Below are 144,179 nucleotides of genomic sequence, written 5' to 3'. Positions count from 1 at the left end.
TCAAACTTGACTCTGAACAAACACCATATAATTATTACTTTTTTTTAAAATTGATTTTTGTTTTTGTTTCTTTATTTTTCGCTATGGCAGAATTTTGTAGATAATTCATGAAATGTATTTTTTTAGCTTTCTCTTTTTTTGTATATTGTTACATGAAATTCTATTATCATTTAATATTCATTCGTTTAATGAGATATTGGCGCTTCTGATTCGTCGAATTTTTTTTGGATACATGCATCAATAAAATTATGCCTGGTCTACTTTTCTCGACTGTTCTGATTTAACACTATTTATAGAACGTGAATTTCCGAAATAAACACTGTCAACAAAATGTAAAGTTGTGTCTGTTTTATTGCCAGCAAACAAAATGCAACTTTATAAACATAAAAAAACTTGAAAGTTTAATCTTCAGAAATAAACAATATACATTATTTAATTCACTTAATAGATAATTCAGCGTCTTCTCGTGATTTCGTCTGCTAGAGATCAATCAACATTACCGCAAGGCTGGCTGTTCCTTTTCAAGAATAATTATAACGAACATATAGGCATATATACACCAGGGCTCCCACTGGACCAAATTTCCCTTTCGCCACTTTTGCGCGTCGTTACGCGGCGCAAGATGTTCATTAACTAATACTTCAAATTCAACACTTATATTACTGAATAATATGTTATAATGTTATATTTATCCCTTAATATTCAGTAAAACATCTACGATGAACCAACACTTATTTCTAAATGATACAAAGATAAATTGTTTGATATACTTTTTTCAGATAACAGATCAAAACATGTAAACATATAACATATCATAACCCATGTGTTACATAAATAATGAATAAACTGTCGGTAGAAGAAAGCACTACAGTGACTACACTAATGTTTATAAATATTAACACAGCACTACACTAACACTGCACAAACACATTTCACATCACATTTCACTTGATCACAGATATCATCACTGGTTAAAGTTCACATGAAAAATCCTTCTGGCCTTCAGGGATGACCATTTTCTGAATGCCTCTTCATAATTCATTTCTTCCTTTCCACTGTTGATGGACATTTTATCAAGTTCTCCAATGTTGTTGGCTTAAGGCAACTTCTTACATCAGTCCCCATATTGACAAGCCAAATGTAAAAATATATGCATATACTGTAAATGTCTTCTGTCAAAAGTAAATGGGGTACATGGTCACGCAAGATTATCATATTTATACCGTAGCGCACTTGACATCAAAGAAAATTAATTATCTGCGTTGATATGTCCATATCAATGACGACCGACTGCAGTGTTTTGAAATTTCATGAGAGAAAAGCAAACACAACCCAATTATACACTTTCACGGTAACACTGCTGTTTAAATTTGGTAACGATGATTTTTTGAATATAAGGTGAATCTATAAAGACTCGTTCCGAATTTCTTTTTTATGTTTTTATTCATTTGCTTGAAAATCCCCGCACATTTTAAAAATTTTCAATAATCTATTCAAATTGAATAGCGGAAAACTTAATTTAAGCGTTATGAACCGACAAAACACTCGACTTGTTGTTAAATATGTTAATTGTGTACTGTATGAAGACACGTGATCCTGTGGAGACCTGTATAGAAAGTTTGGTAACAAGGAAATGGGTTTACTGTATTAACAGACTGGCCAAGAATTAACGAACTCTTGAAACCCAATCCCTAAGAATATAAATAGAACTGTAATTTTAACTATATGCATGTCTTTTTGACAATGGAAATATTAACGTTGTTGTCAAGAAAAACAATATTTGCAAACGTAAATGTAGATTCTGAGTTTCATTTAAAGGAAACATCAGTTTTTAAGCGATGACATTTTCAGTGCATACAGAAAAGAACTTAAAAGTTCAGAACATGTCTATGAAAGGACTTAAAACAATGCTCTATTAGAAAATTATTTGAAAATGTCACTGTCTTCCACATAGGATGGACATGAAAATACGCATGTGAACATAACTCAATCATTACTTTCTCTGTTAGGAGGGGTAGGGGTGATGGGGGAGGGGTGTATCCGGACCCTCCTTACTGAAGATTTAAAACTAGAAACCCTCGTATCCCGGGAAAAAATAACACATAGTGTTCATTACAGTGTTTTTGTCGTACCTCCAGGCCTAAGAAGGAATCATATTTTAGCTTCAAATCACTTCAATGCATAACAATTCAAAGCACTTCAACGGCCTTTCATATCGTAATAACACTTTATCGGCCAAGAAAAGAAAGACAACCCCGTTATTGTCCGGAAGAGATTTTGTATGAACGTGTTCAGTCTATCTTGATGTTTGGATTTTTTACAACCTAACTGCTCTGAATTATTTTGTATTTAAAAATGTAAAGGCATATTTTTTTTAATTTTTCCTTAACATTTGTGTCATAGCAATTTTTTACTTGCAATTTATATCTGATTATTTACATCTAGAAAGTATGATTCCATAGACTTTTGCGGAAATTAATAACAAGTCACAGCTTTATAAAATCCGACAGGACTAGTCTACCCGATCCAGTTCTTACCAGTTTATCGATTGGTCGAAACTTTCGGTAACATTGACTTCAGACTCCACGAAGGAATCATAATGATGTCAGACTCAAATTCTCATAAAACGATTTGGCTGTTTCTTTTATCTAACGCACTTATTTACACTAACAATGATTTAGTTATTGCTACTTTTTATGATCAATTTATTCGTTTGGTAAAAGAAAGATTTAGATATAAGCAATAAACTTCTTTCTACGAAAAACATTGCAGAAAAAAATAAGATAACCCGCTAACGCGCGTTATGTATTTTCTGCAATTTTGTTTCTGTACCTTCATGTCCCGCATGAAACACCAAAGAAAGCATGTTATTGTTTAGATGGTACATGATGCCTTTGCTGTACGCCGTTTAAAAATTTTCTATTTTTGTCTTCCTTTCAGAAGTCACCCCTGTTAATAAAAATTATGGTAAGTAAGTCATTGTGGCTATTTTTTCTAAAGTGAAATGCAACAAACACTTGCAATAGATAAATTAATCAGGGCTGTGTTTTACAAAAGAACTTACGACACAGTCGTAATTTAGTTCAGTTTCATGGAATGATCCCTAACGTACAGAATGTATACAAAAAAAATTGTATAAAAACGATTCAGTTCTTGTAAGTATGGTTTATATGTAATAAGTTAAAATAATTGGTTGGTTATCATTAATGAGCTTTTATAAATTTTGTCGAACCAAATTCAGTGGTCATTATGTACGTAGTGAACAATAAATTTAAAAATATAGAAAACCGACAACAAATTTTAGAACCAGTTTGGTGCGTTTCCATCGTCAATGACCCGGGTTTAAAAATAATTTCCCCGCGGGAATCATAACTTATTTGGAGAACTATATTATACCCATTTGTTCCGTGGATAAAATCGATTGGAGAAATGGTGTTTCTACTGCATTAAACTAAGTTTATATGAGCTTAATGTTTCTTGTTAAAAATAATGGGAAAAGTCATTTAGAGGTCCGGATTGGAGAATATTACGATATTGTCATCATGTACAAAAATTGGTTTGATATACTGGTATATTCCTCAGAGTAGAGAAATCCTTTTTCAAATAAAATAAAACCATTTCTTTAAATCCTGTTTATCGTTAGAGTTTAAGTAACTGATACATGCAGGCTTATCATTAAATATATAGTTTAATCTTTTTTTACGGCAAAATACAATTAAAAAAACACAGCTAGCTCTTGCGTGGCATGTACTCTTCAAACAACAACCTGTCAGGGATAGACAACTCATTGGATACAAATCATATATCGTCAACAATAATGAAAGATCTCATGAAGATCATAATTATTAATGTTCTGCTTACATTGAACTTAGCTAAAGAAAGATAACTTCTGACCAGTCTACAACAAGTTACATACCGTTGTATGAAAATTACAGTACCTGCATATATTATGAAAATCAAATATATAGCTTTACTGTTGCGTATCATTAAGCAGTGATAACTAATTATGCAATGGCAACTTTCAAAGATAAAATGAGCTACCTTATGACAAATAAAAACAAAGCAAAATATACTTTCATGTTAATAAAAAAACTGCTTATGAAAGTAAATTAATAATAGCAATAGATACAGTAAATAGGCATACAAGAAAAATACAGAAAATTACCCCCTCTTACACACACATCAGTACACATAATGAATAAAACACAAACAAAAATAAACCACACAACAAACCAACAAAACATCTACACTTCCCCTAATAAAAAAAACCTACGAAATCCGCAATCAGCACTTTTGTGAAGAAGTATGTGAATACGTTAAGTATCCTTTCTGTTGTTTAAGTAGCTTTTACGAGAAGGATCTATTTCTACCATATACTCTTCCTGATAATCCATTCTTAAGAACAGAACAAGAAAGAGGACACTACTACCAGGGACATGGAGAATAAAACTATACATATCTACTGTCTGAACAGTACTCGGAGAAACTTTTCCCTAACACAGTGACATTGAAATTAGTGTTCCCAGAAACATCACTACTCTTGTAATGTTTTCAGGATACGGTATGCAGGGTTATTTTTGCCCCGTGTAACTTTTGCCTTTATACACTGCAAACAATTTTGCCCCGTCTTGAATTCGCCTAGACGCATTAGTATTTTAAGACAGTTAATCTGAGACATTGGGATTCGCCCAATCTGTGGCAACAATGAAACGGAGACGAATATTTCTCTATACAGTTTGATTTTATCAAATTATATGTCTAAATATTGCAACACGAGACAATAAATACAAAATCCTTCTTACTTATAGCTGTTTAAAAACTGATTATGTTGTTTCTGGGTCTTACACTGTTTAAAAAAAAAGAGTGAAAAATGGCCAACAAATGCCATTAACCATGGCTAAAATTATCTTATAATAAGGGTCTAGGCAATACATTTGTATAATTTTATGTCATGTTTATTTCCCAATAAGTAGATTTTTTATAAGCATTCATTTGATTATATAATTTGCTTATGAATACTTTTGTTTTATCACAAAGTCTGTGAATGCAGATTAACAAGTAGAACAGGAAACACTTTCTTATTGGTACAAGTGATAATTGAGGCATTTAATCCGCTGGAATGAGTGGGACGATAGGAAGTTTTCACTCACAATTGAAATATTTTTTTTGTGATGGCCATCCAAACCAATGAGAGCTTCATGTACGTGTACACTAGAAAACACGGAATGGCCGCATATTATTGTTTTCTTCAATCTAAAACTCAATGCACGCGATCATCCCCAAGTCTATTTTCCATACAAAATTGTAACTGAACATTCCCTCTCCCATTTTATACTAAATAATAGTATGCTATTTATAATAAAGCTACTTGTATCACATTATACATGTACACCCCATCCACCAATTGTGATTCGAGGTTTTTTGGTTTTTTCTGCGGTTTTTATTTTGTAAAACTTAAAAGTTCAGGTTACAGAAAAAAAAAACAATTTCTAAATTTAACATATTAATGACTTTATTAAAAGTTTTAAAACAAATTTACTATTGCATATATTTTACAATGAAAAAAAAAGCTATAAATAGTTTAAATAAGTAAGCTGTTTAAATTTACAAGTTTTGATTTAATATTGAGTAAATTGAGTAAATGATAAAAAAGGATGATTTAATAGAGGAAAAACTGAAACATATTACGCATTAATTGTTTCTCGTAGAGGAACACTCCTTTCTTGATTCATCTTTTTGACTAAAATACCCTCCAAAATATTAACATTGACCTATAATATTTTTTCTTCTAGGCAGCCTAAAAACTTGTAGATGTCGACGGACAACATATTAAGTAAAAACATTTAAATAAAATACGCCTATACATACTAATGCGGTAAAAAAATCTGTCAAATTAAGCATCCCCCTTCCCCAAAACATTCTCGAGAAGGAAGTATTTGAAACGTGAAGTATCCCCTTGATTGTAGCTACTGAAGTCTTCACATTTCATAACGTCATTACGATATACTCTTCCTGATTATCCAGTCTTCAGTTCATTTGAAAACAGAAATCAGAGAAGACATTCTAACATGGCGAGTGGAACCATTCAAGACCTCCTGTCTAAGCGATATTCGGATAGACTTACCCCGAACACTGTGATTCACCTTACTGAAGGTGCCATTGGTGTCTTTGGAAATATCATTGTTCTTGTAATGTACTCCAGATATATTGCTGACAAGAACGGGACAAGGTACTTTATCCCTGTTCTAGCTGTGGTTGACCTCATGGGATGTCTGTCAAACGTGGTCCAATTTCAGCTGGACAACACTATGCGATACACCTACCCTGACGTCCATCTCTGCAAAACTCTTTTTTTCTTGATGATAATGTCTGGTGGACTCTCCGCTCATCTTATTTTCGCTATTTCTCTGCAGAGATACTTGATGATTTGCCGTCCGTTTGGTCAGCAGATGACACGAAAGTATTGCAGGCTCGCTTTTGTGATTTTTGTTCTTTTCTCGTTCGGATATGCCGCTCCTGTGTTAAAGTTTGGAGGATTTAATGAAATAAAAATATGGTTAAAGAGAAAATCTGGCAATGTAAATCGGACTTTCTCTTTTACTATAGGGAGTTGTCATTTCGATGATGGTTCGCACGGACCTAGAGTTATGGTTCCTTACTTCGGAACATTGTTGGTACTTTCGTTTATGAATATCATTGCGACTTCCGGTTTATACATACCCGTGACCAAAACTATCTATAGGACACTCTCATCAAACAAGAATCATGGAAACAGAGTCAGTCGAATGTTGGATGGAGATACACCGATATCCTCAAAAGACACACACAGTACTAGTGTTGAAAAAATCAAAATGTCAGAAATTCCTCAACAAAGCCAAAATACAAAGTCAAAATGCTCTGGAACTGAAATAAAAGCTGGACCTGGTATAAAATCCGCACTGCAGGAAACGGACCGAGAACAGAAGGCTCGTAAAAGAATAAGCGTCATGTTTCTTATCATCATAATTGTCTACGTAGTTTCGTATCTGACGTCACTAGCCACACAAGTCTATGAATTCCTATCCACAGAACGTATGTCAGGTTACCGATTGCACATCCATATGTTTTGTCTTCGTTTAAACCTTCTAAACCACATAGCAAATCCGTATATCTACTGGTTTTACGACGTCAAATTTCGAAAAGAACTTCAGAAGTTATGTTGTAAGAAACATTAAGTGAGGCATGTGTAAGACAAGAGAGGCTATCATAATGAATGAACAAAATAAAACCAAACCCCAATCCTATATTCATATTATTTGCGTGTTAAGGTGATATATTTTATTTCGGTTTATTTATTAGCGCTGTTTCTCGGTTGGGAATGAATTTTCTGAGTTTTCTGCTTTAAGGTACATTTGCTTATAAATAAGAATCCGTTGTATGGATTGGATATGACGAATGGCAAACTTTGATAACTTTAAAGAAAAAAGAATTCAAAAATCAAAATTCTTCTACTGAAAAACATTTCCCAAAACAATTTAATTGTATTTGATTCATTTCTAAGTTGATAACGTTGGAAAATTTTGCGAAGAGTTGCGAGTATTTCCGTATAGAGAAAATATTTAAACAATTCACATTATGAATCTCCGTAAGAAATGTACTTTTGTTCACGTGAGTTATTTTAGGTAAAATCGTATCTCGATTTCAATTGTACTTCATTAAAAGGTGTGTATATTCTGGACAAATTTCGTTAAAGGAGTTACGAAAACAGTCGCCATGGACATATTATTACAACATCTCTTAATATTTTTTGTGAGTTTCTTTAAAAAAACCCATTTAAAGTGACACTACAGCTCATTTTGCACAAATTTCATAAAATGGCAGTTTTCTCGTTACCTAAAGGAATTTTCATGCAAAGTTCTTAGTATGAACTTTGCAAAAATTACGCTATGTGAAACTAAAAATTCTCAATTTATCACTAAAACGAATAATTTTAGACGGACCATAGAGTTAATATTGTCAGTCCAGTCTTTCGTTCAGCAGCACATGCGCATCGATTGTAAACATTTCAGTAAGAGGGTTAGAAGACCACAAATTTCGACAGATTTGGCTAAAAAGTGAATCTTCTTATCTCGTTAATACGCAATTGTATTATAAGAATATGTTAACATCTAGATGCGCAGAGGATTATTATTTCCTTTCTTCGCAAAGTGCCTCATTTCATATGATATGATATAAAATCTGAATTTCGAAACATCTTTGACACGCAGTAGAGAGCTTATTATTGCAGTAAAGAAAATCAAACTTTCAATACATGCACAGCTTTTTTTTTTTAAATTTAATTGTGTTAATAAATGACCAAGATGATGAAAATAAGCTGTAGTGTATCTTTAAATAAAACCGAGTTAGAACAGTTTGTATATATCTATTTTTTTTATTTTTGCTGCTGCATTCTATCATTTCATTGTAAAGGTTAAATATGCTATTTTGACATATCTTTAGAATAAAGATTTGTCAGAACAATCCCCATCTTTAACCTGAAGAATGTGGACATAAACAAAATAAGGTCTGGTGTTAATAATCTTTAGCTCTGAGATAATATAACATTTAAAGTTGTTTAGTATTTTTCTTTGTCTAGAATTTTCTTAATGAACAAATAAATTTCTTTGTTGATGATTTTGACTTAACTTTTCGTCACATCTGAGTTAACTGAATGACAGAGATTCATTCTGTGATGTCGATACAGCAAGTAAAAATATTAAATACACAGTCTTACAGGGTCGAATTATTTCGAGGCAATTTTACACTAGAACACTGAATATTCTGTCTTTTTAAGGTATTTGATTTATAATGAAGAGAAATTGAACACTTTTTCATCATTTTAATTCAGTTGTATACGTGTTCCTAAATAACAAACCAAAATCCCATCATTTCGCACTTTAAATGTCTTTGAAGAGTTAATTGTATTTGGTGAAAGAGGAATTAATTTCGTCAATATGTCTGCGGTAAATGATTTATTTATTTCATACTGTGATAAAGAGAGAGTTTATGGATATATATTTACCAGGAGATTTAATGAATTTCTGATTAATTTCTACAATATCTTGAAAACACAACTGCCTCCCATAGTCTTCAATATTAAATTTGAGGTGCAATTACTTGGACAGTAATCAAAAATTTTGTGAATTCCTTTGGTGGAGTATTTTTTTTAATTTGAAAACACTTTCAAAATCCTACCATCGGACCGTGAATTAACTACTTACAAAATATGGCCGTAATCCATTGAGTACTTTACGAGGACTAGTGGTCGCGATCGTTTTTAGGCTGTATTATTCCCTACAGACAAAAAAGCTCTGTAAACATATATACAGAAAAAGTTCAAGTTTTATAGTTTTAATGTTTGTAATTTTTCTTCCAAAAAGAAAAGTACGCTTTTACAATGTCAGAGTTAATCCTCATTTTGACGTCATATTTTGAATTCTACTACATCACATTGATTTCACTGGATATATGTGATGTGTGATTCTGAATATGAATTTTATACAAAAAATTATTTATATTTATATGAATTAACACATTCTAAATCGTTTTATTTCTTTTCGTTTTATAACAATTATCTCGTTTCATGGTGTAGGCATGAGAGAGTTATCGATCTTTATGTAAACAATTTTACATGAATTTTATGTTTTGGAAATTACTAAAAGGGTGTCACGTTAGGTTGTTGTTGTATATATATATATATATATATATATATATATATATATATATATATATATATATATATATATATATATATATATATATATATATATGCCAAGGAAAGGGGAGTCCAAGGAATATTTTCGGTACTTTATGATGCAAATTTAAGATTTCTTTAGTACCCTCAGTGCCGACCTTAGGATCACTCAGAGTTTCCCCAGTACCCTCAGTGCCGTCATTAGGGTCTCACGGGGTAAGTAATCTTTTTGCCGTGCCACACATGGCTTCCCCAGAGTTGTTTGATAGTTGATAGTCTCAGGTGTCTTTTATAAAGAAGTGAACCGTTATAAAAGTAGGGTTTTAAAACGCAAATCTATCGAGGAAAACAGGGAGTGCCATCATCTTCATGGCACATGGGTGAAGAGCACGATAAAACCATTAGTGCTCTGAAAGAAAAGCTTAACACAGTTCCGGTTGTTGCCTACCAATAAGTCACCCCATACTAATACCAGCATTAAAGAGCTTGTAGTGGACATGTATAAAGGTAAGACAGAACCAAGACAGTGATTATAAATGCAAGTCAGAGGAGAATTTTTCGGTACAATAACTTGGGTATCTGGCTTTGAAGTGGTCTGTGAAGATTTTTGATTCATAAGCAGGAGCTGAGGTTGCTGTTAACGACGCAAATAATTGGTACCGGCAGCACTCCTAGCATTAAAACGATCCCTGCAAATAAAAAAAACACGTCCCGTTAATTTAGTCAAAAGATTATATGACTTTAGTTTAGTTTAAACAAATATTCATCTTTTGTTTGTTACGTCATTTTTTAGATTTCGTTAAACTCCGCCTTCATAGGATATTTTATGCGTAACAACTTTGTTATATTTTACGTAAACTTGGGTACACATGTGTATCACAGCCAGGGTTTGAATTATTTGTGACCGAGTTTACTAGGCGATGCCTTTCCTAGGAGTGTATTGCTATTTTTAAAGATAATGATAATTGATTTTATGACCTGTACCAACTTTAAAATATTTTTTGCAAAACTTTTTGCTATTTCACATTCGCAACAACATCGAACTGTCTAAATTTTGAATGTTGTTTAATGACATTACTGAGACAATGAGCCAATTATACTTTCATGCTAAATACTAAAATCTGATTGGTTTTGACTCAGTTCATAATCCGATCTATTGCCCTCAGCGTTAGCAAAACAATAGCATGCAACGAATAACACAACGGATTGTTACATGCGCGTAGAGTATGCGCGTACGGTTCGACGTAAAATTCACGGTTCGTCTTTTTACCCCAATGAACCCCAATGATACCCAAATGAACCTTATTGATTCCCAAATATACCTAATGATACACCTATGATACCAAATGATATCCCAATGAACCCTAATGATACCCTAATGAACTTTGAAATACCCCAATGATGCTAAATATCAGCATAGATAACAGATATTCAGCGCAAGCGTGTGAATAAACATTGTTTATACATTAATATCATTGTTTTTTCCCTTTCTTTGTTCATTCTTGACCGAGAGTTTTCTAAATTCTATTATTTTTAATCTATTCTCTAAAATTAAAATAAAAAACCAAAACCATAGCTAAATATTTAGAGGAGCGGGTAGGGTTTTAAAAAATCCAAACTGAAATGGAAGATATATACAATTCTGTTCCAAGGTCAAATTTCTCTATAATTTTTGTTACTGCCCCAAATAAGAAATTAAAGACTGTTCTTAAAAAGCAATTGGGGAGAGAGGGGTTCTCCCATTCAACTTTCCCGTTTTCTGCATTCATCATTTATTCGTATAGGCGTAGAACACAATACATTCATTGCTTACAATATAGTATAAGTATTAGCTTATATGATATAAGTATTAACTACCAATCTGTCGTGGTATAAAAATGAAATTAAAATATGCTCCCCTATGCGTATTTATTTGCATACTTTAAACCAAAGTTGCTAGATCCAAAGTATCAGCCCGATTCTAAAATCGCCTTACATTTTCTGTCATTATGTTAATTAGTCAAGACCTTGCGACAATGGCGCCCACGTTGATTTTGAGGAACCAGGATTCAGAACTAGATACGAGGACGGAGACTAACGCCTAGTGAAGTTGCTGACAGTTCTATATTTTGGTAGGCCTACCGATACAAGAAGCACTACCAAGAGTGGTACTTGGAATTCCACCCGAGATTGGTTCATTCATTGCTGAATAACCGGCAAAACTCATACGAAAAAAAAAGTTATTTGTGAAATTTTCACTTAAGTATGCAGTATTTCGTTTTGAAACACCGCCGAAACCATCTCTAACAGTCGGCTTTTCACCTGTTCTTGTTTACAAGGAAGTCTTCTCTTCTTCTTTGCTGGTGCTGATGTTGACGTAGAACTACGTGCTAGTTGTTAGAGATAATAAGTAGGGGAGAGCTTGTGATATGATTGTTCTAGATTGTCGCCTGGTGACAGCTTTCTCAATATACATGTAAGAGTCAAAACGACGCGTTTACTCAAATAAAAATGAAAAAAAAATGTAGAAAGATATCAATAGATAATATTTATAACGGTTCATATTGACGCCAACTTAGAGGGTACAAATTAGCTGCATGTCTTTAGCTCTTAAACTGAAAAAAAATCCGATTTTTTTTTCAAAATCCAATTTTGAAATTTCTGTTTAGTTATCATAGTGTCCTTTCTGACATAAATTATCTTTTAAAATAATATTTGCAATATGACTACTTTGTTGTCATGTACAAATTTTGAATCGCAATAATCTAAATTTTTGTAAAGAACAATAGAAACACATGGAAAATATGCATTTTTCGATAATTATTCTGTGTCTCTAAAAGATTACATTATTTAATCACATTTTATAACTCAAGAAAAAAGCTCTGTAACTCTGTAAAAAGCGATGTTGGCATATTTGCATTCGGTTATAATGTTAGTGGGACCACTTTAATTCAAATAAATGGTGTGGGGTTCTCTTTACTCATCAAAGTTTATTAAACTGTATGAAGGAATTCGATGACAATGCTTGGTCACCGAGCTTTGATTCCTGTATAGAACTGATCTTAAAGCCTTTTCATTAGGTATACGTTTATTTTCTTCGTTTGTTTTCATGAATATGTATAAACCTTGTCTATATTTTTCTAGGAATAAGAATTTTTTTTTGTTTTGTTTCTTTTTTTCATGGGAGGGGGGGGGGGGTCAATTACTATCGGTAATTTAATTTCTCCAGGGGGAAAAGGTCAGACCCACGCATCTCCTCCTAGATCTGCTCAAGATATGAATACTTTGATACTACATTCAGCATTTTTTTATTCCACTGAATAAAAGTACATGTGTAATACAAAGCCTGGTTTGTAGATTACGTATGTACATATGATTTAAACCAAAATTTAAAATTAGTAGCCATTTCCTGATGTTCTTGACAATTCAAAAAATCATTCATATAATATTGGGGAATAGATAATACCTCCTCAGCCTGGCCAAGGAGCCCGGCTAAAAATTGCTTTTTTGTAAAAAAAAAAAAAAAAAAAAACCCAGTAAAGGATCTTTGCTATGTATACTTTTAAGTATTATCTGTAATTTATTGTGCATTATTTTCTCGAACATTTAAAACAAAACCCAATGGATGTAAATTCAAAGTTATGAAATAAAATGCTGTTAGAGGTACATCATATATGTTCCACAACTTACAAGGTTGTAAATTTTGAAGTTTGACACTGCCCGACCAAAAAGTATTTACACAGTTACATAAAACCATAAATGCAATTTTACCCTCCATGATAGCTTATTCCTTGGCATTTAGTCCATTTATCAAGTTTATCTTTGTCATTCTAAGAGACGCAGTAATTTTTTTTTTTACATGTACCATCATATTTCACCGATATCAAAATAAAACTTGTTTTCATAAAATATGATTAAAATCGGATTGTTTTTTTTTACTTTATCATATTTAAAAGTGAGTTTTATCCGCAGCATTTTCAACCCCAAGAAATATCAACAAAAATTTTGTTTTTGTTTCAAACACTTCATGTTTAAAATAAAATACTCAAGTAAGAATGCTAGGTCAGTTTGCTTGTAAGTCAAACTAGGGGAAAATATAAAAACCTTCCAATTTCGAAAAGTGGAGTAAATAAAAATTAATGTATCGTTGTATGTCACAAGTGTGAGTTTATTTCGATAGAATCGTAAAATAATGAAAGAAAAATCCTATATCAAAGTATTGAATCGGTATCTTTTTTAATATCACATTACACTATTTCTAATGTAAAGCTACACTGGATTTCGCCGCATTAACCATTTACAAAGTGCATAGCAGTTTCATCTATACATGCATACATGTGCATTAAAAAACTAAATTAAATGTTTTTGTACAATCCAAATGAATATAGTTTTTCTGTCTTTTAGAGAATATTTCCGACAAAATTTCGATAACACTTATAGTGTTAGGAAGAGAACAATTTTCCATTTTACGTAAAAAAACAAACATTTTTTTTATCTATCTGGAAACAGTATTTGAATAATTTTTACGACATTATCTACATGTATCGTATTGTTATCGTTGCAACACTATCTTTAAACTCTTGTATAGAATATATCTGGTACACAGTCAAACTATAAATATTTGCTGTCAGCAATAAGCGTCTTTTGATAATGAAACAACATCTCAAGTATAAAAACAACATGAGGTATAAGTATGGTATAAAACACAATATTCATCATCACGGAACGATTAATGGATTTGCATATCACGTGGGTTTTCAAGTTAAATACCATTACTGGCAGTTTTTCGAACATTTTGGACGTATCATTTGGTGAGAAAACAAACTTTTTGAATGTTTCTCATAAGAACACTTTTCGGCTAGAAAAAAATAAATACAAATGGAATCCAAGGTATTTTTCTTTTCTTATTATGTGCTCATTATATTAAATGTACCTTGTTATTTATAAAGTTTAGTTTGTTTTCTTACTACTTATAACCTTCTAGATTTTTAAACTTCAATTTATTAAATAATTATATTAACAGCTAATATGAATGAACTATTGCTAAAAAAGAAAAGAAAGAAAGAACGTGTTTGTCCAAATAGTTCGTGGTATAATTATATTTTAGTCAAAAGCGACACTATCTTCAAAAAAGCGTTACAGTATTTTAAAGCTATACACTATATTATATATATATATATATATATATATATATATATATATATATATATATATATATATATATATATATATAATTTTTTGGCGTGGTCTAATTTGACTTTGATTTAGGACGTCATACAAGGTCATTGCACATCCGTTGATTGCAAGGCACTGCTACATGCTGAATGACCTTAACCTTACACTTAACCTGACTTTGTTTAGGGTCACTGCATATCTTCTACCAAAAGGCTGTATGAGCCAAATTTGGCCAAGGGGAGAAAAGATATGCAACGGACAAGACGACAGACGAAAAACATGAAAAACAGATGACTTAACACATTTTAGAATGACAAATAACGGGTCTGAATCTGTAAAAATTGAATAAATAAGGGTAGTGGGACTTCATGTTTCCAAAACCGTTTCTTGAAATCCAGCTATGATAAAAAAATTCACATTTTTAGGGTCCCGATTATCGAGAACTAGAGATGACCACGTCGCCATTTTTACACAGTCGCAGTGGTATACACTAGAATTGGTCCCTCCATATGAATTATAAATTTTGAATTAAAAAATCCATTCTGGAATGCAGTTCACTTTTGAAATGGTATATTGAACTGCTTTTCAAAAACCGATTGCACTTCTCGTTTCACTATGAAAGTTGTTCAAACTGCAAGGTAAGTGGAATCGAACGCCTAACTGTATGCGAGGTACATGCTTTCACAGAAGAGACTTTGTAAAAAAAAATGGTAACGTTGTACCAGGAAAACAATATACAAATTAGTTTTGAGCAGGAGTTTAACTACTTGTAGATTTTAAACTGATATTCATGTGCAATAAGAAAAAAATATTATTTCCTTTTTTTTCATAGTCTAAAGTTGTTGTACATCAATCAGATTTGAAACTTTGATTTTAAAAATGAAAAATAAGCATTTTCGAAAAGTTGGGTTAAAATTTGTTAATATCGTGTTTAAAACCGCAAATGTTCATATTGTTATTTAATTTCTTTTAGATTTATACCTCGTTGGTTTTGCCCTTATGACGTGGCGTTGGGAATTTGAAAGGCAAACAGAAAAAAATTAATAAGTGTTGACAATTTTGAGTTTTATGATTTTTTTGTTGGATATCCAGTTACATGTAAACATTGGTGCAGCAATCAGGGCTATCAGATTCTATCTCGGAAACGGACCCGCGAAGGGAACAGAGGCAGTGATCCCATGCGATCAGACGCATTTTTCTGGTCTCAATCTGTTGCTAAAAATTAAAGGTGTATTCAAAAAACGGAATTAAATATAAACCACAGGGTAAGATTTACTAACAGTAGGTTGGCAAATTGATGTAATGTTCAAAATGTTAATCTTAATTTGATATTGCTCTATACAAAGAAATAACATATCTACAACGACACGTCCATGTTTATATTTATTTTGAAATACTTATACCCCTCCCAATCCCCCACCCCCCAAAAAAACACCCAAAAAAAACCCCCACAGGAGCAGATATATGTCAGTGCCAATTTATTTTATTTGGGTGGACTGTTATAGATACAGAACATTGTCTAATGATCTCATGCAAGTATTTTGATCTATAGGGGACAATTTTGACGTCACTTAAAAAAACTGCTATTGTACTAAAAAAAGGTATAGCCTTTTAAATATCCAACCTGCCGACACACTTGATGTTGAATTTAGAATAAAGGCATTGAAGTGTTCGCACTTGGTATAACATTCGTTCTCGCATAAACGCCTACAAGGAGGTATGTTCTTTTTTCTTGTTTTTTATTAAACGAATGGTCATCACTATTTATTTATTTTCTGTTTCACTTTTTTGTCCCTTGTTTCTATAAAAGTTGGGGCGAAATACATTGCTCAATTGGTGAGAACTATTTGAACGTTATATGTCAACTTAAATATAAACTGATGTTTAATAACTGTTATGGGGAATTTCTTTTACTGAATGTTTTAAACTAGAATATCTCTTCAAGTTCTTATAAAACATTCAGTTACTCATAACCATTTAAATTGTGTAATTTGTTTTTAATTGATGGCTTTCTTTTCAGCACAATGCCTGAAATACATATCAATGGTCGGTTTCCATATCATAACTTCACCCTCGAAACCGATAATTTTGAGGCCAGTTATGATACCAGCTCCAGTTTAATGGTCACAGGGCGATCGCACAACTTAACAATTGCTATCAGCACTACTGCAACTACTTTGGATTCCGAAAATTTGTTTTGTGGAATTGATTTCTTTATTGTCTTTCTTTGTTTTTCTTTGGTCATTATCATTGCAAGCGGAATTTGGCTCGTCAGAAAAAGACGGATAATGAAAACTCGAGAAAGTCAGGAACCCAACGTGTCAAGACAATTGGAGCCTCTGTACTGTCCCACTTCCATTCAAGACTGTAGCTAAACAATAAACCATGTTCATATGATTACTGCCCAAATGTGATGCAGTGCAGTTTAAAAGAATATATGACGGGAGGATTTTTTGCGTTTGAAAATGAATTTTGATTTGGATTCTTAGTTTTTCTTATAAGCAGAATTCACGGAAGCTTTCGGGCGTGGTTTGTTCTACCTTTGTCGACTTTATATAAATTTTACTTTGTTGTTTTTTTAACTTCAAGCTGACATTTACTAGGATTTGGCAAACTAATGCAATGTTCACTATTTTAATATTATGTTCAATAGAATTGTTCAATAGATAATGTTCAATACAAAAAATTACATTTAAATGTCTAATAAATGTATTTATTCATTATTATATCTTTAAAAACCTCCATTAGCAGCTCTTTATTTTTAGTTATCAATATTTCTTGATGCACAAAACTTGGATCGATTATTCATATTTTAACATTGGTACATTTTCCTGCAAATAACATAGAATGATTTAACGCTTACACAACGTATGTAAGTATAATAATGTATAAGATTGTAATAAGAATCAAACAACACAATAATTAAAAACGGAGGTTAATTGATTATATTTACCTGTTCAACTGTCTTTGTCTGTGATAACATTACAAATCAATTTTGAACCCCACAACCCAATAACTTCATAAAACATGAGTGACACAAAATGGACGTGTCTTATAACATAACCGAAAAACGGTATTGGCTACGACGTGTAGTAATACGTAGCATGTGCTACATAAAAACTTGGGTTTATTCGGGGTTTACTTTGGGTTTACTTGGAAATTGCTTTTTTCGGTCAACTGTACGCACTGAGTGTGAAACAGACCCGTAATTTATTTAACAATCCTACTGCCTGTAATTCCTGCCCCTTGTGTATTCTGAATACACAGTTAGCGTCTGTTTTCAGGGGTGTACTTCTGATTGGGGTTTACTCTCTGTATTCACTCTGGGTTTACTTTGGGTTTACTCTGGTTTTACTCTGGGTCCACTCTATAGTAAACCCAAAGTTAACCAATAAAGTAATCCCAGGGTTTAGTTCGGGTTTATTTCCTATTAGGTTGGGTCTGATCGGTACTGTATATATATATATATATATATATATATATATATATATATATATATATATATATATATATATATATATATATATATATAATTTTTTGGCGTGGTCTAATTTGACTTTGATTTAGGACGTCATACAAGGTCATTGCACATCCGTTGATCGCAAGGCACTTTGTGGGTGAAATATGAGCCAGATTGGACCAAAGGGAGGGAACAATATCATCCGAACAAGGATTTTGTTTTAGATAATTCTGCTACATGCTGAATGACCTTAACCTTACACTTAACCTGACTTTGTTTAGGGTCACTGCATATCTTCTACCAAAAGGCTGTATGAGCCAAATTTGGCCAAGGGGAGAAAAGATATGCAACGGACAAGACGACAGACGAAAAACATGAAAAACAGATGACTTAACACATTTTAGAATGACAAATAACGGGTCTGAATCTGTAAAAATTGAATAAATAAGGGTAGTGGGACTTCATGTTTCCAAAACCGTTTCTTGAAATCCAGCTATGATAAAAAAATTCACATTTTTAGGGTCCCGATTATCGAGAACTAGAGATGACCACGTCGCCATTTTTACACAGTCGCAGTGGTATACACTAGAATTGGTCCCTCCATATGAATTATAAATTTTGAATTAAAAAATCCATTCTGGAATGCAGTTCACTTTTGAAATGGTATATTGAACTGCTTTTCAAAAACCGATTGCACTTCTCGTTTCACTATGAAAGTTGTTCAAACTGCAAGGTAAGTGGAATCGAACGCCTAACTGTATGCGAGGTACTTGCTTTCACAGAAGATACTTTGTAAAAAAAAATGGTAACGTTGTACCAGGAAAACAATATACAAATTAGTTTTGAGCAGGAGTTTAACTACTTGTAGATTTTAAACTGATATTCATGTGCAATAAGAAAAAAATATTTCCTTTTTTTTCATAGTCTAAAGTTGTTGTACATCAATCAGATTTGAAACTTTGATTTTAAAAATGAAAAATAAGCATTTTCGAAAAGTTGGGTTAAAATTTGTTAATATCGTGTTTAAAACCGCATATGTTCATATTGTTATTTAATTCCTTTTAGATTTATACCTCGTTGGTTTTGCCCTTACGACCTGGCGTTGGGAATTTGAAAGGCAAACAGAAAAAAATTAATAAGTGTTGACAATTTTGAGTTTTATGATTTTTTTGTTGGATATCCAGTTACATGTAAACATTGGTGCAGCAATCAGGGCTATCCGATTCTATCTCGGAAACGGACCCGCGAAGGGAACAGAGGCAGTGATCCCATGCGATCAGACGCATTTTTCTGGTCTCAATCTGTTGCTAAAAATTAAAGGTGTATTCAAAAAACGGAATTGAATATAAACCACAGGGTAAGATTTACTAACAGTAGGTTGGCTAATTGATGTAATGTTCAAAATGGTAATCTTAATTTGATATTGCTCTATACAAAGAAATAACATATCTACAACGACACGTCCATGTTTATATTTATTTTGAAATATTTATACCCCTCCCAATCCCCCACCCCCCAAAAAAACACCAAAAAAAAAACCCACAGGAGCAGATATATGTCAGTGCCAATTTAATTTATTTGGGTGGACTGTTATAGATACAGAACATTGTCTAATGATCTCATGCAAGTATTTTGATCTATAGGGGACAATTTTGACGTCACTTAAAAAAACCTGCTATTGTACTAAACTTAAAAAGGTATAGCCTTTTAAATATCCAACCTGCCGACACACTTGATGTTGAATTTAGAATAAAGGCATTGAAGTGTTCGCACTTGGTATAACATTCGTTCTCGCATAAACGCCTACAAGGAGGTATGTTCTTTTTTCTTGTTTTTTATTAAACGAATGGTCATCACTATTTATTTATTTTCTGTTTCACTTTTTTGTCCATTGTTTCTATAAAAGTTGGGGCGAAATACATTGCTCAATTGTTGAGAACTATTTTAACATTATATGTCAACTTAAATATAAACTGATGTTTAATAACTGTTATGTGGAATTTCTTTTACTGAATGTTTTAAACTAGAATATCTCTTCAAGTTCTTATAAAACATTCAGATACTCATAACCATTTAAATTGTGTAATTTGTTTTTAATTGATGGCTTTCTTTTCAGCACAATGCCTGAAATACATATCAATGGTCGGTTTCCATATCATAACTTCACCCTCGAAACCGATAATTTTGAGGCCAGTTATGATACCAGCTCCAGTTTAATGGTCACAGGGCGATCGCACAACTTAACAATTGCTATCAGCACTACTGCAACTACTTTGGATTCCGAAAATTTGTTTTGTGGAATTGATTTCTTTATTGTCTTTCTTTGTTTTTCTTTGGTCATTATCATTGCAAGCGGAATTTGGCTCGTCAGAAAAAGACGGATAATGAAAACTCGAGAAAGTCAGGAACCCAACGTGTCAAGACAATTGGAGCCTCTGTACTGTCCCACTTCCATTCAAGACTGTAGCTAAACAATAAACCATGTTCATATGATTACTGCCCCAATGTGATGCAGTGCAGTTTAAAAGAATATATGACGGGAGGATTTTTTGCGTTTGAAAATGAATTTTGATTTGGATTCTTAGTTTTTCTTATAAGCAGAATTCACGGAAGCTTTCGGGCGTGGTTTGTTCTACCTTTGTCGACTTTATATAAATTTTACTTTGTTGTTTTTTTAACTTCAAGCTGACATTTACTAGGATTTGGCAAACTAATGCAATGTTCACTATTTTAATATTATGTTCAATAGAATTGTTCAATAGATAATGTTCAATACAAAAAATTACATTTAAATGTCTTATAAATGTATTTATTCATTATTATATCTTTAAAAACCTCCATTAGCAGCTCTTTATTTTTAGTTATCAATATTTCTTGATGCACAAAACTTGGATCGATTATTCATATTTTAACATTGGTCCATTTTCCTGCAAATAACATAGAATGATTTAACGCTTACACAACGTATGTAAGTATAATAATGTATAAGATTGTAATAAGAATCAAACAACACAATAAATAAAAACGGAGGTTAATTGATTATATTTACCTGTTCAACTGTCTTTGTCTGTGATAACATTACAAATCAATTTTGAACCCCACAACCCAATAACTTCATACAACACAAACTGGACGTGTCTTATAACATAACCGAAAAACGGTATTGGCTACGACGTGTAGTAATACGTAGCATGTGCTACATAAAAACTTGGGTTTATTCGGGGTTTACTTGGAAATTGCTTTTTTTGGTCAACTGTACGCACTGAGTGTGAAACAGACCCGTAATTTATTTAACAATCCTACTGCCTGTAATTCCTGCCCCTTGTGTATTCTGAATACACAGCTAGCGTCTGTTTTCAGGGGTGTACTTCTGATTGGGGTTTACTCTCTGTATCCACTCTGGGTTTACTTTTGGTTTACTCTGGTTTTACTCTGGGTCCACTCTATAGTAAACCCAAAGTTAACCAATAAAGTAATCCCAGGGTTTAGTTGGGGTTTATTTCCTGTTAGGTTGGGTCTGATCGGTACTGTATATATATATTTGTTTTCCCTCGGACTGAAATGTCACATTTTCATTGGATTAAACATGGCACGTGATTGCCTCATATATCTCTATGTAGGTTCTGTGAGGATTGATATTAGGCAATATGGCCGTCTCGATTTCATCTCGATATTTCATATTATTTAACACAGAAATCGTGTTTAGTAAGTCATCAAAATATTTAGAGTAGTGGCCCTTTGGAATTATTTTTTAAATTAGAGTAGTTGCCCTTTGAATATTGACGTTACATTGTTGTGTCTGGAGCAGAACAAAATGGCAGCGTCTAAATTTGCTCAAATCTCTGCAGAAGTTTAAAATTGAATAGCAACAAAGCATTGTAAGTAAACATGGGTGAAGCAAAGATTTTGAAAGAGTATTTGAAAGGTGAGATTGAAAATTTTGAAGAGTTTAAATGAGTTTAATTGGACGAGATGTAAGGCATCTTGTACATGGCTTTGCGTAGATCACCGCTATTTGTGAATGAATATGTCGCTTGATAGTCCTCGGGAAAACAAAACACTTATTAAGTTAGTTACTGACACACTACGGAAATATATTGGGTTGATCAATCTCATAGACGGCTCGGCTTCGCCTCGCCATCTATGAGATTGATCAACCCAATATATTTCCGTAGTGAGTCAGTAACTAACCTAATAAGTAATAATATATATATATATATATATATATATATATATATATATATATATATATATATATATATATATATATATATATATATATATATATATATAATTTTTTGGCGTGGTCTAATTTGACTTTGATTTAGGACGTTATACAAGGTCATTGCACATCCGTTGATCGCAAGGCACTTTGTGGGTGAAATATGAGCCAGATTGGACCAAAGGGAGGGAACAATATCATCCGAACAAGGATTTTGTTTTAGATAATTCTGCTACATGCTGAATGACCTTAACCTTACACTTAACCTGACTTTGTTTAGGGTCACTGCATATCTTCTACCAAAAGGCTGTATGAGCCAAATTTGGCCAAGGGGAGAAAAGATATGCAACGGACAAGACGATAGACGGACGGACTAACTCAAAAAAAAAATCTCGATTATACCTTCATTGCAGAGGTACCCATTCAAGCCCGGAACACATCCATATTCACACAAACCATTTATATTGTTACAACCGGTACATTTGTCAGGACAGTTGTAAACGCAATCCTCTCCCCCAAAACAATTTAGGACATCCTGAAGAGAAAAAAATAAAGTGGCAACACAAATATATGCGGTTGCATGTATGTTCTTGTGTGCGTGATTATTGTATTGTGACATTTGATAACCATTACCGGCATAGAACTAGATTAAAAAGAAAAATTATTAAACAAAAGAAAAAAAACAAATAATATTGAAAAGATGCTAATAATCCAAGTTTTTTGAATGCGTTTATCCCACATAAATGATAAGGTATATAGCTAATGTAACCCTCTAAATTGGTTGACTTAAAGAGTGACATTGTCTTGCAATGAAATCGATGTATCTATAGATCGATCGACTTCGTGTGAGGGCTAGTTACATGTATATATAGTTAAAACTATCATAAAGCCCTTCAGGATTTATTGATTTATATTGATTTATATTGAAACGCCCTGACAAAAATGATCACCTCAGAATACTCAAAGAATGGTTCCTTATTCGTTAAAGATTTCTTTATTTAAGAATACGTCGAGGAGGAAAAGTTTGAAAGATAAAAGACATCCGCCAAAAATGTAAACGAAAAGATGACGGATTTATATAAAAAAATATAATAATCAGTGCATTTAAATCTGTTTACACTTAACTGTATAGCACAGCAAAAAAGATAAATCTTAGTACAAGATTCACGCATTAAATTTTTTCCCCTGAAAGATGGACCAGAGTTAGTCTGTCGTGATTTCAGTTCAATCTATTAATAAATGAGTTCAAATCAATTTAAAAGCAAATATTTACATTCTACTGTGTTTTTCCATTAAATTCTGTGATGTTTAAATGCCTCTTAATGCAACACCTATTCACTGCGTATGAATTTACATGTTATTTACATAAATAGTTCCCAAAACATTGATCTCTAATTCTTTCTGTATTCATGAATGGTGAACTCAGAGGAGTTCCGAATGAAAAAATATCTTCTGCTTCAGTAAACAATATCTGCATAGTTTGCACTGTTGTCCTATTATATGTAAGATAAATGGCCAATTTTGACCTCAACTTTGAGGACATGGATATACTCAATTTCCTGACAGATGAAGATGATGAAATCTTCAAAACAATAGATTGGGGAACCATAAATAAGGTTGAGGTAGATACATGTACCCATGCCATTGAGCAGTCTCTCCATCCAGATGGAAAAATTGATGATCACCAAAAGGTTTGTCTAAATACATACAATAAAAAATAAAAATAAAATAAATAATAAATACATATTCTTTTATGCAAAAATTTAACAACTGCTATAATAACAATCTATAAACTTGCCCCTAAAATTCATATTTTAGAGCCCGCCTTCAAAGCGGTTTAAACCCTCAACAAGTACTGACATAGACAGACTGTTTGCATCAAGACAAGCTGAATCTACAAAAAAGGATGCATTGTGGGGAATGAAAATTTTTCAAGGTACAACTTGTTGATAGTTAGTGGCAATAGGTGTAAAAATTCATTCAAGGCTAAGTTTTGTTGCTTTTTTAAATACAGCAATCAAACACATGACCAAAAATGTTACACACATGCCTTTTTGTTCACAAGTACCTTTCTTACTTTATTCAGACTGGAATATGGAAACTTATGGTGAAAATTTGGATATGATATCTGTAGATGCAAACACACTTGCCGAAAGGTTGTCACACTTCTACATTGCTGTAAGACCTAAAACTAACGCTGAAAATAATGGCAAAGACCAACTTTATCACAAAAGTTCTCTCATCAACATCAGATGTGCTATTAACAGATTTCTAACTGATAACAAAAGAGAAATAGACATAATCAGAGACAAAGAATTTAAAATTGCCAATGGAGTTCTCGATGGCTTATTTAAAGAGAGAACACGACTCGGATTGTCTCAACCAGTTACCCATTAAAAAGTTACAGAGCCCCATGACCTAAGTAAAATTTCTACTTACCTTGAAAAAGCAACTACATCACCAGTAATACTTCGACAGGCTGTGTGGTATCTCATCTCCATCCATTTTGTCACGCGTGGCATGGAGTTTCACCACCAACTGAAATTGGACAGTTTTGAGTTCAATGAGGATGATACTGGAGAGTTTGTCACCCTAAATCATGAAACTCAACAAAAAATCCATCAAGGGGGTATTGTACTAGCAGCAAGAGCTGTTGAAGGACACACTGAGAAGAGAATGTATGCATCTCCTCAAAGTACCTGCTGCCCAGTAAAACTACTCAAACTCCTAATTGAAAAAACAGAAAAAAGTGCAACTTCTCTTTTCAATCAATATTACAAGGAAGCAACCCCGGAAACAGACAAGTGGTATGCAGCAAAACCGCTTTCTAAACGTACCTTTAGCAAGTTCTTAAATGAAATATGCAAAGCTGCAAGTGTGGAAACTAACTATACCCCCCATTGCCTTAGAGCAACAGCAATTACCTATCTTAGCGACCTTGGATACGAAAGTAGACACATCATGTTTATGTCAAATCATAAAAGCGAAAGCTCATTGAAGTCTTACAACAGATCGATGTCGTCTAACCAAAAGAAAACAATGAGCAGTACTTTGTCAACAATGGCGGCTGGTAGAAAACATGTGGAGTCGACATCAACCATGTCAACAATGGATGTTTCAGCCTTACGTACTGTATCCGAGACTGGGGTGTCAACAGTTACTAACCTTATTTCTTCAACAACTTCAGTCCACTAAAACGAAGTAAATCCTCCAGTCGGATTCTGTCCTACTCGTTTCTGCACGTTTCACTTCAACTGAGGAAAGGCCGCCACGTGACCGCATCACCGCCTCTACCGAGTTTAACTACGCCGTGTTATTTACTATTTACTATTTATTGTTAATGTTTCTATTTAATCAGTTTATAATTAAATTTCATACATGTTTAACACAGTGGTTTAAAATTATTCAGCAATAAAGTTGAATATATTGTTTAAAGCAAATTTTCAAGAGTTATTTTTCATGGATTATATTTTTAAGCTTATCTCAACAGTCTTTGTGATAACCAGATTAAACCAGTTTAAGAAATCAGCTGTTCTGGCTGTTACTAATTTACTCCCTCTGTGGTCTGTAATTCATACCGATTTATTTAATTAAATAATTGATTTCATTAACACGGGAATGTAAATATAAGCATTGAATGATTTATTTTTGACGTCGTCGTGTCAATAACTGTCGTCAGTTGAGCAGACAAATTATCATAACGAGCTAGCGCGCGTTATTCAATTTGTCTGCTCAACTGACGGCAGTTATTGACACGACGACGTCAAAAATAAATCATTTAATGCTATAATATGTTAAAGGAAAATACCAAAATTATAAGTAGAAAAACTCATACATGTGTAACGATCGTGCCTATTTAAATGATAACCATGTATAAAATATAAATAATAGAATGAACTTTACGTCAGGTTTAATGTGTATTATGTATTTTGAAAAAAAACAACTAGAGTTTGTTGAAATAGGTGGGGACATTTTCTTGCATCTAATCTTTAACTACCTAACTTAAAACAACCAGGATTAGCTCAGATTAAAAATATGAATTCCACGGGTTATTAATAAACGAAAAACTTTATAGAAACCAGCAGTTTTTATGACAAAAAATAGTTGTTATCACTGTTACTGTTAGTGGGTCTTCACAAAAAAAAAATAATAATCATCCTTACATTTTTGATGACGGTGTGGGCATCTACTTGTATAAAAAAATTATGACGACGGCGAGTAGACAACCAACACTAGAATACAGAGGGCTAATAGAAATTAATAGAAATATTTCTTTAATTCATATTTTCCTTAAATATGTTTTTTTTAAGTCGTATTGTTATAAAAAACCAAACTGTAATATATTTTGGAAAAAAAATACATAATGTACATGAACAATACAGATCAGATTATATTATGGTGTATATCTGCTTCATTTTACCTGTGAACGGTGAAAAACTAAGTAGTGGAAGTAATCTAGGTATTAAAATACTTTAGTGTAAAACAATCAAGTTTTATTACATCATCACGAATCTGTACAAAAACCCCCAAAAGAAACAGCCAATTGTTGTAAAACCGATTCAAAGTATTTAAACGCACTTTAAACAGTCAATGTCTATTTGAAGTCCTACACATGAAAAACAGATGACTAAACACATATTAGAATGATAAATAACTGCTCTGAATCTGTAAATATTGAATAAATACGGGTGATGGGACTTAATGTTTCCAAAACCGTTTCTTTAAATCCAGCTATGATAAAAAATGCACATTTTTAGGGCCCCGATTATCGAGAACTAGAGATGACCACATCGCCATTTTTACACAGTCGCAGTGGTTTACACTAGAATTGGTCCCTCAACATTTAAGGCTCCAAGTATGAATTATAAATTTTGAATTAAAAAATTTGTTCTGGAATGCAGTTCACTTTTGAAATGGCATATTGAACTGCTATCCAAAAACCGATTGCACTTCTCGTTTCACTATGAAAGTTGTTCAAACTGCAAGGTATGTATGCGAGGTACATGTACATGCTTACACAAAAGAGACTTTTATAAAAAATTCGTTAGAGGTAACGTTGTACCAGGAAAACAATATACATAGTTTTTAGAAATCCAATATAAAAGAAAAGCTCCCCGTGTAAAGAAAGATATTTTCAGCTTCTTAAAAAAGTAGTTCAGACTTAGTTTAACTTTTTCACTATTATTCTCCAAAAGGGAAAAAAAATCCGCTTCCATTACTACATGTACGAATATATATTTGTTAAAAATCGTCAGAAAGTGAGGGGAAACCCTAATTTTGGACGGACAACATTGAGTGGCAAATTATATATCAAATATAAAAAAAATACTACTGATTATCTTAAAAATGACTTTTCCATAGTTACAAATTTTTTGAACTTCCAGATACATAAGTGTCATAAATTTTCAGGCATGTCCCTTAGCTAAAAAAAAACCCATCCCCAACCTTATCTCTCTCTAAAATATATTTTATGCAAGACGTTCTTACAGGTATTTGAATGAATAAATGATTTCCCAATTAAAAATTTATATCTAATTTTTTATTCATTGTCAATTTCCCAAAAAGATGATTCATTGTTTTCAGTTGTACTTCTTTGACAGACTTTTAAATCCAAGATGGTCTTGGTTACTAAATGTTATCCTCATATTAAGGGTATGAAAAAAAACGAACTCTAAAACACTGGAAGCTTCTGCAAAAATATCCAATCTGCAAAGAAATTTTTACAGAAAATAGTTTTACGTTTTTATGAGGCCTATAAAAAATTGTTTGTTTAGGGTAACACTGATGAACAAATTAGGTTAGGTAGGTAGGGATTTTTTTTATTTTATCATATGTTTTTCTGCATGAACCATAAGAATGTTTGTTTGTGTCATATTTAAAAATGGATTTTTTAATAGAAATAATATAAAATTCACAATCGGATAAAACCAGACATCTAAAAATGGTAGGATCGGGCCATTTTTTTTAGGTTAGTCGGGTTACCCTAAACACACAACTTCTTTTTACAATTTATTTGCGTCACTTTTAATGTGTATTACGTATATATATAAAAAATATTGGGTTTTGTTGAAATAGGTGGGGATAACTCCGATCAAAAGTAAATTCTCTTAAGGTATCTCACTCCTCATGTTTCGATTTCATTGCGCAGATGATTATTATATTTAAAATGAATATGATTTTACTTATTTAATCATCACAGATAGATTATTTTTTATCTATAATTATTTTTATTAATTACACAACATTCATAAAGAAAATCCATTTGAATTCAAGAAACAAACAAGTTTTTTGGGGAACTATTTTTTCGTGCGGAAGGTTTTTTAGACCAAAATGACAGAAACAAGCAATTTTATGAATTTTCAATATACTTTTCTTTTTATTATACTTTAATCATTATTCACATTTTTAACATTTGATAGGTTTGTAACATATTTTATAGGTTCTGTGTGACATGTACAAAATCAAATCTTGAGAATGTGATAGCCGTTTAGCATAAAATCATGCATATATATAGAACATGTCTGAATTTTTTTAAGCCAAATTTTGCGAGAATTTTACCTTTGAAGCCCTATATCTAAAATCTGACATCACTGACCCCCATGTTATATTATGTCAAAATGATACTGAATACATATTTAGGCAAACTGGATTAATCTTATAAAATTCTTGATAAAATTCTTGATATTCAAAAAGTTTTTATTTCAAATCCAATTGCAACTATTAAAGAAATTGTCTATTCTAGTGCAAAAAGGTCACAAAAAATTTATGCAGCTTTGTACAATTTTTTTCGTAATCCCTCTATTCAGTGTGAACATTGTGCATAATTAAAAACAATATTTGAAGAAATAAGTTTGCTTAATCAAAAATACTGACAACAAATCCTAATCAGGATGAAATTGCATTTTAGGTGCAAAAAGGTCAAATTAAATGGGCCATAACTCAGAGGGATGGATACTGATCCCCCATTATCTTTGTATTATTTAAGTTTGTTTTGTCTACAGATTTCAATGATATACTTCTCAAGAAAATCTTGATACAACAACATTGAGGAGTGGGATACCTAAAGGTGAATTCCACGGTTATTTATGGATTAAAAGATTTACAGAAATCAGCAGTTTTTATGACAAGAAATATTTATATTTGTATAAATATGTTAGTGGGTCTATAAAAAAGTGATAAGTATCCTTACTTCTTTGATGTCTGTGTGGACATTTACTTGTATTTAAATAATCATGGGCGACAACGCCTCGATTTCGATATACTTACTCTCAGTTTTATAGAAATAATACTTAAATCCTATTTTCCTTGAATAATTTTCTAATTTGTATAGTTCTCAAAAAGTCTTCCTAATTCCCAATGTTATATATATATATATATATATATATATATATATATATATATATATATATATATATATATATATATATATATATATATATATATATATATATATATATATATATATAAAACGGCAAGATGCATTTAAATAACAATAAAGATCAGCAGCACTATCTACATGAATATGTCAGTAGCAACTTTAATACTATTTATAAATTTTGAATATAAATTTTTTAATATTCAGTCTTGTCTTTTCCAAGTCATTTTTCAAAATTCCAAAAACTAACTTCTAACCGTATTGTTCATAATATCAACATATATTAATGTATTATGTATTATCGTGTTCAATTTTTGACAATCTATAAAAATACCTTATAAGACTTCTTTAAAGTAAGTAAGTAAGTAAGTAAATCATTTATTATAGTGACATGTGCATTTTGCATGTTACAATAATACAGTGAAACAATAATACAAGATAATAGCACCCGGCCCATCGGACCTATATGTCACTGGTTATATAAATTACATATTTAAAAGTCAACGTGAAAATTTTGATTGTCTTAGTTTTAAAGCATTAATAATAAATTGAGAGCATTGCCGGGGATAAGTACATACTAAAGTTCTGAATAATTCAAATTCTTCATAATTTGTTGAGCCAGTGGTATTTCTAATAAGTAAATTTCGTAAATCATTATATAATGTACATTTTAGGATGAAGTGAATTTCATTTTCAATTTCATTTAAATTACAAAAAACACAGAGTCTGTCAGTTAAAGGTTCATTTCGAAAGCGTCCAGTTTCAACACGTAAAGGGAGAATTCCACATCGGAGCTGAGCTAGGGCAGATCTTTGATTTTTTGGAATGTTCATGAGAAGATAATTTTCTGTTGAGAAGTTTTGCTTTAGGAGACGGTAAGTTCTGAGTTTGGGAGAGTTTTGAAGATTTGCGAACCAAATGTTTTCTGATGTCGAGTGTTGGTTTTGGATAAAAAGTTGGACGTCACAGCATATTGCGTTAGTATAGATATTTGACATGTTCACGGAATTTAGCACAGCTTTTAGTTGGCAGTTCCATCCCCTTTCGTTGTTAAGGCATTGATCCCAGATGAAAACTTGTTTTGCCGTCCTGTTGTTGTCCATTGTCTGAAATTTGTTCCAAAGGCGGACCATATTAGATTTGTGTCTGGAGCTAGCAGGGGCCCATCCGGTTTCTCCTCGTACGGCTAGTAATTGTGCTAAACGATGTGTTCCCAGGAAATATCTTGCTGCTCGGTCCTGCACTTGGTCCAGTGAATGGAAGTTTTGGTATCCCCATACTCCGCTGCAGTAATCTATTACCGGGGCGACACAGCTATAAAATAATTTTTCAAACGTAGTGAACCCAATGTCCTTCAAGCTGTGGATTTTGGATATTAAGGAACCAAGAGCTCGTCCTCCAGATTTAGAAAGATTTTCGGCATTATTTTTAAAGTCTCTGTTTTCGTTAAATAACACTCCGAGGTATTTATAAACTGATGCATATTCTAATTTCGTGTTTCCTATGTAAAATGTAAAGTTGCTTTTTTTACTGTTTCGTTTTCGGAAATGTAAGATTTTTGTTTTTGCTAAATTGATTTGTAAGTGCCACTTTTTGCACCAGTTACTTACAACGTCAAGAGTGTCTTGCATATTTCTTTCATTTTCAGTGATGAGAGCTATATCGTCTGCATATAGAAGAATTCCAACATCAGTATGATGAATAGGGATTCCCTTTTTTGTATTTTTAACTTCCCTAGCTAAGTCGTTAATAAAAAGGGCAAAAAGGGTTGGCGATAGGTTATCTCCTTGTCTAACTCCGGAGGTGCAGTTAAACCATGCGGTGTGATGATCTCCTATGCGCACACAAGATTCTGTATTATGATATAAAGATTTAACATTGTTGTAAAAATGACCGTCCACTCCGTTAGTTAGGAGACTGTATTGTAGTAGATCCCGGTCAACCGTGTCGAATGCTTTCTGTAGGTCAATAAATGTAACGAACGTGGTATCTCTATTTTGTATTAGACTGTTCAGAGTAAAAACGTGATCTTCACAATTTCGATCTTTTCTAAAACCATTTTGTTCATCAACTAAGAGTTCGTTGTCTTCTAGGTAAGCTGTTAATCTGTTGTTTAAAACGGAACTATACGCTTTGGATATGACCGAGAGTAGACTGATGCCCCTGTAATTCAGTGGAATTCTATGGTCAGAATTTGGGTCTTTTAAGATGGGATATATGATCGCTTTTTTCCAAATGGTCGGTATTTTGTGATTTTCAAATATAAAGTTGAACATTTTGTGCAGAGCTTTTATAACAGTGTCATTTTTTAGTACTTCATTTGGCAGTTGATCAATTCCTGTAGATTTCCCGTCTTTATTTTTTAGTACGATATTCCTTATTTCGTTTATATCTATAGTTTTGTTAAGCTCTGAGTTGGAGATGTATAATGGATCAAGCATGTTTTGTCCAAATGCATGTTTTTGGATAATAGCCGTATTTCTAAATTGGGAGTCGAATGAGGAGTCCGTATTTGGGTTGTAGAGATTGGAGAACTCTTCTTTTTTATTTTGTGGCTATTTACAATGCTTTTTAGTCTAGGCTAAGAATGATTATAAAACATACAACAATACAAACAAAAGATTAGATAACACTTAATTTCTTAACATATCAATTGAATATATATGTACATCAATGTGTTCATATCAAATTTCTGTAAACTGTAATCATTACAAAATGAAAATGAACATAAAAAATGAGTCACACATAAAATATAATAGTTATTGTTAATATTGTACAACAGACTAGACTTATTACAGCGTAATTTCAGACCAAACTATGAAGAAAGGAGTTTAAATGAAATAAAAAGCAAATGTGTAAAAAGGGAAATCCCAACATATATAAATAGATCGAAATACTCATAAAATGGTTGTGCTGATTTTAAAGACCATTCTGAATAAAATAGCAATGCTAATATGTACTTTGCGTCACTCTTGATTAGCATTGCGTACATTGATAAATTTAGGAGGTTTGTTGAAAAAGGTGGTGACATTTGATTGTTTCTGATTATTTACATATAAAGCTCTAATATAACTATATACAACGGGGAATAACTCCAACTAAAAGAAGATGTGCAAAAGGTGACTTCCACGACAATTAAAAATAAAATTTACAGAAAACTGGCAAGCTGTTGTTGATGACAAAAATATACGTATCATCTGATATACATACTGTCACTCCTAGCGCGTCTTAAGTAAAGTAATACGTATCCTTACTTCTTTGATGTTCATATGGGAACATTTATTTGTATTAAAATAATTTAAATTGATTGGGGACTGGAAGGTTCAGAGGCGGATCCAGCAATTTGGAAAAGGGGGGGTTCCATTTGATGAAAATCAATATGTGCAAAATTCATCATTTGTCAATAAACAAGGACTTTTTGAACGTTTTCCGTGCGTATACAACTGTATTTAATAAACATTTATCTCATCACTATCTATTTCACATCTATATCAACAGCAGAGTGCACTGCATTATTGAGTGTTTTGCCTTTTTGGTTTAGATAAGGAATATTTGCATTATATCTAGCCTTAAGAAACCCAACTTTCCAGCAATGATAAATTCAGTGCGTCTATGCTTGATAGAAAAGAAACACTAAGAAACAAAACACAACTCAGACTAATTATGACAAACTATTAATAAATGGATATTTTGGTAATGTTTTTTATGTCTTTGATGTTTTTAAATTCTGAACTATTTATCGATTTTGATTTCTATTGATTGCCTTCTTAAATAAAGGTCTAAATGACATGATATGACAAAAGAATGGGGATAATTTATCTGCTGAAAATATGGTACGTGTGTAATACAATGGTAAAAGCAATTGTCGTCCCAGGGAACTTGATGTGACCTCTGTAATGGGTGCGATACATCATCCGGACTGGTACAGACGCGAGCATTTTAAAAAAGAAAAGTTTGAAAAGTTGTGCATTTTCATAATGGTTTACATATAAACCCTTTACAAGGTATGTTTGTAACAGAATTTCCTATTCTTGGAAACAAAACAAAAAAGGCTTTCTTTTGTGTTTAAAAGTGGGTATGAAGGTAGCTAGCATTCCAGAAAAATAGCATAACCCGCATAAGCGGGTCATGTAGTTTTCTTTGTATTTTTCGTATGAAACGAAGTAAAACTCATCTATTATAATTATTTAGGTTAATTAACTAAACAATACATTTGAAAGCGGCTTTTTAAAGTAAAACGAATGCGTGTACTCGTATTTGAACCGTTAAGTCGTTTTACTCGATGGCTTGTCAGTTCAAAACTGTACGAACTATATTCGATTAAAAAAAAAAAGAAATAGAGTAGAAGATACATTGTAAATGTTATTATAAATCTATGATACTGCTTAATTTTATGTATTTTTTCTTTAATTTTCCACATGTTTACTCAGTGTAGTAAACACCGGATGCTAAAGGGGAGTACAATGTACTTTATTTCGATAAAAAATCGATAGGGTTTTTTTTTATATAAGAAAAAAATTATGGGACGTAATACGAAATTATTTAAATAAGCAATTTTAAAAGCATTTATTTGAGATAATTACAGTATTTCTATTATAAATGGGAAAAATTGTCTTTAAATAGGCATTAAACGTTTTCAAAAAAATTCATATGTCCCAGAGAAAGGGGGGGTTCCGACCCCCGGAACCCCCCCTCTGGATCCGCCAATGAGGTTGACCTCAATATACTGGGTTGAAAGTATTGCATGTACTTCTATAAATAGAAATTCCATCCTACTATTTCTTAGATTACTGTTTTGTTTCGGATAGTTCTCTAGTATCCCCCCTACTGTTATGTTTTTTTAATAAAAATAAAAACCCACCTGTATAATGCATCTAAATAATACAGAACAGCAGTACTACATGTATATATATATATATTGGTTATACAGGCCGGATTAGTCCAAGTCTATTTGTTTAAAACCTGAAATAAAAAAAGAAATGAGCCTGGTGAAAAAATAGTACATTAGTTAACACACCTTAAGATCAATTCTATGTAGGAGTCAATGATTTATAAAAGGGCCTGGCCACGCATAGTCACCAATTTTCCTTATATTTCATACATAGACACAACTAGGTGTTAAACGCAAAAAACCACTAAAAGTTTGTTGCTGGGGGAACCGTTACCATGGTAATCGAGGCTAAAGATGGGAAAGTAGCAAAACTTACCTACTTTGAAGCCATATTTATTAGAAGGTTTTGCCCACTAATGTAAACTATCAAAGACGTAAAACAGCCTTTGTCCTATTTTCAATTATTTAATTATATAAGAAAATTGATGGCGAAAACAATACTTTTAAAAAGTAACCATGGAAACTGTTACAAATTTTTAAAATCAGTTTTCTGCGGTTTTTTAATAAGCCCAAACGGGAAACTGTTAAATTTTTTCATCCATATCAATGCCCATGCAATATATATTTTATCATGAAAATTGACATCCGTTGTTATGGCAACAAGGCCAAAACTTAAGAAAAACTGAGAAATTGAAGATTATTTTGGTATGCTTTCATTCCTGATTTTAGAATTTATTTGCAATTGTTTTAGTTGGAACTTATAAAAATATATATCTAAATTTTCATTATACACCACAAAGACCTTTGTTATACAACAGAGAAGTGTTGTTCCTATGGAAAATTAAGTTGCGTAAAAAATCACACAGAAATTCTTACTTTTTGAAAAGCCCCTAGCAACAGCAGTTTTTTTTTTAAATTCCAGGTTTTTTCAAGTGTCATTAAAGTTAAGGACATACTTTATTTTTTTTCTCACCATTTGGATAATATATATATTCATTATAAGTGAATAATATCCATTTAAAGATACCTAAAAATATTATAATTTTCCTTATTTTTTGTGGTAGAGTCAAGTATATGGCATTCCTACTAGCTCTGGCTAGCGGGTTAACCCTTTAGCTCGATCGGTAGAGTGTTGGACTGGCGTGCCAGAGGACCCGGGTTCAAACCCCAGCAGAGGTATAAAGTGTCTATGTTACATTTTGCGCCCACGTTAGGACCTGGGTATTCTCTGGCGGGTGAGAGAGATTGTTTCCAGAACTTTGCCCCACAGGCATTGGCACTCCAGGAGAGTCGGGACGCCTCTTTCCTTGTAGGGGGAAAATGTGGTAGAGTCAAGTAATTTTAATAACCCATGGTGCGAAGCCATTAAGAAAATTTTAAATCAATGTGGATTGACATATATATGGTATCAAAACACAATAAACATACCCTGGTTAAAATCTAAAGTATAACATATTTTATTAGACCAATTTAAGCAATCATGGTATAGTGAGGTACATAATTCTCCAAAAGGTTTCAATTATAGGATTTTTAAAAGGTCACTGGATTTTGAAAAGTATTTATTGACTTTGCCAACACAATTATGTAAGAAATATTGTAACTTTAGAACTGGTAATGCTAAATTACCTATTGAGATAGGTAGATGGTTTAATATTCCTAGAGAAAACAGAATTTGTAAACTATGTACCTGCAATGAAATAGGGAATGAATTTCACTACCTTTTCAAATGTACTGATGTATATATATCCAATTCAAGGGTTAGATGTTTACCAAAATATTTCATAACAAATCCAAATGTTGTAAAATTTGAAAAACTGTTTAATGTCACAAACATAAACCAACTTACCAATATTTGTAAACTATTAGATACTATATTTGAGAGAGTTAGCTCTCTTGGTTAAATTATATCTGTTATCCCTTCATCGTGCCTGTACCATTGATTTTCATGTATTATATATATTGTAGTTTGTACATACTGTACATATGTTTTTTCTCTACACGGTAAATTCAGTTATGAGAATAAAGTTCATTGTCATTGTCATTGTCAGTATATGGCATTCCTACTACATGTAGCTCTGGCTAGCGGGTAAACCCTAATTAGCTCGATCGGTAGAGTGTTGGACTGGCGTGCCAGAGGGCCCGGGTTCAAACTCCAGCAGAGGCATAAAGTGTCTCTGTTACATTTTTAAGCTTGTTACCATAGCAACGGTTCTCAATTTTCATATTTGAATTTTTAATTGCACAAGCATAATAGTGTTTACCAAAAAATCCAAGATTTGCACTTTTAATTAAAATTATATGAAGAAAACAGATTTTAAAATTTCTGTTTAGTAACCATTGAAACGTTCTAAAAATATGCGTTTCTCCGTGAATTTTTTTCTTTCTTTTGAAAAATGACAACTTTTTTAAATAATATATTCTACCCTGGAAACCCCAAGTTCTGCACATTACTCACAATATGATCTCAAATAAGCATTAAAATGCCATTTCTACATCTTTACCCTCGGTTACCATGGCAACGGGATCACATAGCAACAAACCAATGGTGTTAGGCTTTTTTACTCACAAAAGTCTATCAAATTGTCAAGTATGAAGAAAATCCGTGACTATGCGTGGCCACCGAATTTTGATTCTTACATCTAAAAATTACTGTGCCCGATTGAATGGTATGGTATATCATTCACGGTATATTGCATTGTTGCCGTTGTTGAATGATTTCTTATTTGCCACATTGATTTTTTGTTTGACTATTTAAAGAACGAATCTTCTAAACACTGCCATCTTGCCCCTTTTTGAGCACCAAAATTTACCTTTTCAAACAAAAATGTTGTATTATTTTAGTTAAAAGCTCCAAGCATGATCTAATTAGGCATATAAATTGAAACTTTTTATGGCAGTTTTGTCAGGGAGACTCTCATTATAAACATAGCAAACACTAATGGGGATTTGCAGCCATTTTGTACATGTAAACCTACCCTATAAAGGCTTGTTTTTATCAAAAACCAAATCTGTTGTCAACAGATTTAAAACAAATGAAAATTGAACATGTGCTAGCTTTTACCTATTGTTTTGTAAGCAAATGCAAACTTTGCATGAAAGAACAGAATAATGCCTTTTTAAATAATTAAGCTGGAGCTGCGCAGCTATAGACATAAATTCAATATTTCATTAATATTTAATATTATAGCAATCTTATTATAAGTGGAGGTTATGGTGTTCATTTTTCAACTATTTGTTGACAAAAAGACAAATCTTGTTTATTGTAACTTAAAAAGTCTCAAAATAGGCCGCGGTTGCCCTATTGTCAAAATGGTCTAAAACAATCAATCTCACACAATATATATGTCGGTATCTTTATATATTTATCATATCAAAATAAGAACAAACAATAAAATACCAAGTACTTAAACTAAAGTCCCCCAACCTTAAAACCTAAGTTAACATAAATATTGTCTCTGGTCTCAAATAGACAGATAAGTTGGGGACTCAGGAGAAAAGCTGCAGCTAGCAAAACCAGCCCCCCCCCCCCCCCCCGTCAAATAAGAAGATACATGACCTTATATAAAAAATAGAGCAGAAGTCAACTGTCATGAACGATATTGGCTATCGAATAAATAAAGTGGGCGTTAGGTACCAAACTAATTTGATAAATTACATCGGGATCGGAATACTATTAATAATAAATATATATCCACAACACGAGCAAATCAATCCTAACGGATGCACATGTTCCAGGATTACTATTTGTTAAAAATGTGAGTAATGACAATGGCATTGCATATACTTGTTCATCAGTTGTCCATATTAAGTACTAGTGGAAAGACAAGAGGGTAAATGAATGAAGTGTCGTCCATTTTTTTTATAATTTTTCCATTGCTGTAAAAAGGTACATGTACCTTACCACCAGAGGAATGTTCTTGCATAACAATAGTTATATTTCTGTTTAACTGTACATTAAACACGGGGAAAATTAGTGAACTGTTAAGAGAACTGTTATGAAAAATGAAGTATTGTATGCACACTGGTCTGAAACAGACGGCCAGTAGACAGATGTCAGATGCAATTCAAATTGATCACTAGGTCCTACAATCACCCCAGATTGGGACCAATCGCCTAAATGGGATACAACAGCCTGTTGCAGAGATTGATCCCTCAGTATATTGTATATCCTGAGTTACATTTTTAGTTCTTTAGCCTTTATTGGATACTAAGAAAAACTTCACTAAGTTATGCATGAAAATAGGGTATCAAAATTATATTTTACAAGATGATAAGCAAGTTTAGATATTGTAATATAATAGTTGGATTTTAGGCAATCTTCTTATTATTAGTTTCTTGAGTAAAAGAATAAAACCTCTGCAAGCAGCATGACTTGAGTGGTATATAGATTTAAGGAGAGCAGTATGCCTGTGAACCAAGCGAGCTATACGGGCAAGGTGTGTGTGAATAGAAAATTTTGACCAGCTGCACATTCATTTGTCGGATTTGTTTGGCGTCAGTGACTCGGACCAGTAATGCCTTGTTCGTATCGGACCAGCAGTTCCCTGTAAATACGGTTTCCCATTTCAGGCTCTCTTAAGAACAAGCAAGATAAAAATAATTCATAGTTCAGCGTAAATATAGGACTGCTATTAACACAACGTACATGGATTTGCAATATTCAACCCTTTAACCTCTGTACACTTTCAAATGCAATCGAGAGACACAGTTAGTTTTCTTGCACTTTGATCTATCAGAATTTTTTGCGTCAGTAAACTTCGACCCACAATGCAATTCCAAGCATTGCAAATGGCGTCCTCACGTTCCTGCGAGAGTCAAAGTAAAACTTTTGAGAACCAGATAAAATGCTTAATTTCAAGAATGCCATGCTTTTAGGTAAATAAATCAGTAGTTTGAATTATCAGTGGAATTTTGAGCCAGACGACACTAAAATGACATGTCCTAAGTTAGAATACTGCTGGGAGCTTTACTGTGGAATCATTAATTTTCGTGGGGGCCAATTTTCGTGGATTGCTGAAATTTTATAGGTTCGTGGGGACGTAATTTCGTGTGTTGTCTTATACATTCAAAAACGAAATATGACTTTATAACCCTAATATATTATTCGTGGAGGATGTTAATTCGTGGATGAGAGGTACCAACGAAATCCACGAAAATTGAGCCAAAACGAAATCTAATGATTCCACAGTATTTTCTTGAATAGTGGTACAATTTTAAAAAATTTATTTTTTCCCCCAAAATTGAATTTTTTTTCTGCCATTTTCAAATCAAACACATGCTAGAAATCCATATCTTTAAGTAATTTAGAAGTTAAGGTTTGCATGCAGGAGTAACCTAAAAAAATAATTGTTTAAAAGTCATATTAAATGAATTTCAAATAAAAATTGTCAAATGTAATTCTTTTGAACTTAGGATATTGTAGTACTTGTATTTCTTTCACAATCTATGATTGTATCATAAACATATACAAATTAAACAATGGAATTTACCTGTAAAATATTTTTTTTTATCTTCGGAAAAAAATGAAAATTAAGTCTAAATATGATGAAAATTGATATATACATATGGATTCATGGAATAATCTGCACAGATTGTACATATGTATCTTTTATTTAAAGAGTAACTCTTCTTTCTTTAAAGGTGAAAAAAGTCTAAAGATGATGGACATAGCTGTGTAGCCTTTTTACATGTAACATAAGCTAGCTAAAATAAAACCATGGCTGGTATATCAAGAAACAGCTTTACGGTGGCGGACTGGGTGGTTTTTGCTGGTCTTCTCCTTATTTCGGCATGCATCGGGATTTACTATGCAGTAGCAGGGGGCAAACAGAAAACCACCAAGGAGTTCCTAATGGGCAATCGTGACCTGAAAATTGTTCCTGTGGCTGTGTCTATTCTGGTGTCTTTCCTGTCGGCCATTTTGATTCTCGGAGCACCTGCCGAGATGTATACAAAGGGAACACAGTATTATCTGTATGTGTTTGGACAAATGTCTGCCGTTGTCCTGGCAACTGTTTTGTTTGTGCCGCTGTTTTATCCTCTGAAGCTGACCAGTATGTATGAAGTAAGTCTTGGCATAATTATTTATAAAGTCTATTTTTAAGGATTAAACCTGGCTCTGAGGTTAGAAAACTTTGACAAGCTTATACGTATGATCTATTAGAGTCACTTGATAAATAATGGTAGAAGACGAAATTTTTAAGGAAGCCTAATGTGAAGAAAAAGATAAAACTTTAATTTTTTCATTGTTGTAACATATGTATACATGTAATTATGATGAATTAATGATAGATGTATAAGGTATTGAAAAAAGAAGCAGAAATAACCCAGACAGACGGCCTTGGCTCAGTTTTCCTGTGAACTTTATACACACAATTTTGATTGGAGAGTCTGCCTCTTTCTTTGTAGTACATTGAGATGAGATTCAAATCACGAGCCGCGAGACTAACGGCCACAGTCATCAACATTCTCTCCTCAGTAAGTCTGCACACCCATGGTTAAGGTGTCTACTCCTTAGCAAGGTTTGATTACTCACGAATTTCTGAGTTCTCTAATATTAATGCATGTAGATTTGTGCATGTAAAATTAAAATTCTCTGTTGGAAAATGCCTTGAATTGTCATAAGTTTTAAGTTTATATCACAAGTTGGTAATTGTTAATATTTATATTTTCAAATATGTTTCCTTTTATGAAACTATAGAATAGCATAAATGTTCAATTCTGTATGAACCTTGAAATCTACATTTTGGAATAAATCTACATTTACTGCATTCATGCATACTACTATTGAAATGTCTGACCTTGTATTATTGTTTACCTTTCAGTTGATTTACACAGGTGTGGCCTCCTTTGCTCCGGCCACGGCCCTCCAAGCAGGTAACTGTCTACTACACAGGTCTCTGTAATCATCAGTGTATGTATTGCTAAACATGTGCTTCACCTCTAACTAAATAATCACAATTATGTATGATATGGTCATACTTTATTTTAAAAGGATGTGTCTGACTTTATTTTTTATCGGTAAATTTAACCTTTTTTCTCTCAGACTCAGCGCTAGCCCCACCATCCCAAATTTACACCCCAAACCCTGAACTCTTGATGACATCAAACTTACCTGTCTTCTCGCCTTTATGATTCTAATTTGCTAATTTTTTAACAAATTCTGACATTTCCCCTCTTCCGACCATTATTTCCCCTCCTACGACCACCCCTACTCTTCATGGCGCAAAACTTATCTGACATCTCACCTGGTAAATGTTTTTGATATACCGGTAGGTTATTGCAGTGAAAACTTACCTGTCTCACACCTGTATGTTATTTTCAGTGAGCGGGTTTCCAGAGTGGGGGTCCTTCCTCATCATCGGGTCTGTCTGTACCTTCTATACCTTCATGGTAGGTACATGTATAATGTTGTGCACCTAATGGTGCATGCACTGCACAGATCGATTAGGATTACCTGTCTGTTTGTATATATGCATAGCTAGAAGAAATCTATTTTGACCATCCAAAGCATTATCTCAAGAAATAAAAAATCATTAGATAGCTCAATATACAGTCTTTCAATTCGCAATATTAAAAAAAAAAAAATTGTTATATATTTTTTGGAAGGTCATATCTGCATTCAAGTGAGATAAGACTCTCTCTGGTAATAGAAAAAAATCTCATTACAATGACTAATACACAGGCAGTTACACCAATTTACAGTCAATAAGAAATTTTGGTATTTTTTCCTACAGGGTGGCATAAAAGCTGTTGTGTGGGTGGATGCGTTCCAGGCCATCATCATGTTCGGCAGTCTGTTAACCATTGTGATCAAGGTACAGTCTTGGCCAAAAACATTTCTACACTGCAACAATTAATATCATGCTATCTTATGGTCAAACTGTTGCATATGTCATGGTTGGGCCTATACGAGTTAGTTCCCTTATCCTATGGTGCCCTTTCCCCTTGGTGACACATAAGTATGAAATAAAAACATGTTATATATTTATTGTTTATGATTCCAAATGATCTGATATTTGGTCTGACAAATGTCAAATACCTAACAAGTTTATTGTACCGTCAACTATTTAAATAAGCTGGGTGGCGGTCAGATTTAGGAAATAATAATTTGACCATAAACTGTCATTTAAAGAAAAAAAATAAATTCCAAATATTTTAGCTTAAGAATTTGAATGTTTTATGGAGTTCTTCTACTTGAGGAGATTTATTTGGTTTAAAAATGGCCACAACCATCCACCTCTCTTAACATTACTGTTTATTGATTGATCAATCTCCAAAGCTGGCGTCAAATGATAAGTGAGTGTGGTAATCATTGTAACATCATGAAAGTGTCTGCTATTCTATAGGTCTGGTTCATATAAGGAAACATATTTTGCAGATGTAAATATAAGAATTTTAACATGAGACTGTTTGTTGGTTGTTTTCAGGCTACCATGGATGTGGGTGGATTCTCCCGAGTGTGGGAACTCAATGAGGAGTGGGGACGAATCAACTTCTGGAAGTAAGTCTGCAATAATAACTTAAATGATATATGTTCCCTCTGTGTTATTTTACTTAGCTGCCATCTGGAAAACTTATTTGGTAAAAAAAAATATATTGAATAATCAATCTGAAACAGATTTTGCAGGGATTTAAGTGGGATTTTTAACATTACATTACAATTATGAATTAAATACATGTGTATGATTTGAGAAAAACAATTTTATCAGCCTGGGGCTTCAACTTTCCCCAAGTCAATACTCAGCCTAAAGTCTAAGTTTTGACCTCAATTATGCACTTTTGATATGCAGATTTAAGTTTAGGACTAAGCAAGTAGAGTGATTTGAAAATTATGGTGATGTTGAGTCAAAATTGCCTTGCATGGCAAGTTTAATTTGGTTGAAAAGTAAAGGAATTATGGCTGAAAGGCAGACAGCAGATAATAACACTGTTTAACGCCAAGTTTGTGAGAAAAAAAAATAACAAAGTATGTAACATTACAATTTTTATGCCCCCCTTCGAAGAAGGGAGCTAGGGCATATTGCTTTGCTGCTGTCTTTCGGTCTGTTGGTCTACCAACTGTTTCCGTTCATTTTCTTCGCAGAGAATGAACATATTGAAATGAAATTTGGTATACAGGTTTATCAAAAAATATCTAAGTCCAGTTCGATATTGTGTACGATCAAGCAATTTTCGACAGAGTTATTGCCCTTGGACATAGAAAAATTCCAGTTATTTGCAGTTTCCGCTCATTTTCTTTGCAAAGGATGAAGATATTGAAATGAAATTTGGTATACAGGTTTATCATGATGATATATAGGTCAAGTTTGGTATTGGGTACAATCCAGCAATTTTTGACAGAGTTATGGCCCTTGGACGTAGAAAAATTCCAGTTATTTGCAGTTTCCGCTCATTTTCTTCACAGAGGATGAACATATTGAGATGAAATTTGGTATAAAGGTTTATCAAGATAATATCTGATTTACAGTCAAGTCGTACACAGACCAACTCGTATACAGGTCAACTCGTATACAAAATATTCCGCATAAAAACACGAAAGTCAACTCGTATACAAAAATTTCCGCATAAAAAACTAAAAGTCAACTCGTATACAAAAAATTCTGCATATAAAATAGGTATGCTTAACCGAAAGTCAACTCGTATACCAAAAAAATTTAAACAAAATAAAAAGGAGTATTTTAATTAGCCTTTGAGAAGTCATCCGTTTGGAGAAGCAAGAAACACCGCGCTTGGTGTTTTAACAATTATTGTTTTGATGTGTAGAAATAATTACCAAATAATAATGATTGGATTGACACAATTAATTATCGTTAATTTTTTTGTTGTAATTTCACATCGTTACCGAGTTGAATGATAATGCACAATTATACATGTATGAATTTTGCAGTCTTTGTAATAGTTGATAAAATCCATTTTATTCTTATATGTCCTTTTTACGCTGAATTACGGAAGCAATATATAAAGAAATTTTATTACAAAAAACCAAGTGTTTTTTAGTTACTTTTAAATTACTTTTACGTTTTGTTTCTAACTTTTTGTATAAGAGTTGACTTTCAAATTATGGTGATTTTTTGTACATACGAGTTGACTTTCGGTTAAATATACAGGAATTTTTGTATACGAGTTGACTTTCGATTTTGTAACAGGATTTTTTTGTATACGAGTTGACTTTCGGTTAGGTATACGGGAATTTTTTTGTATACGAGTTGACTTTCGGTTTTTTATGCGGAAATTTTGTATACGAGTTGACCTGTATACAAGTTGGTCTGTGTACGACTTGACCGGACACCTAATATCTAGGTCAACTTTGGGTATGATAGATCAATTTTCAACAGAGTTATCGCCCTTGGACTTAGAAAAATTTCAAATATTTACAGTTAACGTTCATTTTCTTTGTGGATGTATCCAAGGGAGGGGGGCATAAGTGTTTCACAAACATCTCTTGCTGTCTTTTTTTATGGCGTCGAGCGAAGCTCGAGAGCCATCTAGGGATCGTACGTCCACCGGAAGTGTAAGGAGCTGAACAACGCATGCTTTCAATTAATCCGCGAATATGAGTGCAACGTTTTCTTTTGTATTTGAGGAATAAAAGAAGACTTGCTTCCATTAGAACAGAACTGTACATCAATATAACAAGTTGGCAGATAAAAAAATAGTTGATGTCTTTGACAATGTTCATATTTTATTGTAAACAATATGTCTTGGTTTCAGCGGATGAATACTTCACACACTTGCGATAGTTAGGCCTACGTACTCAATTTGTTTATAAAATATACCTGCCTGCAAAACAGATTATTTTGAATCCATATCGAATGTTGACTATGTACAAATGCTTGATCTTTTAGAAACAAAAAACTTCCTGCATAGAACTATATCTACAACAAAAAGTAACTTTAATTAAACCAACTAGCCTTCTTTCACTTTTAACTGTAAACGATATGAATGGGTGCCTTCTTATATCTACCCCTGATCTTTTCGGTCCGATCATTTGGACCCATGTGATTTTTAAATCAATGGATAATAAGAAACAGAGTTTTTATCAGCAATGTACAATATATAGAATTAAATACAATCATACTTTTAATACTTATTAATTCTATTTGAATAGAGAAAAAAATATCTACAATGTTTTAACTCAAATGGATATTTCTATTAAAACTTTCAAGTAACATTTAAAACTTTTTAGGAATAAGGTGAGTTAATTTGTAATGATTTGAAATTTGATAAATTTTGTGATAAAAACATATTTTTTATTTATCTGAAAGTAGTCGACAGATGTATTTTGTCTAATATATTTGTTTTTAAAAAGGAAGTATAATTGATACCAATTTTTAAATGAATGGTCAATAACCAAATTAAAATGGTTTTTGATAATAAAAGAAATCACAGTTCATTTTGATATTTTTATTATTTTAGTTGACTGCATAAAATCTATATTAAATTTTATTTGTGTTAATTTACCGCCCGATTCAATTTGAAAAAATTTTTTTTTATCTCCAGCAAAACAATAAGAAAAGTTGGTCTCATGTTATTGTACATACATTTCTTAAGAGTTACAGAATCATAATTTGTTTAAGGATTTTTTTAATCAAGTGTATGTGTGATCAATGATGGAATACCATAAATTATTTTGACTTTTTAAAAAAATTGTTCAGGTTTGTACTCTTCAAATTTACTTCAACTCGACGCCATTGTGGCCCTTCAGGCCTTTGATTTTTAAGTAAATGTATGTGTTCGACAAATCATGAATATGGCGGTGTTTCATAGCTTCTTGTGGTCAATATTGTGGACCCAAATGTTAACTTTGTCTTCAGTTTAGACTTGAATGACTGTTTTCTTTATTTACAGCTTTGACTTTGACCCGACTGTTCGCCACACATTCTGGGCGCTGACCTTTGGGGGTATGATTAACTGGGTTGGGACATTTGGAGCCAGTCAGCAGAGTATACAGAGGTTCAGTGCCCTACCCTCACTCCGAGAGGCCAAGATGTGAGTACTCAAAAACAGGGAACTTGAGTGTGAGTACACAAATTTACCTGTTGTGACCCATCCCCAATGTTCATGTTTTCGTGTGTAAGATCACCCCTCAATATCTGTATCAACATCCTAGATTTCCTCTTATTGTTAATGTGCAACAACATTTTTTGTGATCTCCCATCAAATGTTAGTGTGTACATGTAACAACATCCTTTGAGATTCCCACCCAATGATCAGTGTGTATTTGTCCTTTGAGATTGCCCCTCAGTGCTCAATGTGTATCATTGTCCTTTGATTTTTCCTCTCAATGGTCAGTGTAACACATTTTCCTTTGAGATATCGATCCCTCTTCAATGATCAGTGTATAACAAAATGTCCTTTGAGATTCTCCCTCATTGTCGGTATGTACAGTAACAATGTCGTTTAAAAACATCCTGTGAGTTTTCCCTCAATGGTCGGTGTGGAACAACGGCTTTTGAGGCCCCCTTTCAATGTCAGTGTCTAACAAGGAAAGCTTAATGCATCTCAAGGGCCCATTTTTTGCCAACTGAGAGCCTCTATATATTTCATATAGATACTGAACTCTTGTATCAATGATTTATATTCTTTACAATGACACAGAGCGGTGATGTTGAACTGCCTGGGCCTGTTCCTGATGGTGACCACGGCCTGTTTAGCGGGGGTATCAGTGTTCGCTTACTACGCCTCCAAGGGATGCGACCCTTACACCAGCAAGGAGATCAAAAACACAAACCAGGTCATGTTTAACGTATAATATATTATATTAGGTGTGTTTATCATGTATATAATTTATACTGTAATGTTATGTTTGTGTTGACGTATACATATGTAATTGGTCTTTGAGAATTTTTTTTTTCATTTCTGAAATCTGACATAGCTTGTTGTAAACATCATATCATTGCATTGACTGAATTAAAGTAACCAAATAAACCCAAGAGATATTCGGACAATGCCCCAATATACTCTTGACTGTGTGTTTATTCATCGTTCAAATGCATTTTTATGAAATCTTGTGACGTCAAACTGTGTCACTTAGCAATGCTAGCTTTCTTGTAAATCTCTGACTTGGGGAAACTTTTTTGCTCATCAATTTTAACGCAAGATTTCAGTTTCCCGGTATTTCATGGATTAAAGATATACTGGTAGCTCAAAATCAAGTTATTCCACATAGATATTCTATTTTCATCAAAGAAATCATACAAGTACATACAATCTGAGCCTTTCCCAATAATTGATGGATTTTTCTCGTTACAGATCATTCCCCTCTTTGTGATAGAGATGCTTCATTACCCGGGGGTTCCCGGGCTATTTATAGCTGGGCTCTTTAGTGGAGCATTGAGGTCAGTACACAACTTACAACATTAGTAGTAATGGTACTAAGTCATTATTTACATGTATATTCAATGAAAGCACTGCTGTGATGTCATTCCTTTGTTTCAGCAGTTTAAAATTTTACCTTTGACAGTCCGATATTAGTGAACTTCTCAATATCAGACCGTTACCACTGGTTACAGTACTGATATCCTTCAAAATCGGACTGTCTTAGGTAAACCAGCAATGAAATTCAATGGCAGCATTTTAAGTACATACCTCAAACACTTCTATATGAAAAAATATTAGACAGTTTTCAGCCCTAACAGGCCTCGAAACTGTCTGATATTTTTTTTCATACAGAACTGTTTTTGGCATATATCCATTACTTATATCAGGCCCTGGTCAAAAGTCTATGTCTGGCTCTCATGTCCATGAATATTTGTTTAAAAGATACAAATATCCGAAATTACTATGCTAAACCAACTTTTATTCAGGTTGGAGAAAAATTTTGTAAGGTGTATGAGAACCCTATAGTCTCAAAATTTCTTGCCACAGACCAGTAAAGTTCCTTTACTAAATGTACCAAACCTGAAACTGATGACAGAGTACACAATAAATAACATCTTTATTATTTCGCTTTTCAAAAGATTTTTTATGAAGACGGTTTAATAAGTTCAGTAGGTGAACAATGTAGCATTAATGAAACAAAAAGATTTAATTAGTTTTAGATAGTTTTATCTGTAGTCTAGTTTAGTTTAGTTTTATCTTTTAGTCTTAAGTCTTTCCTTTTTAATGGAAGGGTATATAATAAATCTATCATTATGATAGTAAAGTAACTTGATCCAAAGTCTTATTGACAGGAGTGGATCATCAGATCAAACTCAATGCAAACTGTGCCTGTTTTGTTCCGACTTCGCCATCAAGTTACCATTTTGATAATATATTATGTTTTTACAGTTCTGTGTCATCCAATCTGAGTTCACAAGTCGCCACATCATGGGAGGACATCATCAAACCACACATGAAGGGGAAGTCGGAGAGCACCAAGGCCTGGATAACCAGGATGTTAGGTAAAAATAGAACAGGATGTATGGTGAAAAAAAGAACAGGATGTTAGGTGAAAATAGAACAGGATGTTGGGTAAAAATAGAACAGGATGTATGGTGATAATAGAACAGGATGTTAGGTGAAAATAGAACAGGATGTTAGGTGAAAATAGAACAGGATGTTAGGTAAAAATAGAACAGGATGTTAGGTGAAAATAGAACAGGATGTTAGGTGAAAATAGAAAAGAATCTTAGTTAAAGGGTAAAAAGAAGAAGGGTAATGGTAAGGGGTAGGAATAGAACAGGATGTTAGGCAAGGGGTTATAGGAGGAAAAATAAATGTTAAGTAACGGGTAATTATAGAACACGGATGTAAGGAAGAAATTGAAAGAAAATAAACAAAGATGTAAGGAAAGCTAACTAAAGGGTAAGAATGCAAGATCAGAATGTTGGTGAAGAAGTAAAATTGATTCTGAACAGGATATTAGGTAGAAATGGATAAAATTAGAAGAGAATGTTAGGTAAAGGATAGAAATACAATAAATTGCAATAAAATTACAATGATAACTGTCTACTATTCTGTAAAGAAGGATAATAAAAAGTAGGGATGGAAGGAATGTTAATTTATGAAAAATTTTATCCATGTGTTATAGCTATATAATATAAAGACTACATCATACAATTAATTATGGAAATATGACAGTCTTGGAAAGAAGGATGCTTCCTCAGTACTTTAAGGTGTCTCACTACACTTTGAAATACATGTAGTTTCTCAACCCCAGACAGATTCGAACTCATGATCTGCTCTTTACAAGCCCACTTCTTTAACCACTGAGCTACGGGGATAGTCAACACAGGAGATTGATGAAAACAATTTAGCACTCTTGTGACGTAGTGTCTTAAAAAGTTTAAGTCTCGGTGTAGTGAGGTACCTTAAATCAACTTTTATATGCCAAGGTTTTGCTTGAAATTTGAAAAATTTAACTACCCATTATGCATAATCAGATGTTTTTATTTTCAGTCATTGTGTTTGGAATTCTGGGAGTTGGCGTCTCATTCGCTGTCAGAAAACTCGGGGGAACCGTTTTACAGGTACACATGTGGCTCAGTCGCTTTAGGTAGATTTGTATATACACTGAGACACTGGGTGTGTCGTATAAACAAATCTCCCTAAAAAGACACTGCATATAAACATATCCAAGTTCTGTTTATTTAAAACAGAGATTTTATTTCCATACTCATTGAGGTGTCATGCATGTTTGAGAACCACAGGAGATTAGGAGTGGGAGGATTTTTACACCTTTTTATAGGTGAATTTTTTTTAAAGGGGGAAATTTATGAAGAGGAAAAAATTTTTTGTTTTTTACCAAGAAAGTATAATTACTTTTTACACATACATGTGTATGTCCCTTTCTTGTGTGACTTCAATCAAATACTCTTACATTATATTTTGGTTCCTACCATTAGATCTCTTTTGTTAAAATTAACTGTTAACATTTTTAATCTCCATGAGATGAAAATCTTTATAAAGATGGGTAGAAAATATTGTCAAAGTTAAGTTAATACCAAAATATTTGGATTGTTTCTTTAATGAATAACAGTTTATGGCTTAAGATCCTACAGTAGACCTGGTAGATCCACACTTTTTGCATAGTTTTCTCACAGTAGCCTTTGTAGTTTAAAGGTTTATAACTTTGTCATTTGACGTTAAAAATCCGTTTCCGTTCTGTATTTTGATTGCCCCAAGATGGGGAAACACACATATTGAAGGAATAATTAAATTCAGAAAGATTTTATCACAGCCAAATACTTGGTTTTATCACAGGACGCCCAAATATATGGTTGCATAAAGAAGGAAAAAGTTAGTTTTTCCCTTTTGACCTTTGGGTTGACCTTGCAGAGGGAAACAACTTTTGCAAAGTGTGGATTGGACTATAATACCTTGTTAGATTCCTTATATTCCAAGATTCAACCATCAAAATTGCCAGAGTATAAAATCACAAACGTCTAATTTTTACATCTGTACGAAAAAAGAAAAGCCAGATTTTAAAGTATGCAAGATGTGCAAACAGGGATATTAATTCCTTTAGTTTTATTTGGAATCTATAGAGTAATCTATTGACCGTTTAGCCTCCTTGAATGACTTATTTGTCTTTTCTTTTAGATCTCCCTTAGCTTTATGGGTGCAGCCAGTGGAGCACTGAATGGCTTTGTTGTACTGGGGGCATTCTTCCCATGTTGCAACTGGATTGTAAGTTCTGAGTTATTTAGATCAAAAAATTAAATGTATTGGTTTTCAGGCACTGTTGTATTAATAGGTAAATGCTGCATCAATGATGCAAATGATGTATCAACAAATTTTTTCGCCATATTAAAAAGGGGAGTAACTTAAGTTGATATTCAAATTTAAGTTAAAATATGAATATTGAGTTATTAACCTTTACAAATCTTACCAAGAACAGCCCAATACAATAACTTTTGTATAGTCGTAGCTGCAAAACTCTATCATAAACAGATCTATTGTAACAGGTACCAGTACATGTACATGTAGTTGTATAGATAATCAGTTTTTATTTGGCCTGAATTTTTGTTTCTGCAATATTCAGTTTCTCCTTAATTTTTTTTTTCTGAAATCATTATTTGTTATGCTCAGATTCACTTAGAGTATCATTTTGTAAACTCCTTATTCTCTATAGGGGGCCATGGTCGGGCCCCTCGTGTCCTACGCAGTGATGATGTGGATCGGAATTTCCAAGTACAGCGTTCTTGGGGTCAAGGACACCCTGGACTTCCCCACGCACAGCTGTCCGTCCAACCTCAATCTGACGACCTTCGTGACCTCTGGTGTCCATAACTACTCCGTCCCCCATGGCAACCAGTCTCTGATGGTGACCGGTCTGTCAGTTGCCATGACAACAGCCATTCCACAGGTCACACAAGATCGGTCAGTGTGTATTCTCAATGTTTTGGTTGTTGATGAAGAAAGCTGAGCTTTTGATATTTTTATTTACTTGTTGATTTTATTTTTGGATGTTTTTGTCCTGTCACAATATCGCACAAAAGGTTGTTCATACAAATTAAATACATAATGTACCGCATGTTTATTATTTCCTTTTCACACTTGACAGATCTGCTCTCCATGAGCTTTACTCCCTTTCTTACCTGTGGTACTCCACTCTGGGGCTCATTATTGCTGTGGGGGTGGGATTACTCGTCACAGCTGTTACAGGTAAGTTTACACCTGTGTGTGGGTGGGATGGGGGGGATCATCATTGCTGTGGGGGTGGGGTTAATACGGTCTAGTAGAGGAATGGATGGTCATCGCTTTTTTTTAGACTACATTAAACTTGTATAGTAAAAAAGCTTTCTTTTTAAAAATGTAGAAGAACATTCAAATGTAATTAATGTATGGACTAACATAGGTCAACAAACCATATTTAAAAATTTAAGGTAGAACAGATGAGTAATTTGTTGAACACCCAGCCTCTTTTATCAAGTACTGTAAATTCCTTATCAAACATGTGGAATTAATTTCCTCGTGTAATGTATAATCGTGAGGACCAGTCCTTGTAGATTTTGAAAGATCACTCAGACAGTTTTGCACTATATGAAATCATCACAAAAAATGGTACTTGCAAAATTATATTTGATGCCAAACAGCACAATAGTGGAATTAAGTACTCGCGTAAAATAAGGAATATACAGTTATTTCATCAGGTCGACCTTCATAGAACAAAACAGGCTTTAGGATAAAAAAAATGTACCAGAAAACTCTTTCTTTTGTGTATATTGGTTTTAAATGATGTTTGATTAGTTAAGTGATACCAAAATTGTCTCACAATCTTACTTGTTTGTAGTTAAGGAAATTGATTGATTTTATTGACTGATTTTATATGAATTGATAGAAAGAACAATAGGTCTGATGAAGCTTAAAGAGGTGGATTAATGCTTCCTCATCCCCTGCTTCTCTCCTGTTTGTACATAGGCAATTTCGCCACATACAGTAAAACTCATTAAGAACGAACACGAATATAGCGATTTCTCGGATATATGAAAGTTTTTATAAGTCCCCGGTAAAATTCTTATCAAATCTTTGCAAAATTTTACGGTTATAACAAATTTAGATATAACAAATATACGGATATAGCGAACTTTTTTTGAGTCCCGTAGAGATGAATGATAACAAAATTTAAGACTTTTATTCAGAATTTCTTTATAAATTCTAAAATTCGCACTATCATTTAACATATTAGTTTGAATTAATTTATTTCTTAAATAATTTTCAATTCACACTCCGATTATTTAAAGTATCAAAGTTATATATTTTTATTTTAAGCCTCAATTTACATAAATTATAGTGTGGTGAAAGAAAACATGTGTATTGTGAATTTGTTACAGTTATTTTTACAAATTTGTTATATGGATATAACGAATTACGGATTTAACAAAGCAAATCTATTGGTCCCTACGACTTCACTTTAACCAAGTTTTAAATTTATTGTATGATGTTCATATGAAATAATTTTCATATCAAAATGATATGATTCTCATATGACACCTGTGATAGGTTTCTGATTCTTTTTTGTATCATCTCATATCAGTGCATTTATTATATCAGAATCATATCATTTTGATATAAGAATTGTATATGGCAAAATCTAATATGGGTTAAAGGAAATTTCATTTGGATATGAGAATTGACCATGAGAATTGATTTCTGTGGCTTCTGTGTAGGTCCTATGAAGGCGGAGGAGGTTGACCCGCGGTTACTGATCCCAGTGTGTGACCGCCTCTGTTGTTATCTCCCCTGGTCAGTCAGGAGACACTTCTACTGCGGGGCCGAGTACCAGACAGAGGTTAGTACAGCACACATGTACATGTGATATGTATCGTGTACCGGCGGTACGCAAAATGTACCTTTTTTCAACCCCATTCACTCTGTACCAGCAGGACACCAAAATTCCCAGAATATGATAATTTGTACAGTATTTTGAAATTCTCGCTAAATGCTGCCATTATTTTGTACCGTTTTTTGTACTGTTTTTTGATGGGTAGTGTACAGGTTTTTTTTTCACCCAAATTCCAGTTTTTTTATCCTGAAAAGTTTTGTGGTCTTCAACTTATCTTGAATTTAAAACGTAGTGTTAAATTGTGTAAAACAAGGTCGGAACATTTTGTCGTATTCATGGAAAATTCAATTTTATATAAATTTGTTTCAGGAAAGTAGAGAGAGCAGTCCAGAAGATATCAATGAATTAAATTCAGAGACTAAACTGGTCCGCGGAGAAGGTGGTGACATAGGGGCAGGGGACCAGACAAGTGACATTCAACTGAAGTCTATAAAATCTCTCCATGATTCCTGATGTTAGTGATCGCCATCCACAGGGGAAACTCGAATATAGGGAAAGTGGATACACATTTCAGGAAAAATAAGGAATATGGGGACTCATTTCAGAGGAAAAAGGGAAAGGGAAAGGGGGCACACATTTCAGGTGTTTTGGGCACAAACATCATTTTTACATCATCATTTCTGGAGGAAAGAGGAAAAGGGGGCACAAACATCAGGGGAAATTATAGGTAAATGGGGCACAGCACACATCTCGAGGGAAATTTTTGGGCAAGGGGTAAAGGGGCACACAGTTAACCATGTTGAAATAAATGTGTTTATTTATTGTCTTTGTTGATCAAATCAAGGGAGTGAATGTTGAAAAAAAAGAAACGAGTGATGATGAAAAAAAAAGAATCACTACTCACTAAGCCATAGAGACACACATAAAATGTGTACATGTTCTGTAAATTGTCTGTAAATCTTGTGAATTTGTTGTTTAAAAGTAGTAGTCTAAGATTGTTTTTTTCATCCAACTTTTGACTATGTTATTTGAAGCCATGCTCATCCCATTCAGATCTGGGTCTGAATTGTTTTGTGTCATATTAAAAGCTCCCTCCATTCTTTTGAACAATGCAAGAAAAGGACTTTCAGAAGTTTGACACTTTGAATGTCAAGGTCATTTGATGTTCAAAATCAATTAGATGATTGGAGTAATTTTCTTTTTTCAAATCGGCTTCTTAGAAGCGATGTGTTATTGGCATTATATGTATGCACTTAATACATGTACATATATCACATGCACGCTGGTTTTTATTTCATATTACAGTTAAACTTCGATATCTCGAACACTGATATCTCGAATACAATGGTTATGTCAAAGTGATTTGTAAGTCCCAACCACTTATTTTTCAAGTATTTCACTATCGATATATCGAATACTCGGATATTTCGAACTATTTAAACAGTCCTATCTAGTTCGAGATAGCGAAGTTTGACTGTATATATTGTTTTTTATGATTATGTGTTCTGATGTTTCACCTTGTCAAGGATATAAGTTGAATATGATTCACAGGGAAATGAAATTGCAACATGTTAGGAGGTTTTTCATAAGAAAGCAATGCTATCTTAATTTTTATAAAATGCCAGTTATAAAAGAATAGAATTGTTTAAATTTGTGATGGGCAATATTTTCAGATTTTATCAGTAAACTTTTCATCATCATTAAGTACAAAGAGAAAACAATATATTAAATTGTGTCTCATGAAGCCTTTTTAAAAAAAGTTACACTAGGAGACAACCATGAAAATTAGCCCCAGAGAAATTTTGGAGAGACCTCTTACACTTTGCTATATGTACCTGTATCTGTAAGAAGAATTTTATACCTGATATTTTAAGGTTTTTGGGATGTGGGTTACATGTTAGGAGTGGCCATGTAGACTTAGAAACTAATTCTTATTTCAGTGAGAATAACATTGTGTGGAATTTTACATATCAAATGGTAAAACAAATGTTCTTTGATCAAAGTTATACAAACATGTACTTATAATACATGACTGTGTGGAAATAAGATTTTTTTGGAGATTTTATTTTTCTGTGCCTATTTTTTTGCGACCACACTTAACCGTTTTATAATGACCATTTTTAACTCGTCATCATGGACAGACTTTAGTTTTGGTTTTGTGATATGATCAGGGTTACATGTTCATTTAGTATTGAAGTTTTGTCCATTATCCCAAAAAAAAGAAATGCATCTTAATTTGCAAATTTTGGACATTTTTTTGTAACTGACCGAGACTTATTTTTACTTAACTTTTTCTTTTCTTTTACGATGCAAGGTAGCAATTTTTTTTGAAGACAATATATATGACAAAAAAATAAAGCCATAAATAAAATAAATCTTAACTTTTAATTGTGATTTTGTAAAACAAAATAAATACTGAGTGATAATTGGATATTCTGCTTTGAAAAATAGACTTCATCATAGTAGATAATTTATTCATGTACCTCCATTATATTTACATTTTCCAGTGTCATTGTGATAATACTAAGAATCGATTTTTTAAAGGAATGGTCCAAACCATTTCATCAATAACTGTTTCAAACAGAGACATATATGTTATATATGTCTCTGTTTCAATATTCAATTGTACAACTGCTGAAAATTATATGAAATATAATTAATAAGGAATCTTTTTTTTTTTAATATAATGAGGTGATCAAATACGGTCGGGTGTGATGTTATTTATCCTAAAGCCTTCGGACATTTTTTTTTATTTACATGTAATCACCCCTGACCGAATATTTGACCACCTCATAATACTAAAAAAAAAAAGATTCTTCAAGAATTAAATACATAAAGAAAGCAAAGTGTGGACATCAGTTGGTGACAATTATTTGCATGGTATTCTTCTTGAAGAGGTACATGTAACGTATCAAAAGATATTAAACTGCGAAAGTGTATCCTAAATATTTACAGCATGGAATGTATACAGGTATGTTGACATTGATATTGGGATAAGCCTGGATGTAATCCGTCTGTATAGGAATCAATCTATGTACACATCCCTCCATACATTGTGTTCATTGTAGTGGGACGTTTTAACTTTCTTGTTAAAATATTCGCTCTGCAAATATTTACTTCAGAGCTTACACCAGTGCTAAAGTTTCCTCAGCCGCTTCGTAAAGCATTGGCGGTAAAATAGGCTGAAGAGCTCGTGGTAGAGACTTACTTTTACAAAACTAGTCGGTAGTGATTTATAATCAATTGGTGCAAAAATCGAAGGGGATGTCCACTCTCAACACCCCACCCCTACCCATAACCACCATCATCAGTTCACCCCCTTTTCTCCATTATGTCAACTTCAAAATTTTCGTCAAGCTTAAAAAAATATTTAAAAGTTAAGCTTTGGTTAATTTCAAAGCTGGTTCAAATGAAGGACAGCAAACTATTTCTGGGCCTTGTTTTAGAGTGCTCTTATCATATGTAGCTAATCATGACTTGTACTTTAAATGATAAAAAGTAAATTATATTGTATTAAAGATGTCGATTTTAATGTTTTGATTAATTATTTAGATAAATCAATGTGATTAAATATCATTATATTTCAGACTTGTGAACCGCATGTCACGAGTTTGAAACCGTTAAGGACTTTTGTTTGTATTTACTGAATTAATTTTTTGAAAATCACAATTGATATAAAAATAGAATATTTGTCGTCCGTCGGACATAATATATGGATCTAATGCGTCAATTTTTATGCCCCCATCGAAGAAGCGAGGGCATATTGCTTTGCTACTGTCTGTCGGTCAGTCGGCCTGTCGGTCGGTCCACCAACAGTTTTCGTTCCTTTTTTCGCAGAGGATGCACATATTGAAATGAAATTTGGTATACAGGTTTATTATAGTATTATATAGGCAAGTTTAATTTTGGGTAAGATCAAGCAATTTTCGACAGACTTATGCTCCTTGGGCGTAGAAAAATTCCAGTTACCTGCAGTTTCCGTTCATTTTCTTCGCAGATGTTTTCAAAGGAGGGGGCATAAGTGTTTTACAAACATCTCTTGTTTTAATTTTTGCCGATTTTAGAAACTGTTTCCAGGTGTAGGGAGCCACCTTTAACAACTTTAAAAATACTAAAATAATACTTAAGTTTGAATATAAATGCTGTACAACTTTCAATTTATTATTTGTTTATTCTATATTTAATATTTGATTCGATTTGAAGTTGACCAAAAACGTTAACGATCGCATAGGGTCACTTTAAGATAGGTGGACTGCATGCGCAGATCCAGAAAATTTGGCCTGGGGGATCCGTATATTTTTCATGGGTGGGTGGGTGGGTCCGATACCTTTTTTCGATAATTTTATTATGTAAATTTTAGTAGTTGGATTTTTTTTTAGGGGGGGGGGGGGGTGTCCACATCCCCTCTGGATCTTCGCGTGGACTACTTTAAAGAAGATCCGGGGCTGGAGATGTGTAAACACACACTGTGTACCAATGACCACGCTCTAGTACTCTGTGTACCGCCGCTGACTGACATTTTTTACTACTTAATAAGGCCGGGGTCCGATCTGTTTACGATGTAATTGGAGGTCACAGTGTGTCCAGTCACGTCTCAACATAAACACCCAAACTTGTGATGAATGAGGTCGGTAATATATACAAGACATGCGCGGGCGGAGGGAGTCGAAAGTGACGTATTGCTAACATTACGTAAACTGGATTAAACGCCACGATCCTAAAAGTTTGCATTTGCATAAAAAATGTTCACCTGGTGATATTACAGAGAACAGAAGTATTTGCGAATACTATGATATCTTTTTACCTGGTCAACCTGTGGTAAAGTTCTGTGAGAACACGGATTTTTGGTCGGAATTCGACATTTCGAACAAATGTAGAGTTACCAAAATTCACCCCGAAGAAAATCAACCTCAATGTTGTAACATTTAAGGTGGAAAGACAAAAAGGAAGTAAATATGTCTGAAGAAGGTTTCTCAATTGTGGACTGGGTGATTTTTGCAGTTTTGATTCTGTTTTCGGGAGTCGTGGGGATTTACTATGCGTGCACCGGCGGAAAACAGAAAACGACCGATGAGTTCCTGATGGCGGACCGGAAGATGCCGATACTTCCGGTCGCAGCCTCCATCCTCGTGTCGTTCCAGACGGCGTTGTTGATACTGGGTCAGCCGGCGGAGATGTACACCAAGGGGACCCAGTTCTTTCTGTCGTTGTTTGGACAGCTTGGTGCCGTGTTTCTTGCCACCACTTTATTCGTCCCGCTGTTCTATCCATTAAAACTCACGAGCTTTTTCGAGGTATAAAATAGCCATATAGACCCTTAAAGTATAAAGAACATATTCTGTAAATATTAAAAATGTGTACAAGAAAATTGATTAATTATATAAACGACAGTACTATTAAAGTGTTAAATGAAAGTAATTGAGAGAAAAAATGTACTATTGCGTGTTTACGAAATTTTGATAAAAAAAAATAAATATTCAGAAACTTAAAACTGTAACTTTATATCAAACTGAAAGCAAAAAAAAAGTTTACTACATATTTCCTTGTATTTGATAAACAATGTATGAAACTTTTATTGAGTATCATGATTTTAATTTACATGTAAGTATCATTGTTATCCTTTCAGTATTTGGAACATAGGTTCGACTCCAAGGCAGCTCGCGTGACGGCCACTACCATAGGAATTATATCAACGGTAGAGAGAGAGAGAGAGAGAGAGAGAGAGAGAGAGAGAGAGAGAGAGAGAGAGAGAGAGAGAGAGAGAGATCTTAATGAAAAGTGTAATAAACTGGTAACATTTCAAGGTTCTCTCTTGTTTTTAGCCTACTTTAAAAAGATAACTAGTATTTTTGAAAATGTATACATGAATGAAGGTTAAAATAATAAAGATTATTTGAAATTTTGTTTCCATATAAAGGCATTAAACGTCAACATAAGTTTCCGAGTGCAACAAGTTTTTTTTCTTCATTTTTTTTCACAGATTCTTTACTCTGGCATCGCGTCCTTTGCCCCAACAACGGCTCTAAGTGCAGGTAGGTTAAAGGATCAATAGGTCAGCTGAATGGTTGACCTCTTTTACATGTCATATAGTACATCCATTAACTGTTTTAATTATTTGCCTATTCTAGACTTTCCCACAATTATTGCAAAGTTAAAATGTGTTTAAGGGATGGGTTGTGGTGTTAGTGGCCGTTTTTAAAACTACAAATCTCCTACGGTGACGAAATGGTTTTTGAAGAATAAAGCTTTGTGTAAAAAAGAAAACCTTTAAATTAAAAAGGGGTACATTGAAATATAAGGATTTCGTCTTGACCACATAATAGTTTATAGATAAAAACTATCTTTAGAAGGTATATTTTTTTTTCATTAATCGTGTTCTGACATCGGTTATAAATGCTTCAATCTCATAAATATTCATTTGTATTTAATCTCATGACTAGTCAATTTATGATGCTTCAATCTCATAAATATTCAAACGTATAAAACTTCCATCTCATGAATATTCAATTCATGCTTCTCAATGCCATAATACCGGTTATTCAATTTATAATTTATTTTCATGAATATTCATTGTTCCAGTGACCGGCTTTCCTGAATGGCTGTCCTTCACTCTGATTGGAGCGATCTGTGCATTCTACACCTTCCTGGTCAGTGGTGGGATAACTAAATACTGGGGAATCATTCAAATTCGTGGGGTCAAATTTTCGTGAATGAGCTACGGGTTTTTGCTTATTCGTGGTACAGACCCTGAAACGTACTACTACACCAAAAAAGCGTGCGACTTTCGTGCGAGAAACGTTTCGTGTAAACCGTTTAGCGTTTCGTGTAAACCGTTTAGCGTTTCGTGTGAATCGTGAAGCGTTTCGTGTAAACCGTTTAGCGTTTCGGGCAAAGCGTGCAGCGTTTCGGGCAAAGCGTGTAAATCGTTTCGAGGAAAGCGTGCGAGAATCGTGTGAAACGTTCATCAGATTTCATTCGGAACTCTCTGACAATTTAATTGTTTCAAAACAACGCCCGTGTTTTACATTACTATAAACTGTTTGTGATTAGCAAAATTCTCTTTGTAGGTATACTCATGAAAAATCTTTAAGAAATGATATATTTATCTTTTTACAAAATTGAATTAATTTTTCACAAACAAAAGAAAGGTACTCGTATTAAACAGGTCGGGTACACTACCTTATATGGATAGCATTTTTTAACACGTGACAGTATTTGCGTCAAACAGATTCTCCAATCCAGTGAATGAGTTGCAATGCATGACGGTCTACAACGTGTTTAAGATTCAACAAACGCACGTGGTTTTTGTCTGTTTTATTCACAATATTTAATTGCTTGCCGGAATGTTTGTAGATCTTGATTTTTACTTTAGAAGGTAAAAAAGGAAAGAGTACGTACCATTAACTTTGTTCCATGCTCACATTGAAAAATACTGTTGTTTTAGTTGATCAGTTGTTGCTTCAAAAATGATCAGTATCAAACGACTGACAAACAAACGCATACAAGTACAAACAGGTTTTGATAAGAAAAAACTGCACAGTTGTGTATTGGTGACTTTATCATTGTGCACTAGAAATAAATACAGGTAACTGTACATTTTTAACATACGTGAATAGCCACGGTAGTAGAAATGCACAAATATACAAACGCAGAAGCGCAAGCTGTGCAGCATATAGTATTTTGTCCGTTAAGCATTCTGATGAATGTCCCTGAAGAAAATATCAACGCGCATTCTAATAATGTTGTCTTAAATATGGGATATCACGTGAAAAAACGGTACTCGCTGCTTCTAATTCTATAGGACGTACCTCTCTTTTGAACATTGACAATGGGGTATTTAAATAGGTTGATATAAGTCCTCATATGCAATACTTTTTAAATGTGAGCATAGAAATGGAAGTTCAGACATAATTGTCCATATTAATTTCATAAATTCTGAAAAATCATTCAAAATAAGTTTCCAAAGAACAATTCAAAATGGTATATATTTTCAATACGCTTTGTATACACTGAAACTTGTAGTAGCCCACAATGCCTTGCAACTCATTCACCTGATTGGTTTGTCGATAAAAGTAAACAGATGGCTAATTTAGTATGCAAATTTATGCCGACGTCACAAAATATAGTGGTCTCGACCTGTTAAAAGAAGACTAGTTACAATGTACTGAGACTATTTGGCTGTGTACAACAAGCACACAATGACCTCGGACATCGGGTAAGACCTGCTTCTGGCTGAACATGTCAATCAAACTCTGTGTATTCGTTTTCATTGGATGGTCACGCGTCTCTTTTTTGTCAATAGCCAATAGAAATTTAATGACTTTAAGGTAGTCAGAATTAGTATTCAATGATGCACACAATTTAAATGATATATTATTTAACATTTATTTGAACAAAATTAAATATAAACATAAAAAGAAAAAAATATACTGTTCATATCTATAAAATGCGGGAATCCCGATTAAAAATATTTCCACAGTTATCTTAATTATTTAAACACTTATACCGAAGAACAACAAATCTTAGAAGTAATTACATGTAACACACTGGAATTTGCCTAAAATGTACACATACAATTAATTCTTATGAGAATCTATATGCATGGTACTAATTCAAAGAATTATGATAGATACTCTTTACGCCGTTATGCGGGGCGCCGGTTATGTATACGAATATTGAGTCAAAAATTTAAATCATTTTTATTTTTGGTTCTTTCCGAAATCCAAAATAGTAATGACAACATTCTTTATTGTTTAATCGATTGATTTTTGTCTGTGACATTTATTTACCCGAATGATACGACACAAGAAATAAATCAATCGGTTGTTTTATAGCATTTTTTTCTAACTTTTGTGACAAATTTAATTTTACATAACTTTCAAAATTATCAATGTAAATAATCATGGGTTTATTTACTGTTAGTATTTTTACATCGTATTGTCTGAAACCAATAGAAATACTAATGTGAGAAGAAAAAAACACATCTTGTCGAAGACTGAAAAACCGATTTCAGTTTGTAATCATACGGATTTTATTTTTGGTATTGAATATTGAGTTACGGTAACTGTTTTTCTTGATTTTTTATTATTTACGGCTCTAATAAGACTCATGATTATTTCTTTTTAGCAATAGATATATTTATAGAAGTAGTATTTTTGCTAATTCTGTGAACAAATATTTATTTGCTTTGAATTTTAGTACCAAATCAATTTAATTAATCAATTCAATACTTATTTACCTATATGTTTCTAATATCAGTATTTCTATTATTTCGTGTTTTCTTTAAACTTAATTCTTACTAACAGAGTCAGGGTAAAAATCCGAGAAGTCCCGACAGAAACGAAAATCGATCAGGATAAAAGCGTGTCCAAAGCGTGTGAAAAGCGAGCAAATCGTTTCGTGCGAGAATCGTTTCGTGTAAACCGTTCAGCGTTTCGTGTAAATCGTTTAGCGTTTCGGGCAAAGCGTGCAGCGTTTCGTGTAAACCGTTTAGCGTTTCGTGTTAACCGTTTAGCGAGCGTGTAGCGAGCGTGCAGCGAGCGTGTGGTGTAGTAGTACGTTTCAGGGTCTGTATTTAATTTCGTTGATGCGTCAGTTTCAGTTCCAGTAAGAAACTTTAAAAATTTGTTTTCATCCAGGATGTTAATTTGGGGGAGGGCTACTTACGAATACCACTAAAATTGAGCCACCACAAATTCTAATGATTCCACAGTGATCTAATTAATTGACAAATTAGTGACAATATATAGTAGTTTTGTGTACTTTCTATGCAACTAAATTCATTTAATAAGCTTAACCCGTTATTTAACATTCGAAGTTCACATTTTCTTTTAATGATAATCCTGATATTCAATATATTTCACGGCAAGTACATGTACATTTAAAGTACTCTAGCTAAATATATCGACGAAAAAATATTCTTCAAATTATATCTATATTAAAAAAGAAGGAACAAACATTGTTGAAATTATTTGTAAATTATCTTTGGCCATTGCATATAAATACAGGCATGATTGCGTGGTCTTTATAGGGTGGACTAAAAGCCGTCATCTGGGTGGATGCTTTCCAGGGCCTCATTATGTTGGCGGGTTTACTGACTATTCTCATCAAGGTATTATGATAGTTGACCCACCCTAAACGTCCACATTGTGTGTTTTAGTATATTACTTTTAGATTGCTTTCGAAATACTGTTTACAAGAAAATATTCGCCCCATTTTATTTTCGCTCCTTTCGCATTCGTTATCAATGGGCGAATTTAAGACAAACTGTTTGAAAGTGTAGAAGGGCGAAAATTACGCGGGGCGAAATTTAAATAACCCTGTATACAGAATCCTTTTCAACGGAAACTAAAGGTATACCTACATGTGGGTATACAATTCGTTAAAACCACCATTAATGTGCTGCGACTTTATTTGAAGATTGACCACTTTTAAATAAAAGTATTTTGAGATGAACCTTTAGAAGACGTGTTCTTGATCAAATACGACAGAAAAACAGTTTGCTTAGCATCAAGAATTATTCGCAAAGTGATATTCACATTAATTGTCACTTGCATCACGCTTCATTAAAAGGTGTAAGATTTAAATATTGCGATCTACTGTCACCATAGTTGTTAACAATAACTGCATACTTCGATGAGTGTTAGCAGAATACCTAGTATCATTATAAAGGTGATATCTGAAATACCTATATTTGGAGCAAAGCTTCTATAAAACGTTCAAGTCATATATTAGTTTTATTTTTACTTTAGCACATACCGTTCAATGAATCACCATCAATAAAGATTGCAAAAGACGCTTTATATAATTATGTATAACATTAAATGCATTTACACTTATGTGTATCTTATCAATTATAATGTATTTTATAGTCTGATATAACGCATACCTACATACTAACAGTAAATATCAATAACGATAACTCTTTATACAGGCCACTCTACTGGTGGGCGGATGGGGAGAGGTGTGGCGGATCAACCAGGAGTGGGGGCGGATCAACTTCTGGAAGTACGACCTAGCTATGGATATTAGTAGATATGATGATTTAACTTGTATAGATAGATACATGTAGATATAGAAAGATACTAGTAGATCATGATAGAACATACTGATGAGATGATTTATGTCAGCGTTACTCTTAATGTCTAAAATTGCATGAAAAAATCATCAGATTTAATGAAAATATAAAAAGAATCTAAAGCGTTCGTCTCTACATGTAGCACTTAGCTATAAGCCAAATGGACTACAATTTTGGATATCGTACTTATTTTGCGAGTTAAAGCCAATGTTCACGGGAGGTCATATACAAATTGGTTCTTTGTGAAGAATTTGCTCGACTTGTTGTTAAAGTAAAAAAAATATATCTAAGTAAAGACATTAATTTCTTTATTTCAGTTTTGATCCGGATCCAACCATCCGTCACAGTTTCTGGTCTTTGGTCATCGGGAGTATGATCAACTGGACCGGGCCGTACGGCGCAAGTCAACAAAGCACCCAGCGATTTGGCTCGTTGCCAACTCTTCGCGATGCTAAAATGTATGTTTTTTTGAAAAGAAATTGCCGGCAACTCTATGATGCCAAAAAATACATAATCATTTCTTTTTTATGAAACCTTTCTTTACATCATGAAGTATGATTAATAAAAAATTCAAAATATCAATATATACATTTTTTTCAGAGCGCTTATGCTGCAAAGCGTCGGATTGATTGTGATTGTGACATCAGCATGCATGACAGGTGTCGCTGTTTTCGCTTATTACGCAATGAAGGGTTGTGACCCACTGACAAATGGCGATATCATGAGTTCAAATCAAGTGAGGAATCTTTATTCTTTTCTAAAAAAAAAAAAACTTTTTCAGACTATCAAACATATCCACTGCGTTTAAAAATTAATAAACATTGTTTTCCTTCAATTTTACTTGTACGTACAATATGTAGATACTAGTAGTTACAAATTAAATATAGTATCGTAGAAGAGCGCTTTTACCAGTTTACCAATCTAATAAAACTTTGCCGGATAATTATGTCAGTGCCAAGGTGGCATTTTTGCACCCGTCTAAGCTGCATACATCGAAAAATTCAAATATGCCACATGAAAGATCATTGCTTAAAGAGCTAATAACCACCTTTGTTATCATTGTATCTCACCTGTCAGGAGAGCTATTTATCTTTCAAAATCAAATGCTACAGGAAAATAATTTTTCCCATAGGAAAAACAATATTCCTATAGGAAATTTCAAATTTCCTATCGGATTACAAGAATTTCCTATAGGAATTCAATTCCGATACGATTTGATTTAATCCGATAGGAAATCTAAATTTCCTATAGGAAAACTACCTGCCTGAATCAAATTCTTGCAGGAAATACTCTTCTCCTATAGGAAAAATAATTTCTATAGGATTTGTATAAAATCCTATAGGATTGTCAATATTTCCTATAGGAGAATCATTTCTCTTTTGGGAATTATTATTTTCCTATGGGATATTAGTTTTTAAAGGTAAATATCTCACCTGTCAGGTAAAATACACTAAATTCAAAAGTGGTTATATTCTCTCTATGGTCTATCACTTGGTATATATGGATTTTTCCGAAACTGAATCTTAAGCGGGTGCAAAAATGCCACCTTGGCACTGGCATAATTATCCGGCACAGTGTTTAATATTCATTAATAGTAGATACCAATATAAATACATAGTTATACATTTGTTCTATCCTAGCTGCAATCAATACATTTAAATCGATATCGCTCAAATTCAGAAGTCGAAGTTAATAAGGTTTTGTTGCTTTCTGGGTTTTTAGATTATCCCTACGTTCGTGATGGAGGTGCTGAACTACCCGGGGGTACCCGGTCTCTTCATGGCCAGTCTGTACAGTGGCTCTCTCAGGTACACGTGTACTCATCATTTAAGGAGGCTCAATGGTCCTTGGCATTTTTAGACGAAATTAATCTTTAAATTCAGGAGAGCTATTTATAAAGAACAATATCCGAAATTTAGAACTGTGACATTTTGATTCTTTCTTTAATAAAAATATATTAAGGCCTAATCATAAGATAGAGTATCATATTTAGAATTTTATGGTAGATTGGATACTAGTAGTTTTGTTGACCAGCCAACTTTCTTACAGCCAAGCACGGGCATAAGCCTTAAAGAAAAATATTTCTTATGGTTTTCGAGTGTCTTTAATGCAGATTTTGCATTATTAAGTGTATTCAAACAATTCAGTTACATGTAAATCAAAAACATTTTCATATAATCATTGCTACCTATACAGAGATTTTTTGTCTGAAGTACTCCCCATATTTTCTTTGAGTGAAAAGCTGTTTTAATCAAACCGAAATGGCGACAAGTTGAAATAAATTTAAGCTTTGATATAAGTGAATTTTGGCATAAAAAAGCACTGGAATAATATATCATGTGGTTTTATCAACTATCTTTCGTTGGCATCGTTTTTTGGATTTATGCCAAAATTAAAAGTTTCAAAGATTAGTAAAATGGCATGCAGATATTGCAGGTCGATGAGCATTTTAATTCCGTCGGTCATCTTAGCATTGTAACCCACAAAAATATTATTCAACAAATGTTAATGAAACCACAGTATCCACAACATTTATCTTGTGAATTTCCCTTTACAGCACGATCTCCTCCAATTTGAGCACACTGGTCGCCATTACTTTTGAGGATCTGGTGAAACCATTCGTCAAGAACAAGTCTGACAGCGTCCACCTCTGGATCACAAGAATGCTGGGTAATTAATGTGATTCTGCTCATAAACCATAAAAACCGTCTACTTTTGTTTTATTGATATATTAAATCAACATCATATAGTATTTTTTACATCATATTAATTGCACAGTAATCTATTGTGATTATATTTTCTATAGAAACACAATATTGTTTTTTTTGTGGGAATCAAGCATTAAATTCTAATGTCTTTGTGGAAATCATACATGTTAGTTTTTAAAGTGTATTAGTCACACAATATTCTGTTTTGTTTTAGTGTTGTTCTTCAGCGCAGCAGGAGTGGGGATGGCGTTTACGATGCGCAACATCACCGGCACTGTGTTACAGGTAAAGTAATGTAACAGGTAAAGTAATGTAACAGGTAAAGTAATGTAACAGGTAAAGTAATGTAACAGGTAAAGTAGTGTAACAGGTAAAGTAGTGTAACAGGTAAAGTAGTGTAACAGGTAAAGTAGTGTAACATGCCACATATAAAGAAGCAACATCATCGGTAGAGTTTAACAGGTAATACCGTAACCGGAACAGTTTTACATGCAAACTAACAACATTTGCCGGTGCAGTGTATCAAGTTAGATAGCAACATTATCGGTTCAGGAAAAAAGTAACATAACAGATGCTCTTTTAAAAATAAATTAGCAACATCAACAATGCGGTGTAACATGTAACACATCATTACATGTACATGTAATGAAAATAAACTAGCAGGACCGCCGGATTTGTGTTTTATGGAAACTAACAACATTACTGGTAGAGTGTTACGTGTAAACTAGTAAGGTAACAAACGCAGTGTTACAGGTAAATTAACAGTATTACCGGTTTTATAACCAATTATAATTTTATTTAAAAAATTGTAGTTTGATGTTTAGACTGTAAAAAATTCGATGACGATATACAAACTTTTTTTTTAAATTCCAGAACTCTTTGCATGAGTTTGAATATCCACACTTAATAAAGCGATGTTCCCGCTGTAGTTGTATGTTGCTAACTATATAGGCGGTATTGAAGCCAACATATTCTCTATTGTTTACCAGGCCTCCATCAGTATCTTGGGATCGTCTGGGGGTGCGCTCAACGGGTTCGTGGTCCTTGGCGCCTTTTTCCCGACGTGTAACAGAATTGTGAGTACTTTTGTGTACAGGGCTATCATAGCTGCTTTGTTCCAATGAGACTCTTCCTATTTTTTGGTCTAGTTTTAAATTTGCCGATTTGCTGATTGTAAATTGCTTGGCCCTGGTGCTTCATTTACAGATTTTCTTTAAAAACCACAACAGTCTATAATTTTGAGGGCACTATAACTTGAAGTAATTGCGTTTTTATCAAGATATTATTTAAACTTTATTTACTTAAGTGTAATTATTTTTTTAAAAGGTGACCATTTTTAATTTTTAGGGTTCCATAACTTGAATAGTAATAATCAGGATTATTTAAAATGCATATACATGTTCACAATCTTAAGTTATTTTATGAACCGTTACCGCTTTCTTTTTTAAGGGCGCCATAACAGGTCCCATTGTGTCGTACGCCATCATGCTGTGGATAGGAATAGGACAGTACAGTGTGCTGGGGATCCCTGAGGACTTTCCCTTCCCGACAGACAACTGCCAAGCCGGAAACGGAAGTATGACCGGCGGCAACAACATAACAACGCTCGCCGTCACCACGAACCTTATTAGCACTACCGGTGTAACAACAATGGCGGCAGTTCCGGTCCAAGAGCTGTGAGTATTTTATTAGTTGATGATGATGATGATAATGATGATGATGATTGAATTATAAAAATAAGGAAATTTAATATTCTATAAAAAAACCCCGATCAATTCTCCATGATCGTCCTTATCAATGATGACTGAAGCCGTCGTACTCCCTGTTCTACCAGACGTCGTGTGTTTGACTGTATTGGTATTTATATTCTAGGACTAGGCTGAGGCGCCTGACTCACTCTACTATCTGTGCTGTTTTGTCTGTGTGTTATATTGGTATTTATATTCTAGGACTGGACTGAGGCGCCTCTATTCCCTCTCCTATCTGTGCTGTTTTGTCTGTGTGTTATATTGGTATTTATATTCTAGGACTGGACTGAGGCGCCTCTATTCCCTCTCCTATCTGTGCTGTTTTAATTTGTCTGTGTGTTATATTGGTATTTATATTCTAGGACTGGACTGAGGCGCCTCTATTCCCTCTCCTATCTGTGATGTTTTGTCTGTGTGTTATATTGGTATTTATATTCTAGGACTGGACTGAGGCGCCTCTATTCCCTCTCCTATCTGTGGTACTCCACTATGGGGACTGTCATCGCCGTCATTGTCGCCCTCCTCATCACCTACGTCACTGGTCAGTCGGATCATCTTCTTCTGTGAAATCATTTATATTCGTGGGGGTCAATATTCTTGGTAGTCTCCAACGAATATTTGTCAGATTTTACAGTATTACTCTATTAATATGATTATATTATTGTCTTTGAATGTCAACTTTATGATAGAGCACGTGTCTGATAGTAGGATAAGGGAGTTAATCGCCCAACAATATTACCCATTAGATTTACTTCATATAATTTCATATATGAATTTAACCATATATATAAATATATACTATTTGGTTAAGGAATAATCCAAATATCTTACCATTTTGAATGTTTTCCAATATCTTTGTACGACAAAGCTTTTCGTCCCATGAACATCAACATTGTCTAAAAATTGTCACGAGTACGAAGTCCCCTTAATTATCCAGATTACATTTCCCTGAATTTACCTGTATGTTTAGGACCCAGAAAGGCCACGGAGGTGGACAGGAAGTACCTGATATCTCTGTCCGACAAGCTCTCCTGTCTGATTCCGTCACGATGCCGGCGGGGTGCGGACACCAACCAGCCTCAGGTATTATACTGTTACCTATTATGTTTGTTGTGGGGCACATTGCTCACTGTACATGGACGTAAGGCCAGTAACCAAAAGGTCGCTGGTTCAAACCCAGCTGTGGTCACTTGATGTTGTGTGTTGTGTACTTAGACAAGGCACTTTATCTACATTGCCTGAGTCCACCCAGCTGATATTGGGTAACGGCTTACGCTGGGAGTTAACCTGCGATGGACTGTTGTCCCATCCAGGGTGAGTCAATGACTCTCATCCACCTAGCACCCTGGATACCGTGGATAAACACCGGTCATATGCGCCTTCATGGCACGGAGTTGGATTTAACTACATGTAACTCTTGTTTGCTACTGACACTCTATGGAAATATCTCAAGTTACAGAACAAACTATTATAACTTATTACATTGTAGATTGTTTACTCATTGTCTATGGAAGTATATACATCACATTTTTTAAAAAACATATTTACATGTATTACTTTTGGTATGGACTTTATAAATATAGTATGTCGGATTCTTATATTATGTACTATTACCTACAAAAATATTAGTATCAGGTTTGTTACTGAATGTCTATGGAAACATGTCGGGTGTTTAGGTCGTTAAACAATATATAATCAATAAGAAGTGTTACAGGCTGTCTATTGAAAGAGGTAGCTAAAGCTGGGCCTGCTTTGAGAAGTTTAGGAACCCAACATACTATCATAGACTATCTATAACCAACCTATTATTTCTTTTTTTTGCAATGGACAAGAACATTTTATATGTTGATATATTGAATAATGTTAAATACTTAAAGTGAAATTACGACCGCCGTGATCTATAATTTGCTACATGCTGACTGTAGAAAATAGACGACAGTCACGTGACCCGTTTTATCCAATGACGTTGCATCATAATTACACTTCAAAAACTACGAGACAAACACATGTACATAGTAATACATACAAGTCCAACATGCAAAATATTTGGGCGGTATACCCTCATGCTATTACACCCAAAGTCTTAGTATCTTAGACGCCCCAAAAAGCCAATCGCGACTTCCGGGCTTTTTTTGCAAAGCTTCACCAAATAAATCAAATAAAAGATAGACTCGATCGCTTTTCTCTTTTTTAAGTATTGTTTAAGAAGCCGTAAATGTCCGGGGTGTACATTGTTTCTTATGGTACACAAAAATAAAACAACCAATTTAATAATAATATTTTTCCCACATTGTAATATTAATTTTTGATATATCAACCCATTTAGAAATTGAGGCTTTCAAGTATTCGGGACTGCATATAATTGTAAAGTTTGTTAGGCTTTTATCGTTTTATTTCAAAACATGTGTGGAGATGTTCCTCCAATGGAATTTCCATGAAATATAATTCACAGCAAAATACATGGGGACTTTTTAATTTTTTTCTCGCTTTTATCAATTAGCATAGAAGAGTTGAAAAATAAAGAGTTTGTTTTCTTTTCCACAGGTAAAGAGTGAAATGGGAAAAGAAAACATTGCCTTTTCAAATTTGGACGAGAGAAGTACACAAGATTCACAGAACAAGTCAAACAAAGTTGAACTGTATAAAATTAAGTCATGACGTCAAGATGAATCATAGATTCTGTGTATGGATAAATATAAAATATCTTAAAGTTCAATATTTTTAAACAATCGATTCGACAATTATTAATATCGATTAATGAAGAATATATATCCTGCTTTCCTTGATATTAATAATTCATAAATACATTAATAATGAATGTAAGATATGCATGTTAATGTTAAAGAGATGAACTATTTGATATTTTGTTTAATTATGTGTCTACACCAATGCGAGGACATTTATATAATTACCAGAGACTGGTATGAACACATCCATAAATCTTAAACTCCGTAATATATATTACATGTAGGCTGTACATTTATTTACATGTTGTTTATTTATTCATACGTGTAATCTATTCAGTTTAGTTATCAGTTCTAGGTATTTTTAGTTTTGTATTGCAATGTTTTTGTCATGTGACCTCAATATCTATGTTTTATTCTTGACTTTTTATCATAAAGCAATGATGTGATTATTTTATCTTCCTTCCTATGCCTGATCCTAAAATTGTTTACATGACACAACATTTCGTGGTGGTAATAAAACTTCTACAATTTTTACTCGTGACGAATAAATTTCGAAAACTATAATCGTAAATGTTGTTAAAAATATCTTCGGAAAATACAGTCCAACATTTCATTAAAGAAAGAAACTCATCTTAACTTTTATAAGCAGATTTTTCTCAAAACAAATTAGACAATATTTTTACAAAACAGATGTCTGTCTTCCTTTTAACTTTTGTTTTTCATTTAAACCCCGGTGCGTCCCGCACTATAAGAACAATGTCAGGATTTGTTTTTTAATATTTTGTGCATTGATCCTTACCTCATAATTTTTATATTGCTGTTTCCTCCTCCGCGTCTGAGGAAGTATTGGGAAAAAATGAATTTATTATAAAACATGCATCCTTTCTCGGAAATTTTTAGGACTTGTGTTTATATTTACTTTTATTTTTAAAATATATTTTTTAGGTCACATCCACATAGACTTAAAAAAAACCCCTATTACTGCTTGCCTATTTGCACGTAGTTTACACGCAAATATAGAAATAGTCTTTCGAAAGGCTGAAAATATCGCATATATGCTCGAATGTTTTAATATTCCAAAGTGTCCGCTTCCTCTGAAGATGTCTTCAATAGGTTGTTAAATATGAAATAAAATAAAGAGGGTGAGAATTTGGTCCATTAGGGTCAGAATCTCTCAGAGAGGCGGTGTGTGTGGGGGAGAGGGGGGCTTAAAAATCCTTAAAAAAAAAAAAAAAAAAGAGGCCCATGGGCCACATCGCTCACCTGAGGAACAATAGGTATGATAAAATCAGCTTAATGGAGTCATAATACAAACTATCTGGACAATGTACAATAATACATGTAGATCCTGTATAAATAAAATCCATTTTCCCCTGGACATTCTTATGTTTATAATCATTAGTCCCTTTTCTAACAGGATGATTTTATAGTCATATCATATGTTGAGTATTGCAGTTCTCAAAAAGATCCTTAACAATAGTTTATATATGGAATATAAACGTACATTAAACTCTGAACCTTCTCGTGAGGCCTAAGAATTGTCCTGGGGCCAAAGTCTTAACAATTGTAAAGAATCATCTAACTGATTAGTTTCTGAGAAGATTTTTAAAGATCTACCCTATATATTCCTTTGTTAAACTTTGACTCCCCCCCCCATTGTGGCCCCACCCTACCCCTGGGGATCATGATTTTCACAACCTTGAATCTACACTACCTGAGGATGCTTCCACACAAGTTTCAGCTTTCCTGGCTGAGAAGAAGATTTTTAAAGATTTACTTTATATAATCATATGTTAAACTTCGACCCCCCATTGTGGCCCCAACCTACCCCCAGGGGTTATTATTTTCACAACCTTGAATTTACACTACCTGAGGATGCATCCACACAAGTGTCAGCTTTCCTGGCTGAATAGTTTCTGAGAAGAAGATTTTTAAAGATTTACTGTATATATTCCTATGTAAAACTTCGATCCCCCATTGTGGCCCCACCCTACCCCCGGGGGTCATGATTTTCACAACTATGAATCTACACTACCTGAGGATGCTTTCACACAAGTTTCAGCTTTCCTGGCTGATTAGTTTCTGAGAAGAAGATTTTTAAAGATTTACTCTATATATTCTTTTGTAAAACTTCGACCCACCATTGTGGCCCCACTCTACCCCAGGGGTCATGATTCTCACAACTTTCAATCTACACTACCTGAGGATGCTTCCACACAAGTGTCAGCTTTCCTGGCCGATTAGTTTCTGAGAAGAAGATTTTTAAAGATTAACTTTATATATTCATATGTTAAACTTCGACCCCCCATTGTGGCCCTACCCCCGGGGGCCATGATTTTTTCAACTTGGAATTTACACTACCTGAGCATACTTCCACACAAGTGTCAGCTTTTTCTGACCGATTAGTTTCTGAGAAGAAGATTTTTAAAGATTTACTGTATATATTCCTATGTAAAACTTCGATCTCCCATTGTGGCCCCACCCTACCCCCGGGGGTCATGATTTTCACAACTATGAATGTACATTACCTGATGATGCTTTCACACAAGTTTCAGCTTTCCTGGCTGATTAGTTTCTGAGAAGAAGATTTTTAAAGATTTACTCGATATATTTATTTGTTAAACTTCGACCCCCCCCCCCCCCCCCCATTGTGGCCCTACCCTCAGGTGAGCTTAAAAGGTTAAGTTTACAATACAATAATTGTTAAAGTTGGTTTCTGGAAGAACAGACTTTGAAAATTTTCTTCATAAATATTGACAATTTTTTCACTTTTTTAATCTTTAGTTTTTAAGATCTGTGTACAAACATATAATTGTGAGCAAATCTCTGTATCTTGCTTATAAATCGAAGCGTAACACTCAAATATGGTTAGTAAATAGAAATTGTAAACAATTAAACACAAGAAACATGCACTATAACAAATAAAGAACACAATTTATTTTTTCGAAATGAATCATATATATACATGTATATACCTACATATTTCCGTCAGCGATATCAAACTCTATTTAAACTGAATAAACTCGAGAAAATGCCGAGCGACTCAACAAAACCTATTGCATTGTAATCTACCATTAGTGGCATTACGCAAAAGATAATGCCGAATTACCGATAGAATGAATTGTATTTCAGTACTTTTTTGATACATCAGATTTTGCTTAATTTGCGCAGGTAAACAGTTAACTGTTTGATTTACCGAAGTATCTGTTTGATTTGATACGTAAAAATCACGAAATACAGACGATAGTCTCCAAGTTACAAAGCATAAATAATGAAAACGAAACGAAAATCAGAACAAGCTAACACCAACGTCATGTGTGAAAACTGTCAACGCATTGAAATATTTAGCCTCAATTTACTTCACAAAATCGGCACCAATATATTTTGCATGTTTCAAAAATTTCTCTTCATACGCGAACTGTTGCATAACAAGCAAATTCATCATAGTCAGGTCGACCCTTTTTCGTATAATGTCATAGCTGCTTTAAACAAAGAGCCTCGTTTTAGAAGTATGGAATACGAGTCTTGGTAAAATGGGTATGCAAACCCGGGCCGTGGCAAAATAAAAGCCGGGGCAAATCGGCAATCGTCAATTCCAAATACGCATTATTTTGCGGCATATTTACAGCGAATACAAATATTACTGGTCCATCAAATATCCTGAAATTTTAATGAGATTGGCAGATTAATAACTGCCAATCTTTTGTTTTGCCCAGGCCAAGTCTTGCCTACCCATTTTACCGGATGCCGAACGCGAAGCTGAAACACGCCTTTCCTTTATTATTAATTTCGTAATAACTCAGATTTGAAACAGAATTAGACCTTAATTTTTGCAATTTATATTTTCCTTCCCATAAGGATAATTTATGCTAAACTACGTTGAATTGAAATCAGTAGTTCTTGAGAAGAAGATTTTTAAAAATGCACCCCCTTTTTCTACAGTTTCAAGGTTTTCAAGGTTTTGAATACAGATCGGACTTTTATTTCTGCAATGTATATTCGCCATCCCTTAAGGATGCTTTGTGCCAAATTTGGTTGAAATTGGATAAGCGGTTTTAGAGAAGAAGTTCAAAATGTAAAAAGTTTACAGACGGACGGACGGACAGACAGACGGACAGACGGACAGACGGACGACGGACAAAATGTGATCAGAATAGCTCACTTGAGCTTTCAGCTCAGGTGAGCTAAAAAACCTAAAAACACTTAACAAAAAAATTTCAAAAACCGGAATGAGATTAAGACTACAGGCTCTCAGAAAAAAGGAGGGTTCTTGATAAGCAAAAAAAAAAAACCCGGAAAAAGTGGTGTTCGGTTTTGGGCTGGCAGTAATATCCATATACTAGGAACAGCTTATACATTGTCAGATTTCAAACTCATATCAAAAGAGCTACACGTAATATTTCGACTTCAGTAGTACGTTTGTTATGTTTTAATATGCTTCGAGTTTTTTTTTTGGGGGGGGGGGGTTTAAGCTCATCAGAGCTGAAAGCTCAAGTGAGCTATTCTGATCACATTTTGTCCGTCGTCCGTCCGTCCGTCCGTCTGTAAACTTTTTCTTTTTTTTACATTTTGAACTTCTTCTCCAAAACCGCTCGGCCAATTTCAACCAAATTTGGCACAAATCATCCTTATGGTAAGGCGATCAAAAGCGGAGAAAACCTCGAAACTGTAGAAAAGGGGGGGGGTGCATTTTTAAAAATCTTCTTCTCAAGAACTACAGGGTCAAATTCGGCGCAATTTAAAATAAATAATCCTTATGGAAAGGAAATAATAATTTGCAAAACTTGTGTAGAAGCATCCTCAGGTAAGTGTAGATTAAAGTTTGTCCAAACCATGATCTCCGGGGGTACGGTGAGGCCAGAATTAATTGGGGATCAAATTTTTAGATAGAAATATATAGAGAAAAATCTGCTTCTCTAAAACCAGTTAGACAGAAAAGCTGTAACTTGTGTGAAAGCATCTTCAGGTAGTCTAGATTCAAATGTTTTTAAATCATCATTCCTGGAGGTAAGGTGGAGCCACAATGGGGATGGGGGGTTCGAAATTTTTACATAGGAATACATAGACAAAAATCTTCTCAACGAAAATCAGTAAGCCAGAAAAGCTGTGACTTGTGTGGAAGCATCCTCAGGTAGTGTAGATTCAAGTTTGTTGAAACCATGATCCCGGGGGTAGGCTGGGGCCACAGTGGGCGGGTCGAAATTTTACATAGGAATACATATAGCGAAAAATAAAATCTTTAAAAAATCTTCTTCTCAAAAACCAATTGGCCAGAAAAGCTGTAACTTGTGTGGAAGCATCCTCAGGTAGTGTTGATTCATTCTAGCTTGTTCAAACCACGATTTTAGGGTGTAGGGTGGGGCCACCATGGGGGTCGAATTTTTTCATAAGAATGTAAAGAGTAATATCTCCTTTTCGAAAATCAATTAAGCAGAAAGGTTTTACTTGAGTGGAAGCATCTTCAGGTTGAGTAATATATATAGAGAAAATAAATTTGATCATTTTCTAAAATACAATGTATAGTATTACTAATATGAACACATTTTGATATTTGTTGATTCTCAGTTGTTTAGACTGTGGCTATAGACGGTAGACCTGGATAATTCTTGGGCCACACAAGGGGTTCAAAGTTTGATGTAGGTTTATATTTATATGAACAGTTGTTTAACTAAATATTTTTTCAAGAATGGTAATGCTCAATATGTGATATAACTATGAAATCATCTAGTTACAAAAGGGGCTCAATATAAGAACATGGGTAGACAATTTTGAAAATCTTTTAACACAGGATCTGTTTTACTCATTCATTGTCCCGATATTTTGGATATGACTTCATGAACCTGATTTGGCCCATGGGCCTCTTGTTTTTATTGCAATGGATATCGATCAAGTCTCAGGAATGTTCATATCTTAATTTTCATAAGAGGAAATGTGATTTTATTTAGAATTTTTTTTTAGAAAAGGAGGAAGTTAGTAAGAGATATCGTACCCAGTTATCTAAATAGAAGTAAGCAGAATGGAGGAACTAAATGCTATAAAACAAACATGACATACATAGCTTGTTAACGGACTTCATGCGATAAAATTAAAAACGACCTTCATTTTCATTCTAAACAGCATATTGCTAATTTAGTGCTGAAACAGTCGATATATATAGATTTGTTTTGTCGAAATACATTGAATATGTATATATATACGAAAAGACGCTACCTTTTCCGACTACTTTTGCCTGTAAATGCTTATTTTCAAGCAGTTTTTCTTCAGAAAAACATAACCCACAGCCTTGGTCTCTCAACTGATTACTGACAAATAGAAAAAAGTAATTTTTAGAATATGTGGTTGATTTTTATAATAAAAAATCAAAATAAAATTAATATTTAAATCATATTTAATTTCATTGCAAAATGACGTCATTTCTGATTGTAACTTATTGACACAGATTCTTTATACGTCAACGTTTCTCAAATAAAAAATAAATCTAAAACAACCTGAGAAACATAAAACTATTGATTTTCATGCTTTATCTAAAAAAAAATGTCATAAGAAAATCGTTCCAATATGCATAATACGACGAGTTGGAACAACCATTTGGTAAAATACACTTTAAATCGGTGATTAGTACAAAACCCATAATACATGTAACGGATAAATATAAGGCCTAATGGTTAACCATCAAATCAATCAAAAATTCCGATACTATCATTCATAATTAGCAGAAATAGCTGTCTTTACAGGATAGCCTGGTGAAGTCAAGCAAAAACAAAATTAATTAAAAGAAAACATCGATATCTTTGGAAAGTTTGGTTTTGTAACAAGAAAAAAATATTATATTGATTCGCTTTTGGAATGCCATTTTGTAAGTTTTTTGATTTAACAATAAGAAATGCAGTCATGTATTTAACAATTCTTATTTACAACCACGTAAGAAATTGAGAGTTCATAAAATGACATGAACATATATTAGTAATCACGCATTTGAATATACAAGTCCATGCTAACAGAAATGCTGTACTTTAGTTATATCACCACTATAATGTTACCGTGAAAGTTAAGTGGTGATAACGAACAGTGTTCAAATTCAGAATTCCAAAGGAAAAAATACAAAACAGGAGCAGAGCAAACACGGACCTCTAAAAAAAATTAGAGGTAGGATCAGGTTCCATGGAGGAATGAACATCCTCTGCTGGCTGAGAATTAAAATTAACAAATTAAGTGCAGGCAATGCTACAAAAACGATGTTCCTGGCAAGATGCACTTTAAAGAATTTGCTCCTTGGCAGTATCGGCAATGTGGTTTTCATCCAAGATAAAATCCAAATCGATTTGTAATTAACTTAATTAATTGTACTTAATAAATTGGTAGCGTCGACTTGTACACCCAAATTCCTTCTGTAAAACAGATAATGCACGAACAGGAAAATTCACATTGAAAATAATCCGATTTCTTATCGCATTTTATGAATTTTTTCACTACTGCAAATTTCAGACAGCAAAAATTACTACGCACGAAAATGAAATTTAAAATCATAGATTTCTTCCTCGTTTTATTTTCTTCTAAATGATGTAACCAGAAAGGTGATTTCTTTCCTAAACTTCACATCAAAACCAATGTAAATAAATGGATTAACGATATGGTTAAATACATAAAACCTGGCAAAAAAGTGGTACAAATTCATGTGTACTGCCGTGTCCGCTATAGAAGGTTCCTTCAGAGCCATAGTCTGTGTTAACAAAGAAGGCAGAAACGAGATTATGTAAACAACAATTATACAGAAAACCGTCAAGCTCATATTGTGCTTCATCCGCGCCCGGGTAGAAGAACAAGATCCGCCCATCACCTCTCCTTCGTCGTTAACGGGAACTTCCTCCGGAAATGACGTCTCTTCCAGACGCGCGAACGAGTGATACACCCGCTTTAAGACGGGAATATACAGGCCTGCGGTGATAAAAATGTTCAGGAGTATCATGGCGAGCAGGAACCCAAAGTAACCTTTTTGGAAATTGTTTTTAGAACTGACATGACTGACAAAGCTACAGGTTGTTGTATTGTATGTTTTGTTACCGTAGTTCAGAGTCTGATTTGAAGTACCACTGGCATAAAAGGTTGGCAATCCATAGAATAAGGCCAACGCACTTACAATTAGAAGCGAGGCTCTTCTCATACCTCCGTTTAACTGTTTGGCGAAAGGGCGACATAGCATCATGTATCTTTGAAGTGCTATGACGAGTATCACGTGACCGGAAACTCCATTGTTGAAAATAACAAGAAAGGAGATGCATCGGCATAGTGCGTCGCTCGGATAATCGTACTGGTGCGAGTCCAGAAAGTGGAAAAATACAACGTTATTGACACATCCGGTGAAATCGACGACCGCCAGTACCGGTATGTAGTAACGATGAACCTGTCGCTTAATTCGAAAAATATACACCAGTAGAACGATGATGTTACCAAGGGCCCCTAGACTGGCGGCCATGTAGTAAGTGGCGGTTGTGGGGAACACTTTGTTGGCGTAATCATCGACCAGAGAGTCGAGATCGGCATCCATTTTAGTCCAAGCTTACATACAACCCTTTTTTATCAGCCTCGTTTACACATATTATTTTTTCTGTCAATCACTTGCTTTTTACATGTCCGATTTCAAAATGTGCTTAACTTCATAAACTTAAAACATTAAACACTTGGTATCAATTCCGGTGTCGAGGTATTTTGAATGCAAAACATCCACACTACGACCTTTAAGAACATTTTACACCGAGTAACAAACAATAGGTATCAAATTCAAAATTCTTGTCAATGGCGTTTTTTCACAAAAAGACTATGCCCTGAATTCGACACGCGAGTTTTTAAACTCGTTGACAGTAAAATATAGATCCAAGCGAAGTCAATTAACATAACTCTACATCACAATGAATGGAAGGAAGTTCCTCCTTGTGTTAACATCCACAGAGATGCCGATGCAGATTTCTCTTTTTATTTCTCTTCTCGGTTTCGTTTCTTCTCCTCTCGATAGTCAGAATGATAAAAACAAGCTGCACGTGTTATGTATAATTCATCAAAGAGCGGAATCTAAGCACCGATTTACTCTTTTTTTTTTACCTTTTTTTTCCTCAGAGGAAAAAACAACAAGCAAAATGTAAATACGGTTTGATAACAGCGCATAACAGGAAGAAATGCGGCGATTTCGAGAGAGAGAAATGTCGGTATAACGGTCAGGCTAGCAAGCTTTCGAGTATCAATGACATGTTTGATCAATATGGAATGTTAGCTTAAATGATGAATCCGTCCCGTGCAGTGGTCGTCATTTTTCTCACGATGCACTTGTTGCAGTGCATCTGTTTAAACAAAACCTTTTTTTTTGGTCTGGAGATAAAATCCGGGTTATATTGCAGAACTAGTCGGCAACAATAGTGTTTTATTAATTGTACATGTAGATAACTGAATATGACAACCCTTCAATGTGGCGCTTTCATGTCTCCGCAAAAGTTGTCGAACATGTTACAAACAATAGAAAACAGGCGGTTGTCAACGATATCCCGGACTTACTGAGTATATAGACACTCTGAATATGAGTGTAACTAAATGTAGGGCATTTTCTGGGATTTATTGCCCTTGGAAAAAATCAATTATTCGAGAGAGATGCTGATTTTGAGTTTCACACCTGTCGCTTGCATTGCAATAAGCCGTGGGGTTGAGGTGATGATAATCTATTACTTTATAATAAAATGCAAAGTTATTTTAACCCCCCCCCCCTTTTTTTTTACATGAAATGAAATCAATATTATTTGACTTGTGATTGACTAAAACAAATTCGGAGCAGAAATTTCAGTAAGTCGACAGCATGGCCGCGATTGATTATATGAACAATGTGAGTTAGTATTACAGCTAGAGCGCCGTTTGTAAAATATACATCAAAGCAAATATTTGAAGAGTCAATTCCGCTCATAATACACTTTATACAGGAAATCATATGAAAGGCCAACGAAACTCAGATAATAACAGTAACTTGGTTTATTTGAGCAAAATAAACCCAAATTATTTATTGCAATACATATTAATGCAGTTACCACTATATAACTGTTAGTAATAAATCGAAAATTTGGTATATTTATTGTAAAGTCTATACATGTAGTAACATGTGGTTTTTATGGAGAAATGAACATTTTTCAATAAAAGTGTGAGCAATACACAGTCCTCTTTAAAACGAAAGGGAGTGTCCCTAAAAAGTAGACATTTATGTTAAATAAAAACGGCAAATATAAGAAAGGTCATTTATTAACCCGGTAGAATTTCTGAGTATTTTACCTTTAACTTACTATTTTTACTTATATGTATATTTGCATTCAATGATGATAACAATACTATGAACGCAGAATATGCGAACGTCTGTAAATTGACCAAATTTTTTAACCTTTTTTTTTCTGGCATGGAGATCTCGACGAGATTACGTATCTACCACTTGATGTAAAGCGAGCAACTGTGTGGTATTTGAAATTCAGGAAGATAATTTTTAAACATAAATTAAAATCTTGCCTATTGACCTAAATCGGCGTAACTCAACACTAATATCCCTGTGGTGTTAAGTTACTCCGATTTAGAACTAAAGGCCATTGAAATCGTCTCCCTTGATCAAAATTAGGTCCCTCTTCCAGAATCAGTACACTATTTTGTTTCGCTTTTTAAGGTATAATGCGCGAATAACATTGACACTTTCATATGTTTATATAACTCAAATTATATTTACAACAAAACGGGACTGAAACGAACAAAATGTTCGCATATTAGGTTGTTGAATATTGAATCCGTTTTAGAAGCGATGCTGCTTTTTTCTGTGATGCTTCTCACTTTTGGAAAATACGAAAGAAAAAAAAAGAAAGAAGATACAGTTTACCCGTAAAAAAATCTTTAAATATCATGCAGTTTCTGAACAACATAACATACAACATCCTCTACTTATACAGAGAGTAGAACAGAGATACATAATTAAGTCAGAGAATCCAATTATTAAAACAGCTTAACACAATTAACAAAATGTCAAGTAAAGTTGTACAATTTCAATCTGGCACATTCTTGAAAACAGACAAGACAGATGAAGATAATGCAATACCCCGGGGTCACGCTGTATAGTTCACACAATGGTGTAAAACAATTCTTTAATTCATGAATATTTTAAAAGCGCCTTTGGCTTATAAAACATATATTTATCGCGACATTTAAGGTGGCTCACTACACCTTGACATAATTTCTCTAATCAGCAGAAAGTTACGTTATTGTGGAAAACAATATGAATGCAGAAAAGTTACAATAGTCAATCAAGCCAAAAAATAGGCAATTTTGAATTTAAAAAAATTTTCAAAAGATTTATTCAGTAAAATTCAGTAAATATAAATTGATTCTGGTTGTAACGCGGCACTTGATTGGATAGAAATTTATTTAAATTTGTATAAACTGGTTTGCTCGTCACAAGACACGTCACAATGCACCAACGTCAAACAAAGTACTAATTCGCTTGACGTAAGGTTTAAAATTTTGAACAGTTTAATATCTGTTTTTAAAAGTGAAACGCACTCAATTTGTACCGTAAATTACAAAAAATTAAATTATAAGGAATGTACTCAATATCTACCCAAGTTATACTCGTATAATCTGGGTTGTAGCGATTTACGCTTTATTATAATCCGCTTCACGGATTATAAAACGAAAAAAGCCCCAACCCAGGTTATACTCGCATAACTTGGGTAGACATTGAGTTCATTTCTTAAATGAACTAAAGGCCCAGGCGGTTTGCACTCGCGGTAAACTTTCAGTGCAAAAGTCCGATACTATAACCACTGAGATAAGTTGATAATCAAGGAAATCGACTGAACCGAGCAATTTAACCAAAAATTACATTTGTAACTGCCATCTTATGACGTTGCGTCTTAAAAACAAAATTTCTTAATGTAGTGAGCTACCTTAAAAAAATTAAAATACATGCAGCATATTTGGCATGTATACGTAAAAGAACTCAAATAACAAACATGCAGAACTCAAATATAAAATTTCTGTTGCTGAACTCATGGCCATAAACTGACTCTCTAATATTGGTGATCATTTAGAAACCAAAGGTCAAAGATACATTAACAAGCTGTGGCAGTCGTTTTATAATGGCGGAAAAGACCCATTTACTTGCATCCATCATCAAAATTGTCAAAAATTGTTACAATGAAATGGACGATTTCTATAAAATGATCGTGATTCACATAATCATCACATATCGAAATAATACTGTAGAACAGAGCCCAAATCATACATTTATCTGGTTTCGTGATCTATATAATACATAACTTTCCGGATTGTTTCAGGCTTTGTGACAAAGTTTTGTGTAATAATACTTGAAGGCTTTTAACACAATATTGTATTCATTGTGAGCAACGGCTCTTGCCCTTATAATATAACTTCCCTACTCGTGATAGGCCATCTAATATCCTGCTTTAACATATAATTTATGGTACATTGATCTTAAACTTGATTCCATGTACAGTTGCTATAATTTCATATTCTAAATATTATAAATGTATCGTAGTTAGCCTGTTTAAAACGTTGCAGATCTGACACAAACTTGTTATCCATCAATGTCTACATTATCTTTATCTTAAGGCAAACTTACATAACTTTTCTAGCTGCTTTGAAGCAGATCTAATTATGATGAAACTAATATTTTACGTACATCTGGATAAAAATCTGTAATAATCGAAGGAGGCACTGTGAAGTGGAAATATTATCGATATTACTCATATAGAGCAAAAAGAATAATGAATACTCAGACAAAAACTAAACAGAAGTAAGTGTTACCAATGTTTAGTACGTCATAATGAAGCTGGATCTTTCAAACATAGAGATGTCATAATTATCACAGCTGCCAGTCTGAGTTAACTCAAACAGCATATCAAACGAATATCAACATAGCGCCTGTTCTGACACGGGAATAAGACAGCTGCTTTGAATATTTCGTAATTAACTCAATGGAAGGATGAAACAAATAAAAAAATTGGAATTTCGTCTGCCTATGTAATGTTAACCTCATAAACAAACACAGCACCAGTTTTTGAGTACTCTGCGGAATTTCACATCGAAACAGATATAGATGAATGGGTTTAAAACGTGGTTAAAGAGGTAAAATCTCAGAAAGAAGTAGTACAGGTTAAAATGTATCATTGTGTCCGTGATCTCTGGCTCCCCGAGGGCTAAAGTCTGAGTAACGAGTGATGGGAGAAACGAACACATGTATACGATAATGATCACTAATAATGTCACACTCATGTTATTTTTCATCCGCGCCTGTGCAATGGTACAATTGTCCCCGTGGTCAGCCTCAGCGTCATCAGCGCTTTGGTTCACGGACGGCGTCTCACAATCCACTTCCGCTTTGAACGTGTTTTGACTCATGAATGACATTCTTTTGAGGCGTGAGAAAGTATGGTATATTTTCCGAATCACTGGGAGATACAGACATCCCGTAACAATAATGTTTAACAGAATAAGCGCTAAAAGGACCCCGAAATACACGTGTCGGAAAAACGTTTGGGACTCGGTACTGCCCATGTTACTGCTGTATGTACAACTTGCCGTGGTGACATTCACACCATTGTACGACATGATCGTCTCAAGCTTACCGCTCGAGAATAAGACAGGGGAGGCATAAAGCAGTGACAGCAGGCATATAACGACAATAGCCAGGCGTCGTAGTGGCCTGTTTAACTGACGACCAAACGGCCGACATAAAATCAAGTATCTCTGTAGGGCGATCACGAGTATGATGTGTCCGGAAACTCCGTTATTGAAAATCACCATAAACGAAAGAAGCCGGCACAAAATATCACTCGGGTAGATGAACTGGGTGGCGTCGTCTAAGTGAAAGTAGACGGCGTTCGTCACGCAGCCAATCAGATCGACACAGGCCAGGATGGGGATGAAGTACCTGTTGTCCTGTTTTTTCATACGAAAACAATACACTAGAATGACACTGATATTTCCCAATCCGCCCAGGGCGGCCACTATAATGTATATAACTGTCGTCGGCCGCACCTTTTGTGCATATTCCTCGTTCAGACTTTCAAGATCGTACATTTTCCTCTTGGAATTCACCTCCATAGAACATCTCACTGGTGGTGAACGGTATCGTCTGCGCGCGAGAGAGGAATTTCACGAGGAAATAATAATTTTTCTCCCGCGTGTAAGTTACACCGGAACCAACTGAGTAGCTGCACTCACAACATTCCCTCTCGTGAGAACACTGCGCTTTCTGACACTTAGGGAGAGAAAAAGCTGTCCCGTGTTTATTTTTGTAAACGATTTAGCTACATGTAAGGTCCTCCCATATAGAACGACGCAGGGCTATTTAAAATGATTATTGTGGCGAAACGGTGATAAAAATAGCGATCTGTGTTGACCTTAAACAAGGTCGTAAGATTAAACAAAAAAATGTTATCTCTGGGAGATCGTATTACATGCAAGTTCACGTAAGAAAAAATGTCGGGATTTCCTGAGCAAGTAAATTTAATCCTCAAAGGAAAAGTGGAAGCTCTGGAAATAAAATCGATTCGTCATAGAACTTTGATGGCTAATTATTTCGTTATTGATCTTGTTTGCAAAATATTTAAATACTTGGTGTATTGATTTTCCTTTTTTTTTTGTGTCAACGTCCTGGGACAGGAAGGTGAAGTTTAACCTTTAAACTGAAATTTAAAAAAATCGAAACCAAGATGAAATAGAAAAGAACGGAAAATAAACAATCAGGCACATAACATCGTTTTTGAATGTGGGGAGGGGGCCACTCAGCCAAAAAATCTTGACATTTCTTTAAGAAAAAAGGCAATCCGGGGGTGGGAGGGGGGGGTAGCGTAAAGTTCCTATAATTTAAATTTCCTAAATAAAAATTGCCTTCCTTTAACTTCAATCTTTACATGCTTCCAAAACAATGTCATGTAATTTAATTTTATTTGTCAACAAATTTTTTTTTTTGCTTTATTGCCTCACTCTCCACGCGCCTGCAATATAAAAAAAATATCTGATGAATAGATCATTTGTTCTACTATCAAAATTCATAATATACATTTACGCACATTAACAGTAAAACACACACATCTTTAACTGTGCAATTTGAACACGTAGATATCATTATAAGCATGCCCTCTTTAATACTCTGATGCACTCTAAATGAATTCTTAATTTATCAGTTTATCGAAACACTGTAACAGCTAATTTCAGTTTGAAGCATAGGATGTCCTTGCCGTTTTAAGTACATAAGAAGTAAACACTTGATGATTTTTCCTTACACCCCCTGAACGCGGCTTTTCAAATAAACAAATCTCACGCGCGTTTCCCACAGATACTGTAGTCTCTTTTTCCGATTCACATACGACGCAATCTATTAATTAACAATCTAACAATTTACGAATTGTTGTTTGATTCACTGTGTGTTTCCCGTTCATTTCGATTTTAATATTTTTCCTGAATATACAAATCTACTATCATTTCCTGTACGCCCTTGTCTGACTTCCTGACTCAGAAAATAATATTTAATAATAACAATATAAATATATATATCCGTAACGTTTTCCTGTAATCGTATAAAAGGGAAAATGGTCGTGTATGTACGTGTGTTTATTCTACATGTAACTTTAAATTCTGAGACAAGCGCGTGTTTGTGTATTACATGTACTTGAATGACAAGCTTATTGTTAAAGCTTATTGCAAATGTTAATTTAAACTCAAAGAACACACGTGTTGTTTAAATAATTATTTGCTTTGTAAGCTAATTCTGTCCTGATACATATTTTCTTTTTAAAAAAACAAACAATCATTTAGACTACGGGGAGGGGGGGGTGCTTTTTTTTCTTTTCTTTTTTTTTTGGGGGGGGGGGTGTTTTTTAAAACTAAATTGTTATTGAACACTGATATATATTTAAGTATTAAATTACTGGTTTTAGACATAATGTGTAAACTACCGACACGTACACTTTTCTCTGGCAAAATGTTTAATGATTTATCACCACAAAAGTCTCTAAAAATCGATCTGTATGAATAAATATGAAATATAAGAATGGTTGTAGAAGGTTAGGATATCCTAACTTAAGATGTTCCTAAGTTACCGTCGAGCTACATCTTAAGGCGTGTCATAAGTTGATCTTAGGGTGTTCCTAACTTTTTTCCTAAGTCATATCTTAGGAGCACACTTAGGTCATATCTTAGGAAAGTATAGTGAACATGCCTGCTGAAAAAAGTGTGGCCATTACATGAATATAAGAAATTTCATTATCAAATTTATAAATGATATTTTCTAAACTTTAGATTGCGATCTTTATCTTTATATGTTAATTAATGTTATGGTAATTATTTATCACTGCAGCCCGGATGACCAGGCTACGCTATACACATATGCTCATGTTGAATTTGAATTCTTTTAACGTAAATAATAAAGGTATGTACATGCAAATTCTGGTTTAAAAATATATAAATATTTATATTGTGTAATATAAATTGTTTCCGTTTATTTTTATGTACATTACGAAATACAAGCAATCATCTCTTTTTTTCAGTAGGTCATATTTTGATAGACGAAAAATATGCACGCTTATGCTGAAGATTCTGAATTTATATTCTTTGGAAAATTAATCACATGGTTTGATAGGTTTCTGTTTATTTCCGAAATCCTTCCGAAAAATCTATTTGCCTAAAGCATAAAATATCATCTCGCTTTGCTTATATATCTTACCTCCTGCCAAATTGTAAGGAATTAATATTCATTGGTTAATCTAATAATCGGTCTATAACGATGAACTATATTTGTGGAACAAAGCTATAGAGTAATATGAAGTGCATGACATTCGTCATAAGAATACTTTTTATGGCGGCGCAATCACTTACAAACACGTCTTCCTGGGATGAAACAAGAGTTCTTTGAATTCGTCATAATCTTAAGTACAAATACGTTTCTGTGAAGTGTTTTCAAGTAAAGCATTAAAGCATTGAGGAAAAACTTCCTGTATTACTGTTGCTTGTTTATATTACAATGAGCTTGTTTTTTTAAATTTAGTTTTTTATTAACTTCCTGACGATAATAAAAGAGCTTTTACAGTTTTAAACAAAAGTGGCAGGGTTTTTATCTTTTCAAAGGCTTTAAGATTTTCGCGCATAACATACATACAATGTCATGTATATACTATTTGTTTTTTTTTTAAAATCATGACGATGGTTTTGGTGGGTAGGGTTAAGTCAATACATAAGGAGGAGTGGCAAAAAAATTATCCTTCAGATCTACCTTCAAATCTTAGAGATAATTTCTTTAGCTATAAAAATGTTTTCTAATTAAGAAAAATCCAAACATATATAAAGAGATATTTTTCTCAGGGAGATAAACATAATCTCAAAATGGCCGCGACCATTCAGCTCTATTGATATTCCCTCTGTTTTCACTAAAACTGCCTTGTTGAATAGCTTACCCAACTAACAGTGACCAGACTATTAGCAAAGTGTGCATTTTTAAGGTTTGTATAATTATCTGATAATTTCCATCATTTCACAGAAAAGAAATGGAAGTTGATAATTTTTAAATCATATTTATAGATGCCATGTAATTACAAAGTAAATTATTATTCAAACACTGATTTTATATTTGAATTGAAGTCTAGAATTTGACAAAGCGCCTTGCATTTCCATTAGCAACCTGTTGTTATAACTGAATCAGCTGCAACATAAAATACGTTCATTCCAAAAAATAAAAGACTCAAAACAAAGTTTTGTTATACATTTTGTTAATATTCTGTTAAAATAATAACTTGTCACGTAAAATTTGAAGAGTTACAGTCCGCAATCTCCTTGCCCCCTAATATTATATCCTGCTTCAAACATGATTGTTACTAAAAATGAAATTTGACGATAACGAACAATCTGAAATTCAAACAAAACACCTACTATTTCAGATAGCGTAACATTTGTAGCAACAGTTTTCAAACGATTCTATATAAATGTACAATTATACAAAGGAATGATACATATTATCTCCATTTTTATCTGTGAGAGTCATTTTTCTTATCACAAAGGCAGTGAACATTTAGCGCCTTAGAATATAATTTTGAATTTATCAAGTCATAAACTACCCTGATAGTGAGATTATTGTCCATAGCTATAAATTATAAAAGCACAATCAAAAACTTATAAAAATAAAATCAGCATAATACCAGCAATGTTTTTTTCCTGACATATGTCAAGATAATGTCATCTCTGTGTACTGTCATTGGTATTCTTGGTAATATTTTAGAGATCAGCACTAATTTCAACACCGTATTTTTCTTTCCCTTTTCCTGTTTTGATTGCTTTTAATCTTATGTCGGTTTCTAATTATTGTTTACCAAATAATGCCCCCTCCTTGCTTGCATTGAGTACTTTCGGCTTGTTCCACAACAGAACTTCCGAAGTTCTTTCCGGAACTTGGTGTCGTAGAACCAGTAGATGTACGGGTTAGCGATATGGTTAAGCAGATTGAAGCGGAGGCAAAAGAAATAGATGTTAAGGCGGTACCCCGTAACGTGAATCCTAGTCGCAAAGCTGTGGATTTGGGTGACTAATGACGTCAGATACGAAACTACGTAGACAATTATTATCACCATGAACATGACGCTGATTTTTTTGCGCGCCTTCTGTTCACGACTAGTTTCGGGAGTGGCCGGAAGTGAACGCTCGCTGCTGCAGCTTGGTCGCGAACTTGACCCTTGTCGAGGAATTTCCGACATGATGATCTTTTCGACACTTGAGCTTTGCGTGTCCCTGGAGGTAACTCGGGTGTCTCCATCCACAACGCGACTCGCTCTGTAGCTGGGTCCATTGAACGGTGAGAGTGTTCGATAGATCGTTTTGGTCACGGGGATATATAAACCGGATGTTACGATAATGTTAATAAACGAGATAAGCAGCAACGTTCCGAAGTAGGGAACCATCACACCAGATCCATGCGAACCGTCGTCGAAATGACAAATGGACACTGAGATGTTCCGAGTTTCATTTCCTGTATTTAGTTTTTCTGTTGTTTGGTAAAGTCCTCCAAATTTCAAGACAGGAGCTGCATATCCAGATGAGAAAAGAAATATGATTCCAACAGCTAATCTGCAGTACCATAGTGTCAGCTGCTGACCAAACGGACGGCAAATCATGAGGTACCTCTGAAGGGCGATTGTTAAAATCAAGTGGGCGGAAAATCCGCCGGACATTATCATCAGAAATGAAGTGGTTTTGCACAGGTGGATGCTTGGGTAGACGAATCGCATGGTGTTGTCCAGGTGGAATTGGGTCACGTTGGAAAGACATCCTATGAGGTCCACCAGGGCGAGGATAGGGATGAAGTACCTTGTCCCGCTTTTATCAGCTATATATCTGGAATACATCACTAGGACAATGGTATTACCAAATACTCCAAACGCTAACTCAATCAAGTGAGTTACTGTATTTGGAAGAAGTTGCTCCGAATACTCTTCCGACAAGCGGACCTTGTCTTCTATGCTAGTACTCGCCATGTTGTTGTGCGCCCTGGTTTGCTTTGTGTCTCAAAATGAGTCAAACGGTGGTTATAAGGAAATTCACTCATAGTCTCTTCTTTATAAGAGTATATGGTAACTAGAGATAACAGAGAAAACTTAGCATCGACAAGAGCATACTCAACATCTTCAAATACCCCTTACCAGGAAGCTGGTTGTGTTTTTAGGACGTTTTGTTTCGTTAAGTCGTGCTTTAGATCCGTCCTGCGAACAAATAATGTAGTATACCACTCTCTTAACATACCGGTATTGACCGTAAAGTGGCAGTGATCTTCGAGACCACATTTTCTCCTTAACAGACAAAATATAAATTTCAATTGTATATTGTTTATTTTGTTTGATGTTAAAAGGATTAGAAAAAGTATAAAGCTTTTAATTACAAATGACATCATCATTTTAATATATTTATTTGCTCCCTCTATATATTAAAAATCAATCAGCTTTTTATCTAATACCTTTTCCATACGCATCTATCATTGTTTTACACATACATATTTTAGATTGTTAGCCAAAAAGTCTTTTTGTAAATGTTATTTTGATTTTCTACGCTTTAAAATTTTCCGAAGCGTATTGTGACTGTGAAGTGAGATGAATTATATAGCGGCAAGCACCGTAAGCTCTAACGGCAACGCCTGGGCGAAAAGAAATTTCTAATTAGTGCTACCTTTTACATACTCAAAATTCTTGTCATCAGATTCGTACCCTCAATCCCGTGTAAATTGCAAATGGCTACTCATAATCTCACGAGAATAGGTAAAATATATTTTAAGAAGGTCATGGCTTGAAGAAAAAAACCCGATTGAAACACTCTGCCGATTGTAAAAAAAAATGGCTTGCATTTATTTATTTAACATTATTTTCTTGGTTGATTGTTCGGAGCATTGTTACTTTGAAGGAAACGGAAACTGTCGAATGATGTCTGCTCTACTAACGTGGCGCCCTCCAGATCACCACGCTGTTAAACATAACTGTTAATGCATGTAAATGGGACGTAATATATTTAATTTTTATTCACGTTGATGCATTCATTTGGTAAATTACGCTTACAAATAATAATTATCTACCCATGTGTATTTATAATTCAATTTATGCTGCGCTCGCCCAAAGTCGCAACGTAAAACTTTTTTTGAAGTCAATGAAATAGTACACAGTGCATTTCACACGTTAATGAAGATTACCTAATGCTACTGCTAAATAAATACATATGTAGAAAAGTATTTTGTATTAACGTTTCAGTATTTCGATTGTTTGTATTTATTTTTGATAAATGTGCTTAATAGCAAAGAACCGTCTTTTTGAAATAAATATATCTTGACTAGTATCCAACAACGAAGAATGTGATTGTGTTTTTTAGATGGCGATGGTAGAAATTTAGAAAAATTGATATGCATGAAGCAAAAATTACAGGTTAACATATTTGTATCTTGTAATTTGAATATGAAGACTGAATACAACCAATAGGATAAAATTACAGGTTGTAGAAATAAATTTCATTTTAAAAACGTATGATAGTTCGACGTATTTATCACAAAATATAAACAGACATTTGATTAAAAACCAAATCATTTTATAATATATCTTACGGGGTGCGATAAAAAACAATAAAAACAACAACACTAAAATAGCGTTAAAAAGATATAAGCCAGTCTAAGAAGCGCTTTTGTTAAATCAGGCTCCGAGCCATAAAGGTTCGTAGAGCTTATATTCGATTTCCGTGGTGCTAAGCGGAAAAGAGTCATTGGCACCCCCCCCCCCCCCCCTCCCGGGTGTGACACCAGAGAATATCCATGAAGACCATCAGCGTAAGTTGGTATTGAATTTTTGTTGGGTACTGTAGATAGATAAAACGAAGATTTCTAATGACGCAACACACAACATCAAGTGACCACAGTGGGGTTCGGACCAACGACCTTTGGGATACTGAAAAACAACCTATGACCACTGCCCCACTGAAAAGCGTTTATGGTCACGCCAATATCATATTGATGATTTTATCCACAGTTTAATACTGAGGGGCTGCTTCTTATTATCCTAAAAATAGCGTCCAGACAGACAGGAGGAATGCAGGCAAAAGACAAAATATCTTTATCAATAATTGATTTCCGTTCGAAGGGGCCATAACCTTTGTAATTTGCTTGACGTATGACCATCACCTCCATATTTCGATACATAATGTTTATAATAAACAAAACAAAACATGGCGTATGTTGCTTGTTGTCACCAGCGTGACTTTAATTGTTACATAACATTTTCACACAACATGTATAAAATTATATAAAATAATAGTTCGTAATACTACAATTGAAATTCAATTGAATTATGTCACAATTACGCATTTGATATATAAATATGATGTAATTATAAAAATTTTACATCTGCTTAAAGTTTGCATTTAAGTTCCTGCGATGAATACTATAGTCTGTTCCAAGATAATTTTGCCGCACATTTTCTTTATTCTTTTTTCTATGTTTATAAAAACCTCTGGGTTCAAACGATGTTCATTCAATAGTATGAAAAAATCCCAAGATTTCCCCTTTGAAACGCCTCCTATAGCTTGTCAGGTTTTAATACACAGCTAAAAATAAATAGTCTACGGGGATTTTGCATTGCATCAGCCATGAAATAGCCCGGATGAGATGAAAACTTGAAAAGTTCTCCGAGGTATTCCGAGTGACTTCCGAAAGGGGAAAAGATGTAAACATTCCCCATTATAAATCTCCGTAAGAAATCGGGTTTCGTTTCTGCGTGTTTTTATGAGTGAAAAACGTTAATGTGTCATTGAGGATATCTTGGAAAATTTCTCTTTCATCGATTTTAATTGCACTTCTTTTACAGGTATGTATATTTTTATCAAATATCGTCAAAATGTGCGGCATAAATATCTTCGGACAGACTATAGTAAAATCGTCTTACGTCATTGCCACTAGCCATAAAAGTATGATCTAACTTGAATCTTTTAATAAAAGGTACACCGTTACTTAAAATACTATCAATAGTATGACCCCCTGTTCCTTTGTACCTTATTGCAAGTGAGTTAATACCCATATCCCCAACCTACCTTAAATCATCATCGTCAATAAGAATCTGATGGAATCGACGGACAATAGAGTGTCCGAGAATCAAAATTATGTTGAATTCATTGTTAGAGTATCAGAAAAGAATTATGATGAAATTGTTTGGAGTCGATCAGTGACCAACATAAGACAATATACAAAGCTTACCGTTTGAAATTTTAAAAGAAATAGTTCGAAGGAACAGAATCGATATTCATATGTGTTACCCGTGCGGCGTCCTGAAAGAAAGAGAATCAGCGCGTCTTTCTAAGCAAAAAGAGTCGCTAAAATCCGTACTTTTAATTTCATTGGTCAAATGATGACACAAAAATTACACGACCAAATACAGCACTCTACTTCTTGATGATACACATTAAAAAGTGCGATAACTGGTAAGCCAAAAACTGTCAAATCAATATAAACAAAGCATTTAAAGGAAACTTAAAATTTCTTTATGCATAAGTTTTTAAAATTTATAAACTTCTGTTAATCAGTCCTTTAAGCTATAAGTATAAATTAAAAATGAATCTCCATCAAATTGGCAAATGACTTTTACAAGAAAAGCGTCTTTATGTTTAATACTGTATTTCTAAGTCAACATTTTAAAACGTAATCTATTCGTTAGATTATTCAATTATTGTTGTACAACTCAAGCAAGTTTGTTAATTGTCAATTGGTATGACAAATAAGTTTCAAATCACATGGAGTAAGAACTAAAAAATGAAAATGTCATTAGGGGAAAAAGCTTTTTCATACACATCATGACATTTCTAAGAATGGACTTGTTTACTCTGGAATCTTCCACAGCATAATCGACGTAATTCCTTCCGAAACTTGACGTCATAGAACCAGTAGATATACGGGTTAGCGATATGGTTAAGCAAATTGAAGCGTAGAAAGAAGTAATATATGTTGAGTCGGAATCCTGTCAAATACATAGGATTTACGAAAGTGTGGATCTGTGTGACTAGCGACGTCATGTACGAAACTACGTACACAATAATAATCACCAGAAACATGACACTGATTTTTTTGCGCGCTTTCTGTTTTCGACTGGTTTCCTGGGTGGCAGTTTGTTCAGCTCTATGGCTGGTTGCAGGTTTGTTCCCATGTTCTTTGCCCTGAACATTGGAAGTCAAGAGTGTTCGATATATAGCTCTGGTCACAGGAATGTATAAACCGGAAGTCGCTATTATATTAATGAACGTAAGAAATAGAAGGGTTCCGAAATATGGAACCATCACACTTGATTCTCTCTTGTCGTCAAAATGGCAATACAATAAGGTGATGTAACGAGAGGAATTTCCTGAATTGAATTTTGTCATTCTTTCATATAAATTTGCGAAGTTTAACACAGGGGCCGAATATCCAAATGAAACACCGAAGATGACCACTATGGCTATTCTGCAGAACCTTTTGGTCATTTGGGGACCGAGAGGGCGGCAAATCATCAGATACCGCTGCAGGGCAATTGAGAAAATCAGATGAGCTGAAAATCCCGCAGTCAAAATCATGAGAAACAGTAAAATTTTGCACAGAGCAACGCTTGGGTAGGTGTACATCATTGTGTTGTCCAGGTGATATTCGATCACGTTTGACAGACATCCAAAAAGGTCCACAAGAGCCAGAATAGGAATAAAGTACCTCGAACCGCTCTTATCGGCGATATATTTCGTGTACATTATAAGAACAACGATGTTGCCGAATACTCCAACTCCACCCTCAATCAAGTGGATCACGGTATTAGGGAACATTTTCTCCGCGTTTCTCTCCGTCAGTAGGACTGCTATGGATTCATTCGCCATGGTGTTCCTTTCTTGTTTTCAGCCTTTTAGTAGATTGAAATAATGCGCACCAGAGAAAAAAGCTTATCATATTTTATTTGAGTGTATTTGTAGTAGACTGGATAATGAGCACCTGAAAGAGAGCTTATCTTAAAATTTATGTGAGTGTATGGTAGTGTAATTTTATATCGTCAACATTCTTACATCTACTAGAGGATACTTAATGTCTTTAAGTGTTCGTCCTTTACCAGGAAGCTTAGTACGTGAATTTCGGATTTGTTGTTACATGTACGATTGTTTCATCAACCACTTCCCATTTTTTCCAACAAGTCTATCTAACAGCACCAAACTGTTATTTGATATTGAGAAATTTTTTATTGTGTTTTTTCATGGAGTTACAAATTAGAGACCTGGGTTGCAAAGGAAGGGGAACGAAAGAAAAGTTTTCATTTTTCTGTCAATTAATCTATTTATTCATGACTGCTTATTTTTTTGGTGTTATTAATTTAAAGAATGAATTCAATATTTATTTGTTTTATACATTTACGATATAAAATGATTTGGGGCAGTTTACGCTTTTTAAACCTTGAAGGGTTTAAAAAAAACCCGTAAACTGTTTCAAACCACTTTATATGGTACAAAATTAATAAATATAGAATTCATTGCTTATAATTTAATTTTTTTGCTCTTCTTTGTAGATAAAAACGGTCATTTGACCTTTAAAATGACGTAAAATTGTACAAAATTCAAACGTAACGTCAGGCGTATTGAAACGTTTTCGACGTTAGTCTTACTATAACGCAACACACATTTTTTATACGATATAAAATAATTTTTAAGCCAACCAGACAGCGCGTTAGAACCAGAATTCAATTATATGAACATGCATGTTTTACATTTTACTCCTTATTTCATGCCTTATACGATATATCTAATGCTTATGTACACAGTAGGTTGATACCAGGTTTATCACCTTTAGTTAGCAATATGTTCAAATTTTGATTTTAAATTCTATAATTAGTGAGGCTTAACAAACCAACGTGTTCAGACATATTTAAATGGTTCTAAATAAGATATAGTCTAGAACATTTTTTTTCTGAATTAAACATATGTAGTTTCTGGAAAAAAAATATTTTCAGTTATGATTTCTACTGATTAATTTTTTTCTATCAATCAAATAAGTTATCGACAGTATAGTCCAAACAATATGATTAGAGAGGGGATATTGTATCCATGGCGTTGTCTTTTTGACGTCATGCAGAGAAAAAGCAATCCGCATCTCAGAACAATTTGATTTAATCAAAGTAAAACGGAGCGTCGTACCACAGTCACAAAAAGTTATTGTTTCTTTAGCATATATTCAATAATCGCCTTTCTTTTAAAACGAACAGAAGTGACTAGAAATCAATATACGTTTAATTAATTAAGTTATGGGCATTTTTGTAATCTCAGGAAATGAACAATAAGGCTTTATTTCTAATCGAATGATCAAAAGAATGGTACCTTGGCATTTTGATGCTAGCCGAAAGCCTGAAATCGTTCGTCCAACTTTGTATAAAATTTTGTTGGGAATTTATATCTTTAAAAATGGAAGCCCCATGGACAATCATTCTTTTGATGTACGCTACCCCGTTGTTGTTGGTCGAAGCAGGGTACTTCAATGGTGGACCAGGATTGAACGAACTTGCTATTTCTTCAGAAATTGCGCCTACAAGGGCCTGCTCTGTGATCGGAAATATAGACACCTTATTGCAGTGTTTTGCAGGGTGTATGAAAAGGTTTCGACGTTTCTACATGTTCGGCAGAAATTCAGCGACTCTCACGTGCTTCTGTTGTAAGGACCCTCCTCAATTGCCACTTCCGGGAACCGTATTTAATACTTACATAGCACGTCAGTACACTTTTTTGTTTGCTAAATGAAACATTTTTTGTTGAATGTTTCGTTGTTTTCTAAATCACAATCAAATGATTTTTCTCGGTGTTCAAAATGACATTGGAATATTATATACTAGTACTTACCTAATTTTCAGATTCGATCACAAAAATCTTATATCTTTAAACAGTACAATTTATGTAATTAATTGTTACCACAATTCTCACTTTGCTGCGGTGCTTTGGCTGCATAATTTTAAACACAGAAAAAAGTGTTTTCAGAGGCATGACTTGTGTAATTGTGATTTTTCAGCTCCATGTCCATTAAGTTATTCCGAATACACTTACGGGTATTTGAATATTTGCCTCCGTTTTGTCTCGAATTTGATGACGTATCCAATGGCATCATCCGTTTGTCAGCAAGATAGCGGGGATCTTGTTAGATTGGATTCACAGAGAAAGTTCGACATTTTTCAAGAGTTTGTAGGTGAGTCTTAATGAGGGAGCACCGCTATATGGAACTTCTTCTATATTTCTGCTAGAAACAATCTATATTTCAGTAGCTATAAATGCAGTTTAAGAAATACTCATATATAGCTTCATATATAGCTTCAGCTATTATTAATAGGTATGTCACTCAATCATGTGTCTGACTATTACTAATAGGTCAGTCACTCTATGATGTACCTGACCATTAATAACAGGTATGCCACTCAATGATATACCAGACTATTATAAATAGGTATGATACTCAATGATGTACCTGACTATAATTAATAGGTCTGTCACTCAATGATGTACCTGACTATTATCAATAGGTATGTCACTCATTGATGTACCTAACTATTATTAATAGGTCAGTCATTCAATGATGTACCTGATTATTATTAATAGGTATGTCACTCAATGATGTACCTGACTATTATTGATAGGTATGTCACTCAATGATGTACCTGACTTTTATTAATAGGTATGTCACTCAATGATGTACCTGACTATTATTAACAGGTCAGTCACTCATTGATATACCTGATTATTATTAACAGGTCAGTCACTCATTGATATACCTGACTATTATTAATAGGTATGTCACTCAATGATGTACCTGACTTTTATTAATAGGTATGTCACTCAATGATGTACCTGACTATTATTAACAGGTCAGTCACTCATTGATATACCTGACTATTATTAACAGGTCAGTCACTCAATGATGTACCTGATTATTATTAACAGGTCAGTCACTCATTGATATACCTGACTATTATTAATAGGTATGTCACTCAATGATGTACCTGACTATTATTAATAGGTATGTCACTCAATGATGTACCTGACTATTATTAATAGGTCAGTCACTCAGTGATGGACCTGACTATTATTAATAGGTCAGTCACTCAATGATGTACCTGACTATTATTAATAGGTATGTCACTCAATGATGTACCTGACTATTATTAACAGGTATGCCACTTAATCATACCAAAGGGATATCGTTTCTCTGGAAACCCCTGCATATGCATATTAATCAAACATCGCACACTTACATAAGCATGATTAATGGACAAACCCTGTTCATTTTCAAGTAATTCTCTTAAATATTTATTAAGATATCGTTAGTTACAACACTGCAGACATTTCAGTTAACATTCAGTGGACAGAATAGCAGAGAGAGATTTAAAGAAGATGACTTTTTGGTCTCTTCAATTGCATGTTTTTCTTAAATAATGCATCCCCACATTTTTTTTTATTTTGCGAGGGGATGCTCCGCTTTTTTTGTTGTTTTAAATTTGAGTTTTTAGCTGCTTGCTAAAATTTTTTTAAGGAATATCATATTTGTTGAATAAAATGATTTATTGTGACAAAAAACCAGATACAATATATGCTAACAAATAAGGTACCATATATATCAAATATGCTAACAAATACTTTAAAAATATCGATACTTTTTAGCTCACCTGAGCTGAAAGCTCAAGTGAGCTATTCTGATCACTTTTTGTCCGTCGTCCGTCCGTCCGTCCGTCTGTCCGTCCGTCTGTCCGTCTGTCTGTCCGTCTGTAAACTTTTTACATTTTGAACTTCTTCTCTAAAACCGCTTATCCAATTTCAACCAAATTTGGCACAAAGCATCCTTATGGGAGGGCGAATATAAATTGCAGAAATAAAAGTCCGATCTGTATTCAAAGCGGAGAAAACCTTGAAACTGCAGAAAAAGGGGGGTGCATTTTAAAAAATCTTCTTCTCAAGAACTACTGATTCCAATTCAACGTAGTTTAGCATAAATTATCCTTATGGGAAGGAAAATATAAATTGCAAAAATTAAGGTCTAATTCTGTTTCAAATCTGAGTTATTACGAAAATAATAATAAAGGAAAGGCGTGTTTCAATCAGTTAAATAGCTTCGGATTCGGCATCCGGTAAAATGGGTAGACAAGACTTGGCCTGGGCAAAACAAAAGATTGGCAGTTATTAATCTGCCAATCTCATTAAAATTTCAGGATATTTGATGGACCAGTATATTTATATTTGCTGTAAATATTGCTGCAAAATAATGCGTATTTGGAATTGACGATTGCCGATCTGCCCCGGCTTTTATTTTGCCACGACCCGGGTCTGCGTACCCATTTTACCAAGACTCGTATTCCATACATCTAAAACGAGGTTCTTTGTTTAAAGCAGCCATGACATTATACGAAAAAGGGTCGATCTGACTATGATGAATTTGCTTGTTGTGCAACAGTTCGCGAATGAAGGGAAATTTTTGAAACATGCAAAATATATTGGTGCCGATTTTGTGAAGTAAATTGAGGCTAAATATTTCAATGCGTTGACAGTTTTCACACATGACGTTGGTGTTAGCTTGTTCTGATTTTCGTTTCGTTTTCATTATTTATGCTTTGTAACCTGGGAACTATCGTCTGTATTTCGTGATTTTTACGTATCAAATCAAACAGAGACTTCGGTAAATCAAACAGTTAACTGTTTACCTGCGCAAATTAAGCAAAATCTGATGTATCAAAAAAGTACTGAGATACAATTCATTCTATCGGTAATTCGGCATTATATTTTGTGTAATGGTATATTACTATAATGCAATAGGTTTTGTTGAGATGCTCGGCATTTTCTCGAGTTTATTCAGTTTAAATAGAGTTTGATATCGCTGTCGGAAATATGTAGGTATATACATGTATATATATGATTCATTTCGAAAAAATAAATTGTGTTCTTTATTTGTTATAGTGCATGTTTCTTGTGTTTTAATTGTTTACAATTTCTATTTACTAACCATATTTGAGTGTTAAGCTTCGAATTATAAGCAAGATACAGAGATTTGCTCACGATTCTATGTTTGTACACAGATCTTAAAAACTAAAGATTAAAAAACTAAAAAAAATTTCAATATTTATTAAGAAAATTTTCAAAGTCTCTTCTTCCAGAAACCAACTTTAACAACTTATTGTATTGTAAACTTAACCTTTTTTAGCTCACCTGAGCCAAAGTCTTCTCAAAAACTATTAGGCCAGGAAAGCTCAAATTTGAGTGGAAGCATCCTCAGATAGTGTAGATTCAAGTTTGTTCAAATCATGGTCCCCGGGGGTAGGGTGGGGCCACAATAGGGGGATCATGTTTTACATAAGAATATATAGAGAAAATCTTTAAAAATCTTCTCAAAAACTATTAGGCCAGAAAAGCTCACATTGAAATGGAATCATCCTCAGGTAGTGTAGATTCAAGTTTGTTCAAATCATGATCCCCGGGGGTAGGGTGGGGCCACAATTGGGAGATCAAGTTTTACATAGGAATATATTGAGAAAATCTTTTAAAAATCTTCTTCTCAAAAATATTTGGCCAAGAAATCTCAAATTGGCATGTAACCATCCTTAGGAAGTGTAGATTCAAGTGTGTTCAAATCATGGTCCCTGGGGGTAGGGCGGGGTCACAATGGGGGATGAATTTTTATAGATAGAGAAAATCTTTAAAAGTCTTCTTCTCAAAATTATTAGGCCAGGAAAGCCCAAATTTGAGTGGAAGCATCCCCAGATCATATAGATTCAAGTTTGTTTAAATAATAGTCCAGGGGTAGGGTGAGGCCACAATGGGGGATGAATTTTTACTTAGGAATATATAGAGAAAATCTTTAAAAATCTTCTTTTTAAAGAATTTTGGCCAGAAAGGGTTTAAACTTGTGTAGAGGCATCCTCGGGTAGTGTAAATTCAAGTTTGCAAAATCACAGTCCCTAGTGGTAGGGCGGGACCGTGATGGCGGTTTGAATTTTTACATAGGAATATAAAGAGAAAATCTTTAAAACTATTCTGGGAAAGTGTTCGGTTCAAAACTCAGTACTTAGTGTGAAAGCAAAGGTTATGCAGATTTAAGTCTGATGAAACCATGATTCCTTAGAGAAAAATAGGGTCATGAAATGGGGGGGGGGGGTATATAGGAATAGAGACAAATCTTCTTACAGGTACAACAACAAAAGGGGCTTGGTATTTACCAAAAAATAAGAGGTTGATAAAAATTGGCAGTTTTTCAATTTTTTTTAGCAAGATCTACTGTACTCAGTTGTCAAGATATTTTGATACTGTAATGCTAATTTGATCAGAATTAAGGCAATTGTTGCTCAGGTGAGCGATGTGGCCCCTGGGCCTCTTGTTTAACTTTTTACATTTTTAGCTCACCTGAGCTGAAAGCTCAAGTGAGCTATTCTAATCACATTTTGTCCGTCGTGCGTCTGTCCGTCCGTCTGTCTGTCCGTCTGTCCGTCTGTAAACTTTTTACATTTTGAACTTCTTCTCTAAAACCGCTTATCCAATTTCAACCAAATTTGGCACAAAGCATCCTTATGGGAGGGCGAATATAAATTGCAGAAATAAAAGTCCGATCTGTATTCAAAGCGGAGAAAACCTTGAAACTGTAGAAAAAGGGGGGTGCATTTTTAAAAATCTTCTTCTCAAGAACTACCGAGTTCAATTCAACGTAGTTTAGCATAAATTATCCTTATGGGAAGGAAAATATAAATTGCAAAAATTAAGTGCTAATTCTGTTTCAAATCTGAGTTATTACGAAAATAATAATAAAGGAAAGGCGTGTTTCAATCAGTTTAATAGCTTCGGGCTCGGCATACGGAAAAATGGGTAGGCAATACTTGGCCTGAGCAAAACAAAAGATTTGCAGGTATTAATCTGCCAATCTCATTAAAATTTTGGGATATTTGATGGACCAGTATATTTGTATTTGCTGTAAATATTGCTGCAAAATAATGCGTATTTGGAATTGACGATTGCCGATCTGCCCCGGCTTTTATTTTGCCACGGCCCGGGTTTGCATACCCATTTTACCAAGACTCGTATTTCATACTTCTAAAACGAGGTTCTTTGTTTAAAGCAGCCATGACATTATACGAAAAAGGTCGATCTGACTATGATGAATTTGCTTGCTATGCAACCGTTCACGTATGAAGGGAAATTTTTGAAACATGCAAAATATATTGGTGCCGAATTTGTGAAGTAAATTAAGGCTAAATATTTCAATGCGTTGACAGTTTTCACACATGACGTTGGTGTTAGCTTGTTCTGATTTTCGTTTCGTTTTCATTATAATGCTTTGTAACCTGGGAACTATCGTCTGTATTTCGTGATTTTTACGTATCAAATCAAACAGAGACTTGGGTAAATAAAACAATTAACTGTTTACCTGCGCAAATTAAGCAAAATCTGATGTAGGGATACTGAAATACAATTCATTCTATCGGTAAATCGGCATAATCTTTTGCGTAATGGTAGATTAATGCAATAGGTTTTGTTGAGATGCTCGGCATTTTCTCGAGTTTATTCAGTTTAAATAGAGTTTGATATCGCTGACGGAAATATGTAGGTATATACATGTATATATATATATGATTCATTTCGAAAAAATAAATTGTGTTCTTTATTTGTTATACATGTAGTGCATGTTTCTTGTGTTTAATTATTTACAATTTCTATTTACTAACCCTATTTGAGTGTAAAGCTTCGAATTATAAGCAAGATACAGAGATTTGCTCACAATTCTATGTTTGTACACAGATCTTAAAAGCTAAAGATTAAAAAAGTAAAAAAATTGTCAATATTTATTACGAAAATTTTCAAAGTCTGTTCTTCCAGAAACCAACTTATTGAATTGTAAACTGAACCTTTTTAGCTCACCTGACGGTGGGGCCACAATGGGAGGTCGAAGTTTAACAAATGAATATATAGAGTAAATCTTTAGAAATCTTCTTCTCAGAAACTAATCGGCCAGGAAAGCTGAAACTTGTGTGGAAGCATCCTCAGGTAGTGTAGATTCAAAGTTGTGAAAATCATGACCCCCGGGGGTAGGGTGGGGCCACAATGGGGGATCAAAGTTTTACATAGGAATATATACAGTAAATCTTTAAAAATCTTCTTCTCAGAAACTAATCCGCCGGCAAATCTTGAACTTGTGTGAAAGCATCTTCAGGTAGTGTAGATTCAAGTTTGTGAAAATCATGACCCCCGGGGGTAGGGTGGGGCCACAATGGGGGATCAAAGTTTTACATAGGAATATATACAGTAAATCTTTAAAAATCTTCTTCTCAGAAACTAATCCGCCGGCAAAGCTGGAACTTGTATGGAAGCATCCTCAGGTAGTGTGGATTCAAAGTTGTGAAAATAATAACCCCTGGGGGTAAGTTGGGGCCACAATGGGGGGGTCGAGGTTTAACATATGATTATATAGAGTAAATCTTTAAAAATCTTCTTCTCAGAAACTAGCCAGGAAAACTGAAACTTGTGTGGAAGCATCCTCAGGTAGTGTAGATTCAAATTTGTGAAAACATGACCCCTGGGGGAAGGTTTGGGCCACAATGGGAGGTCGATGTGTTACATAGGAATAAACAGAGTAAATCTTTAAAAATCTTCTTCTCAGAAACTAATCAGCCAGGAAAGCTGAAACTTGTGTGAAAGCATCTTCAGGTAGTGTAGATTCAAAGTTGTGAAAATAATGATCCCCAGGGGTAGGGTGGGGCCACAATGTGGGGGGGGGGGTCAAAGTTTAACAAAGGAATATATAGGTTTAATCTTTAAAAATCTTCTCAGAAACTTATCAGCCATTCTTTATAATTGTTAAGACTTTGGCCCCAGGACAATTCTTTGGCCTCACGAGAAGGTTCAGAGTTTGATGTACGTTTATATTCCATATATAAACTATTGTTAGGGATCTTTTTGAGAACCGCAATACTCAACATATGATATGACTATAAAATCATCCTGTTAGAAAAGGGACTAATGATTATAAACATAAGACTATCCAGGGGAAAATGGATTTTATTTATACAGGATCTACATGTATTATTGTACATTGTCCAGATAGTTTGTATTATGACTCCATTGAGCTGATTCTATCATACCTATTGTTCCTCAGGTGAGCGATGTGGCCCATGGGCCTCTTGTTTAAACTTACACTAAAGGGAATAAGCTGTAAATAATTTATAAATCGTTTGCAGCTAACTCAACAAATGCGACCTTGGCAGTATGGGTGCAAGGGATCTGGAACAACTCTACCTGGTTTTATCATGACGGAACTCCTCTGGAATTTACGTGCATGATAGGTGAAAGCAATGACACAAGCGAGGCGAGGATGGTAGCAAAGAGTGGAAACCATTCGGGATGTTTCGGTGCACAGTATGGGATGCTGAATATGTTTGTTTGTGAAATCTATAGGGTCTTCAGTGGATTTTAGATTTTAAAGCTTTATTCTTTCGAGTATATACTTTTTATCCACTGCAAAATAGACCCGTGTTATTAGTCCAATACCGGTTTTCACCGGAGGGGACTATTATAGCTTTCCTCTACGTCCTTCAGTCCGTCCGTCCATCCATCTGTCTGTCCGTCTTTCCTTCCGTCTGTCTGTCCCACTTCAGTTTTCCACACTTTTTTGCTTTATGCGTTTGAGGAATATGAAATTTGCTGAACAACTTCAAAATGTCAAACTACAGATCAAGTTTACACTTTTGTAGCGTCTGGTTGACATATTTTCGAGAAAATAATTTTTTTATATTCCAATTTTTTAATATTCGGGTTTGATATTCTGCATAACAGTGCATTGTTTTCACAATTTCCACAAACGGTAGGGGACGTGTATTGCTTATGCAATACTCTCCGAATGCTTGTTAGTCCCCTACCGGTTTTCATTTGATTGTGAGTTACGTTTAAATTTTGTACAAATTAACATATTTTAACTAATTAATGGGCCTTATTATCTAATTTTAATAGTAGAAAAATAAATTATAAGGAATAAATTTAATTTCTACCTATGTTATATATATATATATATATATATATATACGAGTATAACATAACTTGGAACAGTTTACGCTTTTTTAGAGCACCTGAGCCAAAGGCTTAAGTGATTTTTTCTGATCACAATTTGTCCGTTGTCTGTCGTCGTTGGCGTCGTCGTCGTTGTCGTCGTCGTTGTTGTAAACTTTTCACATTTTCATCTTCTCCTCAAGAACCACTGGGCCAATTTCAATAAAACTTGCCATAAAGTATCCTTAGGTGAAGGGGATTCAGGTTTGTTCAAATGAAGAGCCACGCCCTCTTTCAAGTGGAGATAATTAGGAATAAGTGAAAAAGTAATGGTGTATTTTAAAAATCTTCTTCTCTAGAACCAATTGGCCAGAAAAGCTGTAGTTTGCGGGGAAGCATCCTCAGGTGGTGTAGATTCAAGTTTGTTCAAATCATGATCCCTGGGGATACTGTGGGGCCACAATTGGGGGTCGAATGTTTACATAGGAATATATAGAAACATATCTTTAAAAATTTTCTTCTCTAGAACCAATTGGCCAGAAAAGCTGTAACTTGCGTGGAAGCATCCTCAGGTGGTGTAGATTCAAGTTTGTTCAAATCATGATCCCCGGGGGTACGGTGGGGCCACAATTGGGGGGTCAAGTTTTTACATAGGAAAGTAAAGAGAAATATCTTAGTTTTGAAATTCAATTGAGCAGAAAAGCTGTTACTTGAGTGAAAGCATTCTCTGGTAGTGTTATATATATATAGAGAAATATCTTTTAAAATCAAATAAAAAAGGATGAAACTATAAATGGGGGGGGGGGGGGTCAAATTTTTACATTGGAAATAAATTTGATCATTCTCAAAAATATTTAGTATATAGTATTACTAGTATGCATTCATATTGACATTTGTTGATTCTCAGTTGTTTAGATTGTGGTCCTGGATAATTGTTGTGCCACATATAAGGTTCAAAGTTTGATGTAGGTTTATATTTAGCTGATTTTATTATGTCAAGTGTTGCTCAAGTGAGCGATGTGGCCCATGGGCCTCTTGTTATAAACCGCTTCGCGGTTTATAAAGCGAAAACTGCCCCAAGATATGTTTTATCGTATAACATAGGTAGAAATTAAATTCATTCCTTAAATATCATAAACTTTTTGTAGATAAACTTGACAAGGCAAAGAACTAGAAGACATTAACGCTACCACTACTTTATTGCCGAGTGCATTCTTATATTTCTAATAACAAATATATGTAGTATTTATTAAGAAATAAGGTATTCTTTTTGGATGTATATCGGGATATAAATACGGGAAAGAACAAGTGCACTTAAGCTATAGAGAATGGGCCCTTTTTCAGTGCCGTTTATATGTAGAAAATATCATCAAATTGCTTTTTTCTCATAATAGTTAAGCACTCATGGATACTTCTGATTTATATGCACGCTTAAATTTACCAAAATTAGAATACAATTAAAAATATTGAGGATTTTTAAATGCCTATAAATAATCTAAATCCGGAAAAATCGAACCGAACCTACTTGAATTGTGTCTATTTAAATCAGAGGGAGGAGACATTTAAATCAACATTGCTCTGTTGGTGGATCGATTGGCGCGTTTGCTGAATTATACTCTTTGCATTATTTTACGTCTGAAAAAAAAATCGAATGAAGCTTTGAAGTTGCATATTACCATAGTGACAAACAAATATTCCTGACCATACAAAGATGAAGGAAAGCGATCTAAAACGTGTCAATGTTTTACAGTGAGCACATTTGACAAAAGTTTACCTGGATAGAAACCACTTGATTGTTTGAAATAATTTATTCCATGCGTGAGTTCAAACATGGGTCACGCAGGTAATAGATTTCGCTTGCTATAGGAAAAACCTTGAAATTTTCATACGTTTTTCATTTTTAGGTACCAGCCTAACCGAGTACAATCTTCTTACTTTCACAGGAGTTTACTAAATGTATAATGCGTATATTGTCTTTTCCACAAGTTTGTACTCGGTTAGGCTGACAGTAAACAAAGGCTTTAAAATGAATGCCTGTCCTCGATTTACTATACAAAATCACGAATGTCTGCTGACCCCTACTATGTTTTAAAGCTTCGTGCTTTTCATAAACAATAATTTCAGCGCTAAAACTTGTTAATTCTTATGGAATAGATATCAATAGATAATGTTAAGGAAAAAAATATGCTTAATTTGATTCTTCATTTTTTCACTTTTCACCGGGGCCCATAAGTGCACTCGTCCTTTAAAAACAAAGCAATTGAAAGTTGAGTTAAAGTTTACTGAGGGATTTTCAGGGGAAACTCTAACGCAGAATTTCAAGAGCATAATGGTTTTCTTTCGACATTATAAATAAAATTTAAAGCAATTTTAACATCTTAGTTTTTTTTTACGGAACAAAACAAACAGCGAAGCACAAAGTGTTAAATTTGACCGTGATCCGTGCATGGACTAAACATGAAAGGTCTGAGATATTGTGTTTGCGATTTCGATCGAGGCTTGTATAAGTTAGAAATGAATTTTAACTGAATTAATCCTTTGACAAATTGTGATTGTAATTTCCAAGAACGCCTCTTTACGAATCATTTATCCCCAGCAATAAATGTTGTATTTTTAAGGAAAATGAATGAATAAAACTTCGTAGAACAAAATATAGATACGTTTATTTTTTATGTCTAAATTAATTTTTATTACGATATATAATATAATAGGTGTGTTTCAGCACAAGTTGAGCACATTGAAAAAGTAGTGACCTAGATTATTCATGCGCTACTTTGACCTCTTGACCCATAATGTTGCTATGCAGGAATAACAGCAGATTGCGCAAACAGTGTTATGTAAGGGAAAACATTTGCAAGTGTAAATATTAAACATTATCGAAATCTTATAATACCGTACAAAACATTTGAGTATTCATATTTATTTTTGATCAATTACAAATGTTATTTATTCTTGTATTGAATAAAAGTACCCAAATAAAACGAAAGTGTTTGATTTTTTTCATTCATTTGTACAAAATTCAATGTACAAGGAAAGATAACCCTTCCTTACTATACTATGATTTCTGTACCTTACTTTTGGCGTACTATGACGTCATAATAGTGTGACGTCAAATACTTTTCCTTACGTTATAGATAATAAAATAACTCAGAGTTTTATAAGATACATTTTCTTTTTCTCCCAACTCCCTAAAGCCCCTTTCACAATTGGCGCACGACCACTTTACACCAGATTGCGATCAAAGTGTTTGAGCTTCGCACGAGCTCTCGCATACGTTGCACGAGCTCTCGCAATCGTTGCATACGTTTTACTGGTCGCATCAAGTCTCATCTGAATAGTGGACATGCACACTATTCAGACGCGACCGAACGCGATCCAAATTATCGCAGTGCAACGCACGAACATTAGTACGAACGTTTTCCAACGTTTTGTGTACTCGCAAGAGTGATACACGATTAATAGAGATCGTAAGATAAATTACTGGTATTTATGCGTCTGTTTTGCGACCGTGAGACTGTTGCTCAACGTGTCTAATGCAATCTTGCAACGTTTTACTATCATTGCACGACTTATCAGCCTCAATATGCCATGCTTTGCTACTAGTATATATACCCTGTATAAGTATCTCTGTTTCAGAACACAATTTACAATATACATTTATTGCATGATGGTGAGGGAAATACATATATGAAGATTTATTCCCTCAAGAAAAATCATATTTCCCGAGATCTTCGTCCAAGAGAAATTTGTTTTTTTGTGGGGAATATATCTTCATATTCCCTGAACATTAATGCAATACACGTTTTATTAGATTTCAACTTAATAGACTTAAATTGTTAGAAAAAAACATACATGTCATCACACTTTTTGAGATGCCAGATAAACATAAACTAAGCATATTTTTGCATTAGAAAACTATATATATATATTTTTTTGTTAAAAGTAAAATTTTTGTAGGCAGAAATTTGTTTATATTGTTTAATTTTATTGTCAACTTAATCAGAAAACTAAAACTACAAAAATATTTTAAAATTAACCGTTGGGATAAGAAAAACTATAGCATTCAGAAATACAACTGAGAGAGAAAAGGTTAGAAAAAGAGGTATTTCCCCTTAGCATACATAAAATGTATAAAAGAATTTGGAAATTTAGGATAAAATTATCCAGTTTCCCTGATTTAACCATACATCATTTATTCTTGATAAATTAAAGCTGCAAAAATATCTTGAACTTAACAGTATTCTAAACAACTTTATTGTGATTATATTCACATAAAATGAATAAAACTATCTTGCACAAATTTTAAAGAATTCAAAGTTTTACAAAAAACGATGACATCACAGAACACTGGATCTACTCTAACGTCGTGATTGTTTGACTTCCCATGTAACTGTCTCACTTTTCCTTCATATATCATATAAAGTTAAGTTGGTTCTGTGATATAAAGATATAATTTTTGATTTAATCATATTTGTCTACATCGTATGCTCATATCGGCTTTTTCATTCCTATATGACATCGCCCTGTCACGTGACTTTCTAGACCAATCAGATATAATAGAATAATCATATTGAGGTATAATAATAAATGCTGAGCACTGCATATCTGTATCTTTTTGGGCCACATCTTTTCTCGCTTTCCACTATGTCTAGTGAATATGGACGGTGTATATACCCCCTCTGACTCGCACGATCATTCATACCACGGAACGCATAATCGCACGTCCAATCACATTGGCACACGTTCAATCGTCCGATCACCTTGTCTCTCGCGCGTTCCTATCGTATTGTCTTTGAACAGTTGCTTTCATTGGACAAGAGTCGCATACAGACGCAAGATATATCGCAAGATTCAATGCGTTTACATCGCACAACGCTGGCTTAGATCGTGCGAAATTCGTACGAATACTTTTTTCGTATGCGATTATTTCGGCAACAATTAACGATTCATATCTAATTTTTTCGGTCGCACGAATATTTGGTCGCTTCTGCTCGTGCGCCAGTTGTGAAAGGGGCTTAAAATTTGTGCATTTAAAACATGTCTTATTTAACAATTTAAAGAAATTACTGTTTAATTATACTATTCATTTTGTAAACAAATCTATGCGAGTTAATAAAAATAAATAATACATTACAGTCTGACGTTTTTAATGAGCAATATCTAAATGTCAAGATTAACTTCAAGGGATCTGCAGATATAAGTAAAAAGCAACGATCATTTTGTGAACATGACATTATGAATAGCAACTGCTCTGCTGGCATATTTTCCAAGATGCACTAGCGCACATCAAGGAATATGCCAGCAGCGCAATTGGTATTTCATAACGCCATGTTCACTAGATAACGTTGTTTATTTCTTAAACAAATGCTATTAAAGTTACACGAACATGCAATAGAAAATAAGGTCAAGTAAGCAATATCTCTAATTACATGTTTTTAAAGATTTGTTACCCCGCCTTTGCTTGCCTAATAGGCAAGAAAAGCGCAACAAAGTTGGTATTCCATTGTGTGAGACAGCTGCAGAGAATGATTGTTGGTGACCCTCAGAGGGTATTAACCAAGTGTTAGTTTTAAGTATGGTTGATTATGAAATGTATCAGTTTGCCGTGTTTAAATCCACCTGTTTCATTCATTTATTTCCATTTTATTGAGTTTTGTTCACATATGACATACATAAAACTTATAAAAGCGATGTTTACTGAACTAAGTCTCTCTATACCAAACACGAACTGTCGGTGACCTTACAACCAAAAGATTTAGGTCATATTAACCTCTTGATATAGTCTTAAGAATTAAAATAATAAAAAGCATTTTTTTAACAAATGAAACTATAGGTAAACCTTTTTGTTCCTTTTTTAATTGATTCTGCATGTGTGACATGTTGTGGCTATAAGTACTACAAGAATGATATAATTAAAAAATACAGCAGATACATTAAAACTCTGATTAATATAATTGATGTAATTATTAATCGCCTATATACGTCAACAGTTTTTATAAAACACTAGACTTTGACCCGTGCGTGCATGGGTTGACATTGCATATGATATCGGATATTTACGAAATAGATACATCGACACACCGTATTGTTAACATTTAAATAACCAAGCTTTAAGACTACAATAATGCTACTAATTTTACTACACTCTGCTTAGTTAGAATAATTTAACTGTGTCTCGGAACAGGCCTTCACCACAGTGAAAAAACGATTTTGGAAAAAATTAATGAGGCTGCGTTGAAAATAACAGTCAAATTTTCATCTAAAAATCTAATTCATTTTAATAAAGAATTCAACACTTTTTCGCCAACGTTTTTTACTCGCTTTGAATTTACACACCATGTTGATATTCGGAACTCTCGGGATATTTCATATTAAATGCACTGAGTTAGAGTGATCTTCCGTATTTCCTTTGATAACAGGATAAAAGACAAATTTTCAATGAAAATTTACACGTGCATGTACTTGTAATATCGTTTCTGAGTTTATCCATGCAAATGTGATATTGTGGAAACACAAACAAAGGAGCCTCCCGTAATTTAGCGTGAATGTAATGCGCATGTGCAAGATTGTAAAATCCAAAAAATCCAGATAATTTTTGGATTTTTAAAGGAATTTTCGTTGATTATTAATTGGCGAAGCTTGATTGAGAAAAAATAAAAACAAATTGTTAATCTTCAAGTACCAATGATGTTTAAAATATATAAAACAAAAGACAGTACTCTTCCGATTTCTCGGTATTAAAGCCTATAAATTTGAGTCTATTATTTTAATATAGTAGTATAGATGGCTTCTTTTTTATTCTGATTGTTATCTTCCACGATAGGACCACGTTCACTTTCTAATATATCCATTTCCATTGTTGCCATTCCCATATCCATTATTGCCATTTCCATTATTGCCATTTCCGTTATTCCCATACCCATTATTGCCATTCCCATTTATCCCATACCCATTATTGCCATTTCCATTATTCCCATACCCATTATTGCCATTCCCGTCATTCCCATTCCCATTATTGCCATTTCCATAATACCCATTCCCATTGTTGCCATTTCCATTATAGCCATTCAAGTTATTGCCATTTCCATTATAGCCATTCCACTTATTGCCATTCCCGTTATTGCCATACCCATTATTGCCATTCCCGTTAATCTCATACCCATTATTGCTATTTCCATTATAGCCGTTCCACTTATTGCCATACCCATTATTGCCATTTCCGTTATTGCCATTTTCATTCTTGCCATTTCCGTTATTGTCATACCCATTATTGCCATTCCCATTATAACCATTCCCATTATTGCCATTTCCGTTATTTTCATACCCATTATTGCCATCCCCGTTATTGCCATTTCCATTATTGCCATTCCCGTTATTGTCATACCCATTATTGCCTTTCCCATTATATCCATTCCCATTATTGCCATTTCCGTTTTTTTCATACCCATTATTACCATTACCGTTATTGTTATACCCATTATTGCCATTCCCATTATATCCATTCCCATAATTGCCATTTCCGTTATTTTCATACCCATTATTACCCCCATTATTGCCATACCCATTATTGCCATTTCCATTATTCTCATACCCATTATTGCCATACACATTATTGCCATTTCCATTATTCTCATACCCATTATTCCCATTCCCATTGTTGCCATATCCATTATAGCCATTTCCGTTATTATCATACCCATTATTCCCATTCCCATTATTCTCATACCCATTATTGCCATACTCATTATTGCCATTCCCATTATTCTCATATTCATTATTCCCATCCCCATTGTTGCTATTTCTGTTATTCCCATTATTGCCATTTCCATTATTCTCATACCCATCGTTCCCATCGCCATTATTGCCATTTCCATTATTCTCATACCCATTGTACCCATCCCCATTATTGCCATTCCCGTTATATCCATTCCAAGGACCATCACTGCCGTTATCGTTTTCCCTACTGTCTTCGCTTCTATCATCATAATCTCCATTGTCTACACTACCTATTTCATCATCTCCATTATCTTCACTATAATTGTCATCTTCATCACTTTTGTGTTCGCCATCAGCATTTTCTTTACTATTACCGTTGTATTCTCTTGTATAATAGTCTTCAGTTTTGTCTTCCCCATTATCTTTACTAGCATTTCCTTCATCTCCATTGCATACACAGGAAAAATGTCCACATGTGTAAAATATGTGTATAATTTTACACATGTTTTGCACATATAATGCATGTGTACAACACATGTTTTAAAATTTATATGTTGAACACATATATTATACACGTGTGTAACATATACATTTTACATATGTTTAACACATATATAAAATAATATATGTTCAATACATGTTTCAAAGAACATATACACGAAAAAAAAATGTTTAATTAAGGTCTTCCGTTTCCAACGGAAGACCTTATAGTTTTCGTACTGTTTCTTATTATTATTATTTTTTTCCCAAAATTTTGTGCACGCGATATCTCGAAAACTATTCGGCCGATTTCGACCATTTTTTCACAGATGATTGCCAGTGGTCATAATTCTAGAAGTTTTTTGAAATTTTGAAATCGGCACTTCCGGTTCCGATTTACGGCCGATTTTGTCAGTTTTTACGACCCATTTTGTGCAGACATAAACTCAGAGACTATAAGAGATAGGAATATGAAATTTTCAGGATAGGTAGACCATAGGTTAAAGTTGTGCACAATGTAGTTTTTTAGCGCCAGTGGCGCCATTTCTATGAGCTCGCCTAGGCTCGAAAATTGGGTACGAATTTTGAATCAAATTGTTCATACGTTTTGATCTCTATCTTTTTATGAGTTGATATTTTGTTAAAACATATATAACAAAAGTGGTAGATAATCAAAAGTCCTTTCCAACAAAATCAAGAAATAGGGGCTGGCCCCTTAAATTAGGGGCCAAGACACTCATAAACTCTATTACAAATAACTTCAAAACGATAAAGATTTTGTAATGCATTACAGAAGCAAAGTTGTTGACCGTAACAATATCCATCAGGCAAGATTGTTGCTACGCCCATTTATCACGTAATGAGGGATTTTTAGGGGCCAAAGTACTAAAACTTTGACACAATTTATCTAGAAAAATAGACATATTTTGTAAAGCATTGTTGAAGAGAAAATGCTTGCATTGATGATTTTAATCGATTCCATTAATCAAAACACCAATGTCTGTCCCCATTAAGGATCTAGAGGGCTGGCCCCTAAAATATTCAATCATTTGTATCTAAAAAATGAACAACAATTCTAGATAAGTGTAAGAACAAAAAATGTTAGTATTCGTGAGACCGTTCAAATGAACTCAAGAAAAAGGGGCTGGCCCCTTTATTTAGGGGCCAAGACTCTCGTAAACTCTATTACAAATAACTTAAAACCAATAAAGATATTGTAATGCATTATAGAAGCAAAGTTGTAGATATTACCAATATCTGTTAGAAAAAATCATTGCCACGCCCTTTTATTACGTAATTAGCGATTTTTAGGGGCCAAAGTACTTAAACTTTGAGGCAATATATCTAGAGAAGGAGACATATTTTGTTAAGCATTGTAGAAGAGAAAATGTCTGTATTGCTGATTCTAATCAATTCCACTAATCAAAACACCAATGTCTGTCCCCATTAGGGATCTAGAGGGCCAGCCCCAAAAATATTCAATCATTTGTATCTAAAAAATGATCAACAATTCTAGATAAGTTTAACAACAAAAAATGTTAGTATTCGTGAGACCTTTCAAATGAACTCAAGAAAAAAGGGCTGACCCCTTAAATTAAGGGCCAGACACCCGTAAACTCTATTACACATACCTTAAAAACGACCAAGATTTTGTAATGCATTATAGCAACAAAGTTTTTTATCGTAACAATATCAGTTTGTAAAACTCATTTCAACACCCATTGATGACGTAATAAGGGATTTTAGGGTACTAAAATCTTAAATCTTCTATGTGCTGTATGTGAAAAACCAAAACTCTTTGTTAAGCATTTTAAAGGATATAGACAATCGTATACATTATTTGAAATGGAGTGGCTGAAAGGACTTTTGAAATTTCATTGTTATTTTAATCGTATCGTTTAAAAATTGAACGGAAGACCTACTCGTTACTCGTAACGAGATCGTATCTAGTTTATTATTTATTTTCATGACTTTCACCTATATTTATGCATTTATTAGTAAATACTTGTAAAATTAAAATTTATTTAACAAACTTTTGCCGAGTAACTTACAAAAAATTTATTAGTTAACCAATTCCGGATTTAAATCGCGATTGGCTTTAATTTTGTCGTTTGCAATCATACGTCATTTTTTACGTCACGAGAGCAGAAGATGTTGAATCATTTAGCCTACAGATATTCGATTTGAGGCTAAAGGTAAGGTTTGTCAATCATCATCTTATTCATTTATTTGTATTGTAAAATTATACAAATGTTGCTGGTTACACGCCTAGTTATTTTACAACACGTGAAGTAGCTCAGAGCTTGTGTTCTTCAGGAAAATTCGGGTTGAAAACAAGAAACCTGTATTGTCAACGATCGATGCTTATCCAATCTACTTAGGTGAAATTGATGAAAGTTTTTAGATGAAATGTAAAGGCAAATACGGTGATTTAATGTATATATACACATAAAGTTATATATACTACATCTGCTATATGTAAACGGTAGGTCTGTCGGTAAACGTTTTCCACAAAGCTTCAATTAAGCAGTTGTAGCTGAAAAAAAAGCAGATTTATAGACAGAACAATGCTTGAAAATTAAGCGAACATTAATTATATGTTTATCAAATGTATTTTTATTTAGATCAGACACATTTTAATCTTGAAAAGTGAAAGTAGAATAAACTAGAGTAAAGCTCGTTGCAAAGTAACGAGCAGGTATTCCATAAAACTTAAAGCAGCAAGTCGAAAGTTTTATATAATTTTGTTGTTGTTGTTGTTGATATATCAAAACTGAAAATTAAATTAATTGTTTAAAATGTTACTTATTATGCAACAAGTTGCTAAAATGTTCAGTCGGTTACTTAATACATATTAAGTGAGTATGCTAATTAACACACTTTATTTTCAGACAGGTCACAGAAGACATAAACTAACCCAGTGGATAGCAGGGATATGTCTCTCTAAACTGTTTATGCAGTTGTAAGTATTATAAGTAAAATTAAGGGTTTTTTTATCTTCAAAACTGTTGCTTGACTTTCATTTGAAAGTATTTATGATTTAAATTTTGTAAAAGAAAATCATTGAAATTTTCATATTAATTCTAAATGTCATGTTTTAAGTGGTTTTTATTATTATTAAACATGCAATAATATACCTGCAATGTACTATGATATGCAACTTATTGTATATAAACAACTATTGTGTGAAATTTCTTTTTTTTTTTGTAGAAAATGGCTATAGTACAAAGGCTACCAATATTTGGTCGGTCAGGAAGTCCGAAGACATGGAGTAATGAATTTTTCAAGATCCATACATTCTTCTTGAGTTCATAGACAGTTCTACACTGCAGCTGGTATAAAAGTGACAAATTATGGTAATTAAATCTGAATACGTAGAGTTCTGACTGTATTGTTAATATTAAGAATTTCTGTATATTGTACCGTAATTTTTAAGAGTTGAAAATCTAACTTTTACAAATATTTCAGGTTTAATTAAAAAAATATTATCATAATATATCTGTTTTCCTCCTCAAAATTAAATATTTATTTTATGTCGATTTAAAAACCTCTGATGATTGTATTAAGTTGGTATTACTATTTTAGAAAGAACCCAGTCCACACATGAATTGCTAAGGTCAATGCACTGACAAGAAGGAAGTTGAAGTTAGATCGACATAGAGATGGCTAGTTTTTTAGGTTAGTTTGCCAGTTCTGTTGCAAAAATATGTGCAGTATCAGAATTCTGTTAAAGCTGCTTGGTATCCACTGATGGCTGCATGTTTGTATAATTATTTATTTAATTATCTCAGACTTCTTAAAATTGCTGTTAGTTTTTAGCAATCAACAGCAATTGTAACAATTATTGTATAACATGTACATGTACTTGCAAAACAGCAATATAATTCTGAAAATCTGGATATTTCAGTTTTTATAGTTTTAATAATGGTAATTCTAGTATGTACAACAATGGCTTTTCTTACATGTGTATACAGTGACTGATTTAAACAAATATTTGTTTTATAGTTTTAATATTGAAAGTCTGATGTTTATTTTTCTTAGCTGTTCCACTCTACAATGGACTAATTTGAGACCCTCTCCCCCTGGATGGCCTGTGCAATTAATTCAGACAATTCACTCCACCAGGAAAGAGTCCTGTGGACATGAGGAGAAAGAAGATGACATTAGCACTTGTAAGTCTGATTTTGTAATATCATGTGTATGATATACTAATATATTGATAAAAATCAACAATACTAGGCATCTTAAAAGTGTCAGATGTAATGTATAGATACTATTGGCTAACGACTCAAACGATTGAACTTAACATGCAACCAGTTGCTTCTTTTGGACATAATTATGTACAAATAAAGTGCATCATGTACATGTGTATAATATATATAACTATTTATTGAATTATACCTTATGAAAGAATTTTGCTTTTTTTTTTTTTCATTTCTTTCAGAGGTTATTCCTAACAAAGAAAAAGTTTACCGAATGTTAGAAGTTCTGGCCAGAGTTTAAAGGTGAGAATTATAATTATATTATATACATGATTGTATAGTAATAACTACATGTATGTAAGTTCTGCTAGAGAAATACATGTATTAAAATTTGATTCTCACATGACAATTTAATTTATATCTTCAATCTTTGAAATATACCATGACTATATATTAACTTGAGATTTTTTTCTGTCACCAGAGTTCTATGTATTAATAAAAAAGACAACAGACGAAACATCTGGGAGCTTCTGCAGAAAAAAGAAGAAAGAGGAATTAAAGGTTACCAAGAGGTAAGTTAAAAAATTGTTGTGATATCACTCTTTTACAATATTAATATATATTCTGACCTAGATTACCAGGTATTTATCTAATATATTTCTGTATGAATTCTGGTATTGAATCTATATGATGTAATATCATAGGATAGTGTAACAAGTGTACATGTATACTGTAAAACAGAGACATGGAAAATAATAACTAATGGTGTTAAATATGAAATAGAATCAATACATAATTATATATGAGTAATTTTTCTTTTTATTTACAGGAACAATGAAGAGAGAAATGAATTGTTACATGGCAATGAAGAATAAACTCCTGAGAACAAATTAATGAAGTTTTTGTTATTATTTTTTTTATATGCCTGGTATACATCTGCAATAGTATACTGATGATCTATACATTGATATCAAGGAATAGTTTGCAATATGAAGCACACTGTACGTAATATATTTTAAATGAAAGCTTAATTACTGAAAATTGCTAATAAAAAATTATATATAAATTTCATATATAAAATGCAACACATATATTACACATATAGAATATGTGTTTTACACATATAAAATATGCTATGTTTAATTTTACACATGTTTGACACATATTAAACACATGTTAAACATGTGTGAAATTAAACACTTTATATATGTGTGCTCTTTTTATGTGTTTTACACGTGTAAAATATATATGTAAAATATATGTTAAACACATGTTGCACACATGTGGACATTTTTCCTGTGTACACTATCACTTTCGTCATCTCCATTACCTTTACTTCTGTCAACGTCATCACTATAATCGTCATCTTCATCACTTTTGTATTCGCCATCAGCATTTTCTTTACTATAAACATTGTATTCTTTTGTATAATCTTCAGTATTGCCATCACCATTATCGTCACTAGCATTTTCTTCATCTCTATTTCCTCCATTACTTTTTTCATCATCTCCATTATCTTCACTTCTGTCATCGTCATCTTCATAATCTTCACTTTCATATTCCCCATCACTATTTTCGTCCGAATAATCATTATCCTCACTTGTATAATCGTCATCTTCATCATCTTCATCACCATTATCTTTACTTCCTTTATCGTCATCACCATTGTCGTATACATCGAAGCTAGTTGAGTTATTTTCATCATTTCCATTTTCTTCTGATTTGCTATATTCTAAGAAGACAAAAACAACAAAAAATCAATAATCATTGCGTGCTACATGTTTTCATATGTGGATGATTGTATTCATTAAACAGAGGGATTTATTTTTTGAATAAGTTTTAAAAAAAAATTTGTAGACAATTATTAAGGAATCTTTACAAAATACTATGATATGAATAATAAGCCAAGATGTAGCATTGTCAACATTTTTTTTAAAAACAAGAAATGGGTATTGAGGTCAAAATCCAGTAAATGGTTCTTTCTAACTGTCTTTTTGGTACGGCAGCGTTGAAGAGCGAGATGAAAAAAAAAATCTTATTTGTTAGGGTGAATTGGGATTTGTTATTCGTTCAGACAACAAAGTTATTTTTTTTTGAATGAGTTACGATTTGTTATGGACATATAAGTTTTTTTTCAGTAGAATTAAGAATTGTTCAGACAAATTTTCTACTTGTTTGAACAAATAAGGTATTTCTTCAGACGAATAAGAGTTTTTTCGGATGAATTGGCTATTCGCTCGGACGAATTACGATTTGTGCCGACAAATAAGTTATTTGTTCGGACGTATTGTTCGAATAAGATATTTGTTTGGACGGATAAGTTATCTGTTTATAAAACAGTATTTTTGATAAGTAATTCACAAGACTATCTGATCTGGCAATGATGAAGATAATGAAGATAATGAAGGTTGAGGGATCAAACCATCCCTGTCTTGGAATGTCATTTTTCCTTCAAATGATTACATCTTGCTGTTCTACATTTACAAGTCACCGATATTTCAAGGGTATTGGAACAAACAATTATATGTACACACAAATATAGATATCGACGAAAAGAAATTATTTTAGAAAACAAATATTGTGACCATTTATCGTACAAAATATGAGTAAGTTTGGAAACCGGCCGATTTTCATTGTTTCTGGCTTTTGTTCTTTGCTGCAGATTTCTATGAAAATCCAGAGAGCTCATTCTGAACTCTTGAATCTAAATATGAGATTCGAAATACATGTATAATCAATCAAAAGTCAAAAGACGACATTTAATATCTTAACTAGCCAATCAAGTTTTACATATGTATTTTCTATTATTGCGACACCATACCGTCCTAAAAAGTGTCCGTAAACTATCTTCCTTACAAATAAATGTCAAATTATCTTTTAATTATATTTTTTGGGATTCTAAGTGATTTTGATCGCCCTTTGTGCATAAACGTATTAGGGGCGAGCAGTATTGTTATGCATCTGGAAGGACACACACAGAGCAAGCAAAATCACATAATTTCGCGAAAAAATATTGTATTCTTACTAATCTAATTACATATTGTAAATATTTTGTGCATATTAAATATTACAGATAAATATTATACTAGTGATGATTTAGCATTTATTTGTAGACATATGACATTCATTTGTAGACGAGAGCATGAACGGATGAACTTTAGTTAAGATAGTTTGCTGCCGCTTAGGTACACGTGTTCAGATTTATGATACTATTGTTTTATTCCCTGACAAATATAAAGTATATTACACTGTGCCCAATAATTATGCCAGTGCCAAGGTGGCATTTTTGTACCCGTCTAAGCTGCATATATCGAAAAATTTAAATATGCCATATGGTAGACCATTGCTTAAAGAGTTAAAAACCACCTTTGTTATCATTGTATCTCACCTGTCAGGTGAGATATTTACCTTTTAAAAACAAATTCCTATAGGAAAATAGTTTTTCCCACAGGAAAAACAATATTCCTATAGGAAATTTGCAATTTCCTATCGGAATACAAGAACTTCCTATATGAATTTTAATTCCGATAGTATTTGATAAAATCCGATAGGAAAACTTAATGTCCTGTAGGAAAACTACATGTCTGAATCAAATTCCTACAGGAAATACCATTCTCCTATAGGAAATATAATTCCTATAGGACTTTTTAAAAATCCTGTAGATTGTCAATATTTCCTGTAGGAGAATCAATTCTCCTATTGGAATTATCATTTTCCTATGGGATATTAATTTTTAAAGGTAAATATCTCACCTGTCAGGTGAAACACACTTAAAACAAAAGTGTTAATATACTCTCTAGACAATTGTCTATCATTTGGTATATATAGATTTTTTCGAAACTGCATCTTAAGCGGGTGCAAAAATGCCACCTTCGCACTGGCATAATTAGCCGGCACAGTGTTATATATATTAAGTCTTTACTTTTGTATATTGAATTTCTTATTTCAAATCCGAATCTTAAACGAGCCATCTGGGCTTTCACGTTTCCTTCATATTTATAAGGATGAACTTCTTTTGAAAATTTCGTCCGACACATTGATGAGTTTAACAGTTAACGGATTTGAATGCATAATCGATTCTTAAAGTTGGTATTTTACTTAAATTGAGAGAAAAAAATCTGTCTAATGATATTTTTGTGATCGGCTTCGGCCGATCACTGTTGTGTCCAGATGAGGCATCCGGCAAATGCTTCCACATGCGCACACATTCCGCTTGCATAAGTAGTTCTTATAAAAACTTGAAGTTTGGTTTAGTATTTATATAACATATTATAACATATTTCTCAGTTTCATTTCAATTCATTTACCTTAAGAGATGCAAACATACATAAAATACAGTTCAACCTGTTAATTTAAGAATGCACATTTTGTCTCACGCGTAAGAAATTCGATCGAAAGATTCATTCAGTAATGCAGTTGACCTCGATGAACTGACCTCAGTCATAAGAAGATGTTCCATGAACTGACCTCGATCTATTGATGTTGAATAATAGTAGCTAGGAAGTATTTATAAACAATGTTACGTTATAATGCGACCTCAATGGCAAGTTATGATGGCATTCAATGTTTTTCAGTCGCATTAAATTATTTTAATACAACTCTTTCTTTGTATACGATTTAATGCTCTTTGAAGAGCACTACTCAGTATTCTGAAGAAGAAAAAAGATACATTAACATTTAATAATTTCGTTAAAAATATAAAAATAGACAAGGGGTTTACGAACGGCTTTCCCCAAATTTATTTCAAAATTAAATTTGTTGACGGTTTATAATGATGAAATTATGGTGTACAGATTCAAAATATTCTATATTTTATAAAAATACAGTACTTTTTAAATTATTTTACATCAGACTGATCATGTTGATTGCTTCTAGCTATCAATATATCATTATTGCCGATCATTCCTTTTAAAAGGAATACTTGTTTTTATTTTACACTATTTTTCATTAAGACTTCTCATTAATGACAATATTCCATATTACATTTCATAATCGCGTGATTTAATCTTGTTAATCATTTTTTAAAGTAAGGTCAAGTTACTTAAAAACCAACGCTTCTGATTCTAGAAAAAATGATTTGCATAATATTTAGCAAAGGTTTTGAGATTTATCTTGGTGTCCTTCTTTGTTTGACTGTTTTATACATCACTTTTAAGATTTTAAACCAATTAAATTGTATTCACCATATCACACCCTTGTCTTAACTCCAGCATTAACGCTGGAAACTTACATTAAGTATTTGGAGGACCCTTTATGTTTACATAGCAATAATATTAACTCGTCATCTGAACGTCTTGATGATGAGATGAATGTGTTCAATAATCGCAACTGTCTTCACAGGTATCATCCGAAATATATAGTCCCAAATGAAGGAGGATTATGATTTTTTCAATTCATAAATCCTTTATCCCGTTTGATCAAAATGATCGAAGTTGTTTCAAAGATAAAGCTGTTAATGCTAACAGATGATCAATGCACTTTGCAGGACACACTGCTATAAAAAAAAACCAACAAGAAAATCATTAGATGTTGACTCGGGTAACCTAAATTATAAAATTAATTAACATGATTTTTCAATTTAATTTTGATGAGAGGTATTTATTTTTAAATAAGACGATTTATTGGTGTTTAATTGAGTAAGACAAAACCCCTGTGGGCATTGATAAAGATTTCTTGTTATGGATTATGGCAAAATCCGGGCAATAAATATGTCATGTTTCGAATTGCATAGTTTGACAAATTTGAAGGTATAGTAAGTGGGTTTGTGTGTAGAAAGGACAATTCACTTTTTTCGCTTTAAAAAAAAGTTGCTGCTGTTATAAAAGCAACAGGTAAGTAAATAACAAACAAAAACACGATAATTCCAAAACAAATTCCAACATACATAAACAGACACAACCTGTAAAGTTAAAGGTAAAACAAAATAACCAAACAAAATTGTGATGAATTTTAATCAGATTTATTTCCTTTTTTTATTTTTTTAAAGCATTTCTTTTAAAAAATACTGCACTGCAACTATTTGTTTGTCTTCTAAAATAGTCATGATCTTATCATAAAAAAATAGGCCGAGTTTATAAGCTGGCAGCGAAAGCTCCACCTTACTAATATAATTATGACAACTTTTATGTCTAGAAATATAATGTATTACATGTATGCTGCTTTGCTAGGGTTTGACATGCCCTAATACAATTTTGATAGTAACAATTCATCAATTGTGGTTATTTAAGTGTTGATAACCGTAAGTGGAAGTTGTGTGACATCATATAACTTCGTAAGATTGCAAATTCCCTTTAATATTTCAAACCAGACTACGTTTAAACTAATCACGTATTACTGAGGATTCAATCAGAGAGCTTCGGTAGTCATGTTTCGAAGGTATATGCCCCTGAAGTCTTTTTAGGTGCTTTACTTATTTTTTTTTTTTTGTGTAGAGGTGTATCTTGGCATGTCATTTTCCCCGAGCTCTAGCATTGAATTCCATACTGAGGTATCAAGATGGAGCTGTTATTGCAGTAGGCCTGGAGAAACCTACTTATTACCAAGGGATTTTCCTATTGTAATTTCCTTCTGGTGACTTTATACAGCCAGCCAAGACTAAGTTCTTTTTGCTTTCAGTTGGTTTACATATTGTCAAATAAATTTATCAAGTTTTCTCAATTTCATTAAAAAAGTTTCATTCTATTTACCTATGTTTTAGGAAAATATTTTCATCTTGAAGACGAAATATTTGCAAATTCAGTATTATTTCTCCACTTTTTAAAATAACAAAAGCATGCTTTTAAAAGATTTGAATATTTATAACGTTAATTTAGTTTTTCCTCCTTTTCGAATCTAATATATCAACTGTCAAAATTTCCTGTTTATATTATAAAAAAGCCAAACGATTAAATATTGTTTAAATATATTTTCTTGCAAAAGATTAATAACCATTTATGCTGACTATTTTACCCGTGTATTAATATTTATTTGTTTTGATTTATACATTGCACATAGTTTTAGAAGAAACACGATTTAAAATTTACTGGATTTAAAAACCAGTTAGCTTTGCGGAGTTTCATAAATATAACTGTTCATGGTTATACACTGCACAGCGCTTTTGAATATCACGTTGACAGATCCCGTCAATCCAATTAAGCAAGGTTACTTTAAAAGTGGGTCTCGGGAACAATTATTATTAGTAACAAAACGACAATGCATGCTATTACATAACTCAGCTATTTGTCATACTTCAGCTTGGTAAAACTACTAAATCAAAGAGAAAGCAACGCAAATTAAAAGCCTTTTTTAAAACCAATAATACAAAGTAATACTTCTTCACCAATTTGCTCGAGAAATAATTGATTTTCTGTATACTTACTTTTATTTGTGTGCTATAAATATTCGTAAAAATCGTGAGAGTTTCTTGGAAGAATCGGGAATATTTTCTCGCTGCGAACTAAGCCTTGCCGTATGGTTGCTATATCAAAACCAGTTTAGATAAAACTTGGTCGAAAAAAAAGTTGTTGCCAACCGGTACATTTCTAGTAGTTGTTTGCAGAACACGATGTCGCAATTAAATATGAACTTCAATATTTCTGAAAGGTCAAAGTGAAACTATCCATTGTGTCTATAACTGCGTGTTTATAGTACAGCCAGAATTAATTTTAAAGATAATTAGTAATGTGATTACTTATCTGTAGCATTGGTACATGCAGATAAATTTTTTTAAATCCAATTTTACATCTAGAACGCAGGTATGTTCTCCATTGATTTCGAAGCGCTGTATAGTCACTTGTCTGTACCTTTTGACTAATTATTTGAAATTTATTTTGAAAGGTTCTAAGGTATGTATCATAACGTTATACTTGATAATACTAGTGGTAATAGATTCAATATTATCAATATTTAGCATCAACTAATTAAAAGTTTTAAAGCTTCGTTGGTAAATTAGGTAAATTACTATGTGTAAAGAAATGGTTTGGATATTATATTTTTGTGAACTAGCCAATATATGCATTTAAAGTAAATCCACCCTCCTGTGACGTAATACATTTTACATAAATCATGAATTCATTAAAATTCTTGCAAGTAGATTTGTAATTTCTATGTTAATATAGGTGCACATCAAAAACTCAAATCATTGTTTACTTGGAGATATTAAATAAGCGTTTCTCATCCTTATATTCGACATAATTCAATAATGACAAAGGGAAATAACTCTGTTCTACTTTTCTCTAAGTGATATTTCTAAATGCTATAATTTTTCTAATGTAAACATTTTTTTCTTTTTTTAAAATTAATTTTAGTTTTCTGGCATAGTAAGTAATAAAATTTAAATAGACAAACAAGTATCCATCCACTTATATTTAATTTTTAAACAAAAAAAGTGTGATTTTCAGATGATAATGCCAGCCTTTGTTTTTTATTACCTTACATCTTAAATAGTAATACATATATAAATACATAAATATTTTATTTATTTTTTGAAGAAATTCAAGTCCAATAAGTTTTTAACTTTGAACCCATGATTTTATAGGTACGGAGTTACCTTAAATGCATGTGGAAAACAGCTTTGCGCAAGTGAAAGATTAATATAATTTCAGAGTATTTTGCGTAAAAATGGGAAAGAAAAATATTGTAGACATGACACACGCTAGGAAAAACATACCAAACCTACCATTTGACAAAATGTTTTTGAAAACTAAGCTCGAAAAAAAGTGCTTTATTTCGAGGATCAGTTGTATTTTTTTTTTTTTTTTTTTTTTTTTAGATACACGGAACATTGCAAGGGCCCCCAGCTAGAAATTCAAAATACATGAATTATCGAAGTTTTTATTTTGCACAAAATCTAATGTATTTTGTCACTTGATGTATATGAGATGTATATAAGATACGTATGCCATGAGATTAAGAGGAAACTTTGGCATAACAAAAATGCGTTTACTCCAGTTTAAAATCTCGTTGTAAATTTATGAAATTCATATACTAAGAAATTAGCCCGTTTAACTATTTTTTTTTAATTATTATTTTAGATTCGGGCGTCTTTAATATAGCTGCGAACAGGAAAAGAGTTGTGACAAAGGGATCACCGCGAAACCCCACAACGAATATGACAACACTGGAAATTGGACAGGATAAACCCGATGATGTATAAATTTAAATTTGGCTCAAAGAGATACGTGACCTATTGAGTTACGGCTAAGCTAAAATTTATTTTTATTTTAAATGAAATATAATATTCTTTCCGAATCCTTCATAATCTGAAGAAATAGAGATACTTATGAATCTTTCCCTGAAAATAGCTACGATTTTAAACGAAATGTGGTAATAGCATACATTATTTCCTATGTTTAGGCTGCAAATTCTAATTGGTAAACAAGTCGTCTGTGCATTCTCGTACCGCCCGCTGAAGCCTTGTGGTAATTAACTATAATTGGGACGTCACAATGCAATTTTTGTTTACAGGTGCACCTATCGATATTTGCACAAAACAATGTATCGTTAAAACGATAAATAAAGTAAATGAAGAAACATTTTGTCAAAATCCTTATTTCGTAATTTGTATTGGTATGAATGAAAGATTTTAGCACAATTTTTTGATAGTTATTGATTTCCACGATGCAAATTACTTGTTAACAGTGAAATTTTAAAATTTGCATAACAGAAAAAATAAATTTGTTTAAAGTGGTTATTGGAAGATTTATTATGATAAACGAAAAGACAATGCATGCTATAACATAATTCTTAACAAGGTAGTTTTCCTTTAAAATAAAGGGCACCATTTTCTGATTTTTGTTTTTGTTATATTTTACACACCATTTTGACAGTCTATTTCCTCATATAAAATCCGATACTTTATCTAAAATGTTACACTTAGATTAGAATGTGTTTAATAATAAACAATTGAAAAAATATTACCTTTATATAATTTTCAAAATAGTCTGATAAAACGACATCATATTAATTATATTTTGATGAATTATTTATTAAACCAACATTTTAGCTCAGTGCAACCTTGCGACAGATTTGAGAAAGTGCCCTCCTCATGTCAAATAAGAACTTGGCTTAATTGTACTTTAAAGTAGTTATGCAATGCATGCATTGGTTAATTCTTACAGGTATTCACGAAATCTAAATATAAGAAATTCCAACGTCAAAGTAAAAAGTGATGCTGTACAATTGATAGCAAAAGAGGATTTAAACATAACCAGTAGTATGTTAAACAACTCTGTTGATATCTAGAAAAATATGTGATAAAAACCACATAGGGAACAAATAATACTTCTATCGAAAACTTTCAGATGTTAAAAAAATATTAATTTACAGTTTAAAAGTACATCCGTGTAATGACTTGTTTATTTTTTTATTTTTTTTACTCTCAATAATAATCAATATAGTGTAATTTGACTAAAATAATTTCAAAATCATTGAAATTAACTTTTAAATATAAATATTATTTCTTTTTTATTTTAGTTCAACTTCAAAATCAGCAAAAATAGTTTCAGTATGAATTCAAAACTAGTTACATTCTATCTAGTTTTAATAAAATACCAAACAAGACATGGCTTAATTGGTGTTTTTTTTATTGAGCTAACAAGAGACAGTATAATATTAACATTTTCAACTGTCTGTCTGTGATATCATTACGAATCAATTTTGAGCCCTAAAACATAATACCTTCATAAAAGATGAGGGACGAAAAATGGACATGTCTGATAGTTTAACTGAAAAACGGTATTGGCTGCACTGCGTAGTAATATATAGCATGTGCCACATAGAAAAATAGTGGTTTTCTAAATAATGTTGGTTTACAGTGTACAAATTGGAAAAAAGTTAAATATAAGTAACAAAGAATTATTCTTTGAATATTATGAGGTGATAATTTCGGTCGGAACGTGGTCAAATATATCATAAAGGCTTCGGTTTTATTGGATTTGACCACGCCCCGACCGGAATTATCACCTCATAATACTCAAAAATGATTCCTTATTCCTTTAATCACATCACTATGATTCTTTACTTTGTTTAATACTTGTATCTTTTTCTACATACAAGATTTTTTGTTTGGAAGTGTTTGTTTTGTTTTGTTTGAGCCTAATTTCAACAACGATTAATCTAGAGAGACGTACGGTAGTTTAGATCATTTAAAATATAAAAAACTTGTATATGACCGATTACATAAACTATAAGATCATATTAAAAAAAAATAATACATATATATGAACGATTTGTTAAATTTCAAGAAGGTTATTTTACAAATAATTTAATTCTGGTTGTAACGCGGCATTTGATTGGATAGAAAAATTTGGTTAAATTTGTATAACCTGGTTTGCACGTCACAAGACACGTCACAATGCACCACAATGCACCACGTACTAATTCACTTGACGTTACGTTTGAATTTTGAACAGATTTATATCATTTTTAAAAGTAAAACGGACTCAATTTGTACAGCAAATTCCAGAAAATTAAATTTTAAGGAATGAACTCAATATCTACCCAAGTTATACTCGTATAACCTGGGTTGGAGCAATTTACGCTTTTTATAATCCGCTTCGCGGATTATAAAGCGTAAATTGCCCCAACCCAGGTTATACGAGTATAACTTGGGTAGACATTGGGTTCATTTCTTAATTATTTTTCTCTTTTCTCAGTCTCACCATTACAAAAAAATGAACACACCTTGTGATATATTCTTTTTTTATACAGAAACTACTCATTCCGTTTTCATTTGATTAGTCATCCAATGAATTTACAAACAAATAGTTAAGAACACAATACTCGATTCTAGTAATCTAGGAAAACACTATACACACATTTATTCGTTTATCGTTTATGTAAGATAATGATCATTAATGCAAAATATATACATCAATTTATTCAATTGCTTAATATGATTAATAGCATACATAGATAACGTTAACCATCTAAAAGTAATGTCACAAAACTCACTGAATGGCTTATAATAATAGATTAAAACCTGCAAAAAATTTATTTAAAAAATTGATTACAAAACCCTTCATCGCTGCCAAATTAAAGTATCGTGTGCTGATTGACGTTTTAATACTAATTGTTAGGTCATTATCAATCACCGAATGGTATATGAATGACGCTCACTCCTCCTGTGCACCAGATTCTACTTTGAATTTTTGTAGAGATCTGTGTTTGCCCTGCCCTGTTTAGGGTTTTTTTCTTTGGACTTTTTATTTGGAACACTGTTTGTTATAGCCCCAATTTCATTTATAGAGTTCAATAATGCAAAGTAAAAAAAAGTCTACCCCTTGTTTTGTAATTTTCATATAACTCTCTATTTTTGTATTGACTATCAAGTGGGGTTCTCGAGTTTTGATTTAATTGTTTGTTTTTTGCTTTGCAAAAGGGGGTCCACTGCATATTTTCATAGCTTTACTACATGAATTTGATCTCTATTTAATTTTTGGGATTTCAAGACAATCTCTTTTTTCTTATTTCAATATCATTAGGGTAATGATAATAAAAACAATAAAAAAAATAATCTTTTTTTGGTGAAAACAAGATTCTTCGGACACCTACATGTGAATTGCTGCCTTAAACATGTACCCAACTACATGATATGATCCCGATTCTCTCTCTTAATTTCAGTATTTTTCATTTTAAAAAAATTGCATTTTGTTTATTACCTTATGTAGATTTTTTTTACATGTATGTTTTACTAAATAGTAAATTTCAATGCCTTTTTAAACGCTCCATACAAACGCCTCTCACGTTACTTGTATTTAACTCTAAATTCGTATATGCCTTAAATTACACCAAAGATGTCGGTTACTTAGTTATGTACGCACAATCAACGATCCATTGGCACGGTCAAGTTGTTCAACACTTCATAACAATCACCCACATAAAGATACTCTCAACTATAATAATAACTAGATCTCGTTACGAGTAACGAGGAGGTCTTCCGTCCGATTTTGTTTTATACGATACGATGTAATATCGATACTCTCAGCCAAATCTGAGATTCTGGTGAAAATAGGTTTTTTGTCTCGAGACCAGAAACGGACGAACGGAAGTGATTAATGAAAATAAAAGCTAGTTTTTTTTTTTTATACATTTGCCTAGAGAACATCACTGTTTATTATCCTAGATGAAACACCAAAGACAATCGGTTAAACTTGTTAAAAACATGAATTGTATGAATTCTTCTCGTGAGTACCGGAAGTGACGGTTGACTAAAGAAACCCGTTAAACACATATTCAATCAATTGGCTATCATTCATAAATGTTCGTGTCTCAATTACTAACAGTGACTAAAATATCGCGGATATCAAATTTGTAAAAAGGATAGGTACCTAAGATATTTGATATATCTCACCGGAAGAAGAATATGTTTGCTTATTTAACATATATAAAATCGTGTAATGATATACCGGTATTCAGTCCATGTAAAATGAAAAAAATAGGGAACAAAACATTTTTAAGTGCTTCCGGTGACGACCGGAAATGACGACAATTCAAACAAAAAAACATAAACACGGATACATGCCTAGGGCTATCATCCCACAAAGTTTGGTTGTTCAAGTCATCACTGTTTTTGAGATCTCGTGGAGTCATTGTTTTTTTTTTGTCTCTTGACAGGAAACGGACAAACGGAAATGCTCAGTGGAAATAAAAAGTTAGTATTTCTTGAACATTAGACACTTGTACTTTATTGTTTATCAACTGTACTAAAATTGTCGAAGAAAAACAGTTCAAACAGCTTGATTTGTTTTAACCCTTCCGGTGGGGACCAGAAGTGACGGTTGACAAAATGAAAACAATTAAACGCATTTTCTATCGAATGTCTATTATCTATATAAGTTTCGTGTATTGATCACTTGACTTTCTGAGATTTCGTTGGTAAAACATTTATTTAAAGAACGCTTTCTGTGATATTTGAGATATCTCACCGGAAGTAGAATTTTTTGTTTTTATGTAACATGACACATGTAAAGATTACTACTTATATTTCAATTCTATATGAAACAAATTAAATTCAAAATAAAAATACTTTTTGAAGTGCTTCCGGTGACGACTGGAAGTTATGACGATCAAAACAAAATAGTTGAAAGACATCTACAACTATAGTTCTGTAATCCTACAAAGTCTGAATGCTCAAGTCCTTATCATTTTTGAGATTTCAATGTCACAAGCATTTTGTCGTGGGACAGGAAACGGACGACAGGAAATGAACTTTGAACAAATTAAAAATTGGATACTCGAGATAAAATTTATTTCTATCACTCCTAAAAATCTCAAGAAAATCTATCGAGCCATCTCTGAGAAATTGTGTGTACAAAAAAGGGGAACAAAATTCGTACCCAACTTTCGAGCCATAGTGAGATCTTAAGAACGGCGCCAATGGCGCAAAACAAAAACAATAGGCACAACTTCAGGCTATGGTCTACCAATCCTGAAAATTTCATATTTATATCTCTGATAGTTTTCGAGATGGAGCGTGCACAAAATGGGTCGAAAAAGTGACAAAATCAGCAATAAATCGGTACCGAAATTGACGACGGCAAACATATTTTAAACAAAATAAATTCAGATCACTTCCTATCATCTGTGAAAAAATGGTGTAAATCAGTTGGATAGTTTCCGAGAAATCGCGTGCACAAAATTTGTGGGAAAAAAAATAATAAGAAGAAACTGTACGAAAAATATAAGGTATTCCGTTGGAAACGGAAGACCTTAATAAGAAACTGTACGAAAACTATAAAGTCTTCCGTTGGAAACGGAAGACAGAAAAAATATATAATACCGGTAAATACTGATTTGTGACAATCATATTTCAAATTAAAGGACAGAATGTTGCAAATGGTGTTTATTTGCATACAATATAATCTGATTGACAAAGAATCATTGCATGATCAGACGACCAAAGTTTGGAATGAGATGGTTTAATTTTTTACATAATAATTCTCATGCGGGCACTCTTAAGTACACACATACACATAACTGTGTGCTTAAAAGCAGTTCGATTGTCTTTTATATCCATCAAATGAATTATTGTATTTTTTCTATTTTCTAAAATGGGCAAATTGATATCTTGACGTTGTTTTCACTTTCATTTCACACTAATATCACAAGGGTATACCTCTTTCAGAGAATAGAGGCACACTCCAAAGATGGATGATAAAAATCTGATAAGTGGTTTAAAGTTAATGGCTCTATTGTAATGGAATGTAAATAAAATATAAGAGGAAAGTACCCAGTTCTGTTGATTATTACAAAAGTCTCGCTATCTTATGAATAATTAGCCCTCGTATTTTAGTAATACTACATCAGTTTTTCTCGTGTGGCGTATCCGCGAAGCAATATTAATAAAACTGTTGTGTAAATCAATTAACGTTTCTGGTGAACTCGTTCATTTGATTGGTACTGAAGCAGTTAAGTTGGATGTTTTTTTTCTGGTTTTTTTTTGTGCTGACGAAAAAAATTACAAACCCAAAAGCTTAAAATATTTTTTAGATATGTGTTGAAAAAATATTCCTCTAACAATTCAAATGTCGGTTCTGGAATCAAAAGAAAGATTTTATTATCTTAAACCTGTGTCATAATAAAAAAAAAGAGAAATGTCATTTAACGATAGGAGTGAAGATTGATTTGCCCTGACGACTTTGCCATATTTTAAAAGAAGAAAATATACGAATTTATTAAAAGAACATGCGTTCACCATATATAGGTCGCATATAAATCACAATGTATTTCTATTTCTACACAGGCAGTGGTAATTTATCAAGGTTTAAATTCGCTGTGAAACGAATGAAAAAAGTCAAGACAATGGCGTGTCTTATTATGTCTGTCACTTATAAGATAATAATATATTAAAATATCAAAAAATGAAACAGATGACTTAGAATCTGTGTAATCTTTCATTCCAAGTTAATTGAAATAGATAGAGTTGAAGTAAAAATATAAGTAACAAATACTTATTGATAATAATCGATATTCATAAATGTCAAGATGCATGTCACAGAGATTAATTATTATTTTTTTTTAATTTACAAGTCTTTTATAAATAGAAATGAAACTAGCCAAACGTCCCATCCATTAAGCATGGTCTTGACAAAATATACGTAATAAATCATTTTGTAATATGGCGCTTTACAGTTTTCTGTTTCAAAATTACAATAATAATCATAAACACAATCCACATTTTTTTTTAAAGTTTTCATTAAGCATCTGGCGCAGTCTTTCCTGTTCGATATACCATAAATAATATAACATGAATTGTGTCTTCCACTGTTATTATTTGTAAGGCGGGTTGTTTGATACAAATATATTTCCTAATTTTTTACTATGCGTCCTCATGTGTTTTTCTGTTTAAGAAAATATCTTTTAATAATGTAATAATTTAATTTTTTTAAAGTTTATTATGAAATACAATATGATGAATGAAAACAATTAGTGCTCCGTAACGTGTCTTCTGACAAGCCATGAATTATGGTCGAATAAAAATTAGCAGCGATTCCTTATTCACTTAAATTAATAACATCCTTATTAGTTCATTTTTATTATCAATTTTCTCGTTTTCTCGTAAAGACTTTCAATGTGATATTCTTTTTTCAATGTTATTGATACATATTCTATTTTATACACGTGAAAACAAAAAAAAAACTATTTCATAAAAAATATTAAAAATTGAATTTAAAAAAGTACGATTAATGTCATCATAAAACCATTGCAATATAAAGACCAGAATTTTGTTTACTGAAACAAAATGATTGTTTGGTTTAATTTCAAGGAGATAGATATACTTAAATGCTTTCAACTTCAAAATTTAATGTTAAAATTCGCACTTGTTCAGTAACAGTTGCTTACATTTTATTCTTAACTTTCATCCCTAAATATTTAATTTAATTATTACTCGTTTCTTTTTAAAAGAATCAAACTTTTTATGACCAAACAGTCTAAAATAATATTTAGATTAAATAAAAGTTTGTAGAATTTAACAAGTTATTGTTGCTAATTATACAAGTGCCTATCTTAGAGCAAATTTAATGAGCCAGTGAAGTAAGTTCCTAGCTAATTGTTTGTATTGAATTGACTATATGTCAAATCTGATTTATCCAATCGATTTTACATTTTCGCAATTAAAATTACATTTACGCAATTAAAATATTTGCTAACACAGAAAAAATAAATTGAAGATTGTTGAAATTTGGCATCATAACTTCATGTTTATTTCAGTCGTGTGAGAAGGTTAATTTATGATAAATTTTGATAAGAAATTATATTTCAAAAGCAACAAATGACGGCACTTTGCTATGAATTATGTAATACAATGTAACAACATCCATTATTTCCATTTTGAAGCATGGCCGTTTCGTATTCTACTTAAAATGTAACCCCATACCAACTACGTTAAGATATCTTCGCTTAATAACTGCACGTTTTGTACAAAAAATACACTTTTATGTAATCTTTTGATCCAGGGGAAATGACATGTTAAATTCTTTTTTACTTAAAAATAAAAGTTGATATAAATACAATTTCTTTATCGAACTGTTGTGCCTTATAAGCTAATTTTGCTTTTTTGGTTCAAAATTATTTAGCAAAAAGTATAAATTAAGAAAATGCTTAATAGACAGCTGCAAAATATTTGATTCTTCCCATCGGTCAAGGTCGCTTTCAAAGTAAAATATACGATAAAAATCCTGATTTTTAAACTCATTTTTAATTTTATTTGATCATATGTCAAGAAAATCAAACTAAACAGCTTGGAGTTAATATTTAAAAAAATACAACAGTGATAAACAGAATTTCTTTTATTCGTACATTTGATGTTTTTAACTTGATTTAAGGATCAGTTTTTCTGAAAATCTCTTGGTCTGCTTAGGGTCAGGCTGGGGTCGACAAATTTCGTTCTGGCAGACTTTAAGATAGCTCCGGGGTTATGTTGGCTTTGGTCGGCGCTATATGTAAAAGGAAGTTAAGTAACTGGAAAAAAGTGCAGATCACAGCGGTAGCTAACATATCACATAGTTATGCCATTCAGTCACCTTTCCAGATCATTCAGTTAACATTCAGTTGACTGAATGGCAGAGCTTCATCCTGTGTATGTTTTCCACAATAGTTACAATCACACGTGAAACAAGAAACAAGCGAGTTGACTGTGGAATAAACTAATTGGTCACATATAATAGATTACATCTTAAATCTGTATTCCTAATACTTATTAGGTAATCGATTCAATTTTTTTTATGCTTATTGAATTTAGTCAAACTGTAAAATGTGTGTGCACACGCACACACAAAATAATTCTTTTTTCTTTCTCCCAACTCTCTTAATCTCTCTCTATCTTTCTCTCGGTGTAAGTATAATGACATTTTTCCCATATAAATGGTTCAGTAAGCATCGATAATATATGGCATTCTAAGCCCATTTTAAATTTAATAATTTTCTAATAAATACCTGTAAACAGTGTTTAATCTTTGACAATTGCATATTAACATTCAGCTTTTTAAAAACAAATTTTAAAAAAGGGAAAAAAATAAAAATCTTAAATTCTAGAAAGTAAAACTGCACATCATGATGAGTTTATCGAATTAGGTTTTTTTTTTACAATTTATTTTAAAGATATTATCGATACGAATAACGCTGTTAAGAATCTTTAAACTAACGTCCTGCTACTAAAAAAGTGAGGTTTTCCTTGTTTAATCAAAGAAATTTTATTTGATACGATAATTCAAAGCAAACAGTCACATTCTAGGTTTCTTCTTGCTTATTCCGTTAAAAATATATGTGCCTTTCCTGTTCAAGTACACATAACTTTTAACATGCACTTGATTTTATGAATTGTTGCTGTCAGCCATTTACTGGTCAAAAAAGTTTACTTTAAACTGGGTCACAAAATGACATTCGACGAAATTAGAACTGTTCCACCTTATACATGTAAAGTGTTGCAATATAAATTTGATAATTATTTTGATGTTTTTTTTGTCTTTTACTCTGTTATATTTTTACATCAAATGCTTGGAAAATAAAAATGTTTAAAAGTAGGTAAACACCAGCCTGCTATTTTTAAAACATGATTTTAATACTTGAACATTCTGGTTAAAAAGTCAGCAAGGCCACCTTTCAAACAAAAGTACTTAGAAATCACAAAGTTTTAAATGTATCAGGAGATTTAACTTAAAAAAACTCGAATATTCAACAACAGGTTTTCATTTTTTGAAACGCAAGGCCATGGTTTAATTTTACTTTTGTCCGCTTATTAAAGATGAATTTATTATTTAAGCTGCACTTATCTACAATAGCTAGTGAATTGGAAAGAGTTCATCTGTTTTGTTTTTTGAAGAACACTGATTAAAAAATCAAAATGTTCAAATATTGTTTCATATTACAATTATATGTTATTCAGCTTTTAAGACATACATTTCAAAATGTAATGTAGAACAAAATATGTTTGTCAAGATGGATTAAAACAATTTGTTAGAAAAAATTTATACAGGGATATGGACATCATGCTAGAAGTTTTAAACATGACTATATTCAAAAATACGGTATAGCGTTTTACAAACATGTTACACATTACTTTTATTCTTTTTTTTTCATAGTAATGATGAAAGCTTTCCTAATACCCTGCTTCTTTGGCTTTTTTAAATGTACATTGGTATTGAAGAGAAATAAAGAATAATCAAAAGAAAGATTGTTTTCGGGATTTACCTACTAATATATACTGTAAACGTGGAAATTTTGACGATGTGTTAATTTTGACTCTGTTGGCGATTTTTATTTTCTCGTCAAAATTTCCACTCGCCAAACTTCACATCATATAATTATATAGCGTATTAATACCATAATGTTTTATCGGCATTATCCCGTTAGGACTAGATCAAAGTTAATTATTCATTTATGTACATAGCTATAAAAACACGTAATTAGCATTGAAAAAACCCATTAAATCTAAACAAGCATGTTTTAAATGCAATTATCACTCAATCGTCACAACATTCTCTAATAACTTTGCGTGCGTAATTATCATGCCGTGTTTGACCTACTTTATTACCTCAGGCAATATCGTTTTGTGAATAAAAACAAAATACAAAGAACAATTTTATTCCATCAAATCTGTACGGACTTTTTTTCAATCAAAGTTAAATTTTATTAATACCAACGCTTGTAAAAGAGTTCGCAAGAAAGATAACTCTAACCTTGGCCTTATAAGAAATCAAAGATAGATAACTGTTACTCTTATTCAAAAATTCGTCAAAATTTAAACTCGCCAATTGTCTCTTACTAAAAAATCGTCAAAATTTGAACTCGTCAATATAACCAGGTTTACAGTATGTTAATCATTTCATCATTGCATTACAAAAAAGATTATAGTATATTCAATTATCAATATATGTATGGTTTTAGGCAGATAAAGACATATGTTTTGTTGTTACTTTTATGCATGTTTCAGATAATGATAAGATAAATCTTAAACACGCGCTTGATATCTTATTTAACTTGTGATTCGTCATAAAAGACACAGGGCATGCGTAAGCATTTCAAATAAAGCCTCAACCGTAGAATTACATAACCCTGTATTTTTTCTTTGATTTATGGTCCATTTAATTTAATTTTAATCTTTGGTATCACATTTAGAATTTCAATTTATGTATTTTGTCATCATTTACATCATATTTTTGACATATGCTTTATCATAATTATATGGTCAAGGCCAGTCGTCCACTGCTAGCGTATAAATTCAACCGATTCTTCCTGGTAAGTGTGTCAAAGATCGGGAAACGAGGAGAATCGGTTGCAGTTCTATTGGTAAGTGATTTTCTTTAAAATATAAGATAATTAACTGTAAAAGAAGACTTCAGTGACGCACTGTAAAATTGCAGCAATTTTATATTACAATCATTTTTTTTAATCGTGAGTATATTTCGGATTTTCTTTCTTAGTTTCTGGGTTCGGAACTCACCAATATTGTTATTAGCATCATTCTTTTTCAAATGCTTGATGATAGATATATTGATAAGTGATATATTGAAGAGAATTCATGTAGATTAATGGATTCGTGTAAAATTTCAATTCATTTTTTTAACATTAATTCAATATTATGTATCTTTCTAGTATTCCTAACGTGGACTTTGTTATAAAATGAAGGTCGTCATGTTTTTGGCGTTCGCCTGTTTTGCCTTGGCAAATGTCACAGCATATCCACATGGTGAGTTGGGTACACCTTCATCTAAATAAGTAAATCAATGGTCAATCAAGACTATTTAGAGCGGAATAAAAAGATATGTGCAATACAACTTATACAGATAAACAAACCATTTTGTATTTTGAATACATCAGAAATGATATGCTAATCTTAAATGATCAGGTCAGATGACCGACGTGCGAAAAAGGTTTTTACTACATTTATCAACTTAATGAATAAAATATAGTATTTCAAACTAGCCTTTTCTCTCAGAAAGAAATAACAAAGATAAGATTTATTTATTTTTTCATTTTATTTGTTTTGAAAGATTCTTTGTTCAAAATGCAATTTATGGAGAAAATAAAATAAATCAATTGTCCTCTAAAAACTATAAAGTGTAAGGGTGTAATTAACTTGTTATCGTCCAATGAATTATACAAGTACAATTTTTATGAATACCTTTTCTTTTGATTGAGTTGTTTGTTTACATTTTTAAGTGACCTTTCTGTGAAATTTACCAAAATTATATCATCAATTTAACGACAATCGGCTTATATATCTTGAACGAAAATATTACACCCAGTTGTATTTGTTTTTAATCTACAAAAGTATTTTGTACCTTATTACTTGCTATATTGGAGATAACATTGCATTGTTCCCGAAACAACAATGTGGTAAATAGATGATGGGGGGGGGGGGGGGGGGGCGTGCTATCTCCTGGGTAGCCAGACAGTTATTACTATTCTATTATAGTGAAAATAGCTTTATTAGTTGCCATTACTGAGTTAGCATGGTAAATAACTGAGATAAACTAATCCTCGATATTTAAACAAATTGTTCTGAAATCAACAAAACTGTTAATAAATAAAAAGCTTGCGAACAGGAATAATTTAGTTTATAAGTAGCATGTTAATTCGCCGTAGGTTAAAACAATGTAACTATTCGCATGGTAAGATAAAGAAAATGTATATTAATCGTAATTATGCATTGAATATATACATAAGCGTATAGGAAAGATACATTCTAGTCCTTAAATTTCTTAAACGGTTTAAGTCTAAAATTGAGTTGTAACGTCAATGTTTAAATTGACACATTTATAGATAATATTAATACACAATGGCTTAATATTTTAAAGTTTTTTTTTAAATTGATAATTCTTAAATTTACTATGGTTATATCTACTGACAAGTCAATGCCATAGACACTATTATTCTAGTGCACAGCATGGAAAACAGTTTCAATATTGAAGGCTATTTGACAATGGAAAAGACACAAACTAATTTTCTTTTCTTAACTTCTATTTATAGGCCATAACAATGGCGGCAATGAAAATAATGGAGAAAGATACATTGGAAATCGTTATAACGCAGAAAGAGATGCTTATGATGGGGAGGACAAATATGATGATGATGATGAAGAGAATGTTCCTGATTGTATACCCGATGAAACTGAAACTAGAAAAACGGAAAAAGCTACTACCAAGAAAGTAGAAATAACGGAGAAAGAAAGATATGACAACGGAGGGGATAAATATGACAATCATGGACACGACGACTTTGAACATGTTCAAACGGAAGTAGATATTAAGGAAGTGGTAAGAAAGGAGAAAGAAAGTCATGCTCTTAACGAAGGGGATAGATATGGCAATGTTCACGACGACTTTGAACATGATCAAACGGAAGTAGATTTTCAGGAAGTGGTAAGAAAGGAGAAAGAAAGTTATGCTCTTAACGAAGGGGATAGATATGGCAATGTTCACGACGACTATGAACATGATCAAACGGAAGTAGATTTTCAGGAAGTGGTAAGAAAGGAGAAAGAAAGTTATGCTCTTAACGAAGGGGATAGATATGGCAATGGACATGACGACTTGGAACATGATCGAACGGAAGTAGATATTCAGGAAGTGGTTAAAAAGGAGAAAGAAAGTTATGTTCATAACTTGGATGGATAAATATGGCATGTTCACAACGATTGGAAAGAAGCAAGACAGATACAATGGAAATGAGACGTTGACGAAACCATGAAAATAATTATAAAAACGGAAACTAAGATTACGAAAATGGCAATTTTGAAAACATTTGGAAGTAAAAGATTCTCTGTTTTAAAACAGATTGTTTATTATTAAAAATGACAATAAGAGACTGTCTTTTACTTATAATATATATTAGCTAGAATTTAGAGAACATTGTGAGAAGATTGATACAGACAGCATTATTATCTTCAAAGAACCGAATAAATGCAGTGGCAGAAACGTTTCTTTATTTTACAAGAAAATTATTAAAATTGTTAAAGGGACCTGGACACGATTTCAAATGAAAATTTTATTTTTGATTTCTATTTATAAAATAGTTAACTTTTGTATTTTGAATGATTCACCAACGTTTGCATTTTACAAGTTCTGTTACAAACGAGATACAGAGGAAAGACGTCGTTGTTATGTAAACAAAGCTCGGCTCGAGTCTTATATTTGTACTGTAATGTAAAGAAATTGCCATTTCTTTATCAAAATAACCTGTGGATACAAGATAAACTGATTCAATGGGTTCATAAATAATCTTATCACAACAAACAGTGACATTAGATTGAAACTTATACCAATACAACAAATATGTAAACATTAACAGGACTTTAGCTTTGTTTACAAAACAAATAACTCTAACCGATGTAATTCGCTTGTAACTCGATATTTGACTTTAAGAACTTGTCAAAGCATTGAAAACATCTATATTACCAATTCTAGACATAAAAATTGAAAAAATAAATTTTGAAATTTTTAGCTCAAGCCATGTCCAAGTCCCTTTAAAGTCAACATGAAAGGTTGTCCTTTTGGTATTTTATAAATATCTACAAACAACGACATTAGATTGAAACTTACACCAATGCAACAAATATGTAAACATTAACAGGACTCGAGTTTTGTTTACAAAACAAAGAATTCTAACCGCTGTAATTCGCTTGTAACTCGATATTTGTTTAGCCTAGGACTAGAAAGCCCCGACGTCATTGGATTAGTCGCATGCTTGCCTTATAAATTTCTTTACACGACGAGCGTCAAAAATTTATACGGCAACACGGCACACGTAACGTTATTTGAGCTGATTTTTTACACAAACATTAAACCATAGCTTTTTTTTGCCCATGACTTAATTTTACGATCCCACAATGGCATCCACGTTTGTACAGACCACTGACGAGGAAGGTATACAACTAGAAAATTAGTTATGAATCTTATTATTCTATATTATCCTTTGTTTATTTACATATCAAACTTTAGGTCCTCGGCTCCATCTCCCCTACTATGGACTTTACCGACCTCACAAATTTCTGTAAACAGTCAGTAACAAACCAAATAAGTAATATATATATATATATATATATATATATATATATATATATATATATATATATATATATATATATATATATATATATATATATATATATATATATCTATCTATCTATCTATCTATCTATCTATCTGCATAAATGGCCTACATTCTGTCATTGTGTATTATTAATATAAATAGCATTTGAAAAGTTTAATTTAAAACTTCAATCAACATCCCGCTAAACGGTATTCTTCTTGGATTCACTCTGATAACAAAAGAAAGAAGTGCAGAAGCTGTTGTTCATAAAAATTAAACAGTTGTAAGGAAATTATTACAACACAACCATTTCCCTTTTTTATTTGACGAATGTAAGTAAAAATCGGTATAAGCATCGCAGAAACCCTGACAAATAATATGGCAAAGTAATATTATAAACATATTCAATAATTTGTTGGTAACGTTTGTGCACGTTTTAGTGGTGTTCGATTTGAGATACGGAGAGAGTACAATAATAGGGACCTAGCAGTAGAACTCTGACT

At 33.1% G+C, this 144,179-nt stretch overlaps 8 protein-coding genes, 1 long non-coding RNA gene and 1 pseudogene across 13 annotated transcripts; 5 read left to right on the top strand and 5 right to left on the bottom strand.

Moving 5' to 3' along the window:
* The first annotated feature begins 23,853 nt into the window (after nucleotides 1–23,853).
* Nucleotides 23,854–25,743, top strand: LOC136275584 (uncharacterized; annotated as a pseudogene).
* Nucleotides 25,744–38,445: 12,702 nt separating this feature from the next.
* Nucleotides 38,446–54,816, top strand: LOC105334230 (sodium-coupled monocarboxylate transporter 1). Of its 2 annotated transcripts, none has more exons than XM_066083250.1 (17): nucleotides 38,446–38,509; nucleotides 40,395–40,818; nucleotides 41,163–41,231; nucleotides 41,579–41,630; nucleotides 42,079–42,146; nucleotides 42,491–42,571; nucleotides 43,184–43,257; nucleotides 46,605–46,745; nucleotides 47,355–47,490; nucleotides 48,009–48,094; nucleotides 49,026–49,138; nucleotides 50,136–50,206; nucleotides 51,279–51,365; nucleotides 51,811–52,058; nucleotides 52,243–52,343; nucleotides 53,849–53,970; nucleotides 54,334–54,816. In XM_066083250.1, exons 2-17 carry the CDS (start codon nucleotides 40,471–40,473, stop codon nucleotides 54,475–54,477), a joined length of 1,941 nt encoding a protein of 646 aa, XP_065939322.1. In that variant the 5' UTR covers nucleotides 38,446–38,509; nucleotides 40,395–40,470; the 3' UTR covers nucleotides 54,478–54,816. The 2 variants fall into 2 exon arrangements, with proteins under 2 accessions (XP_065939322.1, XP_065939326.1); XM_066083254.1 differs by having other exon boundaries at nucleotides 38,498–38,584.
* A 3,754-nt stretch (nucleotides 54,817–58,570) lies between these two features.
* Nucleotides 58,571–72,794, top strand: LOC105347919 (sodium-coupled monocarboxylate transporter 1). Its single transcript, XM_034464575.2, has 16 exons — nucleotides 58,571–59,258; nucleotides 59,591–59,659; nucleotides 59,945–59,996; nucleotides 60,544–60,611; nucleotides 63,995–64,075; nucleotides 64,898–64,971; nucleotides 65,359–65,499; nucleotides 65,642–65,777; nucleotides 66,764–66,849; nucleotides 67,599–67,711; nucleotides 67,964–68,034; nucleotides 68,739–68,825; nucleotides 69,199–69,425; nucleotides 69,938–70,038; nucleotides 70,468–70,580; nucleotides 72,042–72,794. Exons 1-16 carry the CDS (start codon nucleotides 58,920–58,922, stop codon nucleotides 72,153–72,155), a joined length of 1,872 nt encoding a protein of 623 aa, XP_034320466.2. The 5' UTR covers nucleotides 58,571–58,919; the 3' UTR covers nucleotides 72,156–72,794.
* A 12,449-nt stretch (nucleotides 72,795–85,243) lies between these two features.
* Nucleotides 85,244–86,314, bottom strand: LOC117688398 (mesotocin receptor). Its single transcript, XM_034466450.2, has one exon. It carries the CDS (start codon nucleotides 86,312–86,314, stop codon nucleotides 85,244–85,246), a length of 1,071 nt encoding a protein of 356 aa, XP_034322341.2.
* A 4,244-nt stretch (nucleotides 86,315–90,558) lies between these two features.
* LOC105348812 (phe13-bombesin receptor) lies at nucleotides 90,559–91,731 on the bottom strand. The gene has a single exon (XM_011458377.3). The coding sequence runs from the start codon at nucleotides 91,729–91,731 to the stop codon at nucleotides 90,559–90,561; it is 1,173 nt and encodes a 390-aa protein (XP_011456679.3).
* A 3,844-nt stretch (nucleotides 91,732–95,575) lies between these two features.
* LOC136275579 (tachykinin-like peptides receptor 86C) lies at nucleotides 95,576–96,610 on the bottom strand. The gene has a single exon (XM_066085163.1). The coding sequence runs from the start codon at nucleotides 96,608–96,610 to the stop codon at nucleotides 95,576–95,578; it is 1,035 nt and encodes a 344-aa protein (XP_065941235.1).
* A 16,989-nt stretch (nucleotides 96,611–113,599) lies between these two features.
* Nucleotides 113,600–114,988, bottom strand: LOC136275574 (probable serine/threonine-protein kinase clkA). Its single transcript, XM_066085156.1, has one exon. It carries the CDS (start codon nucleotides 114,986–114,988, stop codon nucleotides 113,600–113,602), a length of 1,389 nt encoding a protein of 462 aa, XP_065941228.1.
* A 1,937-nt stretch (nucleotides 114,989–116,925) lies between these two features.
* Nucleotides 116,926–120,060, top strand: LOC105334699 (uncharacterized). 4 transcript variants are annotated; one of them, XR_010713608.1, is made up of 8 exons: nucleotides 116,926–117,159; nucleotides 117,860–117,926; nucleotides 118,175–118,320; nucleotides 118,550–118,642; nucleotides 119,006–119,136; nucleotides 119,409–119,469; nucleotides 119,648–119,738; nucleotides 119,996–120,060. It is a non-coding gene; the product is annotated as an uncharacterized lncRNA (long non-coding RNA). The 4 variants fall into 4 exon arrangements; XR_010713607.1 differs by having other exon boundaries at nucleotides 116,926–117,345; nucleotides 117,856–117,926; XR_010713605.1 differs by having other exon boundaries at nucleotides 116,927–117,159; nucleotides 117,856–117,926.
* A 368-nt stretch (nucleotides 120,061–120,428) lies between these two features.
* Nucleotides 120,429–121,610, bottom strand: LOC136275573 (dentin sialophosphoprotein-like). Its single transcript, XM_066085148.1, has 2 exons — nucleotides 121,589–121,610; nucleotides 120,429–120,898 (listed from the first exon to the last, which is right to left on the bottom strand). Exons 1-2 carry the CDS (start codon nucleotides 121,608–121,610, stop codon nucleotides 120,429–120,431), a joined length of 492 nt encoding a protein of 163 aa, XP_065941220.1.
* Nucleotides 121,611–140,265: 18,655 nt separating this feature from the next.
* On the top strand, nucleotides 140,266–142,262 carry LOC136275572 (gigasin-1-like). Its single transcript, XM_066085144.1, has 2 exons — nucleotides 140,266–140,332; nucleotides 141,616–142,262. Exons 1-2 carry the CDS (start codon nucleotides 140,266–140,268, stop codon nucleotides 142,260–142,262), a joined length of 714 nt encoding a protein of 237 aa, XP_065941216.1.
* Nucleotides 142,263–144,179: the final 1,917 nt, after the last annotated feature.

Source organism: Magallana gigas, chromosome 1 (genome assembly GCF_963853765.1).
Source record: "Magallana gigas chromosome 1, xbMagGiga1.1, whole genome shotgun sequence".
Lineage (NCBI taxonomy): Eukaryota > Metazoa > Mollusca > Bivalvia > Ostreida > Ostreidae > Magallana > Magallana gigas.
Note: the sequence above shows the minus strand (reverse complement) of the source record. Positions and strands in the feature narration are given on the sequence as shown.

Bases quoted from the DNA above. Each gene is read 5' to 3' on its own strand.
- LOC136275579 (XM_066085163.1), bottom strand. From the start codon at position 96,610: ATGGCGAATGAATCCATAGCAGTCCTACTGACGGAGAGAAACGCGGAG.
- LOC136275574 (XM_066085156.1), bottom strand. From the start codon at position 114,988: ATGTGTAAAATTATACACATATTTTACACATGTGGACATTTTTCCTGT.
- LOC105348812 (XM_011458377.3), bottom strand. From the start codon at position 91,731: ATGGCGAGTACTAGCATAGAAGACAAGGTCCGCTTGTCGGAAGAGTAT.
- LOC105334230 (XM_066083250.1), top strand. From the start codon at position 40,471: ATGGCTGGTATATCAAGAAACAGCTTTACGGTGGCGGACTGGGTGGTT. The intron at 43,258-46,604 runs GTAAGTCTGCAA...CTTTATTTACAG, and splicing joins GGACGAATCAACTTCTGGAA to CTTTGACTTTGACCCGACTG. The intron at 50,207-51,278 runs GTACACATGTGG...CTTTTCTTTTAG, and splicing joins TCGGGGGAACCGTTTTACAG to ATCTCCCTTAGCTTTATGGG.
- LOC136275572 (XM_066085144.1), top strand. From the start codon at position 140,266: ATGAAGGTCGTCATGTTTTTGGCGTTCGCCTGTTTTGCCTTGGCAAAT. The intron at 140,333-141,615 runs GTGAGTTGGGTA...TTCTATTTATAG, and splicing joins TGTCACAGCATATCCACATG to GCCATAACAATGGCGGCAAT.
- LOC117688398 (XM_034466450.2), bottom strand. From the start codon at position 86,314: ATGGAGGTGAATTCCAAGAGGAAAATGTACGATCTTGAAAGTCTGAAC.
- LOC136275573 (XM_066085148.1), bottom strand. From the start codon at position 121,610: ATGACATTCCAAGACAGGGATG. The intron at 120,899-121,588 runs GTTTGATCCCTC...TTGTCTTCTTAG, and splicing joins GACATTCCAAGACAGGGATG to AATATAGCAAATCAGAAGAA.
- LOC105347919 (XM_034464575.2), top strand. From the start codon at position 58,920: ATGTCTGAAGAAGGTTTCTCAATTGTGGACTGGGTGATTTTTGCAGTT. The intron at 70,039-70,467 runs GTCAGTCGGATC...CTGTATGTTTAG, and splicing joins CCTCATCACCTACGTCACTG to GACCCAGAAAGGCCACGGAG. The intron at 70,581-72,041 runs GTATTATACTGT...TCTTTTCCACAG, and splicing joins CGGACACCAACCAGCCTCAG to GTAAAGAGTGAAATGGGAAA.